Raw genomic sequence first — 106,990 nt, 5'->3', positions numbered from 1 at the left:
TTAAATAACTTAATATCATGTCAGATAAATAAAAAAAGGTTTTAATACGTTGCCTACGATCTGTTTTATGTTATTCCAAGTGACCATATTTACTTATTTAGTTTAAATTGTTTCTATGAGATGGCGCGACTATCGCGATTCCACTCTGATGGCAGCCTTCTAGCTGGTACGTCCCCGCCCAATCCAATCGTGCTTCTAGTCTAATTTCTATTTCTATGCAGGATTATGCGAAATAATCACGTGACCACCATGGGCGTCTTAATGTCATGGTCGGCCTATACGCGTTACCATGGCAAGGAACACAAGCAATTTAGCTACCAATAGCTAGAGATATGATATTTTTATGGTGGAGCATGGATAGTAGATTTTAGAGGATCGGTAAAAAGCCTGGTTTTTAGCCCCCGTAAACCAATCACACTAAGGGAGTCGTCCAAGGTTATTTGAAAAAAACAAGTGGACGATACTGTTCGAAAAAAGAAAAAAGATAAACACAAAGTACATTTTTACTCCGAAAGGTATTTTTTCACGTTTTTATAGATTAAATATGATATACTAAATATCAGTTGATAATTTTTATTGAATTAAAAAACCCAAATTAAAAATTACTAAAATATAAAGCGCAAAAAATTACGTAACAATATCAACCACGTTAGATTGCCAGTTTGAAATATTAAGATCACGTGGTACCAACGACCTTGCAATACTCCCTCGGAGGCTCTCGAGCTGATTGATACGCGGGGAGAAATAAAATGCACTGTGGAAGGCTATCGAAAACCTGTCCTCTTAATTTACTGTCCATGGGTGGAGTGAGTATATACCGGGGAACACTTTTCAGTGAAATATCGTCAAATTCTGTAAATGGTTTTCACAATTTTTAAAAACCTATTGTTAACAACTACGTGCTAGATCAAAAATGTCAAGAGTTGGTTCGATGGAATAAAACCAATTTTTTCGAACCATAGTTTCGTAGATAACCGAACGCAATGATATTAAACGTCGATTTAATTTCATTTAACTACATAATAAATGTATTACATTTATTACTGATGTCTATTTTGATGGTTAAAACAATAATAAAAGCTTAATTTCATTTGAAAAAATAATTTTTAATATGTTTTGGCGAAGATCTTTACAAAAACCATGTGCAAACGTCATTTTGGCTAGCGCAATCTTGTAAATTTTTCAAAGTCATAAAAAATAGATTTTCAGAAGCCGTATAAATTTTACTAATTATTTTTTACATAAATTATTTTTTCAAAAATAAAGTTTACTACAACCTAAATCTGCTCTTGCGGAGGTGTAACCCACTCACATAGAGTGGAAGCATGGAGTAATTAACACAGGGACACCCCCGTTCGCGAATATTTGCTTCGGGCGATTGTTAAATGTGCGCTCTGGCGGTATAGTTAAGAACTAACGGAAAACTAGGGTCAAACGGGGATGAGAAAAGGGAGGATGAACATAAAACTATTCCGTGTGGCTACCACGTTCTGGTACGTTGTGGGGCGTACAGTTTCGTTTTTCGGATTTAAATTAGCTATAATTGTCCTTAATTTGAACTAAATAGAAAATGAATTTTTCTTCATAAACTTATGAAGCGATGTTCATTTCTCCACTTAAAAAAAGGGAAAAAAGAATTGGATGTCGATTTTGTTTTTGGTAAGTGTTTACCAAGGCTTAATAAACAGTCTTTTTATAGCTATCAATTTCAGAATTGCTCTATTGTAATATTGATTTTATTTTGTAGATGATGATGATGATTTAGGGTTTAGAGAATGGTATAAAAAACTCCACTCATATGCTGTTTACAGCTGTATCTTTAATAACTTTTCACGATTTACAGAGTTTTTAATTTTTCCCAATAAAAATATAATCTAATGCTAAAAAACGATCATAAAACATATTATTGCAGCAAAAAAGACCGTTGTAAATACTGAGATAGAACCGTCTGCTACTTTTTTCAAAAGTCAGAAGTGATATTGAAAACTACTAGATGGCGGTAGCCGTTTCCTTTTTGTGACGTTTTGACCCGAGTAAAATTCTGTCGGGGGGGGGGATAAAAAGAGGAAGAGCATTTAACACTCTTTCACGCGCGTCTTTCCCCCCATCAAGGACCCTCCCACGATTTGCTCCACAGACAGCTGCCATAGTCGTACTGCACGTAGCTCTACCGTGGAAAGTTATTTCCCCCAAAACCCGTTCTCTCGCGTGTAGCACAGTAATGGCGACTCCCATGATAAACGCGTTAAAAAATCTATAGGAATAACATGGGAATGGGGTGTCCCAGTGTTAATTAGTCCATGGTGGAAGGCCCTGTGGAAGCGCATGAAACATTAATCGAAACGGGCCAGCTTGTTTTCGAGGCGTGAATAAATATAGTCCGAAGAGCGATGGTGTTGTTTTTACATTTTTTAGAGTATAAACTTATTTTTTAACCCAGATATTGTACATTAAATTTAGGCCAAAGTGTTTATTTAACGCCTCGAAAACAAGACGTTGCGTACGAAAATTTTCGCTGATAACCTTCCACTCTATGGCTGCGTTCAATAACTCTAAAAAAGCTTAGCGCTGAGCTCAACGGTCAGCGGTTTTTTGCTGAACGGGTTTTTTGACTTCCGGTTTTGACGTCACGTTGATCATCGGAGACTCAGCGGAAACATCGGCTGAGCGAGATGGTTTTTCCGTTGCTCATCGGTGTCGTGACGTCATTCGACAAAGTTAAAGGAGGGGTAGCAGACGATATTTTGTTCGTTAAGTCAGCGAACTATAAATCGTACAACAACTTTTAGATTTTTGTGACGTAGCGTTGATTAAAATAACTCAACGCTAACTCAACGGTTTTTCTCGGTTGATAGTTGTCGAACGCAGCCTATGTCAAAATCACGCTGACTCCAAAAACGAAGCCTAGGTTTTACCTTACCATACCACGGAAAGTTCAAGTTCAATAGTAAAATAAATAATTAACTGGCTCCCTAACAAGGAATATTAATGATTCAGTCGACCCTAGTAAAAGTGTGAAATCAACAAGAGCTGAAAGTTTATTTTAGCTTGAGCAGCTTGTCAGTTTTCCAAGTTGTGTTTTTTCTTGAGAAATTAATCTTATTCAATCGAAGAAACGAAATTCTTAAGCTTTCGATGACGCTCGACAACGTTCTCATTGACATTTTTGATCTAGCACCTAGCGGTGAAAAATAGGTTTTTGAAAATTGTGAAAAATATTTACAAAACTCGACGAAATTTCACTAAAAAGTGCCTCCCGCTAAACTTACTCCACCATTAAGTCAGATTTCTAACTATAATAATTTTTGTCCGAAATGACATTTCTTAAGAATAAAAATTGCTGTGCGAAATACATTATATTGTGATTTAACTATATCACTTCCAGGCGTGGAGCATCATGCTTATGGTCATAATAAAAAAAAATAAAAATACACTTTCATTATTTGCATGAGTTCAGTTTTTAAATAAAAATAAGCAGACGATAATCCAGCAGTTTATCAGCTTCTCGTGTTCGGTAACCCTTGAGAATGGAACGAGGTCGTTCCGAAACTATAGTCGGGTTTATGACGTCGTATTGTATACGCGAAATCCTTTTAAATAATTTTTAATTAAAAACTGAACTCATGCAAATAATGAAAGTGTATTTTTATTTTTATTTATTATATTGTGATTTACCAAAACTAATACATATACTAAAATATGCTTTAAAAATAAGTAAATTCTACATTTTACATCGTTGGTCGCATTTATTCACTACCGAAACGAATCTAGATGGCGCTGCTGTACCATGCCTTTCCGAGGAAATACCTAGGATCTAGCGTCTGCTATTGTCAAATTAGTAAAAAATTCCTAAGTTTGGACGTCGTAATTGGTCGGTGTTATCCTGCAGTAAGCAAAACAGTGTACAATTATAATAAAATGCAATATTGACGTGTTACAGCTTGTATTTCATAAACCATAGCTAACCTGTTTTCGACGGCATCCAAAGGACGGCTCAGCGATAGCATTCGGTCGCGAATACCGGCGATAAATGTTCAGCTTGATGTCTCGGAACAAAAGTCATGCAAGTCGAGCAATTGGTTTGACGCTTGTTGCAGCCTACTTCCAGGGGCTAGTAGGCCACACTTTGAAGCTCTCTGGCGCTCTTTTAACTCGTCGTAGGGAAATGGGAAAAAACCGGCATACTTCTCAACTCACGGCCTACTACTCCTTCAAATTTTTGCATAACCTTTTGAAACACCCTGTATAAGGAAAACATGGTTTAAAAAACGTGAAATATATGCCTATGGATTGCAATTTGTTCATTTTACATTGACAAGTGGAGTAATAAATACGTAAATTTTAAGCCATGATATGCGGTGTCCACATCCGCGTTTTTGGCGGGAAATTCGCGTCCAATGAAAATTAAAGACGGCACTACTGAAATGTGGTGGCGCTCCATCGTGCAAGAACCACATCCGCTGTCTAGTCGCTAACGGAACGTCCCCCAGTTGCTCTGGTAAGCTTGCTGGTAAGGCTCGTTGAAGAAATTCTTGGTACGACTCTCCATTTAGCCTAGGCGGAAGCATGGACTAATTATAGTACTTCGTACAGGGACGCCCCATTCCCAAAATCTACGCTGGGCGATTGTTAAATGTGCGCTCTGGCGGCGGGTTTTGAAAGCTGCGGAAGTCTAGGGTCAAAAGAGGAGAGGGGGGGGGTTGCATTAGGGATAAAAAAATTGTGATCTGTCGTCTGCCGGTACTAGCCCATGCTTTTGTAATTTGTACACATTCTTTGGTTAATTTTGGTTATTTGTATGTTTTTTTGTAAATTTTAAAATATGAATTTATCTTCTTTGACGGATAAGACATTATTTAAGTCCCCTACTAAAAAAAAAGTGAAAAAACTAGGGGAAATATATGATGAATTGTCTTCTGGTAAGTGTTTACTAAGGCTTAATACCAGCCTTGTGTTATTTTTAATGTTGTTTGGGTTATATTTTATTTTTATAGATGATGATGAACTTAAAGAATGGCCAAATTTGGCAAATGAAATTAATGATTTTGAGCTATTAGAAAGGAAAAGTGATCATTCAAATATATCAAAATCGCAAAAAGCTGCACCATTTAGAGTTTTTGATGATATCTCAAATGGTAAATTCTATTTCATAAAGTCATATTAAGTTACAAATTTTTATGTCACCCAACTTTGAATAATAATTTTAGATTCTGATCTTCAAATTCATTCTCCATCTAAAACATCAGTAATTAACCCAGTTTCGGAGGAAATAAAGCAGAACTCTCGAAGTGGAACTGCAAGTGCATGGTACATCTGTTTTATATCGTTCTTATATTAAGTTATTAACTTTTATATAATTTTTAAATAGCGCAAAAAAATCAAGAAAAAAGAAATTGTTAAAACAGCAACTTTTAAAAGGTATACTGTAACATTAAAATTTAAACACCAACTTTAAATTAAATGTTATAATTTCTAGATACGCAGTTTGATGTTAACTTTAATGGTGCATGGCAAAAAGCACAAGAATCTGTCCAATCATTTTTGGTTCTAAATACAGAAAAGCGTACAGAGGAAATATTGAAATGGGTAGCTGGCATAAAAGAAGGGGACTTAATCTTTGATAAAGTGAAAATTTTATATGAACCTGTTTTTACTCAAACCCGAGAGGATTGTGTTTATGAGAAACACAAAAGCATTTTCCTTTCACGATTGAGTAATGTTTTGTCAGAAGAGCAAAATTGTGATGTAAGGCAACTACTTAACCATAACTTTATTTCTAAGGTTTAATTTGTTCATTATGATTGCAGACTGATTTAAGTGAAAAGGAGAAAGAGATTGGCATTAAATACATTTTATGGCCATTATTTAATTCATTGAGGGAGGTGGTTGGTGAAATTGAATCTACCAGCGAAAACATAGTCAACAATCAGGTCAACGAGGACTATCAAAGTTTATATTATATCACTGGATTCGTATTACATAAGCTACTGAAACCCAAAAACACAGAAGCTAGTCATAAAATAGGAGCTGTTTTAAGGGAGTTAAATAGTGAGAAAGTTCCAAAAGGGGTTAGAGATTGGGTTGACAAACAAACTCGTAATGGTTTAATTTATCCCACTGAAGAAGCGTTTAATTTTTTTAAGTTGTTAAATTTTCACATATTAGAATATTTTAACTCAAATTATGTTAAGGATAAAAAGATATTGGCAGTGAGAGCTATTAGGGAAAATATAAATATTAATGCCCAATGGGATAACATCTGTGAAAAAGCGAAAGTAAACAAGGAAGCAGGTGTAATAGTGTTAAATTGTATCATAGATACCATTACCAATACGGCAGGAAATGGACACACCAATAAATTAAGAAATGATATAAAACTAAATCAAAGAAAAAAAAGATTTGTTACCAAAGCCAACACAAAAGAAAATACGAAAAAGAAAATTGAAAATGACGTCAAAGCGAGAATAAGTTCCAAGTACCAAATTGATGTAGATTTGTGATAGGTTCTGTAAGCTTAGTGATAAACGAAAAATGCAATAGAGTTCAGTTCCTATTTTAATAAAGATTTCTTTTACATTTTTAAGAGTTAGTAGTTTCAGTGTTTCCACCAGAAACTTTTAGGTGAACCATCATTTTTCCATCTTCCATTACTTGCAGTCTTTGACTGGTCCTTCCGTATTGATACAGGGTTGGCTTTGACCCAGATTTGCAAGCTTGCCGTTGCTTACTGAATAGCTGCTCCAACGGATCTTGGTGATTTTGCGTACATAAACATGCACCACTGTAAAACAAGCGGGTGCCACCTCCTCCCATTTTTATGTTTGGTTTGTAGCATTTTCAGTTGGGTTTTAAGAAAAAGTCTGGAAAAGTCACTATTAGTCTTGTCGTAGCCCTTTTTTACACTTTCTTCTAAAATTTCAAGAAGATAATTGTGATCTTGTCCAGGAACTTCCTCTCCAAGTTTATTAATTTGTTTAGACATTTTAGTTTGAAGTCTTTTTATTTTGGTCTTTAGTTCATATTCTTTGTTTTTACTTTCTCGTAACTTCTTGGCAAGTTCAGTTTTATTCAAGTTGGAAAATCTTGTGATACTTGTGTCCAGTTTTTTCTTCTTGCGACTAATTGTCACTTGCAAGCTTAGTCTTTGTTTAGCACAAGCAAAACACCTTGATTTATTTCCGATATTTAAAATAAGTTCACATTTGTCACTATGGATTCCACCAGATATTAAGCTGATAAAACCCTTATTTTGCGGCCTATTTTCAAAAATCTCAAAAAATTCTCTAGCATTATTCCCTGGGCAAAGTTTATACGAGTTGAAAAGAGTAAAAACATCCTCCAAATCTTGAAGAGACCTCATTTTCTTGGGAAATTGTGAAAAAATATCTGGATGATCCAATGGCTTTCCTTGAACTTCATATTTCGGTATACAATCATGATCTAGCTTGATACAATAGATAACTTTGTCCGTTCCATCTTTGAATTTGCATATTATCAGTCCATTTTTAACTTCCGTAATTCCCCATTCCAGTGGAGGAGAATACGCTTTAATAATGGAAAATAGATCGACTGAGGAAACTGGTGGTTGTATGATGTTGTCTTTTTCCGTTAATACATTATTACAAGGTACTGGGGCTGTAGAATCTATATCCATATTAATAACTGGTTCAATTAGGGTCACTATCGAATTATTAACTTCTACTATTGGTGTAGTTGTATTGACAACATTAATTTCACGTTCACAGTCCCTAGATTGAGCTACTGGCTGATCTTCATGCCGCGGCTTTAATACAGAGACCAATTCCTAAAGGAAAATGAGTTGCTATAACATAAATATCCTATGCTTAAAATGTAACTATCACTTTCTATAATATATAACTTACATGACTATGCACAGGGTCAGGAAATTCCGGAGTAGGGCCTTTTCCTCCTACGAAATGCTTTGAACATAAATACGTATTTGTATTTACTCTGCTAATGGGGTAATCTTCCCTGTTCAACCAATTAATCCATTTTTGGCATTTTTGATGACTTCTCTTAGGTTTGGGAAATGGTATCCAAAACACATCCTTCATAAATTCCTTATTACTGTATCTTGAATCACTTTTGCAAGATTTGTAAACACAGAGTTTTTTCATTGTATTGAAAATAATAAGAACTAACTTAATTTGAAATAGAAAAAGTACAAGTACACCGTGCAAAATAACGAACCGTTTTGAAAATAAAATTTAAAAACCGTCTGCAAGACTGCAACTCTCACGAAATAAATTGGCGTAGATGGCGACAACATCTTCCGTTTTGTGACGTTTTGACCCTAGTAAATTTTTGGCGGGCGGGTAAAAAAAGGGGTTTGCATTTAACATGCGCCTTTCAGAGCTTTCTAAAGGAATAGCTTGGGAATGGGGCGTCCCTGTACGAAGTACTATAATTAGTCCATGGCGGAAGGAAGTAGGGTCCCAATAACTTGTCTCCAACAATTCCACACCAGATGTTCAGACTGAATTTATCTTGGTGCGATGCGACAACAGCTCCGTGAGGGTTGTTTTGACTCCACTGGTGGTTATTATTGTGCCAATTGAGAATACCATCTCGGGATAAATTGGCCTCATCGCGTGCTAGGATGATACTTGGGAACTGCGGATCGTCCTGTGATTGTGAACTGTCCAAAAAGCACTGGCAAAAGTTGATAAAGCGAGGATAGTCGGCTTCGTTTAAGGCTTGGACTTTTCGAAGGTTGTAATGATGCCCATGTAGAATTCTCCATGTTATCATTAACTTGAAAGATATAATAAGTAGTCAATCTTTCGAGGTTAAATTTAGTAAGTTCAAAATCTGGCGGTTCATACTTCTGAACCAACTCTTAATGATCTTTTGATATTCGACAATCTGTTAATCACTTTATCGCTAAAAAACAATTATGGTCTAGGAAGAATAAAGATTTCACATTTGCGTTGATTTCGATGTTTTTAGGCCGATTTTTGAGAGCTCGTAACTCTGAAACGGGGCTTTTTAGGACCATGGTTCATTTGAGATTTTTAACTCGTAAATATAAAAGTGTCGGTACTCTTATCCGTAACACCAAGAACGTATATATGTATAAGAACGTTGAACAAAAGGCATCGCTTGGGCCATGATACAATCGGTTTCAGAATAACTCCGCCCTAAAATCCGCGTGCAGCGCGCGCTTGAACTAGAAACGGTTTTAAACTTTAGCGCGCGCCGCACGCGGTTTTTTGGTCGGAGTTATTCCGTAACCGATTGAATCATGGCACCCGGCGCCAATTTGATCGTTCAACGTTCTTATACATATATACGTTCTTGGTAACACCTTGTATAGTGTGGTAGCACTCCGTAGCTTTGGCCTTGGCCACCATTTTGTTCGCAAATTTTTCATCTATAGGAAAGAGCAAGGGTGACGTACTAGTACGTCACAGTGCCATATAGCCACCCAGCGGTCAACGCGAAAAGCTCACAAACTGCTGGATTTTAGTCTGCTATTTTAAAGCGCAAATCGTTTGCTTAGAAGAAAAATTCCACCAGCTTATGAGCTACTCGAGTTGGCCGTTGCGTGGCTCTATGTACCCTAAAAAGGCTATTTATTTAAACTTAAAAGGTCCGAAAAAAGAAGAAACAATAGGGCCGGGAGTAGTGGCGTACTCCTGTAATCCCAAGCGTCTGGGAGGCAGAGTTTGTGGATGGCCGTGTGAGGACGACCACCATTCCCCCACCGGGTGGTCGGAATACTTCCGCCACGGGTGTCCCCACCCCTGTCCCCACGTATTCCCCCGTTGGCGTGGCCGTTACACATATCTCGCCCTGATTCATCAAATGGACGAGAGGACTGAATTGTCACAATCGACTAAAAAAACAAACAAAACAATAGGCGCTTAAATAAAACATTTTCAAATAATTAACCAAGAAGTAATATTTCCGAGAGCCAGGACCTGCAAGTTACTGTTTATAAAGTGCTTGTTGAAATAATGGAAACCGTTCCCCCGTACGGTATGCAACGAGTGTTTCCTTTTAACCAGGTAACGTTTTGCTTTTTTGACATATTAAGGCTTAAGTGAAAAGTTTCTATTATTTCAAGAAGCACTAGGATTTCTACGGACTGCCATTCAATTTATAATAATTCAATTTCCATTAACACTACTAAAACTATTAACAAAGTAACGCGATTTTGTGAAATAAATTAAATGAAAATGAACGTGGCATGACCGCCTAAAAGGAAAATGATTATACTTATGATTCAAATGCCCGAGTCGTGTCGTACAAACGCCCTCGGCCCGAACGAGAGTTACGAGAGGCGCTACAAAAATTTTTTTTAATGAACATTTAAAAAGCCGTTCCGTTGGTCTTACGAGTTCCATCATCGTGTCTGTCTATTCACATTTTTATTTGTAAAAACGTTGGCGTAATGCCATAAATTCGTCCAAGCGGCGCATTTTGGAAGCTGATAAATAGAATAGGGAAATCAGACAACATTTTAAAAATCGTCGAAAAACTGAAAACACAAAGAAAATGGTCCAATCCAGTAGACATTTAAATGGTTCTTTTTATTAAGTAACGTGGTTTTCTTGTTTTAATGTGGTTCTTCGTCACCGTCTCTGACTTTTACAAGTCTAAGAGCGCGCGCTGCAGTCGCGAGGAATATAGCTTTTTCGAGCGCGCGTGCAAATCGCTCGTGCGAAGTCTATAGAGTAATATCGGCGTGACGTATGTCGACGTCACCCATGATTTTTCCTATAGATAAAAAACTGCCCTTAAAATGGCGGCCATAGCCCAAAGCTACAGAGCGATACTACTCTATACTAATAAAGCCGGGTCTTGTGACATAAGAGCAACATTTTAACAAGTCGGGCAAGACCACTTTTTATTTGAAACGTACCACTTTTTAAATAGCTGGTTAAGTAAAAAATCTTCAAGGAAATCGCCAAGAAGTAATATTTCCAAAAGCCAGGACCTGCAAGTTACAGTTTATATAGTGCTTGTTGAAATGATGGGGCCCTTAACGGGTCAGAGTGTGCAATAACTGGTGGTTTTACCGGGGTGTCGACGTCCGGCTCTTGTAACCAATAAGGGCGGTGGCACACTGGGAGATGTTAGCTCTGATCAAATGGTCCTATCTCCACCTCCGACTTCGGTCAGGTTTGGGCTGGATACTGAGCTTCGGCTCAGGCTAACGGAGAGGGTCCAGGCAAACTGGCCGCCTCGGAGGATTGGGTAGCCTGCTGTGGGGCGGCGGGTCTCCGTATGAGGCGCAGTGGTCCTGTTTCCCGGCCTTTTGGGGCAACACCGGGTGTCCGGTGCCAAATTAATGCGTCATTTGCAGTGGCGTAACTAGGAACTCCGGACCCCCCCGCGAAAAACAACTCGGGGCCCTTTTAAATAGCACCGATTTTAATCATAAACGTTTGGGGGGCCCCTAGTTCTCGCCCCCCTATTTACGCCACTGGTCATTTGTTGTTATTATCAATGAACATATTTCAAACTAGGCAAAGTTGTAATCGGCCAAAGTCCCGTAACTCAAGTGATAATATCCTATTTTAATTCTGACGGGTAAAGCAAAGAGCTGGATGTCCTTCTTGTTTTTATACCCCCATTTTTACCCCCACTAGTCAGTGACTACTAAAGTAAATTAAGATAGGAGGCTCACTAGTCAGGCTGACCACTAAAAAAAAATCCTTATGTCCCACCCTGTACACAACACGCTACAAGTAACGTTGACGAAGAATCTTCTTCGCCGGCAATTTTTTGTTCGAGACCGAGGCCTATTGAAAAATAAAAAGATTTCAAAACGAAAACTGAAGCTTACCTCGGCGACATAGTGATCGACAAATTATCAAATCGGAACATACATTTTAATATACATAAACACTAGCTTCGTTTCTGAGGGTACTTTTTTTGAAATTTGAAATCAGAAAAACGTTTTCACCTTCGTTAATTGTGCTCAACGTAACCTGCAGGTAATCATTCGACAAACAAAACGGGTAAACTAATAGCTAACTCTCAGACTCTCACTGTCTGAAGCTAGGAGCAAAAAACATAAGGAGAACGCAGCTAGCCTTTATACACGCTAACGCAGTGTTGTGTACAAATTTCATTGGACGAACATTTACGCTGAACGTTTTACGGGCGGGGGGAAGCCAATTTCCGAATTTTCCCCTTCCGACGGCAGCAGGCGCTAAAGCGTCGAACCAATGAAATTAATAAATTGCGAGGATAGTAGAGATAATTATCTACTTTCTTGGCATCACAAAATAGGCTTAACAATTATTCATTTGTTTGTTCTTGGATAAACGTGGAGATTATTCTTTAATGACCGAGGCCTAGTTAACAAAGATTTGAATCCGGTTTCATGCGGCTCAACTGGTGATACTTTGCCAAAATTTTCAAGTGTAGGCGAGGACAATCTCAAGTTGTCAATCTCGAGGGTTTGGAAAGTGGCATTTTTTTGTGTTCTGTTTACGATAGCTAAGGGGAAACCCTGTGAATGTTCAGTCCCGTTTTCTGCCACCAGATGGGGCAAGGATTCCCTCGGCATATCGCTGTATTGAGTGAGTAATACTCAAATTAATGGTCTCTAACTAGGGGAGACTAAGAGCCTGCTCGCTTCGAAACATCGTCTTTTAATAAATTCATTTTTCAGCCACAAATTAAAGGGGAACGGCCATGCTTTCCCAAATATGGCCTTATTTCCGTATCAAAAGATTAAAGGGAATATAACCTGCAAAGCCATCTTTATGGAAGACCCCTTCAATTTTTAAATTTTCCCTGTAAAGTGGCGCCAAACTTTTTTAAAGCCAAAGGCAAGAGCGGATAAAGCTGCAAACGTTGGTGTTCCACACTAAAAACCTGAGGTTATATTCCCTTTAATAAGACGTTCAATATTCTAACACGTACCTTTTTTTGTCGTGAAAAAATAGCTTTTGGCCCAAAAAGTGTGAATTTTCGCCGCCATCTTAGGGGCTGCCGCCAGCGCCCCTAACCCCGTATGAGCGATTTGCGAACTATCCTAACTTTTGAAATCGCGCAATTTAGGCTTAGGTCTCTTATAACTGGAACGCGCCGCGCGTGCAAAACAATTTTTTCGCGTCTTCAGCAGCGCGCGCTTTTACGTTGTTTTTCTGTCTCACCGACTTCTCACCAGGTGTCGCGGCGGACGCGCGCTTTTCGATTTCCCGAAATTTCTTTATTTTATTAAAAATTAACCACTCAATATTTTTGATGCGGTTTTCGCCATAAATTTTAGTTTTTAATGGGCTATAGGGCTATCTAACTGGTTAAAGCTTGACCGTTCCTCTTTAAGCAAATTTAAAAATAACAGTTGTTGCGTGCTTAGTGTTGAAATAGTTGTTTCTATAAAATAAAATTAATAAAAAGAAAAAAGTATAATAAGTTATAACATAAATCTATAATATTGTTCCATAAGTAAGTCACTTAGGGGAATATTTTTCTGAGAGCTAGTAACGGAGTGACGTCATATGCTACAATCAAGTATGAATTGAGAATTTAAGACTGCTTTTAATTTTTCTTTACATTCTCTCACACAGAAGATCGCCATCTATGTGTAAGTTGGGATATTAAAAAGCGGACGAATTTTCGATAAGTATGCGAGGCTAATGGTATTTCCCGATATTCTTAGGTACCTGAAATTATTATTGTTACAATGACGTTCACCTAGATAAAACATATCAGAGCATATGATAATGAACTGGATTCGCTTAATAAAGAGCAAGGCAAATAAGCTAAATATAGTTGGGAAGATATACGCTATTTTGAAGTGAGTCTACTCGAGAACGAAGTCAGTGCTCGTTATATTTTGGAGGTTTCAAGTACTAAGGATTAGGGATTTTAATATTATTATTCTAGATGCTATCGTTGTATGCCAAGGTTCGCAAATATTTATACTCTTGACTGCTAAAAATACGTAAAGCTAATCTAAATACAAATCATATAATCAACTTTTCAAACTTGAATGTGACAACTCGCCGCAACAACATCCAAACAGACCAAATTCGGCAAGTCTCTTCAAAGATAATTCTAAGAATTTTTAGATCAGACGTCTAACCTCAGTCTAGAATTTTAGGCGAATGCAGTCAAGGTAGTTATTTGTACGTACAGAAGCCGACCAAGGCTGCGAGGTTGGGTAACGTCCAATTTCGGCTTAAAGGGACCTTTGATGGGGAAATAATTGGGCAGGATGTAAAGCAATCGACAGGAGTCTAGGTGGGGCTGCGGTGCCACCATGGACAAAGAATCTAAGGGGACTCACATCTCCTGATATTTTGACACGGTAGGCGTGGCCTAAATCGGAAGGCTTACTGAGGTAGATCAGCCGCTTTAAAACGCCTCAAGAATTCGGTTCAGCAATCACTAGGATAATTTTAGTTGGGGCTTAGGCGACAGTACAGTATGTTACAAAAGTCTTCGACAAAGGGAGTTTTTGCATTTATCTTAAATTTTCTCGAAACGTGTAAACGATAGAAAATGAAACCATAAGCAATTTTTAATATTTGTTTATTTCCTTTCACGTGGAGTTGTCGGTTTTTTCAAAGCGACAATAGTTTCGGCGGTAACACTAGATGTCGTTTTTGACAATTTTTTTAATAATGGAGTTATCATTATACGGTGGTGCCATCTATCACTTTGAAGGTGGAATATTGAAAAAAGGAATTTTCATAGGATATAGTTCCCGCCACTAACAGAGGATAGTGCCACCAAAGATAATTTAAACTCGTACCCTAGATTCAAAATCACTCTCTCGCGCGTTGCCGATAGCGTTTACCCACTTCCCGCCGGAACTCAGAAAAAATTCGCTCCATGGTTTACGCCTTACCGCAACCACGGCCAACTTCGATCACCCGCTGCCACGCTATATAGCGCGGCAGCGCGTGATCGAAGTTGGCCGCGCCGCAACCGATTATTTATTATCTGCCTAACGATGCAACACTTTTTGAAGTAGCTAGTTCAGCAACTACAACGAATCAAGGCTTGCGTTCAAAAAATATCACTGTTCAGTGTTCGCAGCTTAAAAACAGCAGGCTTTTAATTCGGATTTTGATATTTCTAGTTTCGCAAATCATTTTAGGGGGCTGTTCGGGGCCCCTTCATCTAGATTTGGGGCCCCTACAAGCGAAATAAAAGTAGCTGTAGCTTGCGTAGCCTACCCCTGGCGCCGCCACTGCGCGGAAGGTAGATTGAATTCTAGCGGTACTATTCCCAACTCAATGGGCAAGACAGGCAAGTATTTGTGATCGAGGCTTAGCTCCAAATATTTCAATTTAATAATTTTAGTACACATCTTTATCGTTACACAAAACCAAATGATAATATTAAATAACTTTATTTATAAAAATTGTCACATTACGAAAACGCGGCGCCGGGGCACGTTTACACAGCTTGTGGCCCGCCCCTAGGCGCAATCTGTTTTTGGGGCTATTTTATAACCCTCCTCGAGACATAGCTAGTACGAAATGTTACAATGTTACGTTTGGGCAAAAATGTTGGCTCGGATTAATAAGCCTCAAATTTTAGGCGAAAAGTATTCGTTTATTCGGGGCATACAGCGTAGGACAAAATGGTGTAAATAGTAGGGATGCAACGGATAACCGGAACCGGAACCGGAACCGAGAAGAACCGAGTAAATTCTAGGAACCGGAACCGAAACCGGAACCGATAGTATAAAAATTTAAAAACCGTATCCGGAACCGGAACCGATATTTGTAAAAAAATGATAACCGAAACCGGAACCAAGTTTTTAATTGTTTTAAACGGTTTTTAAACGGTTCTATTACTTTACTTACCAACCAAGTTTAGTAATTAAACTTCCTGATTTACTATTAGTGTTTCATATAAGCTCATCTTTATCCTATATCAGATAACTCTATGTGGGTTTCTACGTAACTGTCAATTGACACACCCTTACGTGTTCTCAATTGAAAATGGGCTCGTCCTCCAAATGTTTGCTTTCAAAACTGGCATAATCCGGAAATCCGCGATAGTTTTAGTTTTATATTCTTCAGTCGGAAAACTCGACACAATTTCACAAATGTAGCAAAGGCCACATAAAATATTTATCGTCTACTGCTACTAGTGTGCCTTCCAAGCAATTATTTAGTGGGGCAATGGGCAAGCATAATTTTTGATCCCCTTCGCAACCGACTTAGAGGAGAAACGGCAGAAAAGCCAGTGCTGTAAATAACGCCCCGGCAGACTCCGCAATGCGGGGGGGGGGGTTCCATCGAGGGGGCCCCAAATTGCCTTTGGGACTGGGTACAGTCCAACCACGCGAGGCCTTGTCTAGTTTTTTCTCTTGTCAGCTCAAGTTAATGTTTTACTTGCTTCAAATATTTCTTTATTTTTCAACAAGCGCGCCCAAAACTTTATAAATACAACCACAATAGCCGTCGCATAAATATCCAAACAACGTACATAATGAAAGTAACACACTGAAGTTTGAAAAGTATCGAGACACGTGTTTTATAGCAGATCGTTAAACCTTGTTAATCTGAATTGAAAGTTTTTAGGTAAGGCTAATTCGTTTGCATAATATAATCGCTGGCCTTTGTAATTTTTGTCTAGAAAATCTAAAATTTCAACTTATGCATTTGCTTACATTTCACAAATGACAATGCTTATTGAACGAAATAATATAGACTCCATTTAGAACGATTTACTCAACGGAAATCAAAACGAGACATAGAACTCCCGTCTTTATATTTTTCAATGAAAGGAGGCAGGGGCGTAGGAACCAAGGGGGCAATGCCCCTCCCTAGAATTTTGCTGGGAGGGACATTGGTCAGTTGAAATCTTCAAAAGCTCAAATTCTCAATTTTAAAGCATATAAAGCTTATAGAAGCTCAACTGTGTCTTTTCCCGCCAATTTACATATTAGTCAAACAGTAAAACATGCATTCGGTGAAGCTACACTCCTATAAAAATTCAAAACCATTATCATTTTATTATTGTGGAATTCTGTATCTTAAATTCATAAACGACTCTAAAGACTAAAATACACTTCGTATGATAACTGTTACTGTTAATGCCTTAATGACATTCGCGACCGATTACTCACTCTACATCGGGGGCTAAGCTCCTAGACCCCCGTTTCGTTTCTCTTTGCCCCCTCCAACTTCTAAAACGTTCCTACGCCCCTGAAATGAGGAGCGGAAGGGAAGGCAATGTCTCCCCACAACTTGAAAGTTCATCATCCCCCTCCCCCCTCTATCTTGAAACGATGAAACCGTGGGAATTTTCAAACAGAACATTTCATTTTTACCCTACTTTATTGAATAAACAAATAACGCACTTACACGAGTTCCCTACGAGAGAATAATTTAAAATAATTATTGCTACTAAGTCATCTAGATCGTGATTCTGTTCGGACTTGGGAGTCTGAACTCCAGACTTGCAAGTTCTACCAGAATCTTTGTTTTTAATGCTCCAGACGCTGATTGCCGTGATTTATCTTAATAGTTTCACTTAGGGCGTAAAGCCATTTTTAAGCGTTTTATATATTTAACATGCAAGTACATGTACGTGTTAAATCTAATTGTAGAAGGCGATCTATGTTAGCCCTAACTCTAGATGTCGGTAATGATTATAATGGACCCCAAAAACAGTTTCGCGGGAGGACCCCGAACCCATAGCTACGTCATGAGAAAGTTACTATTTTTAAAATATAATTTATCAAAAACCAATTTTATATTCTAAATAAATATATGTGGTGGATTTTATTTATCTTTAACTTCATTGAATTGCTTGTGTATTTAACTTTAATTAATACTAAACACACTGGAACCGTATAGGAACCGAAACCGGAACCGATAAATTAAAATTTTAAGAACCGGAACCGGATCCGGAACCGAGATAGTCCAAAAAAGTGGAACCGTTGCATCCCTAGTAAATAGCCACTTAATTAAATCATCCTCCCAGGAAATCGCCAAGAAGTAATATTTCCGAGAGCCAGGACCCGCAAGTTATTGTTTATATAGTGCTTGTGGAAATAATGGAAACTTTTCACCTGTACGCAAAGCCTTATTATGTCAAAAAAGCTACCTGGTTAAAAGGGAACGCCATGGGGAACGCTTGTTGCTGCCGTAAAGGTAAAAAAATAAAATTATATTAACAAACAGTGACTTGCAGGTCCTGGTTCTCGGAAGTATTACTTCTTGGCGATTTCCTGGGAGGATGAATTATAGAAGCGTCTATTGAATTTCGAAGATGACGTCAGAATAATTCGTAAAAGTACAATTTCAGGGATGATTTTTAAAACCAAAATTTCGGAACTTGGCATGTAACTTTAGAATGAGTATTTCAATTAATAAGCAAAAGAAGTTAAAAATTATACCTCTTAAGAGTTTAAAACCTTTTTTCGTGTTAAGCCTTGCGTATTCCAAAGTTTAGCAACCCGTTTCTGTGGAAACATTTTGCCCATTGAAAGCAGGAACCCAAACGGGTGTCTTTTCACGGCAAACAGGAATCCATACCTCTAGTAGGAATGCTTATCGCGGCAGATTTCGTGGTGTGGGAAATTTACTATCCAGCAAAGGGAAATTCGCTAGACGCTTCCATTGCAGCAGCCGAATTAGTAAGGAGCAGACTACAAATCCGACTTGTTTTTAAGATATTTACACCAATTGCCCCTACCATGCCCCTACTACCGAGGAGGGGTAAAAAGTATAACACCAATCGTTCCAAATACACCGAATAGTTCATGGTGTAGTGTATTTGAAGTAAAATTGGGACGCGAATAATTTGCAAAAGCGTAAAAAGTATAAACTTTTCGTCCCGGTGTAAGCGAATAATTTTCGCCTTATGTCTTTGGTTCTTAAACGTCCAGATAAGTGTTACCAGAAGCCTACCACGTTATTAAGAGCTAGGTTATCAAAATCTGCACCTCCTAGTGGCTACGTCCTCAACTATGCATTTCTGAAATGAATTTAGCGAAATGCATTATGAATGCGCACAAGCCGTGCGCGAACGTTTTTAAACTAAGCACCACGCGGGAGAAATCTCCGCCACGAGCCCTTTGCACCGTAGCCGAGGCTTATTCGCAATTTTATCGCTTTAAAACATAACACTTATCTTTACAAAATGATTCATCAGAACCTAAAACTGGCCATTAGAAATAAGAGTGGTGTTCCTGAAGGTATTTTTTTAATTTGATATTTAAACGCGTTTTGTGGGCATTTATCAAGCCGAGCGTGGCTGCTCTACCAAGTAAGAGAATATTTTAGATGTAGAAATTTTGAAAAAGATGTCGCTACTGCCCTATCTTCGCACGTTCATTTTCTTCTCTCCAGGACAACGCCGTTACCATACGACCCTTATGATAGGCTTATGATATTTATGATAGCAAATAATAGTTTTAACATTACCTTTATAATGTAGAAATTACCAAGTTCAATCAAAACGAGGCGAGTCTCTCAAAATTTAAAAGTCCCAGCAAAATCATATGCTAATTCTAAGTGCTAAAATCGTCTGTATTTTTCAAATGTTTTCTCCGCTACTGCTCTAATGTTATAAAATTTTTACTTCTGATTTCAGATTTCAAGTTATTTCAATATTTAATTGATTAAAGCTATGAAAGTTACTAAATTTACGTGATTTCACTGCTGATTTGTACACCTGAAGTGAGTGAAGTCCCTCGGCATCAATATATCGAGAGGACTATATTTTCTGGCCACATATCGCATTAACAAATCTGTATCCCTCCGAATACCTATAGTTCGAAAACGAGACGTTTCACGATTTTGGGCGAGTTAGAGGCTTCTTTTATTATAGGCTTCTGGTGTTACCGAAATTCCGCATATCTCTTCAACAGTTAGGTCTAGAAAAGTCAATGATATCTCGTTCGAATGTACATACCTCGCCATCGATAGCCTTTCAAAATTTTTTGAAATCGGAGCCCTAGAAGTTGGGCAAATGCCCAATTTACTATTTTCGGTGGTTCCGCTTTGTGTGGTACATATTTTATTTCAAATTAAGTCCGATAACGTTAAAAAAAATATTTTTGGTTAGGTTAGTATAGTAGAGTTTCCAGGGTAATTTACGTGACCCCAATTTCCGCGGTTTTATATTTTCGCCTAAAAGTCTACATAACGTTCCTTATTTTAAGTCAGATTTTCATGAGTTATATTTTTGAATAGCTGTGGTTTCCATATAACCTAGATTTGCAATTACCTTGCTTAATTTAGTTTCCCTCTCGCATTTTTCAAGGCCAAAATTAACAAATAAGTGTGACCACAGAAGTAAAAAATTAGTGAAAGTGCAAATAAGTATGGTCGTGGATACATATTGGTTATGTCACCGGCGTTACAGGTTGCTTTGAATAGCTCAAACAAACTTAACACATCAGGAGGATTGTGTGTATTCTGACCGTGGTACGTCTTGTTTAGATTAACGATCAGGCCAATGGAAAATAGCCAAGATTATAGTAAAAAGTGGATAATAGTGGCTATTAAAGGAATATTGCACGTAAAAACTAAAAGCAACTATGTGATTGAAGCGTTTGATTTAGAGTCGTAACTGCCTAGTTTAAATTTTTTTAGAATTGTCCAAAAATTAACCAAAATTAGGATAAGATTGGTAATTATGCCACTTTTGCAAAAATTTAGTTGTCATAGCGAATTTCACCACTACCCAATTTTGGAACTGCCCAGTAAAATAGGCCCTGCACTATTTTCAACTCTATTCATACTATTTGCACCTAAGAACTTTGTTCCCGATTGTGTCTTAATGTATTAAACTCCACTTTTAAATTTGGGGTTGGGTTCAATTGTTTTAAATTTGAAGATTTGGATTGTAATCAAAACTGTAAAACCAAGAAATATACGATCAACTAAACTTGCAGGAGCCCGAACGAAAAACGGGGCCTGTTGCCTATTTTAATACGAATCACAATGTACGATGTTCCGTTTTACTTACCAATTTTGCGAATGATCCAAGATAATAAACTCCTACAATCAGATAATCCAGTTTCAATTTAAAATATTCAATTAATTTTAAAAATATAATATTAGATACGACGGTAGTTAGGTACCGCCAGTAGCTCTTGCAGAGAATATCAGTCTAAAAGTAAAACCTTAGCCTGGTTGAAGCAATGTTGCCCATGGTGTTGCCAGATGTAAAAATGGTAATTATGGTATACGAAATCAAAAATTATTGAATTCTTGGCCAAATTATTTCACTAGCATTATGTAGGCTTGTTTCGAGAATTTGGTGAGTTTTTAAAAATTAAAAGTTAATTTTAAAGATCAAATTACACAAAATTACCTTTGTCGACGTCTAGATTTAAAAGGCCCTCCAATAAACGTTTCACCTTCACGGTATGCAAAAATTGTTTCCTTTTAACCAGGTAGTTTTTTAGGCATATTAAGGCTTAGCAAAAACACGGCGTTCTATTTACAAATTGAAAAGTTTCCATTATTTCAACAAACACTATATAAACAGTAACTTGCGGGAAATATTACTTCTTGAAGGATGTTTTATTTAGGCGCCTATTGCCCAGCCCGACCCGTACAGTACCCGATAATATTCGCAACCGAAAGCTATCACTACGCGCTCTTCTGGTTGCCGTCGAAAACGATATATGTAGCGTATTAGAATGCGGCCTCTTACAGGGATATCTCTCTGCTCCCGAACCTGGGGAAGATTTATGGAAAACTGGTGTTTGCCCGGCTGGTTTGGTTCTTGGAGACTAACCACGTTCTTCCACAGTAACAATCCGGCTTCCGGAAGGGCCATCGAGCAACAGACAACGCAATCAGGCTTGTTACGGCGGCTCAATGCGCCAAGGCCACAGGTCAGCATTTTCTTGCGGTTTTCCTAGACCTTAAGGACGCTTTCGCTAGCGTCCATCACAAAGCGCTTTTATATAAACTCCAAAGCTACGGCCTCGAGGGCAACCTCCTCCGTTGGGTGGCAAGTTTCCTGGAGAAGCGGACGTCCCAAGTCCGAGTTAATGGAGAGCTATCGGCACCTTTTACTGTTTCGAGAGGCGTTCCCCAGGGAAGCTCTATTAGTCCAATCCTCTTTAGCGTCATGCGGGACGGGATCCCCCGGCTTTGTCCTAAAGCGATTTGCCAAGGGGAACACGCAGACGATATTGCAGCCTGGATTGGTGGTAGGAGTCTTCGCATTCTGTACGAGACTATGCAAGTCGCTCTGGATAATATTTCAGCCTACGGAGTCACATGGGGCCTGAACTTCCAGCCGCTCAAATGCCAGTACATGGCCATCTCCAAAGTGAAACAGATCCCACTAGGTCTCACTCTCAACCTAGGAAACACCCTCCTGGCACGCGTGCCCTCCTACAATTACTTAGGGGGAGTAATCGATGATGGCCTTTCCTGGAAACCACATACCGAGTCCCTCGTTTCATCTTCGATGAAGCGTTTAAACCTGTTGCGGGCAGTCTCAGCGACTACTTGGGGGGCAGGCCGGGGCGTTCTACGGCTTCTGTACACCCACCTAATCCACTCTCGATTGGACTATTCCAGCCCTCTCTATGCGTCAGCGTCGGCAACCCGGCTTGCCAAGTTGGATAAGGTCCCAAATGCGGCTCTTATAGTTATTTTGGGAGTTCCGCCATCACGCCTATCAGGTTGATGGAAGCCGAGGCAGCTCTTCAACCGCTGAGTTCTAGGAGAGACCTATTAGACTTACTCACTTTGGCTCCGTGCGGAGCAGTTGATACTCCTGATTTCTATCCAGCTCTCATAAGGAAGACACTTGCTCCCCTGGAGATCTTGGAGCACCGATTTCCTCTGGGCAGGCTCCCCTTTCTTCTCCGGGCGTGGCGTTTGGCTCAGGTTCACAATCTAACCTGGCTCTTCCACTCCAGCAGGCGGCACATTCCCCTCAAGTCAACCCCGACATGGGAACCTTCAACAGCGACGATTGTGCCGCGGTGGCTCACAGCTCCCAAAGAGGATCATAGTTCGGACGCACTCCGCCAGCTTTTCTTCGCAACTCTCGAACCTTACGCCAAGAACGCGACGGTGATATACACTGACGGCTCACTCGCGCCGGACTCGGGAGTGGCAGGTGCGGCTTTCGCGATTCCTGCCCTGAAAGTCGGTGCGACTTCGTACCTGGATTCCGGGCACCCCATCAATAGGATTGAGTTGTTCGCTATTCAAATGACTCTTTCCTACGCGTCGTCTCATCTCCACGGGCCGCTAGTAATCTGCTCGGATTCAAAAAGCGCCCTTACTCAACTTTATTCGCGCTCTCCAGATCCAGGGGTTCAACTAATTCATGCCCTCTGTGACGAGTACTCTAGTTCCATAAATCTGCTGTGGTGTCCGGCACATGTGGGAATACCGGGAAACGAATTGGCGGACTGTCTTGCAGGGGTTACTAACACCCCGCGTCCTGGGCGGATTGACTTCCTCCTTCCCTCTACTCTAGCGGAGTTAAAGAGTGCGTGTGGACGGGCTATTACCTCGGCATGGACACGGCACTGGCTCTCTCTCTCGCGGATCCCTGGCCTCTTCGCGATGCGAAGCTCAATCCTGACTCTCGTGCTATTATGCGCGTTAATCTTACGCGACGGGATGACACCCTGCTAGCGAGGCTAGGTTGCGGCAGACTTCCTACCAAGGCCTTGTTATATCTTTTTCGGCTGAGCCCCACCGCCTCCTGTATTCGGTGTGGCACGCGTGAGGATGCCTCCCATATCCTTTTTGACTGCCCTTCAAATGCCGCTGCTCGGCACCTACTCAGATGTGTCTTACATCATAAGGGTCTTCCGGAAACATTGGTTGGCGTACTAACGGGGATCCACGCCGGGTCCCACGGTGTGATTGAGGCAACTTGTGACATCCTGCGAAAGGCTATTCGTCCACAACTTTAACCCTGCGTACGAACCTGTATTGAATTGACTTTATTATGTTGTACAGTTTTATTAATTTGTTTTTTGTTTTTTTTTCATGTATATTTCGGAACGTAAAATTGGCGCGCATGGTGTGAAGGCTTTTAGCTGTATACACCAATTTCCCTTCTACATTATTCTGACCCCCCCCCCCCCAGACGCTTTTTAGTCAGTAGCGTCAATAGCGTTTACCCACTTGCTGTCGAAACTCCGAAAAACTTTTCTCCATTGTTAACAAGGCAATAAAATAGATAGCGCACTACAGGAACTGATTCCGGAAGTGGACAACCGCTTCGTTACAAGACCATCGATCAGAAAGCTCAACCTTTTTTATTTTATTATTGGCTTCATTCTAACACAGAGGTGTAAATAACTACGATTCCGATGGCGCTCTTAATACACAGGCGAAACCAAAATCGCCACTTCCATTCTTTATTCCCCCAAGATTCACTCATAAAATCTTTGTATACCTGATTACAGATTTCCGAAAATCATTGATTCGTGTTGATTTCCACTGATTACTCACAATTTCTCGGTGATTATTACCTACGATTTTCACACCAGATTACTGAAGTGACTATCCTCTCGGCAGTAACACTCGATAACTCAAATGGCTACTGCAGCTAGTTTGGGTACAAATATTTTTGCACTGGTGGTGACCTATGACATCATATTTGCTCATTTATGAGTTTGCTCTATCAAATCTATACCATTTAAAACAATCCAAAATACATATTATAATGAAATGTTTAATCAAAATTAAGACAAGACTGCATTTGTTTCCTCTCCATTTAAGGCACTGTCATCAATACATTCGAAAAACTATCCAGCCTTATAAAAAAACATTACTGCAAAACATTTGGAGTTTGACTATTTACAATCATGAACATTCAAAAATTTCAGGTCAAGTTTAAATAACGTCTTAAATTCTTTAAAATGAACTAAAGTACATATATGTGTATATCTGAAATAAAAACTATCTTAAAAATACAAATGGCTTTAAACTATGGAACACTCAAACTACAACTACTATTTGTTACATAGGTTTGGGTTTAATCAATACATTGGGTTTTTTTTTAGTTCATTTATGTTGAATATTACATTTAGTAAAAAATCTATATTCTAAAAAGGTTTTAAGTAACTTGATGAAAAATGTTTTGAGAAGTTAACTAGGGGTGTGGCAATGTTAATACTAAATATTTTGTGAACTAGTATTTTACAAATGTATGCGTGCTAATTAAACAATACACATAAAATTGGATATGTCCGGTATACATGCTGAAAAACATTACAGTTGAGAAAATTGGATGAACATACAATTATAAAAGTACTGAGCAGTGAAATATTAGAATAACACAAGAAATTAGCAATTTTTATAATTAATAAACTATTCCACAGTGAAATTTAAAATTAGCTGCAGCTAAATTCTGTAGATTTACATCCTTAAATATTTAAAACATTATGGACATGTACACTTCATTTTTGGTAACTGGTAAAAGTATCATATCCCAAATAAGCCTTTTCTTTACAAATTACAATATTGGGTTTTAGCACTGACTTTTACACATGATCTCTCTCATAAAGGCGTTATTTTAGCATGCCTATTTTTAATTTGTTAAACGTGGCTTATAAGAGTTCTGTTAAATGATCAGTAACATAGCAACATTACTAGCACATTTGGAAACTAATAATTCTGTATTTAGGATATTTGAGCAAAAATTACTTTCACAAATTAAATGAATCTCGAAAACTATTTACTGTTTGTGACAAAAAGCATACTAAAAACAAGTTGAACCGACTGAAAATTGAGCACACCCCTCGATCCAAATGAAAACTATGCGTACTCATAAATAATGACTTCTTTTTAAAAGAAAATACAAAAAATGTTCACAAAGCTCGATGGATTAGAAAAAAATTGAGTGTCACAAAATTGTGATTAACACACATTAAATGAAACCCAGCCATTGTAAACTTATGGCTAAAATAAAAGAGCGAAAAAATGTTCTATAAGGAAAAACTTCCGCTGCCTTCAACATAGTTAACTTTGTAAAACTAATAAATAGATTAGCGTGTTTGATTTTGTAAATGAAGAGAAATGTTACGTAGCTAGCCATGGGTAATACTCAAGTGACCTTTTGCTTCGGTCACCATAATCATATAAAAGTTCTTCCCCAGGCTGTATGTCTCGATCAGCGACTAGGATCAAATGAGGGGTGTCATCGACTAGAAATGGTTTAGTTTTAAGGTTGCCCTTTTTGCTGTGGTTCACTAGCCTTCCCAGGCGATGACTTTCTTTAGTTGCGTCAACGCTTTAAAAGCCAGAAATTGATATCAATAAATTGCGGCAGGTCTTTGCCTCGCACTAAAGAGCAATTAAAATTGCCTATTTTCTCTTTTTTTCAATATTCCTCTCTCAGCTTGTGAAAATCTTACTACTCACATTAATGATGGACAGTACCTGGCATCTAAACATTATTCAATAACAAGCGCAAAACGACTTACCAGTATTGTTTGTTTTTAAACGTGAAGTAGTACATATAACAGCCTGCATTCTCAATGGTAGCATAGTATAGTTCCCTTTGTTTGGCTTCGTCAATAGTTATCAGATCTCCATAATACTCCAATGCAAAGTCACCCTTTTTTATTTTCTTGGTTGTGACCACGCAACGTCCTTTTTCCAGGGTTTCGTGTACCTTACATTTATACATTGTTAATTTTCTGAAATTTGGAAGGGTAATGAAACTAATGATTACATACCTCAAAGCCTTCTTCAACTCCTGATAATATTAATTCTTCAAATTCTTTTAACCTTTCCTTTTGAATCATAACAGACGTTTTTCGTTTACTCCGTTGAGAAGGGAAATAGTCTGTTATTGTCTTAGTCTTAACTTCCTTAATTTCAACTTTTCTATATTTTTAAATTAATAATTAGTCCAATGAAACAGAAAATAATTGAACTATGTATTTACGGTTTCGTAGTTCGTCTGCGTTTTTGATTTGTTGCTTCATGTTTTAAATCTAGATTGACATTTTCTTTTTTGCATTTTTTGGACTTGCTTTTAGAGCGTGATTTGGAACGACTACTAATTGGTGGTTCAACTTCTTTCTTAATTTCAATTTTATGGTTTAAGGGTGTTTGTTCAGTTACTAGAATTATTGAATTATGTTAGGGAAACATAAGTGAAAGTATTTGGAATATTTTGGCTTTACCTTGACCTAAGACAGGTGCACGAGACCCACAGCTCAAGTAAGGCCACATTGCATCCACTAATGAATTTATCTTAATGATAGATGAAGTGTCGGAACTAGTGTTGAAGAAAATTAATGGAGATTGATTGAATAATGTTTCTCCATCAGTTATGCTTGTATTTTCCGTAGTAGGAAATGATTTAACTGGTTCCAGATAGAAACTGATAACTTGACATTGGTTTTCTATCTGAGACTCGATATTTCCTGCAAAGCATAAATATTGGTTGATAACAATGCTTATCTCATGTTACATCACTACTTTGCATAAATAAAGGCCTAAAGCGGTTTGCGGAAATGAAATTGATCACTGAGCGTAAGCCTAAAGGCTTACGTTACATTACATTAGGGATTTAGGAGAGCGGTTTCCCAATTTAAGCCTTGGACTTACAAAAAATTATCGCAAAACCACGACTTCCCATTCAGAATTTTATTTTACCTGATGAACTTTATGCGAGTACATCTTTCTTAAAGAGTTTCCCACAACTTAATGACAATGTTAATTAAAATTAATCAAACTAGAAAAGAGAACAACAAACAAACGCGTTCTGCTTGTCTGCCTACAATTAATCGCTGCCTTCCTCGTATTGTGATATGACGTTGACGTTCAATCACTTTCCACCAATCAGACAACAGAATTCAAAATTTTTAATTTTTTGAAAGTTAGACCGCAACGGTTTCGACCATAGAGGGTTTCGACGTAATTTATAATTTTTTATTCTTAGAAAAATTGTAATAAATTACTTAATTACAATTATAACAAAGTTACAAATTTAGTCAAAGTAACTAGAATTTTAGTGAACTATGGCTGGACATAAACCTATAATATAAAACTATTTTCTTTTTTTTTCTAAAACTCATTAAATGAAAATAGACCAGGGTGTTAATAAGAATAAATTTATTTCATTCATTTAGAATCACTATTATAACCTTTTCCTTTTTTCTTCTTTTTCTGGGATTTTGAACAAGAGTTCGTTATAGATCCAGTGACTTTCTCTAATAAATCACCATTAACAACTACTGTTTTCTTTTCTTTTTTCTTCCTTTTCGTCATTGAAGTATCCTTTTGGTATTCTGTTTCATTATCAATTTCAATTTTCTTGTCGCCATTAGAAACTGAGGTTTCCATTTCATAAAATGGTATGAAATCATTAGATCAATATATTTGAGGCATGAAGGAATATATAACTATAAAATTACTTTTCCGTTTTCTCATTTCATTTTTCGATAAGTTGTTACCCCCTACTACGTCATTATTGCTATTTTCAGTCTGTTCATGTTCTGTCATAAATTCTATAATTAAATGTTTCTAAATTATTTAACAGCACATTGACCACTCCATTGTTAATTACTTTTTTTCTTATTTTTTGATTTAGTCCTAACTGCTTCATTATCAATCTGCATTACATTATTTTCATTATCTTCTAGACAAATCATTTTACTTGAACTAGAGTTACTATCATTTTTTCGTTTGAAACTTTGTTTTGTGGGTATAGAATCAGGTGTTCTGTAAAATGCACAAATGCATAACAATGGTAAAAGTAGACTTTAAGAAGATCACTTACATTCCCAAAAGTTTTCTAATTTCTTTTAAAGTTCTCTTAAACTGTTTATCACTTTTTCGAATAGCGGAAATTTTCTTGATAGTTTCAATAAAATCAGGGCTTGCAGATGCAGTCTCCTATTATATAAAAATAAGGGCTTACAAATTGAGGAAAAACCTGGGAATAATAATCAGAAAAAAATGGTAAGTTCAAAACCTGAGTTAATTTTTGTTTTATCCTTAATGAAGTAAGGGCTAGCGAAATTAACTCGTTTACATGCAATACTTTAAGTCCATTTTCTAGCATGTGGTTGAGAACCTATATGAAAGTAAAAAGCTTTTAAACATCCTTCGGACCAAAGCAATCTTTAAGATCTAATACCTCTGATATTTTTGGCATAAGGTTCGACCACAAAGCACACCAGTATTCCTTATTAGCACTTATACTGGACTTATTCTAAATGAAAGGATTAAGAATTAATTTATAAGAACAATACACACATGAATCTTAATACTTGTACTTGTGATGATGCATCCATAGCAGATCGTAGAAACATCAAAGCTTTGGTTCGCTGGTAAAGCCTGTGCTTTTCACTAAAAGCGTATTTTGAAAGGCTTTCCAAAAGCTCTCCTGCTGCATCCTAAATAAGCCATAATTAGAATTGTAATGCTACTAGTAGTTTTAAAACTGAACTTACTGGGCATTGTTTTAAGAGTTGCAAGAATAAGACTGGATTAAGCTGATTATAACTGTAAAAAGAAATGTTATAAACAAAACAACTTACAAAGCTTACCAAGGCGTAAATAAAAACTGGCCAAAACTAAAGAGATGCGAAAAAAAACTCACGCATTGTCCAGATACTCCTTGAGTAAACCTTCAAACACACTGGCATACCACTAATACAAATAAACATTTAGAAAAAGTAACTAATAGAGAGGAAACAAATGATCAATTTACCACATCCTCATCATCATCATTGTCAGACTCCTCATCATTATCTTCTTTTGTTAATTTCTTTGTGGATGAGACCAAAAATACACACACATTGGTAAGCCTTGAAGACTGTTTTGAATCTGCAACTACAAGTAAATGGTTAACTTAACAAAAAAAAGTTATATGAAATACCGCAATTTAAACATACTAGTCTTCAGTTTTTCAACAACTTCTTTAAATAAGGTCTTCAAATTATCATGGGTAACGTCATTCACATCCATCTAAAAAACGAAGTATTAACAAAAGTTAAGCTTTGTCTATCAATTTTAGGTTTAAAGAAATACCTTCTGAGAGCTATTTAAAAAAGCCAACGTTGATAAAATCTTATCCCGTAAGGGATGCTGATTTTTAATTTTGGAGGCAAATTCCAGGGATGTTATAAGTGACGATATACATTGTAAAATTCGTTTTAAGGGTGGTGAAGACTTTATATATTTTCCAATAAGCTCCAAACACCTGAGCCTGAAGTTTAACAGCATTTGCTCGGTTACATCCTCCTTTTTAGTTTTAACTCTGCCACGGAAAGCTGTTGCTATAGCATCATCAAGTTTGAACATTTCAGAATCACTTAAATATTTCTCGTCAGAATCCTCATCTTCATCATCACCAGCAGCAGGTCCAAGAGCTTGACGCAATTTATCACGGAATTCTTCATCAGGATCGGTAGTTACACTGGACTCCACTTCACTAGCTTCACTTTCAGAGTTTCCAGATTCAAATTCTACATCATTTTCATTTTCATCCACTTCGTCTTCTTTATCTACTAATTCTTCCTCCTTTTCAGGGTTTAATACCTAGAATTCAATTAGTTAGTAAAAGTTAGATTATCTACATGGTTTTTTTAACTTACATCAAGAATCTGCTGAAGTATGGATTCACTTATATGGCAGCCCAACAGTGGGAAGACGTAACCAATAACATTGCGCATGTAAGATGATCCTTCTGAGAGTAATGTCAGGAATATATCAACTAAAACAGCCACCCACGGAGGGCCGTCCGAACTAGTTTCTTTGCTCATAGATTTTCTCTTGAGTTTCAGCGCTCTTTTGGCACATTCGTGAAGTTCCTTTTGAGTAAAAAACACTATCACAAAAAAAGAATTATAGTGAACAGCAAGGAAGACTATTGACATGCAAAGGCTTAAGGTAGATTGGGCAAGAGTTTAATGGAAATTTAGGTTACCTCTATGATTTCCAATATCCTACTCTCATTTTCAAAAAACAGCAAGAAAGCCAGATTAATAAATAAAGCGATGAATATATTGCTTTCATCGTTTTTACTATCCTCATCATTGAATTTATTTAGCTTCTTCACCATGGACGAAGCAGATTTCCAAGGATCTATGAACTACAATGAAAAAAAATATAAAATATTCCAGTATACAATTTTGAACATAATTATGTAGAAGTCAAGTTACTGCTGATATCTTGATTTGGGGTTCTAGATTTTCGTGGAATTCTAGTAGCTCACTAATGCGTTCAAAAAGTGGAATAAGGCATTTACAAGTATGGGATAATCGTAAATGGTAGCCCCTTCGTTCTTTAGGTCTCAATAAACATTCAATTCCTTTCAAGAAACTTTGACGACTTGCTTGAATTACAGACAGTGAAAGTTTGGGAAAAGGAATAACCTGAAAAGATAAAAACCACTAATTGTTAAAATGAAGTCATGAAATTTAAGAAATCCTAACAGATATTATTTTTAAATAAAAATTCCTAAAGACTTAATTACAACACGTTCTAAAACTAGTTAGCTTTCCACAAAAACTCGTAATTGTAAAGACTATTAAGCTAAAAAAAAATGTTTCTCACATTGCTACTGTCAGACTTTGGCTTAAAAAATCCCCATTTAAAGAACTCCACCAAAACATCAACTTTCCAGGTATCATCCATTGAATCACGATTGATTAAATTCAAAAGCTAAAAAATGTGTAAATTGTCCAATATCAAACGCTGAAGATTATAAAATTACCCAATTAATTACCTGTTTAATAGCATAGCACTGTATACTGCTAAGCAAAACTTTGTCATGTTTGGCTTCCGCACTAAAAAACAATTCATATTTAATTTTACAGATAATACAAATATTTAACACTCTCTTTGACTCACTATTTTTTACTATCAAGTAAAACCGTATGCAAGATCGTACTAAACTCTTTCAGTGACTCTGGTAAAAGCTAAACCCAAAAATTAAAGATATTAGAACTAGTATAATTTCATTTTGGCCTTGTGTGCTCATACATTATTTATAATGGTCTCCAGAACTTTTAGTTTCGATTCCGAATCCAACAATAATGTTCCTGGTCTAAAAATATCCCATTTTCTTCAATTACATAACTTGGTTATACAAATTTTAAATCAATTAATTTCAAAACTTACGGCTCGATCAAACGTTTTAAGATTAACAGTTGGAGAGACGGCTCTTTTGTTTCTTTCACAGTGCTAATAAACAATTCCAGCTGAAATAATGAAAACTTTAAGTTTATAAAGCTTTAGCCTTGTACGGATCTTTGGTCTACTATCTTAAGCCTTGGTTTGCAGTTAGAATCCTCATATTAAGCTTTAGTATAATATTATAAGCCTTGGTTTCCTATTATAAATTATGGCTGCGTTCAGTAACTCTAAAAAGCTCAGTGCTGAGCTTAACGGTCAGCAGTTTTTTTACTGAACAGGTTTTTAGACTTCTGGTTTTGACGTCTTTGTTGCCGGTCCGTTGAGTACGGTCACGGAGTAAATCTAGCTGCAGACAATATTTTACAAAATTTACAACAAGTGTAAAAAGCGTTCAATAAGATCATACGTCATGTTAGCAACGGTCTTAATAATAATTTTTCAGATTCTTCGTTGAGTTACTGAACGCAGCCTTGGTCTCCATGTTAAGCCATAAGGACAGGTAAGTAAGCCTGAATGTTAGAGGAAGTGTCACATGCAAAAAAATGTTTATTTGTTTCAGCCATGGCAGAGTATTAAAAGTCTGCTTAAATCAAGGTATAATTTGATAAAACAATAAAACGTGTATCATCTAAAATTCTTAATGTTTTAAACATTACTAAAAATTAACGCCTCCAAAAAAGCTAATTCCATTACCCTATAAGCCACAGTGAGGTTTAAAAAATACTGACCAGGTCTTTTGAAGCAACATGAAGTGGATGATTTGTATTTTTAATACTATTAACAAGAATGCCAACTAGATTACTGGAGAAAACTACTTCAAGCTGCAACATAATAAAAAATATTGGAGTACTCAAAACCATTAGGCTTTCTTTTAATCTTGCCTCTTTTGTTGACATATTCTTTGTTAAAACCATTTTGACCATCTCAAAGGCCAAAAACGCTCTTTGAAACTGGTTCTTTTCAAAAAGTTTGCCTATTTAATTACAAAGAAAGATTTACTTTTTATAAATTTACAGTAATCTACCCTTACCATTAATAACAACTTCCCAGAATTTCTGGAAATAGCCACAATCAACAGCGCTGTTAACTAGTTGTAAGCATAATGGATGGACCAACGGATGCACACTAACGGTTTGCTTAAATCATAAAAATTTAACTCATAAAATACGCCTACTTAGTAGTTGTTTGCGACGAAAATATTACTTTTAGAACTTCCCCAACTTGATTGAAGGATTCTTCATTGCTAAGTGGTGTGCAGTCCCAGTGTTCGATTACAAATTCATTAGATACAGTTTTCTACCACATAAAATTAATAAATTAGTAATATGTTTTTAAAAGCATGAGAATAGGACATAATCGTAATTACAAGAAAGAGTTTCTGACACAACATCAGTAACCACAGATCATCGGGCTTGCATTTATCCCAGCCCTTAGTTAAATTTTCCTGAATATGAGGAAAGACACATTTCTTGAATGTTTTATTATTAATTTGATGGAGTAATTCTTCAATCACAAATAGAACAGCTATTTCTATGTAACTGCGTTGAGATGATACCAATAATAGTGATTTTATTATTTGTGGTATAACTTCTTGATCATCACGAACCCTTCGCGAACGCACAATCGCTTCATAAACTAACGTTCTACCAATAACAGACTGTCCTTTTTCTAACTTGCTTCCTGATAATGGCAAAAAACTTTCCAGTAGCTCAAATATTTTGGATATTTTTATTGTTGGGAAGGATTTGAGAACCTAAATACATACAATGATTATTAGAAAATTTTGTACACTACCAAAATGTAACAACACAATACTACCAAAGTTAATGCAACAGTAAAACCAGGTCTCGCGCTTTTCCGCGTTGATCCAATCCCTTTCACAAGTCTTTCCACCGTGTATAGCAAATCTGAACATATTTCATCGTCCTGCAAAATAATAAAACATATATAGTAATATAAATAGTTGTATTTTGCTACCTTAAGCCTTAGTTACCAACCTCGCATTCCTTTTGTTTACTGATGAGAATGGTAATTAATTTAATTGTAAAATCTAATCTTACATTTTTACTATTATCTACTATTTTCCAAAAACATCGTAACAAGTTTTTATCTTTACTTCTGGTTGAAAATGGCTGTACAGATTCATTTAAATCATCATCCGAGTTGTCCATGTTAGCAAAATTACATTTACAACCACGCGGGTTGCAGAAAGAAAAGCAGTTCACAGAACGTTTTCGAATGGGAAAGTCTCATAAGATCGACTTTCATAAGATCGACTGTTGATGTTCATAAGATCGACTGCTCACAAGGTCGACTTTTTGAAGTTAAATCAATGTCACCTGATAGTTAAGCCATAGAAAATAGAAGGGCTTATTAGCCTTTGACAACTGTACTAGGTAAGGCTTATATTTAATATAGTCGATCTTATGAACATGCCATAAGATCGACTGTCGATCTAATAAACCACCGTGTTGTTCATAAGATCGACTGAGCTTGCTCATAAGGTCGACTGTCGACCTTATGCACACTATGGGCTGTCCATAAGGTCGACTCTCCTACCCTAACCATAAGATCGACTTCCATAAGATCGACTGTTGATGTTCATAAGATCGACTGCTCACAAGGTCGACTTTTTGAAGTCAAATCAAAGTAACATGATAGTTAAGCCATAGAAAATAGAAGGGCTTATTAGCCTTTGCCAACTGTACTAGGTAAGGCTGATATTTAATATAGTCGATCTTATGAACATGCCATTTGGTTCATAAGATCGACTAAAGTATAGTAGCACTTTTATAGTAAGATTTCTTCTATAGTATTAGGAAATAAACCTATTCTCTATAGCAACGAAAACTTGATATAGAATTTAAAAAAAATATTTTTGAAACACGGTAATTTCTGATAAAATTTTAATCGAAATATGTGTGGGTTTTTTTAAATTGGTAATTAACTTTTTATTTAAACCAAAAGAGTTTGATTACCAAAATTTTTAAACTTGAGTTAAATTATTCGGAAAGCATTCAAATTATATATTAGCTTTCAACCAGACGGCAACACGTTGCAATAAACAGTATATGTTTTTTTAACTAATTTTAGTTAGATTCATTATTATTTAAAATTATTTTAGTTAAACCAGCATTAATAATGCCAGTTTAAATGGTTTTACTTAAATAGTTTGAGACTTAAGTTAATTAGAAAAGTTCAAGATTAAGACTTGGATTAAACTTTCAACTTCCACTGTATGGTAAGAAACAATTTAAAATTCCATTTCTATTAGTTCTTTATTGTCACTTAATACTTATAAATAGCTGATTACTTTGATTAATTGATTATTGAGAAAAACTCCTTGACTTATTGTTCAAATATAAATGAAATGGAGGTTAAGTTATTTTACTAATTAAAACTTAAACAATGACTGATGACCGTAATGAGATGCATTTTTAGAATAGTCAGGACCGCGATGGAATACCAAGGGCTTCCAATTTTGAAGAAGTCTCTACCTCCTCAAATATCAATATAAAAATAAATTGTCCCTTAATTTTTTGGCTTAATTTCAATAATTAAATAATATGCATATTTGGTTTGAAAATTATTAGACACTTTGAGAACCAAATGAACAAATTATTTGATATAGTATTAAATATTTGGATGGTATACAGTATTTGATCAAATATTATTTGACATGGTCCCTGTAAAAAAAGTATTTGCACATCCCTATTTAAAGGAAATTTGTTTATATCGATAACAGAAAATTAAATGATTGAGTAAATTGCAAAAAGATAATTTATTAAAAATGTGAAATATGAAGTTCATATATTTACATTGACTAGTTATTAAAACAATTTTTAAAAAGGTTTTAGGAATGAACATAATATTGAAAACGTTATAATAGCACTAGATTTTTTAAAAACAATATTTAAAATAAAACAATTATCCATATTTAAAAATTATTTGTCTATAAAAAAAATCCATCCAAAAGAAAGCTATTTTCATAATACTGGAACATGAATTGGTTGAGGCGGATTCATCTGAAATATTTGACATTAATTACAGAAAATGTCCGATATGCAAGAAAAATGCGTTAAATTCGATAACCAACCTTAGGTAAAAACAATTTGAAATTCTTCCATGATTTGACCGCAGACTGGACAACGAAGAGATAGAGGATCTTCTCGTCGCGCAGCTTGATCCGCAAGTTCCTCGGCGCATTCTTGACAACAGCAGAAATGACGGCATGGCATGGCCATGCGACTTCGTGGGACAGCCCAACAAATGATGCAGGTCAAAACTTGAAGATTGGCTGCGCCTTCTACTTGAACCTCTTGAACGGGAGCATAATTCAAAGGAGGGAGGATCGGTGCCGGAAAATATTGTCCATAATCATCTGCGGGAATTTGAAAATCTTCTTCGTCGTCGTCGTCCTGGATGTTTGCGGCTTGAGGGTCTGCGGCGAGAGCTGGTCCAGCTAGAATCTGAACGGGAACCGGCGCTGGAAGCACGAAGAAAATATTTGGCGCTGCATCATCTAGAAATAATTCAAACTATTTATTATCGGCCAAATACTGTTGGTATACAAAGTTCGTTTCCTGTATATTATACTAGATGGCGCTATAAGCTAATATCTACTAGATGGCGCCACTGACTGATATAGTCTTAAACTAAACTTCACCTATTTTTGTTTTTTTTTCTTGTTGTTATAATTCAATATATACATTTAAGTATATCTGCGTACCATTTTCTTGAGGTATGTCTGGGTCGGGAATCACAAAATGTTGCCCAGGCTCTATCCTGTGTTTGACTCTATCCATAAAATCTCCGATAGTTAAATTTCCATTACCATAACATTCAGATAATCTCATAATTGCTCTAAAAAACAAAATAACAATTGAATTAGCAGAAAGAAATTACTTAAAAATATAGATGAAAGCAACTAACTTGTTGTTATGGAGATATTTTTTGTTACGCCCACAACGAATGACTTGGTCCTGTTCTACCCCCAAAGGATAGTCCCTTTGTTCCCTATCTTCTACCATTCTCAGTTTGTCTAAAAAGAACTTTAATAATTATAAAAAGAGAGAAAAAAGGGTAAAAAATCGCTTCTCTACTTACCAAGGTACAGGTAAATATTTGGATGTTTGGTTGGCAGACTTCGATTAAACTGAGAGTTAAACGACTCTGTGTCGTTGTTCGTTCTTTTGGTGCGACCGTAGACAGAGACTCTATCGGCACCAACTACGTCCAACCAATATTGCTGAATATAATCAGCTAAAGCGTTCAAACTTCCAGTTTCGACGTTTGAATACTGCGATAAATAAAAACTTTGTTTATTAAAGACGAAAAAAGATGTAAAATATTTAAACTATATTAAATTTACTAACCTGAAGCAATGAAAGTTCAGCAATTTTACCCCTTATGTGAGCAAGCCCGTGGGACATGTCGTCAGCTTTAAGAAGTGGCAATATCATGATGAGTTTCATGATACCGCGAGCATCTTGACGATCCTGATCTCTTTCTTCATACATTGCCAAAAGTGTTGGCCTCTTCTGCATTTTGCGGTATATAGCCTATTTGTATCAAAACGGAAATTATCAGACGACGATTTAATTTAGAACTTAAATAATGAATTTATTTAAATTCATGCTAAAATAAACACTGCAACGCGCCTGGAAAGCCTAATGGATTCTAAAGGCTGGTGGTGATCAAAGATCGTTACTTATTGGCGAAAAATTTAAATATATAATCTTTATCTTCGGCGGTATGGTAAATTCAGAAAATATTTTACAATCATCTTCAACAATTATATCGTCATAAGTTATAGCTAGAAATAAATTATTCAAATACCTGCGCAAAATGGAACCAGCATCCAGATATACGAGCTTGTGGGAAATGATTGGACAAGCTCTCTTGTAGTCCCATCTCGAAATCCGTCATAACTTCCTCCGGCTGCAGTTGTGGAAATTCCAGACAAATCCAGTTGAACAGTTCATCATAGGCAGCTTTGGTTTTCCTGGTGAGAAGGGCAAAGACAAATGGGAACGCATATTCGCCGGCTTGAAAGTGAACGGTAACCAGTTGCTTGAAAAGAGCTGGCACAGAAAACGTTCCGTCAACGAAAATGGACTTCATGGCGTTCACCTTCGTAGTCATGAAGTGCGAGACGAAGACGAGACTATTAGAACCTGGAAGAAAAGCTCTGAAAAAAGGATTATTTCTTGTGTCCACGCTGAAACGAAAACCAGGTTCGATAGCCAGTGCGTCGGCGAGCTCGCGGACTGTGCCTGGAACTGGAGGAAAACTCTGAGCCCTGGCTCTAGACATTGTGGATCTCACGCTGTAGAAAGCCGTATCCCTGACATCGAAACGCAGACGGGCTTCGTCAAAAAGCTCCCGGAGCCCTCGGTTGTTGTTGGCGGCTGCGTCGTTTCTGCATCGTTCTCTGAACTCGATATCCCTGATAGCCTTGACTGGAGGTGCATGATTGTGATCTGCGTTTTTTCCTTCTCCAGGGACCAGTACGTCGCTACCGCTTCGCAAAACTTTCCTGCAAGGACACTTAGTCTTTCTATAATCATAGCACTTCAAAAACGTATTACCTTTACTCTCCCTCTCTTTTACGTAAAGAAATTCATCTTGCAAATAAACTACGGTATTTGATCTTAAACCAGGCAAGATTCTCATGGTGGAAGTATCTAAAATGAATTTACTACGAAATATAAGTTAGTTTACTTTTTATTTACCAATGAAGTTTGGAAAACCAATTGAATTCCAACTAATTAGGCTGAAAAGGGAATCGTTAAAATATATTTGACAAAAACGTTACCACGCCGAGCTTTCCAAAACCAAGCTCGTTATTTCGTCGATTAATGAAGCTGAAAGGATATTAAACAAAAAAAGCTATACTACTAAGCTTAATTAGACCGAAAGCCAAAACCCGCAAAACCTGTGGAAACACAATACCTGGAAAATAATTAGGAAATATAATGATATTATAATGAAATTAATATTTTCACAGATTATTAATTATTTTATTATTTATTTATTTATTAGTTATTTTGTAAAATACGTTAAAACACTTGGTTTTACCACCGAGTTCCAAAACGAGAGTCTTCCCTAACGAAGTCGAGTATTGAAAATCCGTAGAACTGAAAAGACAGTTTAAAAAAATGTATATATATATATTAAACAAGTTAATGTCACCACCACAATCGCTGAATGCCAAAATGCTAATTTAAAAAAAAAGACAACAATTTGACCGTAGCACAGTCTAACTTTTCGAGAGGAATTTTCCGAGAGAATAATTTTGGTCACTCCAAATTTGGGTTTGAACCTTAACTTGTCCGCGTGATATGACGTCAAGTTCGAAATTCACTCCCATTGGAGGGAACGAAAAAGATGACCGCTGCATATAGTCGTTACCCCTCTGAAGTGGGCCAGTGGCTGGCTCTTCCCAACAAAGACTATATACGTTTCGTTTGTACGCCAGTCTACGTAGCAAAGGGTGTATATAGTCTTTGCTTGCCAATTATCCCGCTTGGATTTGACATTTGACATTGGGAAATTTCTCCGTGCTTCTAGAGAATGGGGACTTCTCTTCAAAGTATCCCGCGCTAAAAGCCCGAAAAAGAACGGTGGAGTTCGTAGGAAGAGTCGTAAATCATCATTCGAAGAATGGAAAGGGGGACTTTCGTTTATTGTCTATGGTTGAAGGTTAAACTCGATGTTTCTAAGAAACCCAGTAGCTCAAATTTGGTTTAAAATTTCAGAAAGTGGGAAAAAGCGCCGATATTATATTAAAAACAAATACACACAATTTTTCTATTTTCAAAGAAATAACTATATTTAACACATTGGGTACAAAACTAAGATAATACGAAAAACCTTTATTACACACAAATATTTCGAAAAACAACGCAATTAAATCTATTGAAGGAAAAAATCATTGTTCATTTCAGAGGGAGGATTAGCGTGAGAAGAATAAATTGTAATTAGAATCATAAGTAACATAATACCCCTAAGTATGACACTTGTAGCCTTGCTCATGCATTTTGGATTACTACATCCTTTCTTCACTAACGATAAATCAGAAAAACGACTAGAAACTTTGTAACCCTTCCGGGTTACAAATTTGCTAGTCGTTTTTCTGATTAATACTCTTTGGGATTTAATTTTTTTTTATTGGTAAATAAAATGGCCGTTATGGTAGACGGCTTATTAGGCCTAACTCTATCGGAAAGTTATACCTAAATACTAAATATTAATTATATTATTAGGGTCATTTTCAAAGTTTGAACTGAATAAAATATTTTTATTGCGTAATTAGCAATTGTAAAAGTTATTCCAGAAGTTTGAAAAAGGTTAATTCTTACATTTTAATTTATTTTTATTTTGATCACAGCGGACAAAACCAGGCATTCATCCAGGTACAAAATACAAGTTTTTCAAATAATAGTCAAAATCTGGAAGAAATTGTAATACAATATTCGTAAACTAAATCTGAAAACTTTTTACATTAAAAACGAAACAAGCTGAAGGTTTTTTAACGTCTACAGTATTTGGTGCACAACATTGATAAACATCAATGAGATTGATCTTCTCAATATACTACACTAGTGATCCACAAATTTCGAGTTGTTGGTGAATTTTTAATATAATACCATTTGCCCGATATAAAGATTTAATATTGTTGGGGAAAATACATACAATTTCGTTAATTTCTTCCGTTGTTAACGTTTCCGTGGTGAAAACGAAATTCTATCAAAGTAATCGGGCGTGAGTTATTTAAATCACGCTAAAGTTAGGTAGAACCTCAAGAAAAAGACCACCTCCAAAATTAATAAATTTTAATCTAAGCATCTTCTTACCTATAGAAGGTCCCTCTTGTATTTAATGTTAGTAAAGCAATTATTTATTTAAAAACATTTTTTTTTAAATTGTCCATTTTTCACATTTTATTTGCTAATCTTCATTCGGCCACCTTGAAAATTCACAACAATTTAATTTAAGTATCTTCTTACGTATAGAAAGGTCGCTCTTAAATTTAGTATTGGTGACAAAAGTATTTCTACCTAACCTTTAAAAAAAATGGCCATATTTCACTTTTTTGGCTAGTCTTCGGTGTAGGAGCTCATTAGGGAGCTAATTAAATTAGAGTAATTAAATAAAAAAACTTTCAAAATTATATAATATAATAAATTAAATATAATTATTAAATTATAAACTAGAGCCGCTGGAGTAAAATGGACACCAAATTCCGATTCAACAGACTCTTTTAGCTCAGGTTTAAAAACCTTTACGAAAAATTTCTTCAAAATGCACGAAATTTAAAAAAAAAATTATAATAATAGTCTGCTTAACTCCAGGGAGCTTGGTATTTAAGGTAAATAAACAAAAAAAAATGTTGGTCTAAATCCATTAATATCGAGTAACAATTACGTTTGATGATTAAAAAAAACATGATTTAAATTAGCGTGATTTAAATAACTCACGCCCGATTACATTGATAGAATTTCGTTTTCACCACGGAAACGTTAACAACGGAAGAAATTAACGAAATTGTATGTATTTTCCCCAACAATATTAAATCTTTATATCGGGCAAATGGTATTATATTAGAAATTCACCAACAACTCGAAATTTGTGGATCACTAGTGTAGTATATTGAGAAGATCAATCTCATTGATGTTTATCAATGTGGTGCACCAAATACTGTAGACGTTAAAAAACCTTCAGCTTGTTACGTTTTTAATGTAAAAAGGTTTCTCATTTAGTTTACGAATATTTTATTACAATTTCTTCCAGATTTTTACTATTATTTGAATATACTTGTATTTTGTACCTGGATGAATGCCTGGTTTTGTCCGCTGTGACAAAATAAAAATGAATTAAAATGTAAGAATTAACCTTTTTCAAACTTCTGGAATAACTTTTACAATTGCTAATTACGCAATAACAATATTTTATTCAGTATTTAGGTATAACTTTCCGATAGAGTTAGGCCTAATAAGCCGTCTACCATAACGGCCATTTTATTTCATACATTTCGTACCTCATAATATTTTGTAGCGCTATATGATGGGCTAAATTTGAACTCTGACCAATAAATTCGATGACCAATAAAAAAAATTAAATCCCAAAGAGTATTAATCTTCCGGGTTACAAAGTTGCTAGTCGTTTTTCTGATTTATCATTAGTGAAGAAAGGATGTGTAATCCAAAATGCATGAGCAAGGCTACAAGTGTCATACTTAAAGAATTATGTTACTTATGATTCTAATAACAATTTATTCTTCTCACGCTAATCCTCCCTCTGAAATGAACAATGATTTTTTCCTTCAATAGATTTAATTGCGTTGTTTTTCGAAATATTTGTGTGTAATAAAGGTTTTTCGTATTATCTTAGTTTTGTACAGAATGTGTTAAATATAGTTATTTCTTTGAAAATAGAAAAATTGTGTGTATTTGTTTTTAATATAATATTGGCGCTTTTTCCCACTTTCTTAAATTTTAAACCAAATTTGAGGTACTGGGTTTCTTGGAAACAACGACATTGACCTTCAACCATTGACAATAAAAGCTCATCCCTGCCCGAAAGTCTCCGGTCGCATTCTTCAATTGATAATTTATGACTTTTTCCGTACGTTTTCGGGCTTTTAGCGCGGTATACTTTGAAGTCCCCATTCTCCCGAAGCACGGAGAAATTTCCCAATGTCATATCCAAGCGGGATAATTGGCAAGCAAGGACTATATACACCCTTCGCTACGTAGACTGGCGTACAAACGAAACTTATATAGTCTTTGTTGGGAAGAGCCAGCCACTGCAGAGGGGTAAAGACTATATGTAGCGGTCATCTTTTTCGTTCCCTTCAATGGGAGTGAATTTACAGCTTGACGTGGACAAGTTAAGGTTCAAACCAAAATTTGGAGTGACCAAAATTATTCTCTCGGAGAATTCCTCTCGAAAAGTTAGACCAAGGACAGTTTCCTTAGTTAGACTGTGCTACGGTCAAATTGTTGCTTTTTTTTTAAATTAGCATTTTGGCATTCAGCGATTGTGGTGGTGACATTAACTTGTTTAATATATATATATACATTTTTTTAAACCAGGGTTGGCAAAATCCTTGTTTTTTTTAAAAAGAACAAAAACAATGTTTTTTATTGTTTTAAACAAGATTCATTGTTTTAAACTGTTTTTAAAGCGAACAATAAAAAACACATAATAAACAATAAAAAACTATGTTTAAAACACGTTTTAAACTAATCATTATACTTATGAATCACGAGTAAACTCATTTAAAGTAATATTACGTATCATTAAACGTATTATCATAAGTGGCATAATTACCCTAAGTGTGTCAATAAGATGAATTTTTCCATGATACCTTGTTTAACGAAATTGACGTAAATGACGTCATTTTTCCAGTGACGAAATTTACGTAATGTGTTTGCGAAGCGGCGTCTGCGGCGCGAGCATTAAAAATACCATATAGAGTACTTGAACGGAATTCGCGAGTCCTACGGTTCTTTGGTCTGTTTAGAACAAGCTCAAATTGAAGATTTTCTGTGGGAAAGGCTCCTATTGGCACACTTAGGGTAATTATGCCACTTATGGTATTATAAATAAACTCACAGGGAGAAGAACCAATGAGTACACGCTTATTTAAACGAGCCAAGAATTTCGCTAAGCGTTGTTGACCAACCATTGACGGCCTTAGGGTTTTCGATGCCCCATGCAAATACTACCTAACCCGTAGTAGGGTTTTTAATATAGCTATCATCCTGGAATTTTTGGTCGCATAGAACTAAGAAAAGGGAAAATATCCACCCATTGTTTTTAGTTTTGGTTTATTGAAATGTGCACGTCTGCAGTCATAAATCATCACAAATAAACAATGTTACATAAAATAAGATTTTAGGTACCTCTATAATCTTAAAACTTCCATCACGTCATAAAATTTCTAAAAAATCGAGAAAGGGGACCGAAATCCCTTGATTTTTATCTTGGAGTGCCGCCTAGTCGGTTTTAGCCCGATCTGTCCAGACCGGCCGTGCTTCTTGTTACTTAAAACCCGGCACAATCCGACTAAACAGCAACCCTACTTTTATCTCGTGCATAGGTAGTGTCCCAAATAGATGTATATTGGCAGCTATATAAATTCTATTTAAACAAAAAGACAAAATTCAATGCGCTCGTAGGATTTTTGCACTGGTAGGAAATTTATGAAATCATATCGAGCCTTTTCAGTCGCTCTTTTCAGAGAATCTTTAAATCAAACTACCCGTTATAAATACAATTTACATTTCTTAGAGCCTTGGAATGGTTTTTTCTACCTTTTCCCTCATATTGAATAACGAAAATCTTACAAAAAACAATGAAAATTTACCTTATAAAAAACATGTTTAAAACAGATAGTTTAAAACGTTTAAAACAAATTGGTGTTTGTTTAAAATAATTGTTTTAAACGTGTTTTAAACACTTGTTTTAAACCTTTTGTTTAAAACTTGCCAACCCTGTTTTAAACTGTCTTTTCAGTTCTACGGATTTTCAATACTCGACTTCGTTAGGGAAGACTCTCGTTTTGGAACTCGGTGGTAAAACCAAGTGTTTTAACGTATTTTACAAAATAACTAATAAATAAATAAATAATAAAATAATTAATAATCTGTGAAAATATTAATTTCATTATAATATCATTATATTTCCTAATTATTTTCCAGGTATTGTGTTTCCACAGGTTTTGCGGGTTTTGGCTTTCGGTCTAATTAAGCTTAGTAGTATAGCTTTTTTTGTTTAATATCCTTTCAGCTTCATTAATCGACGAAATAACGAGCTTGGTTTTGGAAAGCTCGGCGTGGTAACGTTTTTGTCAAATATATTTTAACGATTCCCTTTTCAGCCTAATTAGTTGGAATTCAATTGGTTTTCCAAACTTCATTGGTAAATAAAAAGTAAACTAACTTATATTTCGTAGTAAATTCATTTTAGATACTTCCACCATGAGAATCTTGCCTGGTTTAAGATCAAATACCGTAGTTTATTTGCAAGATGAATTTCTTTACGTAAAAGAGAGGGAGAGTAAAGGTAATACGTTTTTGAAGTGCTATGATTATAGAAAGACTAAGTGTCCTTGCAGGAAAGTTTTGCGAAGCGGTAGCGACGTACTGGTCCCTGGAGAAGGAAAAAACGCAGATCACAATCATGCACCTCCAGTCAAGGCTATCAGGGATATCGAGTTCAGAGAACGATGCAGAAACGACGCAGCCGCCAACAACAACCGAGGGCTCCGGGAGCTTTTTGACGAAGCCCGTCTGCGTTTCGATGTCAGGGATACGGCTTTCTACAGCGTGAGATCCACAATGTCTAGAGCCAGGGCTCAGAGTTTTCCTCCAGTTCCAGGCACAGTCCGCGAGCTCGCCGACGCACTGGCTATCGAACCTGGTTTTCGTTTCAGCGTGGACACAAGAAATAATCCTTTTTTCAGAGCTTTTCTTCCAGGTTCTAATAGTCTCGTCTTCGTCTCGCACTTCATGACTACGAAGGTGAACGCCATGAAGTCCATTTTCGTTGACGGAACGTTTTCTGTGCCAGCTCTTTTCAAGCAACTGGTTACCGTTCACTTTCAAGCCGGCGAATATGCGTTCCCATTTGTCTTTGCCCTTCTCACCAGGAAAACCAAAGCTGCCTATGATGAACTGTTCAACTGGATTTGTCTGGAATTTCCACAACTGCAGCCGGAGGAAGTTATGACGGATTTCGAGATGGGACTACAAGAGAGCTTGTCCAATCATTTCCCACAAGCTGGTATATCTGGATGCTGGTTCCATTTTGCGCAGGTATTTGAATAATTTATTTCTAGCTATAACTTATGACGATATAATTGTTGAAGATGATTGTAAAATATTTTCTGAATTTACCATACCGCCGAAGATAAAGATTATATATTTAAATTTTTCGCCAATAAGTAACGATCTTTGATCACCACCAGCCTTTAGAATCCATTAGGCTTTCCAGGCGCGTTGCAGTGTTTATTTTAGCATGAATTTAAATAAATTCATTATTTAAGTTCTAAATTAAATCGTCGTCTGATAATTTCCGTTTTGATACAAATAGGCTATATACCGCAAAATGCAGAAGAGGCCAACACTTTTGGCAATGTATGAAGAAAGAGATCAGGATCGTCAAGATGCTCGCGGTATCATGAAACTCATCATGATATTGCCACTTCTTAAAGCTGACGACATGTCCCACGGGCTTGCTCACATAAGGGGTAAAATTGCTGAACTTTCATTGCTTCAGGTTAGTAAATTTAATATAGTTTAAATATTTTACATCTTTTTTCGTCTTTAATAAACAAAGTTTTTATTTATCGCAGTATTCAAACGTCGAAACTGGAAGTTTGAACGCTTTAGCTGATTATATTCAGCAATATTGGTTGGACGTAGTTGGTGCCGATAGAGTCTCTGTCTACGGTCGCACCAAAAGAACGAACAACGACACAGAGTCGTTTAACTCTCAGTTTAATCGAAGTCTGCCAACCAAACATCCAAATATTTACCTGTACCTTGGTAAGTAGAGAAGCGATTTTTTACCCTTTTTTCTCTCTTTTTATAATTATTAAAGTTCTTTTTAGACAAACTGAGAATGGTAGAAGATAGGGAACAAAGGGACTATCCTTTGGGGGTAGAACAGGACCAAGTCATTCGTTGTGGGCGTAACAAAAAATATCTCCATAACAACAAGTTAGTTGCTTTCATCTATATTTTTAAGTAATTTCTTTCTGCTAATTCAATTGTTATTTTGTTTTTTAGAGCAATTATGAGATTATCTGAATGTTATGGTAATGGAAATTTAACTATCGGAGATTTTATGGATAGAGTCAAACACAGGATAGAGCCTGGGCAACATTTTGTGATTCCCGACCCAGACATACCTCAAGAAAATGGTACGCAGATATACTTAAATGTATATATTGAATTATAACAACAAGAAAAAAAAACAAAAATAGGTGAAGTTTAGTTTAAGACTATATCAGTCAGTGGCGCCATCTAGTAGATATTAGCTTATAGCGCCATCTAGTATAATATACAGGAAACGAACTTTGTATACCAACAGTATTTGGCCGATAATAAATAGTTTGAATTATTTCTAGATGATGCAGCGCCAAATATTTTCTTCGTGCTTCCAGCGCCGGTTCCCGTTCAGATTCTAGCTGGACCAGCTCTCGCCGCAGACCCTCAAGCCGCAAACATCCAGGACGACGACGACGAAGAAGATTTTCAAATTCCCGCAGATGATTATGGACAATATTTTCCGGCACCGATCCTCCCTCCTTTGAATTATGCTCCCGTTCAAGAGGTTCAAGTAGAAGGCGCAGCCAATCTTCAAGTTTTGACCTGCATCATTTGTTGGGCTGTCCCACGAAGTCGCATGGCCATGCCATGCCGTCATTTCTGCTGTTGTCAAGAATGCGCCGAGGAACTTGCGGATCAAGCTGCGCGACGAGAAGATCCTCTATCTCTTCGTTGTCCAGTCTGCGGTCAAATCATGGAAGAATTTCAAATTGTTTTTACCTAAGGTTGGTTATCGAATTTAACGCATTTTTCTTGCATATCGGACATTTTCTGTAATTAATGTCAAATATTTCAGATGAATCCGCCTCAACCAATTCATGTTCCAGTATTATGAAAATAGCTTTCTTTTGGATGGATTTTTTTTATAGACAAATAATTTTTAAATATGGATAATTGTTTTATTTTAAATATTGTTTTTAAAAAATCTAGTGCTATTATAACGTTTTCAATATTATGTTCATTCCTAAAACCTTTTTAAAAATTGTTTTAATAACTAGTCAATGTAAATATATGAACTTCATATTTCACATTTTTAATAAATTATCTTTTTGCAATTTACTCAATCATTTGATTTTCTGTTATCGATATAAACAAATTTCCTTTAAATAGGGATGTGCAAATACTTTTTTTTACAGGGACCATGTCAAATAATATTTGATCAAATACTGTATACCATCCAAATATTTAATACTATATCAAATAATTTGTTCATTTGGTTCTCAAAGTGTCTAATAATTTTCAAACCAAATATGCATATTATTTAATTATTGAAATTAAGCCAAAAAATTAAGGGACAATTTATTTTTATATTGATATTTGAGGAGGTAGGACCGCGATGGAATACCAAGGGCTTCCAATTTTGAAAAAGTCTCCGACTATTTTAAAAATGCGTCTCATTACGGTCATCAGTCATTGTTTAAATGTTCAATGTCAATAGGGTTTGGTCACTGGGACAATGTCTGAGGCCTACAACAAGTTTAAATTAGTAAAATAACTTAACCTCCATTGCATTCCTCTTCGCTCGAAATTTCTGCGGGAATTGAAGCGACATCTCGAACTCCAGTAGTAATTTTTTATTATTGCTCAATTGATTGTATATACTGTATATATTCTTGTATGTGTTCATTATTACACATTTTATTCTGTATCTCTTTCATACTAGCGTGATGGGCATTGCCTTTTGCTAGTTTCAATAAACTTTAGAACTTTAGAACTCATTTATATTTGAACAATAAGTCAAGTACTCAAGGAGTCTTTCTTAATAATCAATTAATCAAACTAATCAGCTATTTATAAGTATTAAGTGACAATAAAGTCTAATAAAAATTGAATTTTAAATTGTTTCTTACCATACAGTGGAAGTTGTTCAAGTTGAAAGTTTAATCCAAGTCTTTATCTTGAACTTTTCTAATTAACTTAAGTCTCAAACTATTTAAATAAAACCATTTAAACCGGCATTATTAATGCTGGTTTAACATAAATAATTTTAAATAATTATGAATCTAACCATGAATTTATTCATTTTAAAATGAATAAATTCATGATCTAACTAAAACCAAAGCTAAAACTAGTTAAAAAAACATATACTCTTTATTGCAAACGAAACCTATGCCGTGTCGCCGTCTGGTTGAAAGCAAATATATAATTTGGATGCTTTCCGAATAATTTAACTCAAGTTTAAAAATTTTGGAAATCACACTCTTTTGGTTTAAATAAGAAGTTAATTACCAATTTAAAAAAACATACACACATTTCGATGAAAATTAAAAATTATCTAATAACAAATCAAATAAATTTCGTGTTTGCAACAGTAGGATCTCAGAAAACTCTATTGCAGAATTATTACTCTATTTATAGTATCTTAAGAAGGAAATGAGAGTCGACCTTATGAGCAGTCGATCTTATGAGCACTCGATCTTATGAGCAAGTTCAGTCGATCTTATGAACAACATGGTGGTTCATTAGATCGACAGTCGATCTTATGGCATGTTCATAAGATCGACTATATTAAATATAAGCCTTACCTAGTACAGTTGTCAAAGGCTAATAAGCCCTTCTATTTTCTATGGCTTAACTATCAGGTGACTTTGATTTGACTTCAAAAAGTCGACCTTGTGAGCAGTCGATCTTATGAACATCAACAGTCGATCTTATGGAAGTCGATCTTATGGTTAGGGTAGGAGAGTCGACCTTATGGACTGCCCATAGTGTTCATAAGGTCGACAGTCGACCTTATGGGCAGGTTCAGTCGACCTTATGAGAGTCGATCTTATGATACTGAACCTTTCGAATTTATCACGTGGACCACGTGATGTTCTGGCGCGATTTAGGAATGTACTTTCCACCTAGGTCAAAATCCTCCTTGGTCAAAATGTACTTTTGGAGGTCATAATGTACTTTTGGAGATCATAATGTACTTTTGGAGGATAAAATGTACTTTTTGTTTATAAGCTGAGCGGCGCGCGCCATCTATGAGTTTTATTACCAAAAAGCGCGGGAAATTTAAAAACTTTTCTAGTTTTTAACTTTTTTTATTGCTATAATCATATATAACTCATAAGTATGCCATAAAAGCATTTTCGTTAATGAAAAATTGTTCACGGGATATGACGTAAATTACGTCACTTACAATTCCGTGACGAAATACGTGTCATCAACTTTACTGATTGGAAACGGAAGTTAGTGACTATTCCTCGCGCGTTTCTGGCTTTGTCCTGGTCAAGTTTAGTTCGTGAATCGCGATCACATGATTTCATTTAGATGGTAAACTTTTCAATAGCGCTAGGATTATAAGCATTTTTGCATTTTTGGGTCCGCTCAATGTATGTTCCACGTGAAACAAGGTCTCATTGGAAATGTTATACAGAGGAATACTTATCAGTTATTATGTTACATATGCTATAATAAAAGAACAAACTTTAATAACGCAGATGTTCCTAGGTAGAACTCAGATGTTACATTACACAAAATTAGATGATGGACGCGAAAATTGCAAATACAAGCAGAGAGGGTAAAGTCGCTTCGCTACTGAGAGGCGTCTCTTCCTATTCCCGCAATGTTAAAATTTCGTTACCAGTTTTTGACGCACGCGCGAATAGAAGAAATTACAAATGAAGTTCAGGATCCCACTACCAGGGTGCTACAGGGTGTCGTTAGTTAAAAATTTTTAGAAGATTTTTGTTACATCCGCAATGTGGCACCGATTATTTTCTGAATTCTGATACTAAAAAATTTAAATAAAATGTGAAATGGTTGTTTCATGTGAATTTATGACGCAAGTAAGTACAACTAATTATTTTTAAATATTATATTTGAATATTGAAGTGTCAATTCTTTTTAACAGCCTAAAATCATGGATATGTATTAATACTGCGTAACGGAAAGAGGTTTGAATTTTCGGTCATGCGCAGAAAATCTAAATTATCGTATTTCCGGCTCACTTGGGAAGAGAGGGGTAAAAAATGGGGGAGCTGCATCGGTTATCTCTCCGCAAATGGTGAGCTAGCGCGAATGCCTTGTGACTACTACGAGTTTGGAATCCATAATACGCAGTATTAATACATATCCATGGTGCCACATTGCGGATGTAACAAAAATCTTCTAAAATTTTTTAACTAACGACACCCTGTAGCACCCTGGTAGTGGGATCCTGAATTTCATTTGTAATTTCTTCTATTCGCGCGTGCGTCAAAAACTGGTAACGAAATTTTAACATTGCGGGAATAGGAAGAGACGCCTCTCAGTAGCGAAGCGACTTTACCCTCTCTGAGAATACTCTAGATTATCTTTGGTAAGCAGTGTTTCCACATTGCGGGAATAAATCCCGTTTTTCGGGGAAAACTGACTAAGAGCGCTACAAAATATTCGAAACCGGGAAAAAGGGAAAAAAGCGGGGAAATTCACTCAGAACGGAAAATTTCGCGGGAAAAGTTAACGATAGAGAAAACTATAGTGCAGGCTTATTTCTAGACCTTTTCGTTTATCGTACTTATTTCTAGACCTTTTCTGAACTCGCTAGATTCACGGCGCAAAGTTGTTCACTGCTTCCTCGAATCAGCTCTTGATCTAATTAGAATGGTCTGCTTCAGCCCGGCTTGCCGTTACGAACTTACGGGCCATATCATTTATTCATTTCGAAGCATGGCTGCCAGTCGGGTGGTTTTCCAGCGCAATTGGGCTACTTTTGAAAAAATACAATGAACCAATGTTCACTCAGCTTCCAAAACTAGTGAGATTCTTTTTGTGCTTGCCTAGTAGTTTAAAATCTATTAAAACTGAAAAAAGGAACCGATTAGGGAATTATACCATTTGTGGCATCCTTAAACTTAAATATGGAATGAAAAGATGAGGAACCAAAGCAGAAAATTTTTAACTAAACGAAAACATGGTTAGGCGGTTAAAAAAAAGTACAAGCTAATGCTCAAATTGTTAGAGAAAATTTTTAAGATTTGTTTCTGATATAATTTTAAAGTTCCTAGTAAGTTGTTAACAATATTGTTGTTAAAATACTGACAACAATAAATGATAATTTAAAAATCACCATATGTTTTGTTGGTTTTGCAATAAATGCAGTCATTTTTATTAGATTTTGTCATCATTTAGTCCACATTTGGGAAAAAATAAGTGCCGTCGGTTAAAATTTAGCGGGAAAAACGGTTTTCGAAAACGGGAAAAATTCATTTATCCGCTCCAAAAAAAGGGGAAAATTAAGTCGCCCGTGTGGAAACACTGTTGGTAAGAGCCTGTTTGCAAGGAGCTTGATTTCCAATCTAGGGTAATTTTCTGAGTTTCTCTCTACTGTGAAATCCTAACAGTGCGCTGTGTTTTGAGTTTGCTAAAATAATTAAGTGGCTCTAAAACCAACGAAATAACCTTATATTAATTAATCCGAGACGAGTTAGACGACGACACTTAAAATATCAAAATTCATTCGGATACATTTTTAAGGGACAAAATGGCTGAATTACCAATAGAATTAGCCGATATATTTACCAAAGACAAAAATTGGTGTGATCATCATCTCTCTAAATTCAAAACGCACAAGTATAAACTGCTACCAGAGAAAACAACTATGCGCTTGCTTAAAATTTTTCAAATGTGTATTTGGAATCCGACTAAAGTTCCGTCTAGACCTTTTAGTCGTCCCATCAACTTTGCAGAAATCACAGTTGCAATGGCATCTCAACTTAAAACTCGTAATCTGACTCCTTGTCTGACATCAGAAAATGACAGAATAAAGCCATCCAAAGAATGGGCATATCCTAGTTACATATGTGATCCCAAAATCATTCCGGATCTATCCAATGAACAATTGGATGTTATTAAAGAAGCATTTCCAGAAACTTTTTCAACTGATCCAGCAACATCTTCAGGCTATGCAAAATTTGATGAGATGTTGAAAAAATGTTCCTTTACAGCTGAAGTTGCCATTTTTGCTTATATTGCAACTGTTTGTTTAAGAGTTGGAGTTAAAAATATTACTTCTATTAGGGGCTATATGGAACGTCACTTGGAAGAAAGTTTAAGAAAACATTATTGCAGTCACATTAATTTTACGGAGGTCAAAATTCCTCTACCTGCTATAGAATTTCTTACGAAACTGTCTCAGGAGTTTCAATTATCTACCCAAATTAGTTCCAACTTTTACGCCAATTGTCTTGACGTGTACCTCACTGAATATTCACAGCCTCGAAAAATAATTCTTTCGGAGACCTTTGAACGTACCATTATTATTTCTAATGCCATTTTGACCACAACAGCGGGCAATGGCTTACAATTGGTCATACATAGCTTAAGTGGAGATTTTAATTCGAATTTGGATGTGATTTATGGAAACTTTTTATGGAAATTGAAGGATGAACCTGATCGTAATGTGGCTGAATCTGCTGCGAAGTTTCTAGAATTTAAAGAACGATATCACCCCTCTAATTACCATTTGAAATGTTACATAGCGCTTAGACCAGGATTAAAGGATCTTCTATGGCCGTGGGCGCGCATTTTAGATGCTACTTACTTCAAAAGTTTACGCCCTGATGCGAATCAAGCATTCTACGCAAAGCAAGTTGCTTGTCTTGATCCAAATGATACATTTAAATGGAGGGAAACTTCAGCTTACAAGAGAATTCCTGCAAGTATAATCAATGAAGCAAAATTATATGCTGAGGAACAACAGAAGAATGACAAAATCATAGCCATCAATGGAATTCCTTTGAAACATAATTTAGACACCACTCGTGATAAATTGGTTGGTATGCAAGATGAACTGCTGAAGCTGAAAGTTTTGCTCAGTGCTCTTAAAATGTAAAGATCAGAGTTTTTTTCAAAGCCTGTTTTTGTATTTCATTTCTTTAATAAAAGTAAATTGAAGTTATCGTTTCTAGTTTTTGAAAATTAGGGATGCATCCATATGGGTAAAGCTGATATATCAGCTATTCGTGGCCAATAATAACAAAGTTATTTATCATAACAGTAGTGTATATTACAAAATAATTGTAAAAGACAGTTAAGTACACTGTCATACCATTTTATTCTAATTTTTACCAAAAAAAGTTTGCAAGAGCATATCCAAATTTTACTTTTTTTAAGTGATACATATTTTCTATCACCTATTGAATGTCCTTGTTTTTTATTTGTATACACTCGTAACCCCCTGTCCAAAAAAAGGGTATGATCTAGCTTCTGAAGTCTGGCGTATGTGGCGCGGCCAATAAATTACTATCATAAGTTAATCAAGAATTTAATTTTCTTAGTTTTAAATGTTTTTCTGAAAATATTTGTATAATACTGACATCGGCTTCCCTTAAGCCAATACCATAAGTAACATAATAACAAGAAGTATGACCATTAACGAGATTTACAACCTAACTGATTTTCTTAGTTATTGCGTAATCGAGATGTTTTCTCAGCACAGAGGCCTCTAGTGTCTAAAATATGCGAGTCTTCCGCTAAGCTGAAATATCTGCTTTCCGATAGATAGGCGGAATATTAGGCTAAAATGATAAAAATTAAAAAAGTGTTTCGCGGCGCCACAAGCTCCTGGTTTTTATCGCGCATGATTCGCATGCGGGCTTCAAAACAAAGCCAAAGCCCCTCGCGACTCCAGAACGTGCTCTCCGATATGACGCTTAAATTTTTATCAAAAAGTAGTCATCCAAAATAGTAAGTCGCGAGTCACAGCTTGAAGAGGAAGGAAGTTTGGTTAGAAAATTAGCATTAAAGCAATAGTAAGTGTCATACTTATTATTATTATGTTACTTATGCCGATACCGATATTAGAAAAATAGGCCAATATACATCAATATTTTGGGAAATTAATGATTTGAATAGCAAAAAAATAAAAATTCATTATTTTAATAAACTTATTTACATGATTCAGTATATCATTCTTTCCATTAATATAATATCGCACAAATTTGAAAATGACATTTGAATCATTTTACAAAGAGCATTATTTGATGGTAGTTTCTGTATTGTTGCCTTGGTTTCACCAAATTGTTCAATATCAGGAAATTGTACAAAGAGATCTGTAACAATATACTTAAGTTATAAACACAGGAAAATTTTAATTGAATAGTGTACAAACCTGCTGTAGATACAAGTGGAGCAATATGTGATGTAACACAAGCGTTAGATAGGCAAATTTTGCCTAATTGCGTCAACAAACAGACCACATCTTCACAAAGGGGTGGGAAGGCTTTGCACATTCGTACCAGAGCTGGTAAAACTGGAAGAAAGAACGCTGGCCTCTTCTCACTAGTTAATACTGGAAAAATGCAAGCTTTATCTAAATACAGTCTAACAACAAGTAAAATATAGTTTACGAAAAATTGATTTCAACCTTAGTTCAAACCCTAAATCAATTATAGCTTTCTACATTAGAACTAAATGTTTTTACCTCCTAAAAGAGTGTGAGACACATTCAGGCAGAGTTTTGCAATGCTTAGAGATTTTGGAATCGCATATTGAATACATAAGTAGGATGATAGCTCGATAGCAAACACTTGCTTTTCCGTATGGGGTTGACTCAATAACTCTGGTATGAAATCCAAGCAGATATGCATTGACGGTATAGATGAAACGGTAATAGGTAGGAGTTCGCTATTGTAACCCTAGTAACAAAAACATTTTTAAATCTGTATTATTGATTCTAGAATACCATTACAAACCTGAAAATGAACTAGTTTAACTAGCCCTGGATCAGCAATGTAAACTTGATGTAAATGTGATGAAACTAAACTTTGAATTTCCCGTAAACTAGACAACAGAGAACCACCCTAATAAAAACAGGATCAATTATGTTAGGAATAGTATAGCAGTCTAAGCTATAGCTTAGATTCCTTCAGCACACAATAATTTTTCTTTACACAAGTGAAAACTTTTGTACATGCGCAAGGTAATTTACAGGCGAGCAGTGAGCAGAGGGAATATTTTGATCTCATCTCATTCAATTTAAATTAACCAAAAATAAATGGAAATGTTGAAAGATCGAATGTTTGAAATAACAGGAATCTGATGGTGACTTTAGAATTTCTGAATGAGTAAGCATTTTGCTAGATCACTTGGAACAATCCATTGTAAGATTTTCTAATCTAAAGATCTAATGTACTGTTATAAGCTAGCAGACGGTGAAACCCATATACCGTGGTAATGCAAAAAACATAAATAGCTTTACATGCGCTACACTACATAGAAATCTTGTTAATTGGGATCCTTAAATAACTCTTAAAATTACCTTTTCTTCTGTAGATGATATACAACTTTCAAGTAATATTTGCACTGCCGCACTTTCTTGGGCTGCTACTAATGTAATGCAAAGTTCTTCGCGGTCTTTTTCACCCTCTAGCTGTCCAGTTTTTTCCAATAAGGGGTGCTCCAACATATGATTGTTAAAATTAGTCTTGGATGCTGCTAGGAAAGCCCGTAACATGTGCAATGTTATTTCCAATAAAGGTGCACAACGAAACACCCGTTCATCACAACGTAACACATGTAATGGGTCCAAAACAATTTCATCCCAACCCAGAGGTTTTACCATTAATGGTGTGTCTTTAAAAGAAGGGGGTTTGTATCTAAACCCATTAACAGTCATAACCCACAAACGGCGTGGGAAAACAGAGTTTAATCTTTGCCAGATTTGTTTAGATTTTTCCAAAATTTGACGAGGTATGCCAGGATTTAGTAACATGGGTAAGCGTTCGATGAATGTGAGCGCAAATGGCCATAATTGTTGTAACGGAATTGATAGTAAATATTCCAGATGTGAGAGTAGCTCAATTGGGCTAGATTGAATGTTTACAAAAGCTGAAACGGTATGAATATTTGATTAGATATAGCCAAAAAACTTATCTTTAATTGGGACTTTACCCCTATCTAATGAATGCTTGTTATAATGTGAACGTGTGCGCACAACCAAAGAACGGTTTCCCGGGGCTAAGTCAGAACTTGACTCCCCTGCTAGCCAGTCTTGGACCAAGCATAAATGCGGATAATGAGATGCTACTAGTCTAAGTAGCGGAGCAAATATTCCAGAAAATTGCTCCGGCTTCTGTTGAGCTTGCCGCACCAGGTAAAATATGGGCAAATTTGACATAAACTGGGCCGAGTAGCTTTTGACTTTGCGATTAGATGATACTATAACCTAAAAATTAATTACTTATTTTGTAAAGGTGTTTAAAAAACGTTGATATCTTAACATACTTTCATGTTATTTAAACGTGTATCTTCATATAGAAGCAGATAATATAACATCAATAACTGTGATGATAATGATGCAGGACTATCATCCGTTTCCATTAAAGTTGGCGTGTTCCGTCCCGATGAAATGTTGCTGCGTAATACTTGTGAAGGGGATGTTTGGTTGGCACTGTTCGATGAGTTGACCAAAGTTGAGTTACGAAAGACGTCCAGAATTTCTTCTTCACTGATTGGTTCATTAGTGGTGTCATGAGAGGCCCTTGAACTTGGAACTAATACAGAATTAACATAAACTTCAACCAGAGCAGGTAGAACAGGATGAAGTGGTGCTACTGTGTTGCAAAGTTGTTTATAGATCCAGTCTTTAATAGGAACCTAATTTTATATTAAAAAATTTTAATGGAAATCCTCAAATGTCTCTAAAATATTTATAATGTAAACCATGTTGTCTCTAACCATAAGTCCATAATATTATTCTATAAGCTTGTCACTTTAGGGACTATTTTACTGAGAGCTAGTAACGGAGTAATGTCATCACAAGAATACGCGTTAGCAAGCGGATGTAAATCGGCAACGAAGCTAGTAATGCAGTCTGTCTTGTGAATAGCTCTGAGTAAAACTTTTGTGAAAAATAGGAAGTGTCACACTTATGTAACAATATTATACACTTATACTCTTAACTCATTAACACATCTGCGTGTTTATTTTACGAGCTTCTTATTAGTCAATTTACATCAGTTCAAATTCAGCTGGACACAAAATGTGATGGCATTCACTTTTCCGACTAGAACTGAGTCTCTAACCTAATGGTTTTCAAGATATATTTCTAATAACCTCAGTGGCGGATTATCCAATAGGGCCTTATCATTTTGGGGGACCTCAAAAATTTCATGGCAATAAAAAATATAGAAACCACTTTTACATAATCGGGTCTTATGTGAAAATTGCGCCTAGGGCCTCAAAGGAACATAATCCGCCACTAAATAACCTTTAAAACATTAAATTAAACATGCGAGCTGCAAATTTCCAATTCCTAGCGAAAAAATATTTTTAAATAAAAACCAGTTTTTCTCAGTCTTAAATTTGCTAGATTTTTACTCTAATATCATTTTCAGATAATGCTCATAATAAGAGTTTAAACTCCTTTTGGTAAACCAAAGCATATTTAACCTAGTTTTAAAAGCCATGTCAGAAAATGGTATCAAGTAACCAATTAGCACATCTCTTTCATTTCTATGTATCATCATAAGTGGATAATAAACATAAGTATGGCACAGAACAAATTGGGTGAAGTGATTGCGAAATAGGAAGTTTCCAAACAGGAAACTCGTCACTTGCTACTCTTTCCGTGGGCAAAATAGTTAGTTAGTTTGATGGCGAGAAATACGACCGTACACTCGTTAAGGTTCGAAAATCGAAAAAAACTAACTTCTGAAATGGAGCCAGTGTTTATAATAGTTATTTTTATCTTCAGATTCAATAATTCATCATTATTTTCCAAAAGTAAGCGTTATTTACACTTTTGAAAGCATTTCAATTTTCAATAGGCTTTGGATGGTCCGTTGAAAAGGCTGTCGGCGGCTCGTCAGCAATTTTCTGGGCTTCCTCCAAATAGTAGCAGTTCCCAGAGAATTATCGGTATATAATGGCTTACGTTGTCATTGGCGAAACAGACTATCATTAAAAAAATTTCATTGGGTGAATAGGAAGTGTCATACTTATGTTTATTATCCACTTATGGTATCATAGAACAAATAAAATTTGATTTCTAGGGTTCTAAGTTCTTGTCAATACTTTCAAAACTTAACAAAAACCAAATCAACTCATGATCAATTAAGATAAATACCTTGTACTTTGTAAAAGCTCGGCTTTTCAGTAATTGATGAATACAGTGAACAGGTAAAAATCCTGGAGTATTTCCACTTAATTTTGGGGTAACTGGAACCTTCACTGCGTGAGCAGTGACAACTTGGTCAGTGAAAATCTCTTGCGTGAAGATAGTTTTCATTCTGAATAATGTATTTGCTCTCAACATGACTTTCATGCCCAGTGTAGAACAAACTAAATCTGTTATGGAACTCATTTGATTGCTGTGGAAATGGATAGCAATCAGCAAAAGCATTTCTCCAAAGGAAGCGCTGACACCACTAACTCTGAAAGGTACACGATATTTATTTCAATGTTGAAGGTTTGTAGTTAGTAATAAAATAAATATATGTACCTTCCAAAATAACCCTCCTCCTTAATCAACCAACGAATCCAATCGATGGCTTTGCGTTCTTGCTCAGGAGAAGCTAATAGAGTCGGACATGCCAGCAGCATACATAAACCCAATGAAACAAAGCGAATGCCAGAAGGACTAGCGGGAGGGTGTGAAGTTAACAGTTGTAGCAATAAGTTTATTTCATCATCATGGAATCTGTTCATTTTCAATGAAATAGGTGTTCATTACTATGTTAGAACCTCTGCCTCTAATTTGTGTTATATTTAGGCATGTGCGAGTGTTTGATTTCGGTCAAGTACTCGATCAACTCTCGACCCGAGTACAAATATGGCTTGTCAATAAATCTAGTTTTATTTTTGAAAAATATTTTACTTAATAAATCCAATTATTCAGAGCCTTTAAAAGCTAAACCCCCCTTAATAGAGCTAAGCCTAATTATTTGAGTACTCCAAACCACTTTTTAAGCTAAACCTGATAGCTTGATACTCGAAAAGTGAATTTTTCATACTCGAAGTTCAGCTCGAAACTCAAAAATCAAGACTCGCACATGCCTAGTTATATTTGATGTCTAATTGCACACTCTTTTAGAAACCTGCATTCAACATGCATTTTTAACTATTTCAACTATTAAAACCACCTATTTAACTTCAGAAAACCAAATACTTTGAAAGACACTAACTTTAAACCTGCAATTCCTCTAAGAGCGCAGTACAGCCTTAATAAAGAACTAGCTTGAACCACTTTTGAATCGGGTAGATTATGCTCATCAATACTAAATAATACCAAATTCTGTAATCTTTGTAGAAGCTCGTCTCTTAAGGGTTGCAATGTCCAATGACCTCCGGATTCATTTTTCTAAAAGAAAAAATTGGAATTAATTTCAGTTATATCAAATTTATGTCTCATAAATCTACCCACCTTTTGACAATTACGAACATATTGTGCAAACCATGTGCGAACCTTATCATCCGAGCCTAATAACAGCCCACTAACAAATGCAACTAAGTCACCAACTACTGAATCAAAATCAGCAATATCTCCATTTTCTTGCCGACAATAGTCTAGTGTTAACATGATTGCAAGACCAGGCATACGACACATCTCAACGGCTTTGGAACGTATAGCTAAAGCCTGACTCATGTTCATTTGACATAGATGACGTAAGGCCTGCATTCTAATACGACCATTTGTACTGTCTTCATCCTGCTTTTCTCCGTTTACTAACAAACTTAGGCAGACTAAAAGAAATTTATAGATTTTAATTTAATATTATGAAGATTAATTTTAAAACTAACCTTCTTTGAATGAATCAGGAGAATTTGCAACCATACGGCAGATCATTGTTGGCCCATTTTTAACATGCAACAATGCTTCGGACACTTCTTGTATTTGAAGTAAACCAGGTAACTCTAGATTATAAACCATATTAATAATAGTGGATGATAATGATGGCATTAAATATCGTTAACCATATACCTGCTTGGGCAATGCACAGAACATCTGAAACTTCCTCTAAATAAACATCATTATCAAACAATTCTGATGGACGAATACAGAACTCTCGGTTTTCTTTGACCATAGCCATTAACACTAAAAGTTCACTCAATAGTAAACGCAGCCTTCTAGCGGGTTCACTTTGTTCAAAATCAAGAGCTAATCCCCGAACCAGGGATGAAACTAAGATACTTTCTCCGCTATATCCCCCTATTTTCATTCTCAATTGTTGTTCCTTCTTAACGTCAATTTCAAGAGCATGAAAATCTATACTCAGCAATGCCACTAACGAATTCACAGGCTCGATTCCAGATAGTATCTTTAAAATTACTTGGCGTTTGCGAACCCATTCATTGCTTTGATCCAATGGTGAACACAGGGACATACGTACCAAACATGGTAGGATTGGTTTTATATCATGTTCGCTAAGGTTTGCAAGTTCTTCAATGTTTACTTGTTGGATAGCATTAAAAGTTTTAGATGATACGTTAAATCGGCTTGCAGACATTGTGCCTAGAATTTTATTAAGACATTCTTTTTAGTTTATTCTTACTATCATACTAATTGGTGGAAACTATTCACAGATATTGAGATAACAAACATTTCCGGCGTTGTAACTTAGAAGAAGCAGACGACACGTAAAACTACCCTTAGCAGGGCATGAAATAAGCAGAGGACACTGGACATTGTCCGATAAATTTTTCATATGTCCGATAACTTTTCAAAATCTTAGGGGGGGTCATTTGACATTTGTCCGATAACTTTTTCAATAAACTGGGAATGTTTTTTTCTACAAAATAAAAATATTAGCAATTATTTTGGAAAAAATATGAGGAAGTACCGAGTTACTGAAGTTGATACTTGATAGCCTATTCTGTAACTGTGAGTCTGTGCTGTGGCTGTGCTAAAGAGCACGGCCAACTTTGATTTATCGCGCATCTCTCGCGCTACAGCGGCCATCTCATTCGTTGACGTTTCTGTGTTAACCTATGCGCAAAAGATGTGTATGACGTCAGCGCCCCTAGCGGATTATTATTTTTAGTATAGTTTTTACATTGGGGACAATATAACCACCGAGCGTGGCGCTGAACTCCTACACATTATAGTACAGTTTATAGGGGGAAAATCCTTGCTCGCGGAATTTCGACGAATGTGTTGGCCGTAGTAGCGCGAACAGCGCGTGATCAAAGTTGGCCGTGTAAAGAGAGAGGGATGGCCGCCTGGCGGGTACTGGTGGCCCGGGGATCAGTGGACCGGGGAAGCTGTGTTGGAGCCTCAAGTGCAGAAGCAGAAAGAGGCTTAATTCAGTATTATGAATAATATAAAAACCAAAAAACGCGCTAGTATAACTAATGAACATTTAAGTCAATGTATGACTATTATCATATGTAACATAATTACTTGAAATATTTTATCTAGACCTTTATATACGTTTCCTATATCTATGATAACGATGGTGGAATATCCCACTTCGACGACTTGTTCCGTTTTCGGAAAGCGATCACTCATTGGTCATTTTCCCCAACCTTTATTTTTCTAAATTACTCATAATTTAACTTCATCCGCACAAACCGAGCGAGTTTATAAATTTCAATAAAGCTACATTGGGCTGACTAAAATTCCGATGCAAAAAATTCCTTCTCAATTTTGAGGTTTTCCATTGGCTTAAATAAATATGTTACTAGCCAATAGTGTGACCATAGATATAAGAAATGTATATAAAGGTCTAGATAAATTTCGGGGCGTCTAAACCTAACATAAAATACGGAATTGACACCTAGCAGACACCGAGGAAGGCACGTGACCGGAAGCGCGAGGTCTCTTAGCATTTTAGTACTAAGTGCTTGACCTTTCCACAGGCCGTAGTCTTTAGACACCATCTGTTGGTGACTTTTAGTATCATTATTAAGCAGGAGACAATGGCTCTAGCGATGATAGCACGAGCTTTGTTATCGATAGATAGCGCCTTATAAGGATAGCCTGCAGAAATTACGCGTTTCTGCTAGCTGTCCCCTCCGTATTCACTCCCTTTGAAATATTTTATCTAGACCTTTATATACGTTTCCTATATCTATGAGTGTGACTCCCAAAATTACTAGGATGAATAAAAAGGTTAAAATCTAACGTAGTACACCTTTTTACTGGTTCGTGGTGAAACAAACCGTTAGTGAAGATTTTTGAATGGAATCAAGTACAGTGGCATACTTATGGGTAATTATGTTGCCTGTAAAAATTAGTTCCTATATTTATCAAAACTTTTTTCACTATTTTTTTAAGGGGGGGGGGACGTCATTGGACAATGTCCGATAACATTTTTGAAATGAGGGGGGGGGGTCACTGGACAAATGTCCGATAACTTTAATTTCTTATTTCCTGCCCTGACCCTTAGGCCAGTGTTACCAGATGTAAAAAAGGAAAGTATGGTCAGCCCATAGATATAGGAAATGTATATAAAGGTCTAGATAAAATATTTCAAAGGGAGTGAATACGGAGGTGACAGCTAGCAGAAACGCGTAATATCTGCAGGCTATCCTTAAAAAGCGCTATCTATCGGTAAGAAAGCTCGTGCTATCGTCGCGAGAGCCAATGTCTCCTGCTTAAAAATTATACTAAAAGTCACCAACAGATGGTGTCTAAAGACTACGGCCTGCGGAAAGGTCAAGCACTTAGTACTAAAATGCTTAGAGAGCTCGCGCTCTTGGTCACGTGCCTTCCTCGGGGTCTGCTAGGTGTCAATTCCGTATTTTATGTTAGGCTTAGACGCCCCGAAATTTATCTAGACCTTTATATACATTTATTATATCTATGGGTCAGCCATAGCCCCATAGAAATCGGATAACGAACTAGAACGCTTAATCAAAGACCAGTTAATTAATTGCTCAGACCAGTTTATTTATTAAAAATTTGGGGGTCACTGGTCACCGTGTCCAGTTTATTAATTCGAAATAATAACAAAAAAACAGAAGATGACCAGTTTAATATTCCAAATAATAGGAGATGACCTTTTAATTCAAGGTTTATATCAATTTTGATTTCCCTATTCACTAGATTTCTATGTACAGCGACTCCGCTTACTACCGCCGCGGCCGCACGCCGAGTTTTTATGTATAGTCCCTTCGCTCGCATCTCTCAAACGAGTGGAACTGTCTAACCCCCCTCCGGCCTCAAACCCTCAATCCTCTAAGTCTCGCTTTCCCCCAAGTACGGTAGGCTACTGGCTACGCGGTAACGGACCGCGGGACTTTGGAGTTACGGGGCCTAGAGAAAGAGAGATAATACGTAAAATTACGAGGGTCTTCTAGGCTATGCTAGAAGTCTTAGGTGAGATAGTACTATATTGTACTATTCTTGTGGTACTCATAAAATAAAGTTAACTATTTTGAATACGTGTAAAGTTAATGTTACCAACATAATCTAACTTATAAACACGTAATATAGGTTTTTTAGGCTTATAAATGACATTAGAACATTTTATATGAGACCAATTAAATAATTCATAAGCTAGGGGGTCACTGGTCATAAGGACCAGTTTAATAATTCATATGCTAGGGGGTCACTGGTCAGAAGGACCAGTTTAAAAAAAACCTTATTTCCAAGGCTGGTACCAATTAGATTCTTGGCTAAAACGACAGTAACGCCATCTGCGCTGCCTAAAGAGGCGCGCTCGCGTGTAACTTGGTTAAAAGTTTTCCCCCACCCCATTGAAATTAATGTAAAGTTGGCGATAATTAAACGTTAATTAACCTACCAAATGATATAAGAAATATTCCACTGACAATTTTTCCCGTTTATATGAACTTAAATGTAATATAAAATCGTCTTGAAAAATCGTTTATCGCTTTATAACATTCAAAAATAATATTTTTCCCGCACCATGTAGATAACCGAGCATCTTTTCGTCTAGGTAAAGTTTGTGTTGACAACGCGCGTATTAGAAAAAAAATGAGATTTTAGAAAGTAGGTTGTAATTCGGAACGATATTAATACTTTTCACGAATTTTGTCATCGGTGAATGATAAATATGACTTGAAATAAGTTTCGAGGTTTATTTAAAAGCTAGTTTCATAACTTTCATCCATTGGTTCGTTCAGAATGTATCTTTAAAGTAGACGAAAATTTTAAGGCGCGGAATCTTGCCCAGTCTTAAGCCTCGGTTTAATCTACTGCGTATTTTGAAACGGAAAAACCCGATTACTATCGTTAAATCTTGGTTAAATGATGGCGAACGCTCCTAGTAATAAGAAACAAATAACGAAATACGTTCTAAGCTTATTTAACGCCAAAAATTCCACGTATTTCGTTATTTGTTTCGTATTAAAAATATCATATTAATCCAAGATTTAACAATAGTAATCGGGTTTTTCCGTTTCAAAATACGCGCGTTGACAACGCAAACTTATTATATTATTCATGTTAATAATTTTAATATTATTTTTGAATGTTATAAAGCAATAAACGGTTTTTCAAGACGATTTTATATTACATTTAAGTTCATATAAACGGGAAAATTTGTATGTTGAATATTTCTAATATCATTTGGTAGGTTGATTCGCTCGCGTTCTACATGTCGAACAGTCTCATCGGTGTCGTGTTTTCTTTTCAAAGCATTGATATTGGTCTTTTGGATTTATTCCTTACGGCAGTCAATATGAACTTAAATTGAAGTGACCCATTATTCCGACTTTCCCATCATTTTGTCTCACACATCCTTCACAATAGCTTCATTTTCAAGCGATTTATTGCAAAAATAACAAGAGTTAGCTGGGTGGTAAATTTTAAACGCGGTTACATGAAGAGCGGCGGATGCGTTTTAAGTCAACGAAGGCGCAAAATTGTAAGACGCGTTTCGGGTACAACGTTAAAACCGCGATTACGACACAACGATTGCTCGTATGTAAAATGTTTATAGAACATTTTTTGTAGGAAATAGCCGGACCCTAATGTTCATACTTGGGTTTATAGCCGTTCATACAATACTAACGTAGATATTCGCGATAACCATTGCTCGTAAAACAACTATTTCTAACAGTAACCTGTGAAAAGATATGTTTTTGTTTGAGTAATTACTCCTAAAATATTTAATTACGGAATTTTGAACCATTCTTCATTTTTTATTTAAAAAAAACTATCTTTCTATGATTTGAAAGAAACGCGTTTTCTAGTGCGTTCTTAGCGATTGGAAATTATGGTAAAAAGAAAACTATTTCTAACACTAACCTGTGAAAAGATGTTTTCTTTTGAGTATGTACTCTTACACGATTTGATTACTTTAATTAAACATAAGTTACTTTAAAGATGTAAAAAAACCGCGTTAGCATCGAGCTAAAGTCGGTCATTTAATTTTAGGCGAAATAGAGTGTTAGTTCACCAGTTTGGCACCGATGGCGTAACTTTCGTTGGCAGCCAAATGAAAAGCATGGGCCAAAGGCAGGGTTTTTTAAAAGTTCTAATCGGAACCCGCGACAAAATTTCAAAAATCGTTCTAGTTTGTTATCCGATTTCTATGCATAGCCCATGGGTCAGCTCAAAAATTATTGAATTCTTTGCAAAATTATTTAACTAGGCTAGTTTCGATGATTAATCAAACGACTTCAAGATTTAATTTAAACAAAGGTGACTAGTTCCTCTTTGAGTGATCATTTACAAACCTCTTCGTGACCCCCCCTGTTTGACAATATTCGGTCATTATTGTGTATTTTTCTTTTTTCTTATTTCACTTGTTTTGTATCCTTGTTTGTTAATTCACTGACCACTGTACTTAGTAAACATACTTGTCATTTATAAATAAATAAATAAATAGATAAATAAAAATAACCTTTTTGGGCTGAACATCAGTGAAAAATGTAAGTGGGTTCGAAAATTATTGACAATATGGTAAGACCATGGAGAAATATTGAAAATATGGTACGGTCTGTTAAAATGATTGCCAAAAGGCGTACCATATGGCACACTGGTGAAATTATGGTACTTTCCAAATTCCTAGCTAGAATTATTGAATTGTACCATAATTATGGTACGTATGGCAACGCTGCCTTAGGCGGTGAAGTATCATTTGTCCCCACCCCCTTAGGCTAATACCCGGTAACCGTTGCCCCTGCCCAGTTACTGGGCAGGCCGACGTCAATCTTCCAGAAAATCCAATTCAAATTTTCTGGTAACAATAGGGTCCGCAAAATATTAAAACGGTCATTTAGATATTACTAAATCATTAATTATGTAAAATTGAATTTTAACTAAATCTTAATTATTTTTAAACCTACTAAACATATTTCTAAATATTATATATAAAGATATCAATTGTTTCGAAATATCGGATTTGCATTAAATTCATACTACGATATGACCGTGACCGGGTCACGATAAACAATTAATTTCTTCCAATGCACAGGTTCAAACATCTCAATATTTTATACCTTAATCAACATTAATAAGGGTAATTAATGCCAAAATATTGACAATTGATAAGCGAGAAGCCGGAACTATGACTGACCTTTAATAACAATAGAGGGGTTAAGTGGAGGCAGTGGCGGATACAGAAAAAACTCAAGGGGGAGCGGGGCGGTCGCTAAAAGACATCTTGAGCTATATGAGTGTAATAACAAATCATCAAGTCGTATGAAAAGCTTAAGCATGTATCCGCCACTGAAAACAAAAAATATGATAGAGCCCCTTTTTGTCGGTGCGAGCAAAACTAGTTAGTTAATCCTCGATGGGAAATGCGGTTTCCGAAACTATATAGGCTTAAAATAAAGTTGCTTGAAACCCTAAACAAATATGACCTTGAACTGATTAGGTAAGGTTCTCGTATTTCATTTAAAAAGAACAGTTGTTTATCGACATTGGCCTTGCCAGGGGGAGGTGTACACCCCGAGGTAAACCCCCTGGACGAATTTCTGGCTACGCCACTGTTTATCTATGATCCAAGCTCTAGCTTGAGGGTCAGTTTGTACGTGAAACTATTAAGGACGTCATTGAAGTAGGAAATTTAATTTATCGTTTGATATCAACTTTTAGTTTTGGATCGCTTACAGCTATGTGTGGTTTTATGAACTGTAATTTATGAAAATAATTTGTCAATGATGTACAAATACATGACTGAAATAATTTCATTGTAATTTGAAACGTTTCTAATAAGATTTCACATCAATAAAATAAATGAATTTTATTTACGGCTTTGCTTTTTCTGTTTTCAGTAATTTTTTGTAATAATCTTACGAAAAGTTAAGTTAATTCTTGTGCCCCGCGCTCGCGATTTCTGTAAATGATGATACCAAAAAGTATGGGTAGGGTGCTGCATCAACAGAAAATAATCATTTTCAAGCTGTAGACTTTTCAGTGGAGTGTTCATCGGGTTTCGATTTTTCAGATCTCTGTGGCGTAATAGAAATTGGACGGGCTGACCACTATCCGTAATCGGTGTACAAGCCCGTAGCTTTGACTGTACTAAAGTGATTACGTAATCGATTACAGATTTAGCACTACCAAAGTCTGTACTCGCTGTAAGCGGTGTACAGAATTTGAGGAAGTGGTTAGCCCCTCGTAGACATTCTCTTTTTTCACCAAGTGATAAAGAAGCGATTGGAGTCAAGGGATCCAAATTGGGCTCGTTGTCCTGGTGCTCGCCAATAAAGTGAGTTCCGTCTTTGTATCGGTTGACCAATATGAAATTGAAGTTCGCCAACTGGGAAACAATTGAGCAGAGGTCTTGCAGGATAGGAATCCAGGACCTGACCGGAAACGTGTTGCCGGAAAAACTGTACGAGAGTCCCTCGTCACCAAAAGAAACTTAATTGTTGCCGAGGAATGCTCTTCCATTTCCCAAGGATATTCGTCCTGTGAAATAGCTCAGTTCATTTTTCAAGATTAGGAAAAGGTGGTCAGCGAGTCCTTTGAAATATATTAATTTCAAACTTTCTCCAGAAATTATCCTCGGTTGATGTTCAGTCTTAATTGTTTTTTTTTTTAATTTGTAATAACAACCTTTAACTCGCGAGATTCTCGGAAAACCAAAAACTAGAACATCGATCGAATTTCACGCCCACCGAGATTCAATGCGAACAGGCGTTTCATGATACCGTCAGTCGAGACGCCACCGGTCAATACATCGTCAAACTACCAATCAAAGACAATTTCAAGAACCTTGGCGAGTCAAGAAACATAGCGTTACGAAGATTCAAATACGTCAAACGACGCCTAGAAGCTAATCTCTCAATTTATAACAAGTTCCGAAAATTCATGGAAGAGTATATTCAGTCGAACCATATGGAGCTTGGAACAGCTGAACACATTCATCTAGAAAACTCCTACTATTTTCCTCATCATGGCATCTTCAAGGAGTCAAGTTCAACCACAAAAATTCGAGTCGTACTTGATGGATCATCAAAAACACCCAACGGGTTTTCCTTCAACGATATTCTCCTAGTGGGTCCAAAATCGCAATCCGATCTGGTAAACATCCTCATTCGATTCCGGAGTCATGCAGTCGCACTAATGGCAGATATTGAGAAAATGTATCGCCAAATCTTAATCAATGAAGAAAACATATCCTATATCAACGAATACTTTGGAGACGATAGAAATAAAAACGTCTTGAAGATTATCAACTACGAACGGTGACGTATGGAACAGCGTCAGCACCCTACCTAGCTATCCAAGGATGTCGAGTCCAAATATCCACTGGCTTCAAGTCTTGCGTGACGATTTCTACATGGACGATCTATTATCAGGCGCAGCGGATACCACTACAGCCGTCATATTACAACGACAGCTTCATCAAGCAACGATCGAAGCAGGACTTCCACAACGGAAGTGGGCGTCAAATGATCCGTTCATATTGTAAAAGATTCCGTGCGAGCAAAGAGAGATCCTGGTTCCCTTGAATATCAACTACGCCGAATCAATTCAAAGATTGGGGCTACAATGACACCGGAAACAGACTTTCTATCATTAGTACTCAAATTGCCAAGTTCCCTAGTAGCTGTTACCAGCGCACCATCCTGTCCGACCCGGCAAGCGTCTTTGATCCCTTTGGTCTCTTGTCACCAGTTATCATTCGAGCGAAAATATTGTTTCAAGCGATGTGGCAAATTAAGGTGAGCCGGGACGAAGAATTACCATCGACGCTCGTTCATAAATGACATACATGTACATTCCGGGAGGACTTAACTGGCATTGAAGACCTGAGAATTCAACGTGTCATCAGTCAACATCATTCCAACAAATCGAGTCTCCATGGCTTCTGCGATGCGTTGGAGAAGGCGTATGCGGTGGCGGTCTATTTAAAGAATACCACTGGATCAGGAATGGTCACTGTTCAGCTGATCGTCGCAGAAACTAGAATCGCTCACGTTACCAAGACTAGAGCTCAGTTCCCCCGTTGTCCTCGTAAGACTCATTACACTCGTGCAATTATCTTTACGAAATACCATATCAGAAGTCCATTGCTGGAGTGATAGCCAGATCGTACTGTCTTGGTTGGCCTCACCTGCACAACGATAGAAGATAGATTCGTGGTGAATCGAGTCTCAGAAGTTCAAGATGTACGACCAACTATTCAGTGGCATCACGTTCCGGGCACATATAATCCAGCAGACTGCGCTTCCCGTGGCATCGACACAACAGAATTTCTAACACATCCATTGCAGTGGAATGGTCATGGCTGGCTATAGATCGAATCTGTCTACACCAACGAGTCAACCATCGACCACAAACCTGAATGTACTATGGAAGAAAGAATCAGACCAGCTATCATCCTACATTGCAAAATAGATTCAAGTCTTCTACTCAAGTACTCTTCGCTAACCACTCTTATTCACGTCACGACATACATTCAGTGGTTTATTCGCAATACCAGAACGCCCAAGGCGTCAAGAGAATTTGGACCTTTTTAACTAAGGAAGAAAACGATAGCGCACTCAATCACTGGATAAAGATTATGCAGGAAAAAGTGAAATTCGGTCGTTGACACCATTCTTTGGCGCAATGGCTTTATTAACAAGGAGACTACCCGAGGTGTAACTTATCGATTTTGTTTAAATTCAGGGATTAAAGGGGCTCCAAAGTTCGGTGGCAAAATGTGTGTAAAGTCAGTAAAGTGCGAAATATACGGTTGACTCTGCCCGCCTCTGCCAAGGCCGAGTGAGGGGTGGGGGGGGGGGGGATGAAAAGCATTCTCAATTTTCTTTTTTTTGCCACCGAACTTTGGAGCCCCTTTAAGTAGACCTTCATGGAACTTAAAAAACCCCAAAGGGAAAAAATGCGATGGGCTTTAGTTTTACCATGGCAACCGAAAACGTTTTTGACAACTAAAATATTAATTTCTCTATGTAAATTAACATGGCAAAATTTTGGGTAAATATCAAATTTTGGGTAAATATCAAATTTTGGGTAAATATCAAATTTTGGGTAAATATCAAATTTTGGGTAAATATCAAATTTTGGGTAAATATAAAATTTTGGGTAAATATAAAATTTTGGGTAAATATAAAATTTTGGGTAAATATAAAATTTTGGGTAAATATAAAATTTTGGGTAAATATAAAATTTTGGGTAAATATCAAATTTTGGGTAAATATCAAATTTTGGGTAAATATCAAATTTTGGGTAAATATCAAATTTTGGGTAAATATCAAATTTTGGGTAAATATCAAATTTTGGGTAAATATCTAAATTTGGTTATTAATTTGGGTAAGTACTTAAATTTGTGTAAATATTTTAATTTGGGTAAGTATGTAAATTTTGGTAAATATTTTAATTCAGGTAAATACTTTAATTCAGGTAAATATTTTAATTTGGGTAAGTATGTAAATTTTGGTAAATATTTTAATTCAGGTAAATACTTTAATTCAGGTAAATATTTTAATTCAGGTAAATACTTTAATTCAGGTAAATATCTAAATTTGGTAAATACTTAAATTGAATTTAGGTGATAATTTAAATTCGGGTAAGTATTTAAAATTGGGTATTTTAATTTGGGTAAATATCTAAATTTTTGGTAAACTTCTAAATTTGGGGTCATTCCACGACAAATTGACCAAATGTTTTGGAATTTTCCACCCTACCTTTTAAGGTTTGGATAAAAATTAGTCTTGAGGTTATTCTGGTCGATAAAGCTGACTAAATTTGGGTAAAAATCTAAATTAAAATGGGTAAATTGAGTAAATTTACTATAAATATCTAAATTAAAATGGGTAAATTGGGTAAATTTACTATAAATATCTAAATTAAAAAGGGTAAATTGGGTAAATTTACTATAAATATCTAAATTCAGGTAAATTGGGTAAATTCACTATAAATATCTAAATTCAGGTAAATTGGGTAAATTCATATCAAATGTCTAAATATGGGTAGATTGATCGGGTACTGTAAATTTTGTAAATTCATATAACACTTATGACTAATTTTTATCCAAGTTTAAAAAGCTAGGGTAGAAAATTCCAAAACATTTGGTCAATTTGTCGTGGAATGACCCCAAATTTAGAAGTTTACCAAAATTGAGACATTTACCAAAATTTAGACATTTACCCGAATTTAGACATTTACCCGAATTTAGACATTTACCCGAATTTAGACATTTACCCGAATTTAGACATTTACCCGAAATTAAACATTTACCCGAAATTAAACATTTACCCGAAATTAGACATTTACCCAAAATTAGACATTTACCCAAAATTAGACATTTATCCAAAATTAGACATTTACCCAAATTTAGACATTTACCCAAATTTAGACATTTACCCAAATTTAGACATTTACCCAAATTTAGACATTTACCCAAAATTAGACATTTACCCAAAATTAGACATTTACCCAAAATTTGACATTTACCCAAAATTTGACATTTACCCAAAATTAGACATTTACCCAAAATTAGACATTTTCCCAAAATTAGACATTTACCCAAATTTAACGACCTTTGTTTAAAAAAAATCCTTGAAATGTTGAATAATTTCATAAGGGCCATGTTGATTTACATATTATAGAAATATAATATTTTAGTTGTCAAAAAACGTTTTCGGTTGCCATGGTAAAACTATATATAGGGCAAAGTGACCAATTCTGGACCACCTTTTTTGTTGCGCTTGAAAAGTTAAATTTTATTCGTAAAAATAAAAACAATTTTTTTAAACTATTAATTTAACTGTTGCGTTTTAGAAATTCTAATTTAAAAAAGGACGTCCTTGAAACTATTTTTCATTTTTCATTTTTCTCAATATATGCAATTTGACCATTTGTGGGCCACATGCCCTAAAGTGAACCGGGGGGCGACCTAATGTGGACCACGGGGTGACCTAATGTGGACCACGGGGGGACCTAAAGTGGACCGGTAGATTTATATTAATTAACCACAATTTTAAACCATAGGCCTACTTCTAGACATAAGTCTGTTTAAAAACCGTTAAAATTAGGTCAAATATTTTAAATAGGCATAGACCTACGTATTAAAAATAAAACTGCACGTAAACATTTTTTAAAAGCAATGCAACATTTATTTGAAAGATTAATACAAATTTAATCGTATTGGACCTAAACGTTTCTACTACAAATATAATACTGGACTAACCTCTGTTTTGACTAGTTTCATTTAAATATATTTAAATATCCCGCATTTTTCAAATATAAACCATTTCTGAACCGGTCCAGAAATGGTTTACACAGTGGTCCAGATATGGTCAATTGCTAGGTCCAAAATAGGACAACATTGGTTCACAATAGGTCGAGGGTAGGTTCAGAATAGGGCAAATCGAATAGTTTCTTAAAAACAATGTTTTAAAAATAATAATATTTTTTTAAACTTAAGATTTTTTAAAAATAAACAAATTTACTTACGTAAACCTTATATGCGATGTAACATTAAATTACCATCACGAAATGCGTTAAAATTCAAGGTTTTCTGGAGCTCAAAGTGAAAGTTCTGTCTAAAAATTTAGCGGGAACTCAACACTGGTTTTTAATTACCAAGGTGCGCATGACGGCTTTTAGCAAATTCGGTTGGTTGAATAATATTGAGTTTTCTACATATTTACTGCCATCTATTTGGAAACATTATATATTACAAGATAGAAGAGGTTTGGCGGATTATTTAAAACTCAAAATAAATGTTCGAGCTATAACCTATGATATTTTATAAGAGTTTTAAAATGGTGGTTCAGAATTGGTCGTGGTCCAAATCAGCTTACTTTGCCCTAAAGCCTATCGCATTTTTTTCCTTTGGGGTTTTTTTTAAGTTACATGAAGGTCTACTTAACCCCTGAATTTAAACAAAATTGATGAGTTACACCTTGTAAGAGTTCATGCAAAAATCCCAACCGACCAGATTCATCCAGTCGTGTTACCTCGAAAACCTCCACTCGCCGACTTCATTATCAACAATGAACATGCCAAAACGCTACATGGCGGTCCACCACTAATAACGGCTTCGCTACGGGCAAAATTCTGGATCACAGGACTCGGTGATGCCGTTCGATTCCACGTCCGAAGGTGCTTGCGATGTGTTCGAAGACAGTAGTAGAGGATAACTAAATTTGAACCATTTTTTCCAAGATGGCCACCAAAACAACCCAAATTATTTTTCCAAAAACCAATTTTTGACCTTGGAAAAAGTAAAAAAACATATTTTAATTTTAACCCTAAATTTCACCTTGAAGATGATCTTAGACCTCGACGCTTGACCCCTGTCCACAACCCCTAAGCCTCGGTCTATCACCCCAACAAGTTTGGACACGATCGGACAAGCTCGGACCGAGATATCGGCGGTAATATTTGACCCCACCAAATACTTTAACTTATTTACTTTTGGTGTCACATTTTTTTGTTTTTTCGTTTTTCGCCATTTAAAATGCTAATTAGTTAATTGCGAGATAGGGAAACGAATTCGCGACCTTCGTTTTATAACCTTGACAAGTTTGTCTGTCACGTGCTATCCAACTTACCCCTGTCGAAATAAAATACATATTTTAAAAACACAACAAATTACAATGGCGCTGATTGGTCAATATCCGCCTGAGATATAGCCAATTTTGTTTATAATAAATAAAATAAAATGTATTTACTTTTGGAGATACATTTTTTTTTACATTTGCAATACAAAGGTATAATTTTATCCAAATAGGAAATTGGTTTTCAATAGTACTCCAATACATTCTAAAGTAACATAATCAATAAAAATTCCCAAAAAAACAATGATTTTATATAATAAATTAATTACATAAACAATCAATAAACATTTTAAAACATTACAATGAACTTAATCGGGTGATATCCGCCAGAGATATAGTCACCAATGTATTATAAAAAATTCAATTTATTTACTTTTAAAGATACAATGTTTTAGCAATTCAAAAGTATAATGTTATCCACCTACAATAAAAACGTATTACTTTACCAATATAAAAAAATTCTTACATTTTTGAAGATACAATGTTGTTTTTATTGTTACTCTTGCTAGTGTTCGCAATTGTTTATTCATTATCCACAAATTTTCCGATTTATTTTAAAAAAAGATGGGAATAAGAATATCATTTTAACTTATTTAATTATGTTTATTACGCGACCATGCATTTATTTGAATAAAAGTGGTATTTATTTAAGTAATTACTTGTTTTTATTTAAATAATAGGCTTATTCACTTTCAATTATTTAAACATTTTGCAATTTTTATTAAACTATTGGTTATTTAAATAAATTTTTAAATATAGCCGAGCTTATTTTATTCATGGATAAAAATTAATCGACTGCCGAACACTAACTTTTGCAACTCGAAAGACTAGAATTTTACCCAAATGGATGTCTGGTTAATTTTTAATAGTAAAATAATATACTCTAAAGTTGGAAAATCCTTTTAAGTTACATAATCAATAAAATTCCAAAACCCATTTATTTAAAATAAATAAAAAATAATTAACTTTTTTTAAATTAAAAATAGCAACATTGTGAATACACGTGGATAGAATTAAAACAAAATTAAGTTTAATAATTTTAATTATTTTTAAATTAAATATTACTTACTTTATTTGTTTTATAATTTTAACTTTCTGTTGAACAGCGTTACCAGAAACACGCAAAGCCATCGTACAAGACACGGTCTATGAAATTCTGCCGGATTGCGAGCTATATCATTAAATTCATAAATTATAATTACCTCTAGGATAGAACTGGTTCAACATTCTATTGCATTAGCCTTGTAAAACTGATTTTATAACCACACCCTAATTATCGTCATGCGTAGAATTTATCAACTCATTACAACCTTGTAAAACTAGTTTGGAATTTTCAACAATTTACTGTCACACTTTCAAACGCAAAATGTTTATTATCATCTGGCATCATTGATCCTACTCTATTTTTTACTCACTTTTGCATCTCCGCGCCAGATTGAATTAATCAATAAATTATAAACGCAGATCACGTTTCGCCAGGAGACATTCCACAGACCCCCGTTATAAAGAGAAAAAAAACTGGTTGCTCTAATAAACGTTGTATATATTTGATGTGAATCAAAAAAAAAACTTTTTTTTTTTTACAAAAAAAAATTAAATTTTATTTTGTATTGCTCTGTTGTTTATGTAACTTTTCTCTATATAATACAAGAAATATTTATTAAAAAAAAAGATTTATTTCATTTTATACACAGTTTTTTTTTTTTTAGATCGAGGATAAATACATACCAAGCTATATTCGGATTCTATACAATCTGTATCTCTCGAACGTCTTCTATTTCCTCTTACACCACATATTATACAAATTAAATGTTGAGGAAAGATGCATCCGATGGAATTCTCATTGATAAACAATTGCCTTGTCTAAAAACAACAGGTCGGTAGTAAAATCGACATTGTTTATTCCAACAATAACATAGGAGTCCACCATAGGTTTCTAACGACTCAGTATATCCAAAACAATAAGGACAACAAATAAAACCATCTTTTTGTACTTTAACAGAACCTCTTTCCAACAAAATTTTGCAAGAAGTCTCGTCCACTATATAAAATGAAGAAATAATTAAAAAATATAATTAAAGAATATTAAAATTACTAAATAACATACTTTTATCTCCAAAATTGAAGAAAAACTATTTCTTAATATTCAACTCGCTCGTTTACACGGCGAATATATTTCTAATGATTAAAGGTAAAATTCAAGTTTTTATACAAATGCTGTATGTGTAGATATTAGTATTATCATAAATTAAAACCCCCGAAGATTTTAAGTTATATAAAATAAGTCAAGGTTAAATCTTTTTTCATAATATAGTATATTTAAAATCACCTTTAGAAATAATTAATCAAATAATTATGTCTAAAAAATAATTTATATTTTGTAATTATTTTCGACCTTATCAAACGTTAATTATAATACAAATGTATCGTAAATACATGCACTTTTTATATATTAAAAAGGGTGTTTGTATCGTTGGAATGTGCTTTCCCCCATCAATACACAAACCTGCTAACCTTGAGGAATTTAATATTTTTCAAAATTTAAGTTATTTGTTGAGTTGTATAATATCACTGTAAAAACCTAATTGCGAGTAATTTTTTTTATTATATCACAGTTGAAATGGGAAAACGCAAGATGTCTCAAAATCATTGAACAATCGCTTATAAACACAATATCATTTTTCTTTATATGTGCACGGTAACTTTCCACCAACTATTTTAATTTCTATTACAAACATTGAAGATTTAAACAACATTAGCAATTGGTGGCTCAAGGTTTTAACATATACTATATTACGTATGATTTCTTTCAAACAAAATTCAATAACAATTTACTTTTGAAGATACAATTTTTTATAATATTTAATAATATTTATTTTGCCAAAGACAAAATTTGTAGGCGACCACAGAAAGTCTATATGTAACGGATACCATCCTAGTACAAACCACTTAAAGGGAATATAACCTGCAAAGCAATCTTTACGGAAGACCTATTCAATTTTTCAAATGTCCCTGTACAGTGGCGCCAAACATTTTTAAAGCCAAAGGCAAGAGCGGCCAGAGCTGCAAGCGTTGGTGTTCCACACCAAATACCTGAGGTTATATTCCCTTTAATAAGATTAAAATAAATAAAATTTTACTCGAATAAAATCATTTTTTGCGAAGAATTACAAAATAAATTATACAATTTATAAAGATTTAAAAAAATAAATCAATTCCAAAAATCTGTACAAAATAAACCATACAATAAAGATATTATTAGGAATATGAAAAAAATAATGGTTGTAAAAACCTAGAAATATTATAACGATATAATTAAAAATATTTATAATTACATTATTTCGTAGAAGTTTTTCTTCTTAACTAAAAAATGAGGTATTATGTTTTAGGCTAAAATTTGTAATAGTTAATTACTATAATTATAAGAATATATTGTAAAATATAAACCTAAAAAATTATTTAATTTTATACTCTCTCTCTCTAGTTCCTATACATTAAATATCTATCAATCCTTTTATTAAAATTTATGCACAGTGTTTTGAGATCAAGGATGATTACATACCGAGCTTAATTCGACTTCTACACAAGTTGTATTTTTTTATATACTACATATCTTAATATATCTATTACTTATAACTGTTTTAACCAAAAATATCTTTCTATTAACTATTTAAAGGTAAATTCTCAAGATTTTTATTTATTTTGTGAGATAAATATAAGTATATAAATTAGTAAAGAATTTAAATTAGAACGCTGAGAGTTAAAAATATTGATCAAATTTGTGTCAAGGTGCAGTTTTTTAATACTATCACATATTTAAAAACATTTCTAGAAATGATTAATCAAATAATTATGTCTCAAAAATAATTAATTTCTTATAATTATAAATAATAGGTGTAACCTTCTAACTTAATATCAAACGTAAATTATAATACATCATTCTCGTAAATACATATTCTTTAAACATATTAAAAGGGTGATTTCAAATTTAAAACAAAAATAAACTATACTTATTTTTTAAATTATAAACCTAACCTTGGATATATTATACATTAAGTATAGTTAAATGTTAATTATCTTTTTTAGATATGCGTATTCTTTTGTATAAAAATAGGGCGTTGTCAGATTAAAAAAATTACGGTTAATAGTATTATACATACATTCACATTCTGTATAAAAAGGTGACATTTCCATGGTAGGAAAGCACACTGACTGACAAATTTGTTTCGTTCCGGGGACGTAGTTCAAATAAGACAAGTGTTTGAACATTTTTCTTACATAAAAGTGAACTAGATTTAAATGGAAATAAAATTTGTAAAAATATCAAAGAATGCTTTCGATCCAGTTCGCGCAACCAAATTTTCAGCAGGCTTAGATTTAAAATCTGCATATGATTATATATTGGTTTCTGGAGCCAGATTGTTAATAGAAACAGATTTAAAAATTTTACTTCCCGAAAACACCTATCGTCGTATTGGTAAAATTTTTCATAATGTTGTAAAAATTTAAGAAATCAGTTCTTAATTTACCATGTTTAAAAAGCTCCTCGCAGTGGTTTGGCCCTTCATTACGGAATTGATGTTTTAGCCGGAGTTATTGATATAGACTATACTGGACCAATTGGTATTGTTTTAATCAATCATGGGAAAGTTGATTATAAAATTTTAAGAGGTGATAAAATAGCGCAATTGATTTGTGAGAGAATATTTTATCCATCAGTAGTAGAGTGTGAAGTATGTTTAACCAAGACTTTACCTAAAGTTTTGACATAATATACTATATCTTGTTATTAAACAGAAATTTAAAGAAACAGAAAGAGGATGTCATGGGTTCGGTTCAACCAACTAACACAACTTAATGTTTATAATTTAATTTATGTAAAATAATTAAATAAATATTTAACCAACAGTTAAAAAATGTTTTATTTTTTTAATTTTTATATAAACAAATATTGGTATATATGATTATATATATAATTTGTTAAAATAGAGTTAATATAATTTTATTACAAGAAAACAACAATGTATAAATACAATTCCGATTAAAAGATTAACTGGGTATATATGACCAATTCTTTCTAAATCAGATCATCCCTACTATGATTGTTTGATGAATATAATTATTGATAAAATAAGAGAAGTCTCTCCAAGTTTAGTAATAAAAACTCAATAACGCATAATTTTTATTAACAATTGATAGCACCGACCTCAAACTAAATTTATATTGCCACACAAAATTATTTAAAAGCTTTAAAAATTATAAATGTGAAACATGAAATATTTCACTGAGTTTGTAAAAAACTGGGATCAGTTTGAATTTTCTGAAATAAATTGACAACAAAGATAAATCTAAGCGTAAATTGAACTTAAAATTAGGTAAATGAATATTGTAAGGTACCAGAGTTTACGTTTGCCTTATTATCTGGAATTTTTAGGCATCTTAACTACTATAAGCGAATTAAAACTTAATTTCATGTATTTGTCCGCGTGAAAAAATTTGCATTCGTGAACTTTTCTCTTCGTGTATTGAATAAACGTAACAAATTAAGAATAAATCGTTCTTATCTTATCTTAGTCTGTTTATTGTATTTGTACATTTTCTGGTTCAATAGGCTACAATAAGTTTTGAAGATGACATATGGAGTTATTTATCTCCCGTCTTTTAATGTAAACAACCTATATTATGTGTAAACTATGAAATACATTTATAATTACATTTATTATTACCACTATTATAATTTCTAGAAGGCTGTATTTTTTAATTTGAATGGTTTCTTTATTAAGCGTACAGTTTTTATTGTCGCTTGCTTATGCTTTATTTTAATTATATTTATAATTAATTTAATTGGGTACAAATATTAAATAATGGAAAATTTCGTTACAAAAATGTATGTATGTAGGTATATTCCATTTTTAATACATACAGCCATCTATTATTATTTTACATTTTAGCGTATACGTCACAAGATTGGTTTAAAGACTTAGTTATTGGCAACAGCAAATATAATATATATAACTTAGATTAGTCAATTTATCATTTTCACAAGCTCGTTGGTATTTTATAACGACAAAACGATCGTTAGGTTTCATGGAAAACGAAATTAAAAGAAGAATTTTATTTAAAACCGGCACTCTATGAACAAATACCAAAAATTTTGATTTTTATGGATTTTGCCTATTTCATTACTTTTGACACATAACAGAATAAAATCTGTTGACGACAGTCGAAAAAAATGAGTGCTGAACAAAATAAGAATTGTGTAAGGAGAATGAATTGTCACTACAGCGTACAATTATAGAATTGAAAAAACAGAAACGAAAACTTCAAGCGGAATATATAGCAGAGAGAATACTCCTTGATAGTTTGTTACCTTTCATATGAAAGGAACCTTCTTACGAATATTTGCAAAGGTTTTCGGAAGAAGAAAGATTATTGAGTTAAGATGAATTATCCACCTGGGGCTTTTTTCGCGCGACAGCGGCTCGAGTGTTAATTGTTAAATGACCTTTCTACGGTTTAATTGTTGAAAGACGGAAAGATTGTGATGTACCATTAATAGTTCGCAGTAATCAGATTCATTTGTGTCCATTTATTCTTGCCAAATTGGAAATGAAAAATAATATCACAAAAAAAGTTTTAAAAAAATTTTATTTATAATTTTTATTTCAAGGTGTAACGATAAAATATTTTTGTGTAACCTGTTTAAAATCGGGTTGTTAATGTAGTTTATATTACGTGGTCTGTTAGAAAAAACAAACCACATCGCTTTCTATACAAACTAGTTTCGCTTTGATTTTTGTTGGCGAATAATGACTTATAAAGAAAATAAGGAACCGTTTAAGGACTATGAACTGATTAAACATATAAATAAAGAATTGAAAAAACTGAATCGAAAACTTGAAATGGATTTGATTGCACAAAGAATGAGATATTTTCAAAAAGAGCATAATTATCACGAAATGCTTTTGGAAGGAGCCCCAAAAACTGGGTTCTTAAAGGCGATAGACGATTTAGTGGTTTTTATTGATAGCGTGTTAAATGTTATTAACGATAGTTCCTTTGTGTCAACAAAAAATGTTGTAAAATATTAATAAAGTTTTAAATTTTAAATCAGAGTTTTTATTTTAGAGTGTGATAGCTAGAAGGATGTAAGACATGTTTTCGGATAAATGATATTTTTACAAGCATATTTAATTTCAGGTTCCGAGTTGAAAATTATTTTATAACATTGTATTATTCATTTTTGAGTTTTATATTAAAAATAAAGTTTTTAAAGCAACCCCACTCATCGAGGCGGAGTTTCCCCAACTGTCTTAGCCGGCGGGCTATCTTGGCGTGAGGGAAAACGTTACGCGCACCAACAAAGTGCAGGGTATACCTGGAGAAAAAGCCTTACGATAAGGAGGGATAGTGAGAAACGCGCTCTATTAAACCATTCCTGCACGTTTTATGTGATCTAGCTAGAACTAAATTTACTGTGTTTTATAGCCGTTACGTTGAATTTCTAATTAAGTCGTAAAAAAATGGTGTATTTTGATCACAAAAAAGTGGATTTTTGGTACTATTTCTCTTGAAGAATTCATTAAATACATTATGTTTTTTTAAAAAGGGTACGTTAAAACTTGTATTTTTAAAATATTTTATATTGTTTTAAAATTGTTTTTTGTTGTTTTAGTATCTTTAAAATTTAGGTCGGACAGTCGACTAGTTGTAACAGTATCAATTTTTCGGAGAGTCCCGAATTTACATTTCCAATGGGAACCAAAGCACTATCATTTCCTTGCAAACATGGGACGCCCTCACAAAATCATGGTCTTCAATTATTGAAAATCTAAGCTCTACATCAATAAAAAAGGTTAACCTGCCAATTCCGATCGTTGATCCTTATTCCGATTGTACTTTTCATCACACTTTTGAAGTGTCTTCCGATGGTGGAAAATTTATGTGGTCATTATTACCTATTACGCAAAAGTATCTTGAATACGAAATGAACTATTCAACCAGTTTTTCACTTAGTAGAGTGCAAGTGTTAGCTTTAGACGAATTTAAACTGCGTATAGAGGAACAGTTAAATCTGTTAAGAAATAACATGTTTGCTGTAAACCAAATGTTTTCTGTATTGGTTGATAATTTTTCGAAATTTCAAGAGTTTTATAAACCACTGGAAAAGCGAGAAGCACTCTGTGATTTCGTAGAAATCTACGCTGCCTTTCGTATTTCACAGGATTATCAAGTGGAAGAAGATTTTTTGGATCAATTTATAGGTTATTGCCCATTTGACGTAAGGGAATTAATGGATCATTGTTTAAATGACGTACAATATTTAAAAAGTTTTTTCAGTTTGTAAATAAATAATGTATTCTCTGTCATTACATTTAAATAAATATTTATTAAAACAAAATTTCATAAATTTACTACTTAACAAATTTTATATTTTCGCAATAGTTTCAAGTTTTATAAAACAGTTTTACACGAATTGAGCACACTGTCACGAAAAACATTTCAAACCACCAATTTTGCATAGTTTTTAGTCATTTACACCGTTCTCGAGGAAAACAAGTTAGACGAATGATAATGTCGCACAAAATTAACAATCTCGATTTTTTAAATGTATTTTTGTCTGTAAAAAAATACAAACCTCCTTGCCTCAGCCAAAACGTTTAGTAAATATGAAATAAGCCAGCTTGATAAGGTTTAAAAAAAATTTATTCAAAGTAATTTCAAAAGTTTACAAACTTCTAAATAATTTCAATTTTTCATTATGTTGATAGCGTTGTGTAAAAAATTCGTTCAATTTTTCCTTGGATGTTAACCCTGTAGAAATTGGATTCGGGTGCTATCAGTAATATCATCCGTTTGAGTAACTTTTCAATAAATCTTTGCACATAAGGATTGAAATTATTTGTCAGTTTTGCCATTTATATAATTTACCAATTTCTTTGATGTTTGACGTTTTGTGACCTATCAAAACACTTGCTTGTAACTTGCATGGTGGTTTGTAAGGTTTATATATTCCACGCACATTTTTTTAAAGTTTGAAACATTGGTTTTTTAACTTTGAAACATTTTTACTGTTTTCATTTTAGGAGTTTTTCGGTAGTTAACTTTTCTTTTAGACACAATTATAAGTATTGAAAAAATAAAAGTCTTTCAAACTCATACTACCTTTTTTTATTATTCAACGTAATATTTTTAGTCTAAATTACAAACAATTTAATATTTATTTTATCTTTTGTTTTAATTAGACCATTAAATGTTAACTAAATAATATAATAATAATAATAATAATAATAATAATAATAATAATAATCAGCTAGGCTAATACCCAAGGCACCACCTTAGGCCTAAGTCATCGAGCGACTTTTTAGGCTTTAATTCAGGTGGCCGGGTTATAATGCGTAGGAGGGTGGTGACAAGCCCTGCATGCCACGCGTTCGAGCCAACAGCTCCCTACACTAACTATTACCGTTAACCCCAACAAGTTTTTATGGAAGGGGAAACCGAAGATATTTTTTATGGTACTCGATCGACCGATATTTTGCTAAAAAAAAATAAAATGCTTCAAAATGGTTTAGATTTCTTTCGATCTAGACTGTTAATTAAATTATTAATTAAACAATAGACCAAAACCTTCTCGTTTTAGCTAGAATAGGGTTTTTGATTTGAACGATACTCGCACGGTATATTACCACAGTTCTGCTTTAAAACAAATTTACATCTCGGGTAATATTTTGCATGTTCTTCGAAAGGAATATCGTTCTTTTTCCAGCATAGCAGCTTTCCATCGCAGGAGAAACATTTCACACAATCTTTGAAATCTGTGTAGTAAAAACCCGCTTGTGCCAAATCTCTTACGTCTATGTGATCGATCGGGAAATTTTTAAACGATTGTATTCGTACCAATTCAGATCGCATTGGGCTTAAATTCCAAGGATTGTTCGTTATGCGTAGCACGGGAACATTTTCTGTAGATTCATCCTGAACAAATTTGCAATTCGGATACCGCTGTATATGAATTAGTAAAGGATGATCACCCTTTCTACAACTGCCAACTCGTTTACATTTAAAAAGGGTTGCCTTAAAATTTTAGTTGAAACTCTTTATCCTTTTACTTTCAAAATGCATTTTTTACGTATTTTACTGACTGTCAGTCATCGGAAAAGATTCGTTGATAAATGCTGGATGATTATAAAAATCAAGAAAAAGTTGCTGTAGTCACTCGTATCACATGATGGTTAAATGGGACTGGCGTCTTCTAGCGGTATTTCCCAAAACTAAAGTTTTACAAAGATTTGTAATATTATAGGGCTGTTTAAATCAGCTACCTGTTTTTGAGCTAGTTCTTAATTATGCCATTTGTTTTCAAAACCCCTGCCACCAAATACCTCATGTTCCGATAAAATCCGTAGTTATTCTTTAATAATTCGGTCTATTTGTTCGTTGCAAGCACTCATCTATTTATAAAAACATTACATAAATTTACCCAATATTTATTTTAATTAGATAATAAATGTATCGATATTATTCCCATTAATAATAATAATCACCTAAGTTAATACCTAAGACACCACCCAATGGTAAATGAACTTACACTTTGTAAATTGAACTTAGTCAAAATTAAAAAACTAAACAAAAGGATATTAATTACGCAATATCATTGGAATTTACCAAAAATTATTCAAATAAAAATAACATTTGAATTTCTTAAAATTTATATAAATGTAGACAATGTTGTTTCTACTAAATTTATTTATTTCAATTAACCCAAGATACAAGAATTTACCAAAATGTATTCGAAAGTTTTCAATTTATTATCAAGTCAATCATAATAATTTCAGTTAATCCAATAATATAAGAACTTACCCAATTTAATTTGATTTAGCCGAAATGTATTCAAATTTACCCATTTTATATGAAATTGCCCATGGGTTTTTTCTTCAAATCACTAATAATATAGAATTTATCGCAACAAAAGATACATTAATTTGCGCTATTTTGCAAAACGGTGCACAATTTCTTTCAAAAGAAATAGGATCGATTTACTCTGATGATAAAAATGTTGTCATTGTTCCATGTTATTTAATAGAACCAGTAAATCTTGAAAGATAAAGACTTTATTCTAAAATAATTTAATATTATCTCACCTGGAATGACTCTAAAATTTAATAATCACATAATTTGCAACATGTTCTTAAATATCAAACTGATGGACTGCTACTTTTAAATTGACAATTGCATACTACATTAAAATAACATTATGGAAATGTTTCCTAATGCGATATTCTACTATAATCTTCATAAATACCGCAAAAATAATGTAATTCATAGTATGTCAAATCTGTTATAATATATTTTACATTTTAAAATTCAAAGCCCATTTGATATATTATTATATTGAAAATGGTCTTTAAGCTTGGTCTATTTATCTAATAATGTTCTTTTGGCATGTAAATATTTTACCTAGGACACCATTATTAATATGTTAAATTTACTATGATCAACTTTAAAGGATTATTTGTATAGTATGTGGCAAATACAACTATCGGAATAAATAAATTAAACTTATTGTAATAATTGTAACATACAATACACATTAATCAAGGCGATGGTCAATAAATCCTATTGAATCACAGAGAAGTGAATTGTGAACGTTCAATAACAGACCGTAAAAATAATACCTAATACCAAGGTGAACAAGCTCGGCAACATGATAACACCCCAGTTTTACCACAGGTTCGATTGACTACATTTTCATCACTTTTACCCGCAGGTAAAACGACTAGAAGTTAATTACCTATCCATTAATAGTGTGGCCCCCCGGCTAGAATGTGTTTTGCGATTCATATACTCTTCTCTCGGTTAAGTGGAACTTATTCTTGCCTTGTTTGAAATATTTTACTAATTCAAGCATTCAAAGTTTTAAATAACACTAAACATCGCGATAACGACATTAATTCTTATAAGATTTAATCATAAGTGGTTTGTACTAGGATGGTATCCGTTACATATAGACTTTCTGTGGTCGCCTACAAATTTTGTCTTTGGCAAAATAAATATTATTAAATATTATAAAAAATTGTATCTTCAAAAGTAAATTGTTATTGAATTTTGTTTGAAAGAAATCTTACGTAATGTAGTATATGTTAAAACCTTGAGCCACCAATTGCTAATGTTGTTTAAATCTTCAATGTTTGTAATAGAAATTAAAATAGTTGGTGGAAAGTTACCGTGCACATATAAAGAAAAATGATATTGTGTTTATAAGCGATTGTTCAATGATTTTGAGACATCTTGCGTTTTCCCATTTCAACTGTGATATAATACAAAAAAAATTACTCGCAATTAGGTTTTTACAGTGATATTTTACAACTCAACAAATAACTTAAATTTTGAAAAATATTAAATTCCTCAAGGTTAGCAGGTTTGTGTATTGATGGGGGAAAGCACATTCCAACGATACAAACACCCTTTTTAATATATAAAAAGTACATGTATTTACGATACATTTGTATTATAATTAACGTTTGATAAGGTCGAAAATAATTGCAAAATATAAATTATTTTTGAGACATAATTATTTGATTAATTATTTCTAAAGGTGATTTTAAATATACTATATTATGAAAAAAGATTTAACCTTGACTTATTTTTATATAACTTAAAATCTTCGGGGGTTTTAATTTATGATAATACTAATATCTACACATACAGCATTTGTATAAAAACTTGAATTTTACCTTTAATCATTAGAAATATATTCGCCGTGTAAACGAGCGAGTTGAATATTAAGAAATACAGTTTTTCTTCAATTTTGGAATAAAAGTATGTTATTTAGTAATTTTAATATTCTTTAATTATATTTTTTAATTATTTCTTCATTTTATATAGTGGACGAGACTTCTTGCAAAATTTTGTTGGAAAGAGGTTCTGTTAAAGTACAAAAAGATGGTTTTATTTGTTGTCCTTATTGTTTTGGATAAACTGAGTCGTTAGAAACCTATGGTGGACTCCTATGTTATTGTTGGAATAAACAATGTCGATTTTACTACCGACCTGTTGTTTTTAGACAAGGCAATTGTTTATCAATGAGAATTCCATCGGATGCATCTTTCCTCAACATTTAATTTGTATAATATGTGGTGTAAGAGGAAATAGAAGACGTTCGAGAGATACAGATTGTATAGAATCCGAATATAGCTTGGTATGTATTTATCCTCGATCTAAAAAAAAAACTGTGTATAAAATGAAATAAATCTTTTTTTTTTAATAAATATTTCTTGTATTATATAGAGAAAAGTTACATAAACAACAGAGCAATACAAAATAAAATTTAATTTTTTTTTGTAAAAAAAATCAGTTTTTTGATTCACATCAAATATATACAACGTTTATTAGAGCAACCAGTTTTTTTTTCTCCTTATAACGGGGGTTTGTGGAATGTCTCCTGGCGAAACGTGATCTGCGTTTATAATTTATTGATTAATTCAATCTGGCGCGGAGATGCAAAAGTGAGTAAAAAAAGAGTAGGATCAATGATGCCAGATGATAGGCCCTAAATGGGTTAGAGTGTGCAATAACTGGTGGCTTTACCGGGGAGTCGGGGTCCGGCTCTTGTAACCCATAAGGGCGGTGGCGCACTGGGAGATGTTAGCTCTGATCAAATGGTCCTATCTCCACCTCCGACTTCGGTCAGGTTTGGGCTGGATACTGAACTTCGGTTCAGGCTAACGGAGAGGGTCCAGGCAAACTGGCCGCCTCGGCGGATTGGGTAGCCTGCTGTGGGGCGGCGAGCCTCCACATGCGGGCACGGCGGTCCTGTTTCCCGGCCTTTTGGGGCCCACCGGGATCTCCGGTGCCAGCTGTGCCGGGTTACTTGGGCTGCTGTGTGCTCGTCGTTCCCCTTTAGGAGCTCTTTCCAAAGGGTTTGGCTCCTTACCTTCATAGGTAGGGTGTCGGCTGGAGTTGCTATAGCATCCATTCTAAATCCCACTGCTGTGTGCGAAGTGGGGATTGGTCCACCCATTGCTGCACCTTCCGCTGGGTTGAGTGGCTTGCGTCAAAGGTGCGACCATCAGTAGTGGGGTTCTGCTACCCATGCCGGATTTGTCACCTGTCCGGGCTTGGGGACGCTGGCGTAGGGCACTATGATGATAGGCCTCCGGTGGTATGGTCTTTGTTACTAGGTACACCGGACTATAAATTCTGACACACTGATGCCAGATGATAATAAACATTTTGCGTTTGAAAGTGTGACAGTAAATTGTTGAAAATTCCAAACTAGTTTTACAAGGTTGTAATGAGTTGATAAATTCTACGCATGACGATAATTAGGGTGTGGTTATAAAATCAGTTTTACAAGGCTAATGCAATAGAATGTTGAACCAGTGCTATCCTAGAGGTAATTATAATTTATGAATTTAAAGATATAGCTCGCAATCCGGCAGAATTTCATAGACCGTGTCTTGTACGATGGCTTTGCGTGTTTCTGGTAACGCTGTTCAACAGAAAGTTAAAATTATAAAACAAATAAAGTAAGTAATATTTAATTTAAAAATAATTAAAATTATTAAACTTAATTTTGTTTTAATTTAGCCGAAAATAAATACCCGTTCGTTTACTATGTATAGTCATAGAAAATTCTATCCACGTGTATTCACAATGTTGCTATTTTTAATTTAAAAAAGTTTATTATTTTTTATTTATTTTAAATAAATGGGTTTTGGAATTTTTATTGATTATGTAACTTAAAATGATTTTCCAACTTTAGAGTATATTATTTTACTATTAAAAATTAACCAGACATCCATTTGGGTAAAATTCTAGTCTTTCGAGTTGCAAAAGTTAGTGTTCGGCAGTCGATTAATTTGTATCCATGAATAAAATAAGCTCGGCTATATTTCAAAATTTATTTAAATAACCAATAGTTTAATAAAAATTGCCAAATGTTTAAATAACTGAAAGTGAATAAGCCTATTATTTAAATAAAAACAAATAATTACTTAAATAAATACCACTTTTATTCAAAAAAATGCATGGTCGCGTAATAAACATAATTAAATAAGTTAAAATGATATTCTTTTTCCCATCTTTTTTTAAAATAAATCGGAAAATTTGTGGATAATGAATAAACAATTGCGAACACTAGCAAGATTAACAATAAAAACAACATTGTATCTTCAAAAATGTAAGAATTATTTTTATATTGGTAAAGTAATACGTTTTTATTGTAGGTGGATAACATTATACTTTTGAATTGCTTAAACATTGTATCTTTAAAAGTAAATAAATTGAATTTTTTATAATACATTGGTGACTATATCTCTGGCGGATATCGCCCGATTAAGTTCATTGTAATGTTTTAAAATGTTTATTGATTGTTTATGTAATTAATTTATTATATAAAATCATTTTTTTTTGGGAATTTTTATTGATTATGTTACTTTAGAATGTTTTGGAGTACTATTGAAAACCAATTTCCTATTTGGATAAAATTATACCTTTGTATTGCAAATGTAAAAAAAAAATGTATCTCCAAAAGTAAATACATTTTATTTTATTTATTATAAACAAAATTGGCTATATCTCAGGCGGATATTGACCAATCAGCGCCATTGTAATTTGTTGTGTTTTTAAAATATGTATTTTATTTCGACAGGGGTAAGTTAGATAGCACGTGACAGACAAACTTGTCAAGGTTATAAAACGAAGGTCGCGAATTCGTTTCCCTATCTCGCAATTAACTAATTAGCATTTTAAATGGCGAAAAACGAAAAAACAAAAAAAATGTGACACCAAAAGTAAATAAGTTAAAGTATTTGGTGGGGTCAAATATTACCGCCGATATCTCGGTCCGAGCTTGTCCGATCGTGTCCAAACTTGTTGGGGTGATAGACCGAGGCTTAGGGGTTGTGGACAGGGGTCAAGCGTCGAGGTCTAAGATCATCTTCAAGGTGAAATTTAGGGTTAAAATTAAAATATGTTTTTTTACTTTTTCCAAGGTCAAAAATTGGTTTTTGGAAAAATAATTTGGGTTGTTTTGGTGGCCATCTTGGAAAAAATGGTTCAAATTTAGTTATCCTCTACTACTGTCTTCGAACACATCGCAAGCACCTTCGGACGTGGAATCGAACGGCATCACCGAGTCCTGTGATCCAGAATTTTGCCCGTAGCGAAGCCGTTATTAGTGGTGGACCGCCATGTAACGTTTTGGCATGTTCATTGTTGATAATGAAGTCGGCGAGTGGAGGTTTTCGAGGTAACACGACTGGATGAATCTGGTCGGTTGGGATTTTTGCATGAACTCTTACAAGGTGTAACTCATCAATTTTGTTTAAATTCAGGGGTTAAGTAGACCTTCATGTAACTTAAAAAAAAAAACCCCAAAGGAAAAAAATGCGATAGACTTTATATATAGTTTTACCATGGCAACCGAAAACGTTTTTGACAACTAAAATATTATATTTCTATAATATGTAAATTAACATGGCCCTTATGAAATTATTCAACATTTCAAGGATTTTTTTAAAACAAAGGTCGTTAAATTTGGGTAAATGTCTAATTTTGGGAAAATGTCTAATTTTGGGTAAATGTATAATTTTGGGTAAATGTCTAATTTTGGGTAAATGTCTAAATTTGGGTAAATGTCTAAATTTGGGTAAATGTCTAAATTTGGGTAAATGTCTAAATTAGGCCAATAAGTTCAGCGGTTGGCCTACCACCAGGGTATTTGTACTCCACTAAGTTAATTTAAAGGGGGACAGGCAGAAAAAAACCTAGGCCTTTAATTTTAGAACACAAATCGATGAGAAATTAAAGATCGATCCCGTCACTGATTATAACAATTAAAAAATAAGTTATGATGATAAAAAATTAAGAATCTTAAGACGTAGGCCTTCCGCCGAGTGAGCGGTTGTGGTCGAACAGACCATCCGGTCGCTCAACGTGAATGAGATCCGTCAGCCTTGAAAAATGAATTCAATCGCTCGGGTAGATATTGGATATCTAAATGTGGGTTAAACTGGGGGACAAGTGAAAAAATTAATTTAATTTTAGCTTCACATAATTTTGCAATAAGAAACACGGTGAACTCTTTCAAAACGGAGAGTTTAGTTAAAAGAAAAAAAACGTGAAATTATCGATTGAAATTATTACGTTGAGGGGGGGCCTCTATAAATTCATCGGTGCCTACTTGGGAAAAAATCGTGCCGGCGCTACTGGAAATGGGCCTCAAATAAACACCTTACCTTAAAAATTGAGTTGCTGGTTCAAAGGGGCCTCAACCATGATCATATTGTCAGAAGTAAATGAACCGAAGTTATCAGACTGCTATATCTCTCATACTAAGCGCATTTTCCATATGAGATCTCCCTTTAATCGACGTTTTCATATTTCGCGCCTTCATAGCTCCACTATCGCCATCTATCGAATATGGATACCCACAATTCCCTAGTGCAATTTTTGGCGGGAACTAAAGGGGTGGAACTCCGATGGATTTTCATCTCCCCACGTTAAGGAAAATGCCTTTTAAAATTTTGGCCCTCTCCCATAACTTCGGTTCAATTACTTCTGATTTTGTTCAAAGGCCAAACGTTATGTTTGGAGTTATGTTAGAATAATACAATATTTACTTTTTATTATAATCAGAATATTAAACGTTATTTTGAATTTCTTCCCAGTAATTTAAATATCTAAACACGTGTAAAAAAAGGATATAAGCAGACGATATATTCCAAAATATAGTGTTTTAGAAAAAATAGAAGGCGCCACCGCCGAATGATAAAGTTTACAGTAAGTGAAGATTTCTGAAGCCGTAATTGTATCTCTAGTTATATATTCCCAACTCAATGGTCTCTATGCGTAAAGTGAAGTCCTTGGTGAAGTCAAAACAAATGAACCGGTGACAGAGGTCCAAGGCCTACTTTACATTACTCAGTTGAATAGTCTTCGTTTTCATTAACCTTAATAAATTAACGATATTACCTACAGACATTATGCCTAAGAGGAAAGAACCGTCATCATTAACGGTATATATCTTTCTAGGATTGCAAATATTTTGTTATCATGGTGACTAATTAATTTTTACTAATAATTTAATATATTAATTAAATTTTTCAGAACGTTTGTTATGCGAGCGTTGTTACGAATTTCGACACTTATTGGGCCTCTGATTACCTAACAAAATATAGGGATAGTCAAAGCGCCCCAATACATGTTCTGGGTCCATTTGACAACACCCGTTAGTATTCTCTTTTTCAACGTTCTTAATATGTTATTTCAAACTACAACTGTTGTAAACTCATTTTAGCTCCAAAATTTCTTGAAAAACTTTTGGAAGAGCTCTTGGACAAAAATAAACTGCGGAAACATCATTTAGACTTACTGTTAGTGTCATCCATCAAAAAACTTCGACTTACAAAATGGAATGGTCTAAATACATTACTTTCCAAGTCACATTTCAGCGTAAAGTTAAAAGTATAGATACATCAAAATTAAATAAATGAAACTAGAAATGTTAATTTTTTTTTACTTCTTTAATAGAATTTAACATACTTGGACCTCTCCATGTGTCAAATTCCAAAGAAAATGTTCCACGCTTTGGCAGAGCACATCCCTAACATTGAAATACTGATTTTGAAAGCCACTAAATGTGATGACAAAGTATTGTCCCTCTTAGGAGCAAATTCGCCTAATATACAAGTTCTTGATGTTGAAAATTGTTCTGGAGTCAGCGATTTTGGAATTTATGGACTGATTTTAACATTGAATGATATGGATCTTCAACCAACTCGTTGTTTGAAGATTACTGATTTAAACACTTATTTCACAAGCGTCACTAAGAAAGGGGCAGCGTGTGCCATGATTAACTTACCTAATTTGTTGAAATTTAACAATCAAAACACCCTTGAAGCCTTGGAATACGGGCTATGTAGTGTACATGCACCTCAAGAGTATAAGCTTGAAAATTTAATTGTGACCTCAGCGTATATGAATGAAGGTTGGAACGTAACTGATATTTCGTTACACCAGTTACAACTTGCAACGAAACATTTACCTCACGTTAATTCTGTCAATTTTCAACAAGTTCGCATTAGTCATTTGTTAAATGAACCATCACCTACTCTGGAGCGAAACAATCTAGCCATGCTTTCTAAAGAATTGGTTAACTTTCAAAATTTGCGTGAATTGTCAATTAATGGTAATCCTCATGATAATGGATACAGTTTTCTTCAAGTATATGACTTCTTAAAAGGACGCGGTAGCTTTTTAACCCACCTTTATGTAGGCGCTCTAAATTTTAATGTTAATCTAGTTGGTTTATATTGTCCGAATTTAATTAGTTTGGAGTTAGAAACGGTTTTGGACTTTGAAACTTTGCAAATTACTCAAAAATCTCCTTTGCCTTTTTCAAAATTGGAAAATTTGATGATTGACTGTAGCTCGACCACTTTCAATACAACAGCTTCGTATAACATACTTTATACGTATCGTAAATGCGATATTGAAGAGCATGACATGTTAACATTGTTGAGTAATTGTCATGGGTTGAAGAAGTTAGTGTTACGGAGCATTGTGGATCTTAACGATGATTTTATCAACAATCTATTTCTCTCGAATCAGCTACTGGAACTTGAACACCTTGAAATTACAGACTGTTTATTTATATCAGATCTTTCAATAGCAAAATTTGTCGAGAATAATCAAAATTCTTTAAAGAAATTAATTTATATGTCATGTAATCAGACTAATATGGCAAATTATCAGAAATTTGTCAGGCTATGTCGTGAGAATAATTATGATATAGATATCACATGGAAATGAAATTCTTTTAACTTAACTGTAGCTGTCTGTATATTTAGATGGCTATAATTGAACAGAAATTGACAATCTACAATGTAATAGTTTAAGTAAGGTAAGTTTATAAATAAACAATTTGTATAAAAACTATTATATAATTTAAGAATTAAAGACTTTATTAAGACAATGCATACAATTAAAAATGTATATATAAATATTACATATATCAAAAGTAACAATTACAAAAAGTGTGCCAATGAAAAAGTTTTTGAAATCTAGTTGAAAGGGGGAAGGAACTTTACACCTTTATTAGTGCTTTTATATGTCACAAAGGGGGGGGGGGAATTTGCTCCGTTTGCCGCCCGAGGGACGCCGATGTTTGAAATGAAATGTTACTCAAGATGTAAATATTAGGTGAGGAGGAAGGACCGATTGAAGTCAGCGTTGCCAGATTAAAAGCTCCGAATTATCGCACAGAATTTTGTTTCAGATCGTAACGGATTAAGAAGGATCGTAAGGTTAAAAACCAATCACTTAAGTCCAAGTTAATTAAATTTAGTTTAATTAAGTAGCTGCAATTATCTAGTTAATGGAAGATACCGGCTATTCGTGGCCGATATATCGGCTAAGATTAACCAAGTTATCTATCATAACAGTAGTGTATATGATAAAATCATTGTAAAGGACTGTTCAATACACTGTCCGAAATTTTTTTTTTTTCATTTTACGTGATACATATTTTCCATCACAAATCGAATATCGTGGTTTTTTATTTGTTTTCACTCGTAACCCCCAGGGTCTGATCACTTTCCGTAATCGGTGTACAAGCCTGTAGCTTTGACTGTACTTAAATGATTACGTAACTGATAACAGATTTAGCACTACCAAAGGCTGTACTCATTTTTGTACAACCGTAATCGGTGTACAGATTTTTAGGAAGTAGTTAGCCCCTCGGTAACCCCCGGTTTAAAAAAAAAGGTATGATCTAGCTTCTGAAGTCTAGCAATCGTGGCGCGGCCACTCAAATAAAATATTATTAGTTAGTTAATCGAGAATTTTCTTATTTTTAAATGTTTTTCTGAAAATATTTTTCTAATACCAAAAGTAGCATAAGACCCAAAAGTGTGTCAGAACGGTATAGTAGTTAATGAGAGTTTGTCGCAAAGTAAAAAGGGGAAACGAAGGGGGGTCGGAAAATACGTCATGAAAATAGAGGTACTCCAGCGCCGCCGAGAGAGGCGTCTTAGAACGTATGTCTACGGGCGAGTAAATCGAAGAGAGATAATCACGCCAGACTAAAGACTAAATATAATGTTGCTAGTACTATTCCAACTAGTAGGTTATGTAGTCTATAGTGTGACTAGGTCTCACTAGAAATTTTAATAGGCGCGAAGGTACAGCTGACACACGTTTGGGTCTTATGCTACTTTGGCTAATACCAATATCGGCTTTATATATATTGGCCGATACCAATATTATAAAAATAGGCCGATATATCGGCCCTGCTAAGACGTATTCGATTGTTTAAGATAATAAATCTTTTTAAGAGACGAGATGGTCATCCCGGCGTTAGGCTAATCAAAAGACGCTAGGCTAATCAGCTAACCCCACAACACGATAAAACGGTCCTATCTACAAAAATATCCGTCGAAACAGGAAAACCTAAGGGTCATATTGTTGCTGGAACGTGAATTTTATCAAATAATACAAAAATAGCTCTTTATATAAAACTAACCGAGAAGCCCGCCTTACAGGCGGGCCCTCAGCTAGTTGTGTGTTTCGAGGCACTCCACTACAGTACGCCCCTAACCCCTTTTTCCCATGGGATAATTTCCGTGGCACCCTTTTCCCCATAGTCGATCCACCGCAGTAAGGCACCCTCCCCCTTTTACCCATGCGAGAATTTCCGTGGCACCCTTTACCCCATAGTCGAACCACCGCAGTAAGGCCCTTCCTCCCCATTGTTCCCATGTGATAATTACCGGGGTACAACCTCCACATTTCCCATGTGATAATTACCGTTCCCCCCCTTTTTTCCCATGGGTTAATTACCGTGGTACCCACCTCCCCCTTTTTCCCCATGTGATAATTACCGTGGTACCCTTTTCCCCATAGTAGGACCACAACAGTAAGGCCCTTCCCCCTTTTCCCCATGTAATAATTACCGTGGTACCCTCTCCCCCTTTTCCCATGCGAGAATTTCCGTAGTACTCCCCTCCCTCTTTCCAATGCCAGAATTCCCACCTCCCCGTTTCCGAAAGTCACAGGCCTTCTGAAACTACCCCATACGATCCCCCCCCCCCCCTCCGAAATTCGCGGCGGAAAGAGAGAAAATTTCGGGTGTATTGCGTGTTGGGGCAAACACGGCCAAACTCTCAGGGGCGACAGATTTTGAAAATTTTAAAACACCTGTCGCAAAAAGCTTTAGAAATTCCCCTTTTCGTTCATTCCCCCCATACTTTTACCCGGCATCAAGTTTCGTTTGCGCAACCCTCACGCGCATCCTACCTTATGTTATTGGTCTGAATGACCGTATTCAATGCTTTTTACCTCTCCGAGGGGACTTTGTACTCTAGGAGGGATTATACAACCACCGTGTCTGTCTGTCTGTCTGTGGGTGGGTCTGTCTGTCAGGCCTGCGAACGCGTTCGCATTTTCGAGGCAAAGGGTAATCACTGCGTACGCAGTTTCTTAGAATCAGGGAAAAGGTTTTTCCAAAAGCGCCCTCTTTTTGTCATTGGGTGTAGTATAATTTTTTAATCGGCCGGAATTCGAACCCGAGCCCTCTTGCACGACAGGTGAGCGTTCTACCGCAGAACCACGGATACAGTTACGCTCCACTGAAAATTAAAAACTCCTGCGAGGAGAGGTATATTTTGGCTTGCCAACTTGTTAGTAAGATACAACTTATTTGTTTGGTCATCTACTGCGTACTGTTTTTTTAAATTTTAACGGTTATTTTTCACGTGTAAGTAAGGCCAAAGATAATCTAGACCAGAGTTGCCAGATGGGCGGTTTCACGCCCAAAGTGGGCTCCTTTTCGAAGGGAGTTCCGGGAAAAAATTAGTTGGACGGAAGGCGGGTTTTTGGGCGGGTTTCAATTTCGATTTTTCGTCATATTTTAATTTTTTATTCCCCTTGATAATTTATTTGATTGATAACTAAATTATTTTTTCTGTATATTGAGAATTTACGATCGCTTTTTTAACCCACGGGGGAGAAATGCGCTCAATTAAAAAAATAAGGAAAAATTAATCTACCTATATCGCGCAGATTTCTAGCATTGTTTAGTGCGGTCTAAATTGTAAAGGTCACAAGCCCTGAGAACTAGAATATTTATATTGTCACTTCATCTCTCAACCTAGCTCGAGTATTCTCCTGTTCCCTTTCAAAAATTTCAGTTTAATTTAATATCATCAGGGAAAATGGGCGAAATATATTAGTGTAAAACTCTCTTGTTAGCACGAGTTTAAAGGACTGCAGCGCCATTTTGCCTTGGGCGGTTTCGTAAAATCCCCGATTTTGGTTTGGGTGGAAATTGGGCTGGTTTTTCACATACTTTGGGCGTGATTCCAAGACGTTTTCTGGCAACTCTGATCTAGACTACGTAAGGCTTAGGTAGTTTAGGACAAATTAAATTGCTGATTTAAATCTAAATTCAAAAACATAGTTTTTACAAAATATGAATATTTATTAAAATATCTAAATATAAAATATTTTATATGTATAAATTATATTAAATAAATATATAAGAAAGAAAACATCAATTCTAAAATCCATAGTTTGCATTTCTCATATTTCGTTTTAGGTTTAGGGAATGTTAAAAAGGAAACGTTCTTCATATAAGGTTCTTTGTAAAACTTACTGCTATTTTTACAACCCTTGTAACAACATTTTTTATAGTTTACCATTGTAGATAATTATTCATAAGCTAAACTTAAAACTATTTAAAAAAATGTAAATAAATTAGGCGCCTTGTGAAGCTCAACACAAGCACACGGAATATAAACGCGCCTTCCCAATTGACCGCCATTACCTTACAGTCTACGGGGAGGGTGATTGAAAAAACCAGTTTTGGGGGGATGAAATTTTTGCGGTAGAGGGCTAGCTCATTGGTTGTCTGTACGATAATGGCGGCGCCCAGTAAACGTTTCTAAAAAGAGTGTATATTGTAATGTTTACAGCTGACTCGCCGCCTCGTGACGAGATGCGCGTTGAATAATGCGCATTAAGGACGGAGTGCCCTAACCAAAAGGGGGTTGAAATGAGGGAAGACAACAAGATTTTCGGTACAGGCTTTCCTATTCTGGCCGCCATTCCTTCTCTAATTCTTCCATGGGTCAATTAGCGTCACTTTTGAAAATTGTAATAAAGAATTTAAAAACCCAATCGGAAATCAAAGCCGACTCGATGCGAAAAAGCGAATCGCAGCGTACGTAAGAAAATGCCACGTGACCCTCGCGCCCGTTACGCGCGCGCGAAAAGCGTCAGAAAATCGAGAAATAAATCTGAAAAATCGGTTGACGGTTGACGAACGAACCTACCACCCAACCAAGAGCTTTTTATTATATAGATACCTACCTACCTACCTACCTACCTACCCACCTACCACCCAACCAACAGCTTTTTATTATATAGATATGAGGGGTCACGTGATTACGTTAGATTCATAGTGCAGTTAAAGTTAGAGAGCATGCGCATATTTTGGTTTTTGATGAGCTTGCGTGAAAACGCACGAGACCCTCTACACGGAAATATTAGGAAGCGCGAGCTCCAAAAAATAACACTTTTTATACATGTATGCGTACATATTAGCTGAAAACTATTCGTGAGTTCTGAACCGTTCAACCAGTCCCCATGCGCACTATTCGGCAAAAAAAAATTCTAGAACTACCCAAATGCAAACTATTCGCAGACAAGAACCTCTTGTTGAACCGTTCGGAACCGTTCTAAATGGTACCTGCTCAAGACCAAATACTGGTCGGAACTCAAGGTTGAAATCTCCGTGGAGCTGGCAGGGGTTTACCCCAGTAGCGGCGCTAAGATTTTTTCACAGGTGGGCTAATTATTTTGTGGCCCCTAAGAATTTTGTGGCCCTTAGAGGGAACCTTGTATTGACCATATTTCGAAAAAGTGGTGAAATCGAAAAAACCCAAAATTTTCCAGGAAGCGAGAAGAGCAAGGTCGTTTTATTGTTGCGGCTCTCGTCGCGTTTTCTGGACCCCCTACTGACCTTGAGGGGACACGTGCATTCCTGGAATATTTCCCTAAATTCCCATAAGCCCCTTTCTTTTAAACTTTCTCTCAATTACCGCTACCTTCCTCCCGAATCTATATGTTTATGGTCTACTAACTTTTTGAGTAAACCAATTGATTTTGAAAGATTTTTCCAGAAAAACGTTTCTTCGCAATAAAACAAATTTCTAGAGATAATGAAAATTCATAAATTAAAATATGTGGAATCTTAATTATGAATATGTGGCCCTTTTAATATAAATATGTGGCCCCTCTCAGAAATGCAGGGGGCTAAAGCCCACTTCAGCCCAACCTTAGCGCCGCTACTGGTTTACCACCAATTCGCCCAAAATAGTTCTCCCAATTCCAATTTCTCCCAATCCCATTTCTCCCAATTCCCATTTCTCCCAATCCCATTTCCCCCAATCCTATTCGTCCCAATCCCATTTGTCCCAAAATAGTTATCCCAAATCCCATTTGTCCCAAAATAGTTATCCAAAATCCCATTTGTTCCAAAATAGTTATCTCAAATCCCATTTGTCCCAAAATTACACTTGGTATAAACATGAATCTAAGTTTTATTTTAATATGCAAGTACATCAAATTTTGCCCATATGAATATGGTAAACCTAACCTAACCTAACCTAACGCCAAGTCAATTCACATATGGGCCCCTTCCTATTTTATTAGACAATGTCGTCAAAAAATATAATGCCGTCAAAATGTTACGCTGTATTTTTTTCGACATATCGACTCGTACCGATGAGATCTAAAACCGCGCAATTACCATATATTTGGAAAATAATGATTGGGAGAAAGGGGAATCCATATTTTTGGGAATATTGATCGTTGGGAGAAATGGGAATCAATTTTTTTGGGAAACTTGATCGTTGGAAAAAATGGGAATACATATTTTTGGGTTAAATGAACTCCGGTTCGGAGAAATGGAATTGGGACAAATGGGACACCATGTTTTTGGGAGAACTGATAACTTTGGGAGAAGGTAAAATTGGGTTAAATGGGAACATACCCTGGCAGGGCTACCGACATATAGTTAAAACGTAAAGTTTTAGTGAAAATTGCGCCGTTGTTTTTGACTCTCGGTTTTCAAGATACCAGATATTTTGGCGTTATATTGTTTTAAAACAATAATGGATCATGCCTGTTGCTCTAAAAATGTTTCTAAACGAAAGAAAACTTAAGGTGAGTAATATAATTTTGGGTTATCTATGGAAATTCCTTATTTCTCACCCTGCTATGGAGCCCGATTTTTCCGACTTCCGGCGCGAACCCAGTAAAAGCCTCACGAGAAAACGGGCTATCGAGAAACGCCGAGATTTCGAATCTAGGGTACGTAGTTATATTATCTTTGATATAATAAGAACAATTCAAGGCGAAAAGTAACATCAATCAGGAATAATAACAAATATAGGGAAAATTCAGGGGTACACACATTTTAGTTGGCATGGACCCTGTGGATTAAATTTGTGAGAAAGGAAATCTTCTATTGGCAGTTAAAAAAGTCTTGCGGCAAAGAGTTCTAATCTGAAAGTTTTAATATTGTTTAATCTAGGAGCAACAAACACAAGGAGAACGCAGCTAGCCTTTAAACACGCTAACGAAGGGTTGTGTACGAATTTCATTGGACGAACGTCACGAGCCTTTACGCTGAACGTTTTACGGGCGGGGGGGAGGACAATTTCCGAATTTTCCCCTTCCGACGGCAGCAGGCGCTAAAGCGTCTAGCCAATGAAAAATGTACACAAGAAAATCCACGACTTTTGACGGGTTGCGTTCTCCTTGTGTGGGGTGTTGTGTTTGTTGCTCCTAGGTTTAATTAAGCCTCTAAAAAGTACCTTCTCCAATCTCCCTTGCCCCTACATCCTCTAACCAGGCATACTTGGGGCCTCCAATTTAAGAAAAGGTGCCGAGGGTGGTAGTACCAAGCACGTAGAAAAGTCTAAGGGGGGGGGGAACCAGTGGCGTAAATAGCGCCCCCGCAGACCCAGCGGCGCGGGGGGGGGGAGGGGCCGAGAACTAGGGGCCCACAAACGTTTATGATTAAAATCGGTGCTATTTAAAAGGGCCCCGAGTCGTTTTCCGCGGGGGGGGGGCGGAGTTCCTAGTTACCTCAACGCTCATGATTGCGTCGGAGTCAACTATGCTCTTCCCAGTACTACTCTCACCGGCTCCGCCTTTCATTTTCCTCCCAACCTCCCTAACGATTTAAACGTTTCCCCTCAACTCTACCCTCATCAGCCCTTTCAATAGTGTTCACTCTTTTAACGTGCTTGCTAAAAATTTTCGCCCATCCCATGCCACTTATACTCGCTCCGTTATCGCGAACTTTTTTCCTAGCTCCCCCGTGACTTCTAAACCAGATACTCAACATCTTACTGCCACCTCAACTATCTCCACCGTCCTCCTCACCAATGCGGCTGGTCTCTCACCACCTCGATACCTATCGCAAAGCCCGGAATGGTCACTCAAATCATTTGCGCACTCTTAGACGGAAGTCTGAATCTGCTCTCTCCAATCTCATCGCTGATAACCCCAAGTCATTTTACTCCCACATAAATAAATTCCGCGTGGCACGCTATAAATTTTTTGAGGTCCAAAAACCTGACGGTTCCTTTACAGTTTCCCCTAGGGATGCTGCTAACATTTTTAATAACTACTTCGCCTCAGCACTCATAATTCAACCATTCCTCCCATGTCCCCCTCCCATTTCCCTACCCGCCACCCTTGATAAATTTAGTTGCGAACCGTCAGACATCCTTAGCCTTTTAAACAAACTAAAAACCGATAAATCTCCCGGCCCTGACGCTATCCATCCACTCCTCCTTCGCAACTGTGCTGAATCTCTTGCTTTCCCCCTCTATCTGCTTGTCTCCCTTTCCTTCTCATGCTGTACCCTGCCGCCTTCTTGGAAAGAGGCCAATGTAACGCCTATTCACAAAAAAGGTTCACGTTCTCTACCGTCAAACTTCCGTCCTATTAGTGTTCTGAACCAAGTCCCTAAACTTTCCGAATCCCTAGCCTACGACCAATTAAATGCTTTTTTGCACTCCTCTAATTTTTTTTCCTCTGCCCAACATGGCTTTCTCCCGAAACGCTCTTGCCTAACCAACCTCATATCCGCCACTAATCACTGGTCGAGCTGGCTTGACAAAGGCTTTGGCGTTGACGTTATTTTTCTGGACTTCGCCAAAACCTTTGATTCTCTCCCCCACCCTGCCATTATCTCCGCTCTTCGCGATGCTGGTGTTTGTGGTGACGCGCTTGCTTGGCTCACTTCCTACCTTTCCCACCGCAAACAACGTGTAGTTCTACATGGTGAGAAGTCTGACTGGTCAGACGTTCTTTCCGGGGTCCCCCAGGGCTCTATTCTTGCACCCCTTCTCTTCAATGTTTTAATAAACTCTCTTCCTGCTGCAGTTCGCGAGGCCTTCGTCGCACTCTTTGCTGATGACACCAAACTTTACCTTTGCATTAAAACTTCTACTGATTGCCTTAGGCTACAATCAGACCTAAACGCTGTGGTTTCCTGGGCTACCTCTAAGGGTCTCTCCTTCAACTCAGACAAATGTTCGGTCCTACACCTTGGTAAAAAAACCCTAACCATATCTATACCATTAACGACGTCCCCCTTAAAACCACACTTTCTGAGCGGGACCTTGGTATTTTGGTAGACCCTGCTTTAAAATTATCTAGCCATGTCAATAAAGTCTGTAAAAAAATTTGCTCAACCACTGGTATTGTCCGGCGCAACCTCCTTTTCCGCTCTCCAAAACTAATCCGAATTCTCTACAACTCCCTTATTCTCCCCCACTTTGATTATTGCTCCCCAATCTGGAAACCCTCTCTTCTATCTGACATTACTGCTCTCCACAAAGCTCAAAATTCATTCACTAAACTTTCCTGTATTTGAGAATATCTGGTTTCGGCACTTGTCAGAGTACGCGAGGCATACGCTACAGGTTTCCAAAATTCGCCATGTTTTTGCAGAAGGACGGCGCCGATACCGTAACTGGATGAATCTGTAGATATCTTAGTAACCTTTGAAGGATCATAATACTGTAGTACAGGTTCACTGGTCAAAACGTCTTTGACGTATTGCCACTCCGCGTCATGTTCTGGAAGCCATTGAGTATCTACTTCTTTCTTGAGATAACTTCGCATGTGTACTGTATGTGCAGACAGGTTTGGGATAAATTTTCCCACGAAATTAACCATACCCAAGGCTCTTTGAACTTCTGCCCTTGTTTTCGGTGTAGGCATACTGACAATTGCTTTGACCTTACTAGGGTCTGGCTGCGCTCCGTCTTTTGATAGAATTTCGCCCATGTACAATAGTCTTGTGGCTCTAAATACGCATTTATCTGGGTTGAGCGTTACCTTGGCTACTTGTAGCCTGCAAAGTGCCTTTTGTAGATTTTCATCATGTTCTTGAAGGGTGCATCCCCAAACAATAACGTCATCATGTAATGGTTGTACTCCGTTCAGACTATCGAAAATTTGGTTAAACGACTTAAAGAATATCTCTGGTGCGGAAGAAATACCAAAGGGTAGTCGTCTGAAACAATATCTTCCGTACGGGGTGTTAAACGTTGTTAACAACTGACTTTCTTCGTCTAAAGGTATCTGGTAGAATCCCGAAGCCGCGTCCAGTTTAGAGAAATACCTCGCTCCCGCAAGCTCCGCTTCTACATCATCTTTAGTAGGTATTTGATAGTGCTCCCGACGAATGGCTTCGTTTAGCGGCCCTGGGTCTAAACATATCCTTAGTTTCTTGTTTGGTTTTTCCACGATTACAAGCGGACTCACCCAGTTTGTCGGTTCATCAACCTGTCTGATGATATTCAATCTGTTAAGTCGATCTAATTCTTCTTTTAGAGGACCCCGAAGGCTGTACGGTATTCGTCTCGGTGGAATTATTACTGGTCTAGACTCTTCTTTTAACTTGATGTTGCATTCGATATCTAGACAGCCTATGCCGTTGAAGATCTTTGGATATTCCGACAGTATTTTGTTCTTGAAATCTTCATCGGCGTTCGAATGACTTTGCATTTCGTTAACTACTTCCCCCGGTTTGATTACCGCCACTCCTCCGCGATAAAGGCTTCTATCTAAGAGACCTAAAGCTTAACTCGAACGAAGACCTAGTAATGGTTTTTCTCCCTCGTTTGTCAACCCAAAATTCGTAGTCAGTTGCTTTGACTCAATAGTAAACGTTAGAGATATTTTTCCGTGAGACGGTATTGTTGCCCCTCCGTATGCCGTAAGTGTACTACTTGGAAGCAACTTTGGCATCGGTTTGAATTTCCTAAATATATCCAGTGGCATGCAATTAGTTAGAGCACCTGAATCAATTTTAAGCTTCTTGATTGAGGATAGTAGTTTTGACGATCCAATCTACTGGCTTTGTTTTATCGTCATAAACCATAACCACTCCGACAATAAAATCTTCATAATCCTCACTTGCGTTTGCAACTTTCAGGGAGTTGACCTTTTTCTTTGTTTTGCACGCTTTCGCAAAATGGCCTTTTCCTTTGCACGAATCGCAAATTTTACCATACGCTGGACATTTTTTATACGGATGCGTTCCCAAACACCTAAAACAATTGTTTATGATACCATTCTTCGGTTCAATTGTCTGTCTGTGCTTATCCGAATCTTGACTACCTGACTGGCTATTTTTTTTCATCGAGCGCGTTGTCTTGTTTTTGCGACCGTGGGAAACTGCTTCGACTGTTGCGCCGTTTTCCCCGTTGACTCGTTTTCCGTCAGTTTTTTCCGACCACGTTTTTACCTGCATTGCTAATCTCTCAGTGGCGCGACAAAGCGAAATAGCTCGTTCTAGCGTCAGCTCCTCCTCCGCTAATAATTTTTTTCTCATTTGAGGATCGACCCCAGCTACAATTTGGTCTCTTATCATAGTATCTTGAATTTCACCAAAATTACATGATTTTACCTTTTTCTGTAACAAAACAAGAAAATCATCGATGGTGCCTTCTTTCTCTAGATTCCGAAAAATCCACCGCTCATAACTCTCGTTTTTCTTCGGCGTGCAGTACGCTTCAAATTTTGCCACCACATTTGCATACGTTTTAGGCGTAATTGCGTCAAATACGAAGGTGTTAAAAACATCTAAAGCTGCATCACCTGCCACGTTAAGAAGTAGAGCTACTTTCTTTCTGTCTGTTCTGTCTTTGTCACCAGCCGAGGCTTCTTCGAAAATTTCAAAACGTTGAATGAAAGACTGCCACGCTTGGTTGGCGTTTCCTGTGAAAGTCAAAGGTCCAGGCCTACCGTCCATCCTTTGTTTACGTTGAAATCTTCTCGCTAACTAAACTAACTAAACTAACTAATGCGCGTTAGGTACAAAAAAATTCTGACACCATGTATCAATCTTAGGTTTAACTGTACATACTTATTAAACCTAACGTTAATCTTACTCTAGCCCTTAGTCTAAGTATGAAATGATTTGACAGAGAATTGTATAGACGTGTTCTTTATTCGTCGGCATTTCCCGCGTACTGGCAAAACAAAACTTATTTCAGCGTTGCCAGATCGAAAATCTGAAATTATCGTATCTACGCCAAAAAATTATCGATTTTCCTGGAAAATTATCGTACATTTCTTTTTGGCGATAAATCTTAATTCATACATAAATGCATTGAATTTGGATGATTTTTTAAAGCACTACATGAGTTTTATTTCAGGGAAATAAACAAAATGTCTATTATCATTATTAACTGAACTTAATATGTTTAAAAATGTTTTAAAAAATGCGGTAATAGCTAGGAGTAATAAACTCACACTCTGGACTACGCTTACAGAAAATGTATATCATTCATTTTTAAGTAGAAAAGTTATATAAATTAATAATAAAATATAAATCGTTCGTAGGTTTTTAAAAAAATCTAAAGATTATCGTACATTATAGTACGTTGAGTCAGAATTATCGAAATAATGGTACGATATCGTACGCCATGAAAATTATAGTACGCCCTAAAAATTTAGATGAAATTATCGCACTGTGCGATAATTATCGTACGTCTGGCAACGCTGACTTATTTACAAAGAGCTGGAAGTGGGAGAAGCCCACTTCCTAGAACCCGTATCGCCATCTATCTTGATGGCGATGTACTATCGTTACATTTCCCACAAACTATCTCATCATCCTGCCCCCACCCGCCTACGCCT

At 35.5% G+C, this 106,990-nt stretch overlaps 8 protein-coding genes and 2 long non-coding RNA genes across 15 annotated transcripts; 3 read left to right on the top strand and 7 right to left on the bottom strand.

Annotated features, from left to right (window-relative positions):
- Positions 1-3,783: 3,783 nt before the first annotated feature.
- Positions 3,784-4,542, bottom strand: LOC149958469 (uncharacterized). Its single transcript, XR_016478294.1, has 3 exons — positions 4,311-4,542; positions 3,967-4,241; positions 3,784-3,883 (listed from the first exon to the last, which is right to left on the bottom strand). It is a non-coding gene; the product is annotated as an uncharacterized LOC149958469 (long non-coding RNA).
- A 203-nt stretch (positions 4,543-4,745) lies between these two features.
- Positions 4,746-6,583, top strand: LOC149958468 (uncharacterized). Its single transcript, XM_090164963.1, has 6 exons — positions 4,746-4,919; positions 4,995-5,135; positions 5,208-5,307; positions 5,369-5,418; positions 5,477-5,745; positions 5,808-6,583. Exons 1-6 carry the CDS (start codon positions 4,823-4,825, stop codon positions 6,498-6,500), a joined length of 1,350 nt encoding a protein of 449 aa, XP_090021089.1. The 5' UTR covers positions 4,746-4,822; the 3' UTR covers positions 6,501-6,583.
- Positions 6,515-8,399, bottom strand: LOC149958467 (uncharacterized). The gene is made up of 2 exons (XM_090164964.1): positions 7,884-8,399; positions 6,515-7,804 (listed from the first exon to the last, which is right to left on the bottom strand). Exons 1-2 carry the CDS (start codon positions 8,136-8,138, stop codon positions 6,725-6,727), a joined length of 1,335 nt encoding a protein of 444 aa, XP_090021090.1. The 5' UTR covers positions 8,139-8,399; the 3' UTR covers positions 6,515-6,724.
- A 16,211-nt stretch (positions 8,400-24,610) lies between these two features.
- On the bottom strand, positions 24,611-27,721 carry LOC149958466 (N-lysine methyltransferase KMT5A-A-like). 2 transcript variants are annotated; one of them, XM_090165881.1, is made up of 6 exons: positions 27,567-27,721; positions 27,092-27,334; positions 26,851-27,028; positions 26,639-26,789; positions 26,384-26,574; positions 24,611-26,190 (listed from the first exon to the last, which is right to left on the bottom strand). In XM_090165881.1, exons 2-6 carry the CDS (start codon positions 27,138-27,140, stop codon positions 25,980-25,982), a joined length of 780 nt encoding a protein of 259 aa, XP_090022007.1. In that variant the 5' UTR covers positions 27,141-27,334; positions 27,567-27,721; the 3' UTR covers positions 24,611-25,979. The 2 variants fall into 2 exon arrangements, with proteins under 2 accessions (XP_090022007.1, XP_090022008.1); XM_090165882.1 differs by having other exon boundaries at positions 26,384-26,599; positions 26,691-26,789.
- A 289-nt stretch (positions 27,722-28,010) lies between these two features.
- On the bottom strand, positions 28,011-34,671 carry Mybbp1A (MYB binding protein 1a). Of its 3 annotated transcripts, none has more exons than XM_090165877.1 (28): positions 34,623-34,671; positions 34,055-34,396; positions 33,876-33,983; positions 33,424-33,810; positions 33,261-33,353; positions 33,088-33,193; positions 32,939-33,030; positions 32,786-32,878; positions 32,043-32,122; positions 31,905-31,968; positions 31,773-31,840; positions 31,648-31,708; positions 31,476-31,583; positions 31,082-31,294; positions 30,847-31,011; positions 30,515-30,730; positions 29,949-30,458; positions 29,813-29,885; positions 29,629-29,750; positions 29,518-29,567; positions 29,369-29,420; positions 29,186-29,311; positions 29,053-29,127; positions 28,888-28,989; positions 28,693-28,808; positions 28,480-28,634; positions 28,328-28,420; positions 28,011-28,243 (listed from the first exon to the last, which is right to left on the bottom strand). In XM_090165877.1, exons 2-28 carry the CDS (start codon positions 34,226-34,228, stop codon positions 28,035-28,037), a joined length of 3,711 nt encoding a protein of 1,236 aa, XP_090022003.1. In that variant the 5' UTR covers positions 34,229-34,396; positions 34,623-34,671; the 3' UTR covers positions 28,011-28,034. The 3 variants fall into 3 exon arrangements, with proteins under 3 accessions (XP_090022003.1, XP_090022005.1, XP_090022006.1); XM_090165879.1 differs by having other exon boundaries at positions 29,192-29,311; positions 34,623-34,670; XM_090165880.1 differs by having other exon boundaries at positions 28,328-28,408; positions 34,623-34,669.
- A 1,245-nt stretch (positions 34,672-35,916) lies between these two features.
- LOC149958464 (uncharacterized) lies at positions 35,917-39,766 on the bottom strand. Of its 2 annotated transcripts, XM_090165875.1 has the most exons (7): positions 37,896-39,755; positions 37,433-37,618; positions 37,164-37,356; positions 36,990-37,098; positions 36,787-36,920; positions 36,154-36,579; positions 35,918-36,082 (listed from the first exon to the last, which is right to left on the bottom strand). In XM_090165875.1, exons 1-6 carry the CDS (start codon positions 38,730-38,732, stop codon positions 36,155-36,157), a joined length of 1,884 nt encoding a protein of 627 aa, XP_090022001.1. In that variant the 5' UTR covers positions 38,733-39,755; the 3' UTR covers positions 35,918-36,082; position 36,154. The 2 variants fall into 2 exon arrangements, with proteins under 2 accessions (XP_090022002.1, XP_090022001.1); XM_090165876.1 differs by lacking the exon at positions 36,787-36,920 and having other exon boundaries at positions 35,917-36,082; positions 36,154-36,529; positions 37,043-37,098; positions 37,896-39,766.
- Positions 39,767-44,609: 4,843 nt separating this feature from the next.
- LOC149958463 (uncharacterized) lies at positions 44,610-47,863 on the top strand. Of its 2 annotated transcripts, XM_090165873.1 has the most exons (7): positions 44,619-45,883; positions 46,161-46,346; positions 46,423-46,615; positions 46,681-46,789; positions 46,859-46,992; positions 47,200-47,625; positions 47,697-47,861. In XM_090165873.1, the coding sequence occupies exons 1-6, from the start codon at positions 45,047-45,049 to the stop codon at positions 47,622-47,624; spliced, it is 1,884 nt and encodes a 627-aa protein (XP_090021999.1). In that variant the 5' UTR covers positions 44,619-45,046; the 3' UTR covers position 47,625; positions 47,697-47,861. The 2 variants fall into 2 exon arrangements, with proteins under 2 accessions (XP_090022000.1, XP_090021999.1); XM_090165874.1 differs by lacking the exon at positions 46,859-46,992 and having other exon boundaries at positions 44,610-45,883; positions 46,681-46,739; positions 47,253-47,625; positions 47,697-47,863.
- On the bottom strand, positions 46,997-48,823 carry LOC149958462 (uncharacterized). Its single transcript, XR_016478503.1, has 3 exons — positions 48,751-48,823; positions 48,402-48,458; positions 46,997-47,671 (listed from the first exon to the last, which is right to left on the bottom strand). It is a non-coding gene; the product is annotated as an uncharacterized LOC149958462 (long non-coding RNA).
- A 5,949-nt stretch (positions 48,824-54,772) lies between these two features.
- IntS2 (integrator complex subunit 2) lies at positions 54,773-61,389 on the bottom strand. The gene is made up of 13 exons (XM_090165872.1): positions 60,795-61,389; positions 60,614-60,727; positions 60,237-60,556; positions 59,998-60,173; positions 59,316-59,513; positions 58,941-59,247; positions 57,098-57,469; positions 56,765-57,038; positions 56,133-56,701; positions 55,567-55,674; positions 55,296-55,509; positions 54,984-55,163; positions 54,773-54,924 (listed from the first exon to the last, which is right to left on the bottom strand). Exons 1-13 carry the CDS (start codon positions 61,318-61,320, stop codon positions 54,773-54,775), a joined length of 3,510 nt encoding a protein of 1,169 aa, XP_090021998.1. The 5' UTR covers positions 61,321-61,389.
- Positions 61,390-92,636: 31,247 nt separating this feature from the next.
- Positions 92,637-94,729, top strand: LOC149958460 (uncharacterized). Its single transcript, XM_090164962.1, has 4 exons — positions 92,637-92,775; positions 92,867-92,987; positions 93,057-93,223; positions 93,290-94,729. Exons 1-4 carry the CDS (start codon positions 92,743-92,745, stop codon positions 94,568-94,570), a joined length of 1,602 nt encoding a protein of 533 aa, XP_090021088.1. The 5' UTR covers positions 92,637-92,742; the 3' UTR covers positions 94,571-94,729.
- The last annotated feature ends 12,261 nt before the right edge of the window (positions 94,730-106,990 follow it).

This window comes from Leiobunum rupestre, chromosome 2, assembly GCF_980474605.1.
Source record: "Leiobunum rupestre chromosome 2, qqLeiRupe1.1.hap1, whole genome shotgun sequence".
NCBI lineage: Eukaryota > Metazoa > Arthropoda > Arachnida > Opiliones > Sclerosomatidae > Leiobunum > Leiobunum rupestre.
The sequence above is the reverse complement of the archived record's forward strand: the minus strand, read 5'-3'. Positions and strand labels throughout refer to the sequence as shown.

What these genes read in the sequence shown, in the direction of transcription:
- LOC149958464 (XM_090165875.1), bottom strand. Translation starts at nt 38,732, where the DNA reads ATGAGAATCTTGCCTGGTTTAAGATCAAATACCGTAGTTTATTTGCAA. An exon ending in GCTGGTTCCATTTTGCGCAG is followed by an intron (nt 37,619 to 37,895) that starts GTATTTGAATAA and finishes TGATACAAATAG; the next exon opens with GCTATATACCGCAAAATGCA. An exon ending in AGACATACCTCAAGAAAATG is followed by an intron (nt 36,580 to 36,786) that starts GTACGCAGATAT and finishes AATTATTTCTAG; the next exon opens with ATGATGCAGCGCCAAATATT.
- LOC149958466 (XM_090165881.1), bottom strand. Translation starts at nt 27,140, where the DNA reads ATGTGGCCTTACTTGAGCTGTGGGTCTCGTGCACCTGTCTTAGGTCAA. An exon ending in CGCAGACGAACTACGAAACC is followed by an intron (nt 26,790 to 26,850) that starts GTAAATACATAG and finishes TTAAAAATATAG; the next exon opens with AAAAGTTGAAATTAAGGAAG. An exon ending in TTTAAAAACAAACAATACTG is followed by an intron (nt 26,191 to 26,383) that starts GTAAGTCGTTTT and finishes TGGCTTTTAAAG; the next exon opens with CGTTGACGCAACTAAAGAAA.
- LOC149958463 (XM_090165873.1), top strand. Translation starts at nt 45,047, where the DNA reads ATGAGAATCTTGCCTGGTTTAAGATCAAATACCGTAGTTTATTTGCAA. An exon ending in AAATATTTACCTGTACCTTG is followed by an intron (nt 46,616 to 46,680) that starts GTAAGTAGAGAA and finishes AGTTCTTTTTAG; the next exon opens with ACAAACTGAGAATGGTAGAA. An exon ending in AGACATACCTCAAGAAAATG is followed by an intron (nt 46,993 to 47,199) that starts GTACGCAGATAT and finishes AATTATTTCTAG; the next exon opens with ATGATGCAGCGCCAAATATT.
- IntS2 (XM_090165872.1), bottom strand. Translation starts at nt 61,320, where the DNA reads ATGTCTGCAAGCCGATTTAACGTATCATCTAAAACTTTTAATGCTATC. An exon ending in AGAGGAATTGCAGGTTTAAA is followed by an intron (nt 59,514 to 59,997) that starts GTTAGTGTCTTT and finishes GAAAATGAACAG; the next exon opens with ATTCCATGATGATGAAATAA. An exon ending in GTCTCACACTCTTTTAGGAG is followed by an intron (nt 55,164 to 55,295) that starts GTAAAAACATTT and finishes GCATTTTTCCAG; the next exon opens with TATTAACTAGTGAGAAGAGG.
- LOC149958460 (XM_090164962.1), top strand. Translation starts at nt 92,743, where the DNA reads ATGCCTAAGAGGAAAGAACCGTCATCATTAACG. An exon ending in AAGAACCGTCATCATTAACG is followed by an intron (nt 92,776 to 92,866) that starts GTATATATCTTT and finishes TAAATTTTTCAG; the next exon opens with AACGTTTGTTATGCGAGCGT. An exon ending in ATTTCAGCGTAAAGTTAAAA is followed by an intron (nt 93,224 to 93,289) that starts GTATAGATACAT and finishes CTTCTTTAATAG; the next exon opens with AATTTAACATACTTGGACCT.
- LOC149958467 (XM_090164964.1), bottom strand. Translation starts at nt 8,138, where the DNA reads ATGAAAAAACTCTGTGTTTACAAATCTTGCAAAAGTGATTCAAGATAC. An exon ending in CTGACCCTGTGCATAGTCAT is followed by an intron (nt 7,805 to 7,883) that starts GTAAGTTATATA and finishes ATTTTCCTTTAG; the next exon opens with GAATTGGTCTCTGTATTAAA.
- Mybbp1A (XM_090165877.1), bottom strand. Translation starts at nt 34,228, where the DNA reads ATGGACAACTCGGATGATGATTTAAATGAATCTGTACAGCCATTTTCA. An exon ending in TACTTCAGCAGATTCTTGAT is followed by an intron (nt 30,459 to 30,514) that starts GTAAGTTAAAAA and finishes ATTGAATTCTAG; the next exon opens with GTATTAAACCCTGAAAAGGA. An exon ending in ATCAAAAAATAAGAAAAAAA is followed by an intron (nt 28,421 to 28,479) that starts GTAATTAACAAT and finishes ATTTAATTATAG; the next exon opens with AATTTATGACAGAACATGAA.
- LOC149958468 (XM_090164963.1), top strand. Translation starts at nt 4,823, where the DNA reads ATGAATTTATCTTCTTTGACGGATAAGACATTATTTAAGTCCCCTACT. An exon ending in AGTGGAACTGCAAGTGCATG is followed by an intron (nt 5,308 to 5,368) that starts GTACATCTGTTT and finishes ATTTTTAAATAG; the next exon opens with CGCAAAAAAATCAAGAAAAA. An exon ending in AAAACAGCAACTTTTAAAAG is followed by an intron (nt 5,419 to 5,476) that starts GTATACTGTAAC and finishes TATAATTTCTAG; the next exon opens with ATACGCAGTTTGATGTTAAC.